Source organism: Mustela lutreola, chromosome 7, assembly GCF_030435805.1.
Source record: "Mustela lutreola isolate mMusLut2 chromosome 7, mMusLut2.pri, whole genome shotgun sequence".
Classification (NCBI taxonomy): domain Eukaryota; kingdom Metazoa; phylum Chordata; class Mammalia; order Carnivora; family Mustelidae; genus Mustela; species Mustela lutreola.
The window spans coordinates 84,382,567-84,526,745 of record NC_081296.1 but is presented as its reverse complement, the minus strand read 5'-3'; the positions used below and the strand labels follow the sequence as shown (position 1 = coordinate 84,526,745).

The 144,179-nt window shown below is 35.2% G+C and overlaps 1 pseudogene; it reads right to left on the bottom strand.

Annotated features, from left to right (window-relative positions):
- Nucleotides 1-108,491: 108,491 nt before the first annotated feature.
- LOC131837210 (large ribosomal subunit protein eL13-like) lies at nt 108,492-109,668 on the bottom strand (annotated as a pseudogene).
- Nucleotides 109,669-144,179: the final 34,511 nt, after the last annotated feature.

The window sequence follows — 144,179 nt, the reverse complement described above, 5'->3', positions numbered from 1 at the left end:
TTATGTGCTTCCTATGTAACTCTTTCTTCCATGGCAATACAATATAAAATGCTTTCTTTTTCCTTAACCTAATAATGACAAAGCAGCAATAACATAAACAAATATATCCTATTGTTGGAAGAAAGTGATTTATTCATCATTTTATTTTATTATTTTATCCATTATTTTAAAGCTAGATATGAAGAAATAAATTATGAATTCTTACTTTTAACTGAATATCACTTTAAGATAAATGTATTTAAATCAAAATAACTATTTGATATTATTTTTAATTTTAAACCAAATATTCAGCAAAAAATTTATTAAATGTAAATTTACTTGCAGCTTCTATATTATAATTTTATTTATTTTGCATACTTATCTGGCAAATATCATATTCCTTAAGATTTACCTATTATGAAGGAAGGAACTTCCTCTTTTGTTCATGGTAGTATATCCAGTGTTTAATAATACACATTATTCCAGATATTCCCTCCAATATTTGTTGAATTAATAAGTAAATTAAGGAGCAAGTCTCTAATAATAGACATTTTTAAGATTTATTTATTTTATTTACTTAACACAGAGAGAGAGAGAGCATGAGCACACAGCAGGGGGAGGAGCAGAGGGAGAAGCAGACTCCCCACTAAGCAAGGAGTCCAACTTCAGACTTGATCCTAGGACTTTGGGATCATGACCTGAGCCAAAGGCATGTGTCTAACCAACTGAGCCACCCAGGCACCTCTAATGGACCACCCCTCTAATGGACTTTGAAGTCTACTGAAGGAAATAAATATTCACAAATGATTATTAATGGCCTGGGATAATAGAATGCTTAATATTATTGTAAACAAAGGGTTAAGTGAGTACAGAATAAGGGGTTATTAATCGCAACTTATTTCTAAAAACTTCTTGGAATAGTTGATATTTTCACTTTACCTTAAAAAATAACCAGGAGTTAGCTATGTTGAAATGTGACATTTTCTATGTAGGAGAGGCGAAGACAAAGGCGTGGAGGTCCAAAACTCCCAGGTTATGAAATAAATAAAGCTGGGAATAATGCAGGTTGCTGAAGGTGAAGTAACATGATGCAGGACCTTTGAAATTGTGGAAAATCTACAAATTTTTATTTCTATTATGCCTGCTATGAAGAAAATGAGAAATGTAGATCAGTAATATGAGTCCTGGTTTCCTTATCTTTGAAAGAGAAATGATAATAATTATCTCATTAAGATAGTAAGAATTAAACAGGATGGGGCACCTGGGTGGCTCAGTGGGTTAAGCCTCTGCCTTTGGCTCAGGCCATGATGTCAGGGTCTTGGGATCCAGCCCCTCATCAGGCTCTCTGCTCAGCAGGGAGCCTGCTTCCCCCTTTCTGCCTGCCTCTCTGCCTACTTGTGATCCCTGTCTGCCAAATAAATAAATAAAATCTTAAAAAAAAAAAGAATTAAACAGGAGAATGAATGTCAATTATATCATATATATTGTGGCAAATATGTTCTCAATAAATGATAACAGTGATTATATATATTTTATAGATGGATATTATATATAAACATATAGAATATATATTAAATATATATATAAAATATATTTACAAATATCTATTATGTGTGTATGTGTATATATATATATACAGTTACAAATGTATAGATATATACAGAATTGTGTATATTGTTAAAGAGAAAAAATGGAGGAAAAAGAGGAGTACTTTCATGGCTCTCCAAATGGGATAATTTGTGTGAGAGAGAGAGAGACAGACAGACAGACAAGTTCCTAGCACAGAGTCTAACAAGGAGAAGAACTACAAAACACAATCCCAAAAACTAAGAGAAGGAAGAATGCCATCTGAGACTTGTGCTTTTTAAAGCAAACTAAGGGATTGAAAGCCAAGAAGTTGTGTAGTATAGGGACTGAATTCATTAACGTATCTAAAGAAAGTGTTTCAATCACAGGGGAGTTAGTCATCTATGGAAACTGAGGAGCAGACAAGCCCCTAAGGTATAAATCTGCATTCTCTTCAAATGTAATTCCTGAAGTCCTGAAATAGGGAGAAAGTGTAAGCAAAGGAAATTGTCAATTCCCTTGGCAAGAGTTAAAAAGTATGTGTCCATTTGTTTTTAGCTTGATGGCATAAAGTATTCTAGTTACCTCATTTTTTTTTTGATACAATATTATACCCAATTCTCATGTGACTATATTTTGTTTTCCCGCCCAGGTGTGCCTTTGTACTGGTCATGCCGGAGTAAGATTTTTATTTCACATAACATAGTTCTTGTTATAAATTAATAAACTAACATTCTGATTGCATTTTTGTTGTTATAGGTTGAATTATATCTCCATAAAGGTATGTTGAAATCCTAACCCCAGTACTTGTGAATGTGACCTTATTTGAAAATAGGGTTTTAACAGATGTAATCAAGTTAAGATGAGGTCATATTGGATTAGGGTGGGCCCTAATTGAATGACCAGTGTCCTTATAAAAAGAGGAAATTTAGACACAGACAGACAGAGACATATAGAGAAAAATGCTTTGTGATGATATGTGATGACGGCAGCAGACGTACCTACAAATAAAACAGTAAGGATTACTGGCATCCACAGGAAACTAGGAAAGAGGCATGGAGTGGACAGTCCCTGAGAGTTCTCCAAAAAGAATCAACTTTGTCAACACTTGGTTTCAAAATTCTCCTCTCCAGAACCGTAAGATGATAAATTTTTACTGTTTTAAGACACCCATATTATGACTGTTCTAGGAAATTAATGTAATAATCAAAGGAAATAATTTATCTTCCTATGTTACAACTTTAAAAAAAGACAATTTTTTTCATTTGTTGGTTTGGGTTTTATACATACTAGATCAAATATCTTTAGTGATACTTTTCTTAGACATTATTCTTATAAACACTTTAAGGAAGACTTATGAAAATCAATCTATTCTGATTGACTTCTTCTCTTTAAAGAATTTGATGTTTTTCACAGTTGATCATTAGTGGCTGCTCATTGTTTTGGATGCTGTGTATATCACTTGCAAAATAATCCCAACTCTTGTTAAAGTAGGAAATAACTGCTCTGTGGTTACCTTCAAACCAAGGCCTGTTTCTTAGTAGGACAGAGCAGGGTGCGTGTGTCTGTTATAGAAGCTATTGTACAGGAAATGTTCAGAAGACTTTTTTTATTTCAATTCTCCAGCTGTTAACTAAATTCGAGTTCTTATTGTTATTTTCCTAAGAAAATAATGAAATATATCATCAATAAAAGTTAAAGGAACAAGGTGAATCAATCTAATGGGAGAATCTAAATCTTCCCAAGGATCCATCCAAGTCCATAAAAAGAGCACCCGTTGATAGGTAACAGCAGGGGATTAAAGACTGAAGCAGTTTACTGCAGGCTATGAATGACCTGATCCCTTAATCCATCTGTCTTTTTATATGAGAATGCTATGCTAATTAGCTGCGTAAATTGTTTCCTGATGACATTAATTTTGTGCCTTTTTGTTATTCTGGGCTTTGACTTTCACTGTGATAAAAATATACTAAGGGACATTTCCAATTTAGATAGTTTTGATCCTGATAAATTCCAACACAGAAGCAACGTTGTGGGGAAATATGCATAAATAGCAAACTTAATCAATCCTGGGGATAGACATAGAGGACTTTGGCTTCCTATATAATCGTTCCCTTTAGCTTCTAAAGCATTACATTAACACACTTGAAATGTTGAAACATAATTCAAAGAGAACTACTAGCAAATGCAATTTTCATTGCCCCATTTTCTTTGGAGAAAATCAAGACTTGAATATTAACATGGGGAAAGTAATGGAACAGATAGTCGTGATGTGAAATCTTATTAGTAAACAAGAGCTGCATCTGAAAAAATATTGTCATTAAAAGCTATGTAGTAGTTAATTGAGTTTGATATGAAATTTAGTGCTGGAAAGTTAATGACTAATGCAGCTATTTCACAGAGCTTAGTTACTGCAGGCTCCATAATGATCTCCTTTTGCTTCCGAGCAACAATGAAATTAACCTCTCTTTTGTCCTGCAGGTGTTGTGTTCTGATAATGCATATCCCTTACAAGTTTGGGTAAATTATTTGCTTTGCATATAAATTAACCCTAAGGCTGAATCAATATTAGAATAATGAAAATGTAGAAAATATTTTTATTCAAAGAAAACAAAGATTTATAGCAAACTATATCAAACACTAGATCCAGATCCAATTTCAGGAGAATGGATTAACAAAGTATTTACAATGCTCAAAAGAAAGACAGAAAGAGAAAGAAGGAAAAGTTATATGATTGGGGAGAGGATAATTTTGGAAAGTAAAATGTAATTTCATTATTTTTTACATTAGGATAAAAATAATTGAGAATCAATACCTTTCTGGTATAAAAATAGTAAAATGTTACTTACTTCACAATTCTTATGACATCTTCTTAGCTCCACTGTCATAGGGATATATGTCCTTTAGGTAAACTCTAATTTCAAAATGTGAATCATTACAGCTGTAAGGTAAAGACCCAAATTCCACTTTTGTGCAATAGATCAGTAGCTATATTTCACTGCCTATAAAAAATTTATTTTTCTTCTGTACCTCCAGAGACATTTTCCCCACATATTTTTCTCTGTATTTTTTCCTTAGGTATTTACTCTTTTAAAAATATGTATGTGTATAAATTATTTACAAATATGACATTTTTCTACTTTGAAATGATAGCTAAATTCAAATTACTTTTATTATCTGACAAAATTCAGAATTCAGCCATGTCCTATTAAGTATTTGATGGTGTGTCATAATTACTTCATCAGGTGCACAAATTCTTGTGAATTGGAGGAGAAAGTTAGCACTTTCTCAGCTCTATATATTTGAAGGATATGTTTACCAATGGAAATATTGATCATAAAACTTATTGGTAGTGTTCAGATGGTGAAATGGGTGAAGATTTTGTCTACTGATAAATTTAGTGCTTTGTTTACATCTGTTTAACTCTTTACAGGAATAATCCTGTTTTAATCACTCCAAACATTATTCTCCTATCTCACAGTTGAGCATTGGGTATAGCTTTGATATTCTTGGTTCTTGCCAATTGGGTTTAATGTTCATTCTTTGTTTCTAAATTCTAAAAGGAATGTGGAATCTAAAGTACAATAATAATCATTAATAATTTATAAAATGTCCATCTCCAAAACAGAATCAAGGACGCTATAGAAAATAATAAGCACACATTAAACCAACTGGGCACAGTGCCCAGAAAATCTGCCAAGTACACACAATAGGAAAGAAAATAGCTTACGTGTGTGAGGAGAAATAAGTAAGGGAAAATAATGCATGAAAGACTTACAAACAGAACATCTAGGGAGTCAACAGATTTCCAAACTTCCATAGGAAACAAAAATATTTTGAAGTCCTTTCTCCTGGGTCTACTAACCATCTTACAGTGAAGAACAGTTATGAACCCCATCAGAAGAGGCTTAAGCAAACTAAGTATATTCTACAAATTTCAAATTTGCTACATGTAATGGATTATTTTAGGTTTTGCAAATTACCAAGTGATGAATTCTGGGGCAACAACACAGCTACAGGTTTGGGAGGCTTTTCATTTCTGGGTATGATGCAAACCATTTTTTTTTTCCATATGATTTAGTTTGTAACTCTCTACTTGGGATGGCATGTGATTATGACAAGGGGAAACAAAGAGTCTCACATATAGTCTCACTCACAAACAGTACCTAGCCTTTCTCAGGTCAGGTCTCTCGGCAAATTAAAGCAAGAAAACACTCCCATGACCTGAAGAAAATTATGGAAATCAGTTTACTGAAAGATTGCCTGTGTGCATTTATGTGGGCTTTCATAGGCTGTACATCTGAAGAGCAAGAGCAAACACAAAATGCTAAAAACATTTTCTTTCTGAGGCCCAACTGCTCCAAAATTCTGTTCTAAGAAGGCCTGAGAGTTAAAAACAAATTTGCTCACCTTGCATTTATTCTAAAGCAATAGTTAGGAAGGTGCAACTCAGCTGTAATTGATCAGAGGGCAACCAGGGATATACATTTACTTTTGCTATTATATTCATAGTAAAAGAAGAATAAATGGGAAGAGTCTTTTAAAAAATTTTAAGAAGTTAACACAATGATTTACTCTAATTCTACTCAGTACAAGTAACATTTGGCAGAGTTTTATGAACTTACTATATATTCTAGTCCTCAGCTTATAATCAAGAAAATTAATAGCATAAATCTTGGGATAAACCAGGTAAATTATTTTTTTGGAATATTTCTTTTTTTCCTGAAGTAATATTCAGTGAACTGATAAATCTGCTTTGTTTAATTGAAACCTAGATTTCAAGGATAATATACTCAAGTGGATGGAATATTTACATCAGGAAAATGATTTCTAGTCCATGACACATTATTGTTTACTAGAAATGACTGTCATTAAAACTTATTTTCAAACCATGTAAAAGAGAATGATCCCTGTGCAAACTTGCTGTCATGCTGTGCTATGAAATCTTATATTTAGAGAAGTATTTAGATATGAAATTCTGGAAACCTTTGAACATAAAGTTCTCAACTAGTTATATGTAATTAAATAAGTTTTATCTAATGTTGTGTGCATGTTAGTGGTGTACAGGCAGAGAGGCTGGAGGTAAATAACTCACTAAGTGGGATGATATGTCCACTGTCGAAAATTTACTTCTCTTGTTGTGTGAGTTAATTGGACTAACATAACTTTACTGCTTACTAGCTTACATGTCTGGGTAATTCTCAATGAGTATAGGAAACAACAGCTTTTGTTTGTTTGTTTGTTTTTAAGATTTTATTTATTTGTTTCACAGAAAGAGAGATCACAAATAAGTACAGAGGCAGGCAGAGAGAGAGAGAGAGGGGGGAGGCTCCCTGCTGAGCAGAGAGCCCAATGCAGGGCTCAATCCAAGATCATGACCCAGATCAACCCTGAGATCATGACCTGAGCTGATGGCAGAGGTTTAACCCACTGAGCCACCCCGGTGTCCCAACAGCTTTTGTTTCTAAGGAAGACTATAGCAAGGGGTATAAACTTTCTTAAGCAGAGGCTGTTAAAAGAGAAATATTTTTTTCTTCTTAATGCATAGCTTAACCAAATTTAGCACTGTTTCTTGGAGAAACCTAATTATCTGAGTAATATAAATAGAGTCAGTCTTGATTAATAAATCAAATGGATTTATTTTTTTAATTATTTTACCAAGTACCTTCTATGATCTATTTGATGTTTTTTTGTAACAATTCCACTAACCCACTGCTTAGTGTTAGGCATTCATAACATAAACAGTTAAGTTCTGAGGATGATTGTTGCAAACTGTGGAAAATAAAAGACGTCAGATGACATTATTCTGAAAGTATTAAGTGATTTCCATGCAAAATATTCTATAACTGAATGTTCTCTTAGGATTATGTATACCACTAAGCTATGTTGATCTATTTCTATGCAACGTTGAATTTTCTTATCCATACATTCAAAAAGCACTGGATACCAGTTCTTTCTGAGGAATCGATGACCAATAAGATTCTTACCTCAACAAATGCATGGTTGGAGACTAAATAAAGAACACAAACTGAGGTAATTGTAATAGAATGCTTTAGTGATACATTAACATTAGGAACAGGAAGGAAAAAATAACAACACTGGAAGAACATCTAAATGCATCTTTGGGTACTTAAGAAAAGTTGTCATTTGAAAATGATCTCAAATCAGAGTTCTAAAGGACAAGTAGGAGTTAATCAGAAAAAGGAGAAAGAACATTCCAAGCATCAAAAGTTCAAGGGCCAGGAAGCAGATTATTAAAATGTTCAATAACATACAGGTTGATTTTGTTTTACATTTTGAAAATAATATCATGTAGTCTATACCACAGTTCATATCAGAATCTTTTACACATATAACCCCTGTTCTGTGAGGTGCTGATAGGTATTTCTTGAATAAAAATGGAGGTGTTCAGGGTCCAGGTTAAGGAAAAACAAGCACTTCTTAAAATTTGTTTATTTTTCCTACACAGTTTCTATTTAATAAATTAATGTACAATGTGACTCTGTAGGAAGTGTTAATAGCAATCAGTACTTTCTAAAATTATGTGACCAAGAAACCCTTTACTCATAGAAGAATTCTTAGCACTAGTCTCCTGAGGAATATGCTTTGAGAAATGCTGCTCTACATATGTGTGGGTATAAGATTTTCCAAATCCAGATTCTTTATAGTAGAAATTTCTGAAAAAGCATGGGGGGATATTATAAAGTTTGATAGAGAATTGTGGTAGTTTGAATGGTGTTCCCCCATAAGGTATATCCACCTGGAAATTTTACACCTTATATGGAATAAGTGTCTTTGAAGATGTGATTAAGGTAAGGATCTAAATTGCAATTATCTTGAAATGTAATGACTTCTAAATCCAATGATGAATGTTCGTACAAGAGATAGAATAGACAGAAGGAAGAAGTCATGTGATGAGAGAGGCAGAAATTAAAGTGATATGCCTATAAAACTCAAGAATTGCTGACAGCATGAAATGGATTCTCTCTCAGAGCCTCCTATAAAGAACCAATACCACAAACACTCAGATTTCAGACCTCAGCCTCCTACAACTGCAAGAGAATGAATGCATTTCTGTTAATTCAAGCCACCAGGTCTCTGGTGATTTGTTATGACAACAGTAGGAACCAAATATAAGGATATACTGCTTTTACATACATGTTCCACTCCAACAAATTTTTTACCTTAACACATATTACCAAATGGTCCCCAGTGCATAATGATGCCTCTTGAATTCATATCCTCGTAGTGACCTCCCAATCTGAACATGGGTTAGCCTAATGAATTACTTGATCCGAGAGAAAACAGCAGAAGTGACACTGTACAAGTTCCTGTTCTAGGTCTAAAGGAGGCTTGTAGTTTTCATTACTCCTTCTTAGTTCTCAGCCACTGTGTAAAGATTTCCACGTTAGCTTCCTTGAGGATGAGAAGCCCCATGGTGGAAAAAGGGGAATGAAGGACCAGGAGAATGAAAGACCAAGAAGCAGAGAGGAAAGCCTGGTCAACATAAGTCAGCCATATGAATGGCTCCATCTTGAATCCACCAGTTCCAGTGAAGCTACTCACTGAATACAAACATATGGGAGTACCTCATCAGTACTATCTGGAGGAAAAACAAGCCCTACATCTGTGTCCAGCTTAGATTATAGAACTGTAAGCAGATAAATGCTTGTTGCTTAGTTGTTTTAAGCTGTTATATGTTCTGAAGTGATTTCTTATGAGGCAATAGAAAGCTGTGGTCATCTTGTAATATCTTCAAGTATTTATTTATTTTTATTTATTTGACAGAGAGAGAGAGAGCACACAAGCAGGGAATGCAGAAGGCAGAGAGAGAGGGCAAAGCAGGCTCCCCTGCCGAGTAGGGAACTCAATGCAGGACTTGATCCCAGGACTCTGGGATCATGACCTAAGTTGAAGGCAGATGCCCAACCAACTGAACCACCCAGCCACCCTTCAACTATTTATTTTTAAAACAAGGACAGACAGAACAGATTCTGGATAGAATATCAGGTGGTATGCAAAGGCATACTGATTTCTGTTCAGCTATTCAGAATTTTGATCAACTCTCCTGTCTTTCATTAACGTTAAATCTTTGGGGGAAAAATGCATACTACTTGTATATAAATAGAGACAACTGTTCTTGAACACCCAAATAAAAATTTATATTGAAATTAGACATAAGTATAGCCAGAGTATAAGGAGCTGAACTTGATTTTTAGTTTATTCTATACTCTCCTTTTATGAGAAACAGACAGATGACAACCTAATCTCTAGGGTTTGTTTTAAAAGGTTGTATCATCAGTACAGCATAGCATAGACTTAGCATAGACTAAGACTATCTTTCATCCTCAACCACTGGAGATAACTCATATTCATAATGATCCTATATGTCTTGATATGGTGTCTGGATATTAACAATTACATTCTGATCAGTTGTTGCTTTAAACATTTAGCTATGTGCCAATTTTTAAAAATAGTTGCAATCCACATAAGATGTATAGTTAACCAGCAGGTGATCAGACATAGAATTACTGGAATCCTGTTTTCATCCATTTTAGATATAATCTGTTTAAAGATACGTTTGAAAACTGACTATTGCAACACATGAACTCTCATGAAAAAATTATTTAAATCTCTCTTTCTGTCTCTCTCACACACACACACTTATGCATGCATGCCTCTGGACAGTGAGAATCCATAAATATGGAATTATATTAGATGTAGCAAATAAGCCAACAAGTGTACTGAGCTAATTTGGTAACTTAGTCTTGGTCTTATGAAGGACATTTTCTTTCACTGTCATAGTCTTTTCTATTAAATGAATGTGGATGTACAGTGATCATTCATTTATTTCTGTGAATATATAGTATCTTGAATAAATTCATCTTCAGTGTTATTTTTTCATTTTTTCTTTCTGATTTTCTTTCCCCTACATATTTGATATCGTTTCTTTTCTTCTTCCCCTTTTTTGGTCTTCCTTCTTCCCTCTTCTTCCTCCTTTGTTTTCATTATGAAATATAATACATAAACAGTAAGTCCATACAGATATTGTTAGTAATCTCAAGGAAGCTGGGTCTGACTTAATGCTACTTCTGCTGCTTCTCCTTCCTGCTCTTTTTCTCTTACTCATTTGTCTTCTATTTCTTTTCTTTTCAATAAATACTAAATAACTGATTTCTACTCTGATTATACATTTGACAATGATAAAATCTATTTTAGTTACTTTTCATCAAAAAGAAATACAGCAAAACATTTTGCAAACAAAATTTATTATATATAAGTGAACACTTCTAGATATAATATGATAATATAATAACCACTTCTAGACAGATAATATTATAACTGGTTTTCTTTCATCCTGTGCTACATTTTTATCTGACAAAGTCTCTGCTGTTTCTAAGTTCAATGTATTGCATCAAGCATTGCCAGTAATACTGAATACTTTCAATTAGTTGTTCTCTCCTTCTCTGGTCACTAAGCTACTGGCCTATGGTGAGGAATATGTAATGATCTGTATAGATACTTTAGAGTGATGGAATATAGGCTTTGCAAGGTTTCATTTGCTCTCTCTTATGCTCATCCTACAATAATTAGTTAAGTGCATGGCGATATTTGATATTAGTTTGCTATAATACACTTAAAAGTTAAAGTAAACTCTGGACAAAGGTAGGGATAAACATAACACATAATACTAAGTTTGCCTTTTATGTATGTTATATTGTTTATGAAAATGACAAGTAATCAGGTTAATATACTTTTAAAAGTATATATGCTAAATACTGGTGAAGGTAGAATTCAGCACACAGCAGAAATGGTGAGACAATCAATGAGAAGAAATCTGGACAGAAATGGAAAAGCTGGAAGTGCAAATAAAATGAAAATTGCAAATGAAAACTATTATGTCTGATGTATACGTGAGTCTTTAGCAGAATGTCTTCCTATGTGAGACCACCAGAATTAGCAGAAAAGACTTGGCACTTGACCCTTGAATACTTTTCATTCCCCTTATTTATCATATTTTTATTGGTTTTTATTCCATTGACTACTACTTGCACTGACCTTTAGTGAATCCACTCAATCAACAGGAGAGATTTTATCTCCTCTTTATCAATATAGTTGCTTAGAAAGATTTTTTCCCCTGTTTTTTGTATGTATTTTGTCCAATTTGTCCATTGCATTTTACAAGCTCCTTTAGAACAGCTTTCTTTTATACAGTATACTGCTTTTGATATATTTTGAAGAAATGAAAAATAAATGATTGCTTGAAACTTATGTATCATAATGTAAATGTAATTATCAATAGTACCAATACTATTGGGATTAATGAAAATGGTAATCACAAAATATATTCAACCTTGGAAAAAAATGACTACAGAAAAGCAACAGACAGCTAAAATTTCATGTTATACAATGAAAAATACTTGAGATCTTAAATAGGACTTCCATTTTTTTTTTTTTGGTTTTTCTTTTATTTATTTATGTATTTATTTATTTATTTATTTTTAATTTTTTATAAACATATATTTTTATCCCCAGGGGTACAGGTCTGTGAATCACCAGGTTTACACACTTCACAGCACTCACCAAAGCGCATACCCTCCCCAGTGTCCATAATCCTACCCCCTTCTCCCAACTCCCCTCCCCCCAGCAACCTTCAGTTTGTTTTGTGAGATTAAGAGTCACTTATGGTTTGTCTCCCTCCCAATTCCATCTTGTTTCATTGATTCTTCTTCAACCCACTTAAGCCCCCATGTTGCATCACCACTTCCTCATATCAGGGAGATCATATGATAGTTGTCTTTCTCTGCTTGACTTATTTCGCTAAGCATGATACGCTCTAGTTCCATCCATGTTGTCGCAAATGGCAAGATTTCACTTCTTTTGATGACTGCATAGTATTCCATTGTGTATATATACCACATCTTCTTGATCTATTCATCTGTTGATGGACATTTAGGTTCTTTCCATAGTTTAGCTATTGTGGACATTGCTGCTATAAACATTCGGGTACACGTGCCCCTTTGGATCACTACGTTTGTATCTTTAGTGATCTTTGGATCACTACCAGTATTTACCTTACTGGTAAATACCCAGTAGTGTGATTGCTGGGTCATAGGGCAGTTCTATTTACAACATTTTGAGGAACCTCCATGCTGTTTTCCAGAGTGGCTGCACCAGCTTGCATTCCCACCAACAGTGGAGGAGGGTTCCCCTTTCTCCGCATCCTCGCCAGCTTCTCTCATTTCCTGACTTGTTGATTTTAGCCATTCTGACTGGTGTGAGGTGATATCTCATTGTGGTTTTGATTTGTATTTCCCTGATGCCGAGTGATATGGAGCAATTTTTCATGTGTCTGTTGGCCATCTGGATGTCTTCTTTGCAGAAATGTCTGTTCATGTCCTCTGCCCATTTCTTGATTGGATTATTTGTTCTTTGGGTGTTGAGTTTGCTAAGTTCTTTATAGATTTTGGACACTAGTCCTTTATCTGATATGTCGTTGGCAAATATCTTCTCCCATTCTGTCAGTTGTCTTTTGATTTTGTTAACTGTTTCCTTTGCTGTGCAAAAGCTTTTGATCTTGATGAAATCCCAATAGTTCATTTTTGCCCTTGCTTCCCTTGCCTTTGGTGATGTTCCTAGGAAGATGTTGCTGCGGCTGAGGACGAAGAGGTTGCTGCCTGTGTTCTCCTCAAGGATTTTGATGGATTCCTTTCGCACATTGAGGTTCTTCATCCATTTTGAGTCTATTTTCGTGTGTGGTGTATGGAAATGGTCCAATTTCATTTTTCTGCATGTGGCTGTCCAATTTTCCCAGCACCATTTATTGAAGAGGCTGTCTTTTTTCCATTGGACATTCTTTCCTGCTTTGTCGAAGATGAGTTGACCATAGAGTTGAGGGTCTATTTCTGGGCTCTCTATTCTGTTCCATTAATCTATGTGTCTGTTTTTGTGCCAGTACCATGCTGTCTTGATGATGACAGCTTTGTAATAGAGCTTGAAGTCCGGAATTGTGATGCCACCAACGTTGGCTTTCTTTTTCAATATCCGTTTGGCTCTTCAAGGTCTTCTCTGGTTCCATATAAATTTTAGAATTATTTGTTCCATTTCTTTGAAAAAGATGGATGGTACTTTGATAGGAATTGCATTAAATGTGTAGATTGCTTTAGGTAGCATAGACATTTTCACAATATTTATTCTTCCAATCCAGGAGCACGGAACATTTTTCCATTTCTTTGTGTCTTCCTCAATTTCTTTCATGAGTACTCTATAGTTTTCTGAGTATAGATACTGTGCCTCTTTGGTTAGGTTTATTCCTAGGTATCTTATGGTTTTGGGTGCAATTGTAAATGGGATTGACTCCTTAATTTCTCTTTCTTCTGTCTTGTTGTTGGTGTAGAGAAATGCAACTGATTTCTGTGCATTGATTTTATATCCTGACACTTTACTGAATTCCTGTACAAGTTTTAGCAGTTTTGGAGTGGAGTCTTTTAGGTTTTCCACATATAGTATCATATCATCTGCGAAGAGAGATAATTTAACTTATTCTTTGCTGATTTGGATGCCTTTAATTTCCTTTTGTTGTCTGATTGCTGAGGCTAGGACCTCTAGTACTATGTTGATTAGCAGTGGTGATAATGGACATCCCTGCCGTGTTCCTGACCTTAGTGGAAAAGCTTTGTTTTTCTCCATTGAGAATGATATTTGCGGTGGGTTTTTCATAGATGGCTTTGATGATATTGAGGTACGTGCCCTCTATCCCTACACTTTGAAGAGTTTTGATCAGGAAGGGATGCTGTACTTTGTCAAATGCTTTTTCAGCATCTATTGAGAGTATCATATGGTTCTTGTTCTTTCTTTTATTGATGTGTTGTATCACATTGACTGATTTGTGGATGTTGAACCAACCTTACAGCCCTGGAATAAATCCCACTTTGTCGTGGTGAATAATCCTTTTAATGTACTATTGAATCCTATTGGCTAGTATTTTGGTGAGAATTTTCGCATCTGTGTTCATCAAGGATATTGATCTATAGCTCTATTTTTTGATGGGATCCTTGTCTGGTTTTGGGATCAAGGTGATGCTGGCTTCATAAAATGAGTTTGCAAGTTTTCCTTCCATTTCTATTTTTTGGAATAGTATCAGGAGAATAGGAATTAGTTCCTCTTTAAATGTTTGCTAGAATTCCCCCGGAAGCTGTCTGGCCCTGAGCTTTTGTTTGTTTGGAGATTTTTAATGACTGTTTCAATCTCCTTACTGGTTATGGGTCTGTTCAGGCTTTCTATTTCTTCCTGGTTCAGTTGTGGTAGTTTATATGTTTCTAGGAATGCATCCATTTCTTCCAGATTGTCAAATTTGTTGGCGTAGAGTTGCTCATAGTATGTTCGTATAAGTTTGTATTTCTTTGTTGTTAGTTGTGATCTCTCCTCTTTCATTCATGATTTTATTTATTTGGGTCCTTTCTCTTTTCTTTTTGATAAGTCTGGCCAGGGGTTTATCAATTTTATTAATTCTTTCAAAGAACCAGCTCCTAGTTTCATTGATTTGCTCTATTGTCTTTTTGGTTTCTATTTCATTGATTTCTGCTCTGATCTTTATGATTTCTCTTCTCCTGCTGGGCTTAGGGTTTCTTTCTTGTTCTTTCGCCAGCTCCTTTAGGTGTAGGGTTAGGTTGTGTACCTGAGACCTTTCTTGTTTCTTGAGGAAGGCTTGTACTGCTATATATTTTCCTCTCAGGACTGTGTTTGTTGTGTCCCACAGATTTTGAACCGTTGTATTTTCATTATCATTTGTTTCCATAATTTTTTTCAATTCTTCTTTAATTTTCCGGTTGACCCATTCATTCTTTTGAAGGATGCTGTTTAGTCTCCATGTATTTGGGTTCTTTCCAAACTTCCTCTTGTGGTTGAGTTCTAGCTTCATTCAGAGCATTGTGGTCTGAAAATATGCAGGGAATGATCCCAATCTTTTGATACCGGTTGAGTCCTGATTTAGGACTGAGGATGTGATCTATTCTAGAGAATGTTCCACGTGCATTAGAGAAGAATGTGTGTTCTGTTGCTTTGGGATGAAATGTTCTGAATATATCTGTGATGTCCATCTGGTCCAGTGTGTCGTTTAAGGCCTTTATTTCCTTACTGATCTTTTGCTTGGATGATCTGTCCATTTCAGTGAGGGGAGTGTTAAAGTCCCCTACTATTATTGTATTATTGTTGATGTGTTTCTTTGATTTTGTTATTAATTGGTTTATATAGTTGGCTGCTCCCACGTTGGGGGCATAGATATTTAAAATTGTTAGATCTTCTTGTTGGACAGACCCTTTGAGTATGATATAGTGTCCTTCCTCATCTCTTATTATAGTCTTTGGCTTAAAATCTAATTGATCTGATATAAGGATTGCCACTCCTGCTTTCTTCTGATGTCCATTAGCACGGTAAATTCTTTTCCACCTCCTCACTTTAAATCTGGAGGTGTCTTCGGGCTTAAAATGAGTTTCTTGGAGGCAACATATAGATGGGTTTTGTTTTTTTATCCATTCTGATACCCTGTGTCTTTTGACAGGGGCATTTAGCCCATTAACATTCAGGGTAACTATTGAATTTAGTTCCATTGTAATGCCTGTAAAGTGACTGTTACTTTATATGGTCTCTGTTCCTTTCTGAGCTACCACTTGTAGGCTCTCTCTTTGCTTAGAGGACCCCTTTCAATATTTCCTGTAGAGCTGGTTTGGTATTTGCAAATTTTTTTAGTTTTTAGTTTGTCCTGGAAGCTTTTAATCTCTCCTTCTATTTTCAATGATAGCCTAGCTGGATATAGTATTCTTGGCTGCATGTTTTTCTCGTTTAGTGCTCTGAAAATATCATGCCAGCTCTTTCAGTCCTGCCAGGTCTCTGTGGATAAGTCAGCTGCCAATCTAATATTTTTACCATTGTATGTTACAGACTTCTTTTCCCGGGCTGCTTTCAGGATTTTCTCTTTGTCACTGAGACTTGTAAATTTTACTATTAGGTGACGGGGTGTGGGCCTATTCTTATTGATTTTGAGGGGCGTTCTCTGAACCTCCTGAATTTTGATGCTCGTTTCCTTTGCCATATTGGGGAAATTCTCCCCAATAATTCTCTCCAGTATACCTTCTGCTCCCCTCTCTCTTTCTTCTTCTTCTGGAATCCCAATTATTCTAATGTTGTTTCGTCTTATGGTGTCATTTATCTCTCGAATTCTCCCCTCGTGGTCCAGTAGCTGTTTGTCCCTCTTTTGCTCAGCTTCTTTATTCTCTGTCATTTGGTCTTCTATATCACTAATTCTTTCTTCTGCCTCATTTATCCTAGCAGTGAGAGCCTCCATTTTTGATTGCACCTCATTAATAGCTTTTTTTATTTCAACTTGGTTAGATTTTAGTTCTTTTATTTCTCCAGAAAGGGCTTTTATATCTCCCGAGAGGGTTTCTCTAATATCTTCCATGCTTTTTTCGAGCCCGGCTAGAACCTTGAGAATTGTCATTCTGAACTCTAGATCTGACATATTACCTATGTCTGTATTGATTAGGTCCCTAGCCTTCGGTACTGCCTCTTGTTCTTTTTTTTGTGGTGAATTTTTCCGTCTTGTCATTTTGTCCAGATAAGAGTATATGAAGGAGCAAGTAAAATACTAAAAGGGTGGCAACAACCCCAGGAAAATATGCTTTAACCAAATCAGAAGAGATCCCAAATCGTGAGGGGGGAGAAAGGGGATAAAAAGAGGTTCAAAAAGGAAGAATGAAAAAAAAAGAAAAAAGAAAAGAATTTTAAAAAAGAGAACGAATAAAGAAAAATATAAAAAGGAAAAATATATATATTAGATAAACTAGTTAAAAAAGTTTAAAAAAGAAAAGGGTAAAAGTTAAAAAAAAATTTTACCAGAAGGCGAGGAAAAAAAAAAAAAGAAAAAGAAAAAAATTAAATTAACTGCAAGACTAAAAAAAAAATGACAGGGAGAAAGCCATGAGTTCTGTACTTTGCTTTCTCCTCCTCTGGAATTCTGCTGCTCTCCTTGGTATTGAAACTGCACTCCTTGGTAGGTGAACTTGGACTTGGCTGGATTTCTGGGGGAGTGGCCTGGTGTAGTGATTCTCAAGTGTCTTTGCCCCAGGTGGAATTGCACCTCCCTTACTAGGGGCCGGGCTGAGTAATCCGCTCAGGTTGGCTTTCAGAAGCTTTTGTTCCCTGAGCGCTTTCCATAGAGTTCTGGAGGACGGGAATACAAATGGCGGCCTCCTGGTCTCCGGCCAGAGGAGCCAAGAGCCCGGGGCCCCACTCCTCAGTGTGCCCTCAGAGAACAGCGCCCAGTTACTCCCGTCTGCCTGACCTCCGGCTGAGCTCCGAGCTCACCGAGCCTGTGGCTTGTTCAAGGTAACAACGAGCTGTGAGCTTACTGTTGGCTCTGTCTCTGTAGCCGGCTTTCCCGTTCCAATACCCGCAAGCTCTGTGACACTCAGACACCCCCGATCCTTCTGTGACCCTGCGGGACCTGAGGCCACGCTGACCCCGCGTGGGCTTCGCCCTGGTTTAGCCTCTGGAGCGATGTCTCTCAGCGGAACAGACTTTTAAAAGTCCTGATTTTGTGCTCCATTGCTCCGCCGCTTGCCGGGAGCCGGCCCCTCCCCCCGGGGTCTGTCTTCCCATCGCTATGGATTCATGTCTCCGCCAGTCCTACCTTTCAGAAAGTGGTTGTTTTTCTGTTTCCAGAATTGCTGTTCTTCTTCTCTTCGATCTGCCGATGGATTTGCAGGTGTTTGCAATCTTTAGATAAGCTATCTAGCTGATCTCCTGCTAGCTGAAGTAGTCTCAGCCTGCTACTTCTCCGCCATCTTGACTCCTCCCAGGACTTCCATTTTTTTATACCATTCTACACATTTTAAATTCTTCTATCATGATAACTAAGACTAAACTTTTTTTTAGGATTTATTTATTTATTTGAGAGAGAGTGAGAGAGAGCAAGCTGGGAGGGGCAAAGGGAAAAGGAGAGAGACAGACTAAGCATGGTGCCAGAAATGGGCTCAATCTCATGACATTGAGATCATGACCTGAGCCAAAATCAAGGGTTGGAGGCTTAACATACCGAGCTACCCAGGTGCTCAAAGACAAAACTTTTCATTTCTTTTTTAAACAATACACTAAGTGCATCTGTGAAAATGACCTATAAATATATACCATAACTTTAATTACATATCTTCAGTGGGGTCTATCTTTTTAGTTTAGCATATATTTATGCAAAACTATTCTACATGTTAATGTGTAATAAAAAACAAAGACACCAAAACCCCACAAACTAGAATACGTCTGCACTGGTGGTACCTGAGAAAGCCCAGTGGGAATACAGGAATTTTCTTCCTACTGAGTGGTAACAATGTGCCCCTCTCTTTTCTCATCAGGGTGGTGCCATAGGAGACCAAGTAAGACACTGGAACTTTCACTACCATCCAGTGGTAATAAGGTCCGAGGCAATACTTGCCCTCCCTTCAGTGAAGACCATATTGGAGTAAATTTAAGAAGCATCACTCTCCAAAGTAAGTTGAGTGAGAAACCAGGACTTTCAACACTAATCTCACAATAACAAGGCAGCCCCCACTTATACCCTGTGTTATGTCAGAAAAGGTCTACTAACTAAAATTTAAATAAAATACAGTCTCATAATATTCAAAATGCCCTGGATACATTGAAAATTATTCAGCATACCAAGAAGTAGAAAAATCACATCTTTTTTTTTTTTTTGAAGATTTATTTATTTATTTGACAGAAAGAGAGATCACAAGTAGGCAGAGAGAGGCAGAGTGAGGACGGGAAGCAGGCTCCCTGCCTAGCAGAGAGCCTGATGTGGGACTCGATCCCAGGACCCTGGGATCATGACCTGAGCAGAAGGCAGAGGCTTTAACCCACTGAGCCACCCAGGTGCCCAAAAAATCACATCTTTAATGAGAAGATAACACACAGCAATGTGTGGGTGACACATACATTAGATGTAACCAAAAAGGATTTTAAAGCCACCCATAAAAAAAAAATTTAATAACCACTTATGAAAATGTTCAAAAAAATGGAAGCTTTACAAAGTAACAGAAGATACAAAAGAAAAAAACTGAGGTAGTGAAAATTTTAATAACTAAAATTTAAAAAATTATGATAGTCTCAATAACACAATAGAGAGAACAGAGAAAGAGTACGTGAACTTGAAAATCAAACAATACAAGGGGCATTTTGGTGGCTCAGTTGGTTAAGCATTCAGCTCAGGTCATGATCTCAAGGTCCTGGGATCAAGCCCTTTACCAGGCTCCCTGCTCACTGGGGAGTCTGCTCCTCCCTCTCCCTTTCCATCTGCCTCTCCCCCTGCTTATGTGCTCGCTCGTGAGCGCTTTCTCTCTCTGAATCCTCTCAAATAAATAAAATCTTTTTTAAAAAGGAACAAATCACATTACCCAATCTAAAGAACAGAGGAAAAATAGACTACAAAGCAAAAACAGTGCTCCAAGGAACTGTGGGACTATAACATTTATGTCCTCAGAGTCTGAGAAAGAAAGGACAAAGAGGGTGAGGCTGAAAAATGTATTTCAAGAAATGACTAGAAAATTTCCAAGTTTGGTTAAAGACATAAGCTTACAGATTCAAGAACTGAGCAAACTCTAAAGGGATAAACCAAGAGATGTCCACACCAAAAGAGAATACAAACATACAACCTCAGAAAATAAAAGAGAGGAAAAAATCTTTTAAATCTTTTAAATCTGAGAATTTAAAAACACTTTATTTGTAGGGGAAAATCTATTTGAATGACAGTGGATTGATTTCTCATCAGAAACCATGAAGGGAAGAAATAAGTGACTGATTTTTCAAGTATTGAAAGGCAAAAAACGTCACCTCAGAATTCTGTTTTGGGCAAAACTGTCCTTTAGGAAAGAAAGAAGATTAAAGACATTCTCAGAAGAGGGAAAAGAAAATTTATCGTCAGCAGACCTGTCGCCAAAAGAATGGCTAAAGGAAGTTCTTGAAACAGAAATACAATGATAAAAGAAGGTGTCTTAAAGCATAAGCAAGAGCAAAAATATGAGTAAATATAATAGATTTTTCCTCTTCTCGTAAGTTTTCTAAATTTTTTGTTTGACTTGAAACAAACAAAAAAAAGTAACAATGCCTGATGTGGTTCTCCATGTATCTAAAGGAAATATTTGTAAGTATAATAAACAGGGATGGGTAAAGAGAAAGAGATTTTGAAAGAGGTGAGGACTTAATCTTTCACTAGAAGTATTCAGTATTTTGATAGGTGATTACAGGAATCTATAATGTGATAAAATGACATTGAGATATATGTATATACTGCCATACATATTAATGTCAATTTCCTGTTTTGACATTATACTATAGTTACTAAAAGTATAACCATTGGGGAAACAGGGTGAAGTATCTGAGGGTCTTCTTTGTACAGTAGTGCAATGTTCTTTCAAATATATAATTATTTCAATATTGACAGTTAATAAAAATCTTAATAGAGAAGTGCCTGGGTGGCTCAGTTAGTTGGGGGTCTGCTTTCAGCTCAGGTCATGGTCCCAAAGCCCTGGGATTGAGCCCCGTGTCAGGTTCCCTGCTCACTGGGGAGCCTGCTTCTCCCTCTGTGTGCTCTTTCATCTCTCTCTCTCTCAGGTAAAAAAATAAAATATTTTTTAAAATCTTAATAGAAATATGATCAATAAAATGTTACATATGGAAGATAGAATGATAGAAAAATAAGATATTGTGCTTATAAAAATAAATGAAGGCATCCATGAAAGAATTACCTTTGTAACTGAGTAAGTACAATGCTGAAAGAACAGGAGGCAATAAAGAGTTTATGTTAGATATTTTAGAAAGCCAGTTGTCTCTGAAAAGTTCTACATTCATGATACCAAGTAACCCAAAAGTTCTCAATCTATAAAATTATCCTATTTCTAGGATATAAGTGAATAGTCTTTCCATCCTAAACCATTCAGACATTAAGACTATCATTGATAATCTTTAACTACCAGGAAAAATGGAGATGAAAAGAAAATGTGGGGAAAGTAGAAACAAGGATATCACACTTTAAAAGCTTCCTCAGAGAGAGTTTCAGCTAAATATATTTTTACTGCAACTCTGGTGTGAACTTCTTACTCCTTGCTATACTTATTGCTCTTTCTTCTGAGTGAATCTACTTTATGAACATAAGTAAAAAAGACTGTACCCATTTTAGGTACAAAATTATTTTTTAAAAATATTTATATAAAAGTTTCAGGTAAAAATGAATCCATTTATGTTGTTCTCACAAGGAGATGACTATTGTTCTCTTTAATGAAAGGGCAAGGGTATTCACCTGTACTAGAAAATACTTATTTTAGCTAATGCTCATTAGCTGATATTTATTAAATGCTATAATACTGTCTGCCACTATAAAAATGTGGAAACATTTAGAAAACTGTCTTTATGGTATCTGTAGGATTATTCAGTACAGTTGTAGAATTTGCTTTGAATATTTTCATTTATATTCCAGTTCCGATGTAGTCCTTTTTAATAAAATATTTTCATGATTTGTCTGTTCCTTCCAAGGAGATGTGGTCCCCTATTTGTAATGTTTATCCCCTACTTAATTCCAAAATGATCGGACTTTGAAATGTTTATAGAAAATCATTCAGATTTACAGTTCAGAGATATAAAAGCTACACAAATTGCTGATCATGTTGTATGTGCAAATAAAAAATAACAACAATCATGACATCACTGCAGGTTGTTACTGATTCTTAAATATTCTCTACCATGGGTTTCATGGCCTAATGATTTTAACTTATACATATCATTTCTTTAAGTAACATTACAAAAGGCAATATCTAAGCTGCACATTCACCATAGAAAACACATTATTAATTAATTTGTGGTGTTTAGTCATGCTCATACATGTGAACGAAAAGTACATCTCTGTATGTCTTTTAAACCCATTAATATCTGCTTAACATTAAACCAAAAGACGGGTACGGGTATCATTGCAAAGGAGGGTCAACTGATTTCAAGTCAAAGGATTCTAAATATGTTACTTGAGTAAGAAACACCACAATGAGCAGAAGGCTTCAAGGAAAACTTTTCTGGTCCAAATAATATAAGCTAAATCATATGTTCTCTATATTGATGATGCCAACTCCTCAATGGATAAATAGGAATTCTCTTACTGATCTTTTGTTGATTTTTGACTACCTTTTCTAAAACACTTTTTATTTATTTATTTATTTATTTATTTATTTTATTTTATTTATTTGACAGACAGAGACCACAAGTAAGCAGAGACAGGCGGAGAGAGAGGGGAGGAAGCAGGCTCCCCACTGAGCAGAGTGCCCGATGTGGGGCTCGATCCCAGGATCCCGGGATCATGACCTGAGCCGAAGGCAGAGGCTTTAACCCACTGAGCCACCCAGGCGCCCCACTAAAACACTTTTTAAAAAGGTGCTTTACACTTCCACAGTAGTTTACTGTCTATTGACTCACCAAATAATCTATACTTATCTATTTAAATAATTGATAATAATATTGTATGCTGAAAAATAACTTTTGGTACTTTAGAAAGCCAGTCATCTCTGAAAAGTTCTACATTCATGATACCAAGTAACCCAAAAGTTCTCAATCTATAAAATTATCCTATTTCTAGGATATAAGTGAATAGTCTTTTCATCCTAAACCATTCAGACATTAAGACTATCATTGATAATCTTTAACTACCAGGGAAAAATGGAGATGAAAAGAAAATGTGGGGAAAGTAGAAAAAAGGATATCACACTTTAAAAGCTTCCTCAGAGAGAATTTCAGCTAAATATATTTTTACTGCATCTCCACTACACAAGGCAGTGAAAGTTGGAAGTCTGGAATGCCTTAGCCTGCTTGTAGCCAGGGATGCCCAAATTGATTTATGTAATAAGAATGGACAAACAGCTGAAGATCTTGCTTGGACCTGTGGATTTCTAGAATGTGCCAAGTTTCTTACAATTAAATGCATGCAGACAATAAAATCAAGTGAAGCTTCAGAAGTGTAGAAAATATGACTGGAAAAAGAAAGCGTTGATTCACGTTGGTTCTGAAAAGGTTTGAAGAAGGCCTTCACTCCGTGCAGATCTACTGCTTAGCTACAAGCTATGGCTTTTGGCTCACCAGGTGTATATCTCAGCTCCTTCTAAGAAGGAGGAAAACTTTCTTCTAAGTGAAGGTAACAGTTCAGAATATGTGTTTTTATATGCTTGTAATACTTCGGTTGTGCCTGCTTTGTCTTTTAAGTTATTAAAGAACGTCTAAAGAATAAAAAAAAAAAAAATAATGTCATCACTACAGGTTGTTACTGATTCTTCAATATTCTTTACCATGGGTTTCATGACCTAATGATTTTATGTTAAATATATCATTTCTTTAAAAAAAAATCATAGAAGGCAACATCTAAGCCTGTATAAAATTTAGATACTTTATGTCTTTTGCTTTCTCGATTTTAGAGGGTCTAAAATAGACTACTCTAAATGGCCTATTTTTAATAATGTCCTGTAAAAATTTTATAAATCTCCATGCATTCAATTTACTGTCACTTTACAGTTCATTGTTCATGGCCTCTCTCACTCTCTCTCTCTCTCTCCAAATATATACATATGCATTTCTTTTTCTTTTTTTAATATTCTGTTTGTCAGAGAGAGAGAGAGAGAGAGTACACACACAAGCAGGGGCAGTGGCAGGCAGAAGGAGAAGCAGGCTCCCTGATGAGCAAGGAGCCAAATGTGGGACTCAATCCCAGGCCCTAGGAACATGACCTGATCTGAAGGCAGATGCTTAATTGATTGAGCATTCTTATATATAATCCAATAAGACATATTATAGTATAATGATGTACTTCTTATATAAAATATATAGTATATATAAAATATAGTGTATATATATATAATTTCTCAGAATATTATTTATCTCTTGATTTTCTGATAACTTACTCTTTTTAAGGGTACTACACTCAAGTGCAGGAGTGGGGGATAAATATGCTAAATGGCAGGAGTATTAGACGCTGGGTAAAATGCCAAAATTGAACCAACATAAGATAAAAAGAGAGAAACTTTTAAAAAGTAGAAAATGAAAATACAACCTTGTGAAAAGTTTGCATAGTAACATCCATATATGTAAATGAAAAGAATAGACTAAACAGTTACTGAAAGACTTCAGTGGACAGTAATGCTTTATGCATATGCCAATAAGGAAATGGGGAATTCTCCAAGTTCAACATGAAGATTTTCCTGTATATAATTTTTACTTGATGGTAAGACTTACTTGCGCGACACTTTGTGTGCTACCTTAAAAATAGGCCATACTACTGAGAAGCAATACATTACCCTTCATTCACGTTTTTCCACCTTATGTGGTGACTTTTAACAGCTTAAAGTTTATAAACAAAGATGTATTTCCAGATATGAAAGCAGAAGACTGGATTTAAAGTTGTGGTGAAAAGTTCAGTTTGGGTAACGAGGCTCTTGAAAATTCAAGAATGGATGAGGACCAAATAAAGGAAAACATGAGAAGGGGAGAAATGCTGGTACATGAGGGAGCTGTCCACCAATGGTCATAACAAGGACTTTAAATAGAAATGAGTCCACGTTCCAAAATAAGGGAAGTGGATTAATTGGGACTCTATGGTTGTTCGGCAAAGCCTGAAGCATACCACGGAAGTAACAAATCAATCTTACTAATACTCATTCATTCAAGAATTGAGTTAGTCATATAATTTTTTTAAAGATTTTATATATTTATTTGAGAGAGAGGGAGAGAGATCACAAGTAGGCAGAGAGGCAGGCAGAGAGAGGGGTAAGCAGGCTCCCCGCTGAGTAGAAAGCCCAATGCAGGACTCAATCCCAGGACCCTGAGACCATGACCTGAGCCAAAGGGAGAGGCTTACCCCACTAAGTCACCCAGGAGCCCCAAGTTAGTCAAATAATTCTTAAAGAACACCCTTATCCTGGTGAGTAACATTTCTTAGTATTCATTTCTTCTAATTGCTTTTCTTGCCCTAATATCTCATCTATATTCTAGTTTCCCTCTGCCTTTCCCTCCCACTCCAATTACACTAATGTGTTTGTAGGTCTTCACGATGTATATATGTATTTTACAAAGTTGGGGGGAATTTCTGTTTGTTTATGGTTTGGGTTTTTTTTTTTACTTTTTTTCATTCAACATTGTATTATTGAGATCTAGCCTAGTTTTTGTATAATCTTTATTTTTTTATGCTACATAATTTTTCATATATATAAAGTTTTCATAGTGAGGTATTCTTTGGTTCTCTTAGACTCTTCACAACACATAAATTTTTAATGCAAGCCACTATGCCCTTTTACAGATTTAGGTGGGGGTTTCTTTGGCAAGTATCAGGACTAGGATTCTTATTTCCTAGCTCTAGGTTTAATTTCACTAAGTATTTCCAGATTGCTCTCCAGTATAGCTGTGTTAGTCTCTACTCTCACCAGCAGTACACATGTGTACTAGTTTCCTGAAATTCTGATATTTGCTGGCTATCTGAATTTCACCTTTTGTCTTGCTAATGTGCCTCTCAAACTGATCCCTTCTATTCACACCATACATTTCAACCTTCATTTTAAGAGACAGGTTTTCATATTTGATACACGTCTTATGACTGTTTCTTTTTCAGTTTTCAAATACAGGCATACCTGAGTTTATTGAGTTTCATCTTATTGTACTTTGTAGATACTACAGATTTTAAAAATTGAAGGTTTGTGGCAACCCTGCAGTGAGCAAGTTTCGCTGGCACTATCTTCCTAACAGCATTTGCTTACTTTGGGTCTCTGCATTGCATTTTTGTAATTCTTGCAATATTTCAAATTTTATTATTATTGTATTTGTTATGGTGATCTGTGATCAGTGATTCTGACTTGCTGAAAATTCAAACAATGGTTAGCATTTTCTAGCAATAAAGTATTTTTAAATTAAGGCATGTCATTGTTTTTTAGACATAATGGTATTACACAGTTAATAGACTGTAGTACAGTGTAAACATAAGTTGTATATGTGCTGGGAATTAAAAAAAAAAAAAGAAAACCTCATTTGACTTGTTATTTGTAATGCTCAGTTTACTGCGGTGGTCTGGACCTGAACCCACAGAATCTCTGAGGTATGCCTGTATACCTTCATGTCTTTGAGAACATTCGATATACATTTGTACATTGCTGACAATTTGGCTATATTTATTTTGCTTGTTTTGTTATATACTGACTTTCTTTTAACATAGTTGAATTCTGAGTTGTGTCTGTCTGTCTGTCTCTTTCTCTCTCTCTGTTTTTGGTGAGCTTTATTATGCTGAAGTAGAAGAGTAAACAAGGCAGAGGGAACTACAAGCCAGACAAAGCTTGGTCCCTTCATAGTGAGTTGAGAATGAGGGACACTTTAGGAAAATAGCTGGGCTGGCTTCTACCTTGCCTTCTTCTTCTATAACCATTCCATTCTAAAATTTGATATATACAAGCCTCTTCAGTACTGTTTTTTTGCCCCGAGTGGTCTCCCTCAGCTATATATAATCAGCCACCCGGCTCTCTGTGTGTGCACTTGCAGGTTTAAAAAAGAATGCTCAGGGTTCAGATAGTTTATCTTCACCTGTCTTTACTCCCTCCTTTTCAAGCAGGGTTGAGCTTCATCCTATTTGTAATATCCTGCCTGGACTCCAAAATGACTTTGAAGGAGTTGGCAGTGGTCTCTTTAAACTCCATTTCCACTAGAATGGCAGCTCCATTTGAGCAGGAGTTTGGTTTTTCCTTGTTTTTGTTGTTGTTTTGGGGTTTTTTTGTTTGTTTGTTTTGTCTTTGTTTGGTTTTTTTGCTCTCTCACATAGTGAGTGCTCTAAATTTTGAATGAGCAGGAAAAAAATGAATACAAGGAAAAGAAATTGGTAAAACTAAAAACCTTAATCTCAACCTACATTGGTATTCTTACAGCTTACTTTTCTGCTCCCTCCTGTTCTCTCTACTCAGGATCTTATTATAGCTCCTAACTCTGAGGGCTTCTCATATCGTCAGCATTAGGTGCATCAGTCTTTCTCTTATTTTTGTGACATATCCAGGGTTGTATTCATGGAAGGGAGTACATTTCATGTCACTTTTCCATCTTATCAGAGAAAACTTAGTTTAGTTTACTTTAAAATTTTCATGGCATCCAAATCACTCATGTCTATTTTCTTGTTTAACTTGCTCCCACTTATGCAAATTTTTTTGAATAATTTTAAAATTTCAAACACCTAATCAATTATTGATTCAGCCAGGATTTGTATTTGTCTTCTGTAGGAAGAACCTATGATGAATGTCTTCTTTAGTGCCTATCTGAATTATCATACAGCCAATGATAAAGCATAAGCAATTGGTAGTTTCCAGATCCTTATATCTGATCCCCAAAAATGGAGTTTGTCAATTACTTTGCGGGTAAGAATACAAATATAAAAGCTGTGGACAATGGAATGAAATGAGTAGCCCCAAAAGTAAGAGTACCCTTAAGCCAAACAAAATGTGTTATGAAAATATGAGGACAACTGTTTTTGACCCTTGATTATTACAAAATTCTGGGCAGCACATTTCTTCTGCGTCTCAGTTTTATAGAGGTAAAATGGGGACAAAAATGACTTCTCTGCTTACTTACAGAATTTCTATGAGAATAAAAGGCAAAGAATATTTATGAAAGTATTTTATAAATATTATAAAGTACTTAATCATAAATACAAGAGGGGTGCTCACATCTTTTTGTATGCACTTTTCACTATAAATGCTTGGCTTTAAAATTTTAATATCATTTTTGTGATACACAGTGTTCAACCACTGACATTTTTATCTAAATGTCTTCTGCAAAAAAATGTTATATGGCTGTAGAATAATTTATGTGTTCAGTTTCTTAATTTAAAAAGATTCTATTCGGATTTCTTTGTAGAGAAAATAATTACATTCTAATTGAGATTTTGTGCAAATTATAACAATTACATATTTGGATTAAATAAAATAACTCATGAAGACTATATGTTGTTGTTGTACTACTAAAACTACTTTTCATTTATTCAAAGCTATTAATTGTTCCAAATCAGAAGTGAACCATTATCTGGGTAAAATAAAAGATTTGGTCTAGAAAACTTTGGTTTTTAAATTCATGCAGTGCTATCATTATCCTCTTTATGTTTTAGATAATTTATTCTAAATTACCTAGAAAAAAAGGGCTGATTTTACAGTTTTATATTGCATTCTCGAAGACTCAGGCAAGAATAAAAGAAAAAGAGTAAGCAAGGAAAAACAAAGAAAAAGAAAATTATACTCAAGTCACATAGACATCTAAAGTCTCTGATTTATGTGAAATCTTCTGTTTGGTAGAGGATATAGAGGAAAGAAAGGGATATTGAATTTCTGACAACATACGTGCTTAGTGCTTTGTCTACAATGTGGTGAGCACATATTTATTTTTTTCCTCTGGGCTTTCTGCATTGAAACCAGTACATTATAAGCTTATTATACAAAAGATGAAAAAAAATACTTGTCATTTATTTTCTATTAGTTCTTTTTCTCCTGAGGTTACTGCCCTACACAGAGCTATTAACCTCCTCATGTCTTCGACAGTGGGAACATCTTGACATGACTCCAAATCCAATTCCAATGTGTTGAAAGAATAAAAAATACATTTACCTTAAAATTCTGAAGCATATTAATGATGCTATAGAAATACATCTTGCTTAAAATGTCTATTAGTTTTACCTTTGTTAACATGTTTCAGTGTAACTATGTGATTAAAGTTTTACTTTGTACAGACCCCAGCTGTAGCAACTGCAGCTGCCAAGAAAAACAGCAAAATATTTTTAAAAGCCAAAGCAAATAACAAGGCCGCCTCACAAACCTTATTCATTCATCCTGTATATCTTGGTTTGTTGGACTTTTCTTTCTTACTTTATGTAATGAAATAGCATTACCATTGTCATCACCCCTAAATCAAAGCTCTGAAAAGGAAGTGAAACTTATACTAGTATTGATTTTCAGGTCATTGCACTCTGGAAGGTCAGCATCGAGGGGATTTTCATTGGCTTCATCATTGGAAGGAGACTGCTGTGCATCTCCAGAGAAGGTGGTGCAGGTCTCTGTTTGCATTCAGGGGTATTAGCAGAAAGGATTGGAAGTATTTACGCAGATCATTAGTGGGGCAAATCCTGTGGGCCTGACTTTCTATCAGCTTTGTGTCCATCCACATTTTATCAAGGCCATACAAGGAATAAGCAATGGGAAAAAGCCCAGAATGGGCACTGCTTGAGCTGCTGACACATCTGACAGCTGCAAGCATATCAATCCTCTGATAACAATGCAGTGATAGTGACAAATAAAAAATTGCCTTTTGACCAAAATTTGAAACTCTGTGTACGTTACTGAAAGGGGACTTCCTTTTATTTATACCCTGTTGATTTGAGCTTGCTCTAGACAGACCTATGGTGTAAACAAGCTAGAAGAGTCCATTAGGATTTGCTTTTTTCTCTTTATTTTCTTGGGACTGGCATTTGCTTACTGCAGTGTGGGATGTAGAGGCCATGACACGTGAACTCATGGTGAAAAGCCACAAAAGAAGGGAAATTCACTAGTGAGAGGGCATGCTGAACTTACTGGCCTGCCTGACCTTTATGGCAAGTACTACTCACAGAATCAGTAACATTCAAAATGCTGACAGAAAGATTGTAAGAGGTCAGAAAAGGGTGAACCTATACAGCATTTGGAACCAAACCCTTGAGAATTATAATAAACTATTAGTTATGCAGTGGCCACAATTGAAATGCAACTGTTCGTTTTGTTTCCTTTTTGCTTTTTGACATGTGCCCAATCAATAGTAATTCCTCATTTGTTGTAGGAAAAAAATTAAGCCTCAGAAGAAATCAAGCCCTGGAGTGCTTTAAGAATCAACTGACTATGAATAAAAATTACTTGAAAAAAGTATTAAAAGTCTTCCAGCTTTGCTCCTCTAACCCCTTGGGTTAATTATCTTTTACTGAGGATCACAGGGTCTCCTACCATTAAGGTCTTTACTTTGTGTCCTAGGAAGATAAGAGGATTTCCTGAGTCAGGGGCATTTTATAGAATTTCCATAAGCAGGGTAATGACAGGGCAGAGAAATGTTGATTCATCAATTTTGTACTTATTTATTGTTCAGCTACTATATGCCAGCTCTGTGCTAAGGACTAGGCACACAGCAGAATCATAACCAGCATGTCTCCATACACTATTACAATCAATCTAGTGGGGAGCATGCCGGCTCAGACACAATATATACATATTAAGCTTTAGGACACAAAATATTTTTTGGGTTTCAACCTCCACTTCCACTGGAGGAAGTTTAATGTGAAGTTCTGAGGACATTTTTCCATGTATTCATTTCATTTAAGAACAGCTCCACTTCTAATTTCCCAATTAAAATGTGTCTAGATCAGTTTTGAAGAGGAGAGATCCAAGCTTAATAGAAACTGAAACTTATAAAATGTGGGGACCTTTCTTGGGAAAAAGAATACAAGGTCCTAGAAGAAGAGAAGATCCATCTGTAAGAAGTGCCTAAAATTTTGGAAGCCAAACTCATTGTGGTATATTCTGACTTCTTTTTTGAGTGGAAAGATACCTTATACTCCATACTACTTCCAAAGAAAGTTAATTTTTTGTCTGGATTTTCCAGAAAAAAAAATGCATATATACCACAACCTCTAAATGTTTCCTTTAACCTTATAGTTTGAGTTCAGGATAATGGATGCATTTTTTAAAATGTTTTCTATTTACATGATAGTTTATATGTAAAAATATAATGTCATGGGACGTTACATTAAAGCGTAAGATATTTAAGTTTATGTTGGATAAATGAAAGGACAGAAGAAAAGAAAAACAGAAGAACAAAGGAAAGTAAAGCCTTTTGTTAGAGTTTGGAATAAAAGTAGAAATTTAAAGGTTTCATTTAAAAAATGTCCAGTAAAGGCACATAGATACATATGAAATAATTCAAATGTTATTTTGCCTACTTTATTTGTAGAAACATTCTGGATATTAATATATGTAAGGCCCTAATTAAAGTAGGGAATGAGAAAAGAATATCATGTCCCAATACTATAACTTTCTTACACACTTTGATTACTTGGAATTTTTTAGAATTAGCAGAATAATTATGTAGATGATTTATTGTACATTTTAATTTAGGTAGGAGGCCACCAAGTCTGGTATTGACTAGAACACTTTAAGCAAAAGTGGCATTTATATTTGGTTATGTTCCTTTAAATCCTATTTGAGATTGTTTTCCTTTAAAAGTTCTTTAAATCCAGGGCAATGGGTGGTTCAGTGTTAAGCATCTGCCTTGGGCTCAGGTCATGATCCCAGAGTCATGGAATCAAGCCCCACATCGGCTCCCTGCTCAGTGGGAAACCTGCTTCTCCTTCTCCCACTCCCCCTACTTGTGGTCCTTCTCTCACTGTGTCTCTGTCAAATTAATAAAATCTTTAAAAATAAATAAATAAACAAATAAATAAAATAAAACTTCTTTAGATTCTATCTGGGATTTTAAAAACATTCTACAATAGGTAATCAAGTGAAAATCTTTTCTCCTTTTTTGGTAGTATTTTTCTTGAACTTTACTAAAGGATAATATACATACAGAAAAATAACCATACATACTGATTATAAATGCACAATGTGATGAAATTTCATCAAGTTAATGATACTTTTTGGTTATCAGAATGTAGATTAAGAAATAGAATATTGAGACTTCTCATGAAGACACCTCCTAACTCTTCCTTCCTGTCACTATTTACTTCCAACTCTATTTTCGTCATCAAAGATACCAATTATCCTGAATTTTAATGTTCAATTTTAACATTGATTCTAGATTCGTTTTGCCTGGTTGTAGATATGCATGTACATGTGTGTGTAATTCTTACTTTGGTAAAATTTTAAGCTAATAAAAAGTTGTAAGAATAGTAGAAGAAACTCCCATATATTCTCCATCCAGGTTCACTTTAAAAAAAATTATTTATTTTGGAGAAAAGAGTTGGGGGAGGGGTCTGAAGAGGGAGAGAATCTCAAGCAGACTCCCTGCTAAGTGCAAAGCCTGCCCCAGGCCCAATTTCAGGACCCTGAGATCATGACCTGAGTGACATCAAGAGTCAGTCACTCAACCAACTGAGACACTAGGCGCTTCTCTCCAGATTCACTTTTTTTTTTTTTTTTAGATTTTTAAAATTTGTTTATTTATTTGTCAGAGAGAGAGAATACGCACAAGCAGGCAGAGTGGCAGGCAAAGGCAGAGAGAGAAGCAGGCTCCCTGCCGAGCACGGAACCTGATGCAGGACTCGATCCCAAGACCCTGGGATCATGACCCGAGCCAAAGACAGTGGCTTAACCAACTGAGCCACCCAGGTGTCCCTCCAGATTCACTTTTGATCACATTTTGACGTACTGACAGCTTTCTCTCATACTGTCCTTTCCGAACCATTTATGAGTGAACTGGAGATGTCAGGTAAAATTATTAGAATCAAGAAATTCTGGAGTACATTGTAGATTTTTTTTTTTAAATTTTAAAATGTACCAGGTATCCATTATTTATTAATGGATTAAACATAGATTTGCAAAGAATGACCATAATCGGGAGCACTCTTTCTTTGTGGAAATTATTGACCTATTCTCAAAGAGAAAATATCAAATTCTAAGAGGCATGCCCTACAAATTCATTATTTTTTTTTTAAAGATTTACTTATTTATTTATTTGACAGAGAGAAATCACAAGTAGACGGAGAGGCAGGCAGAGAGAGAGGAAGGGAAGCAGGCTCCCTGCTGAGCAGAGAGCCCGATGCGGGACTCGATCCCAGGATCCTGAGATCTTGACCTGAGCCGAAGGCAGCGGCTTAACCCACTGAGCCACCCAGGTGCCCCCCTACAAATTCATTATTTAACATAAGCTATAGCTCCCAGAAAAGCTGGGCTTTGCTTGGGTCTTTGGTGAGGTCCCTGGATTTTGACAATTTTAAGACTGATAGCAAATCTTGTCCCTTTTTCTTTCTGTTTTTCTATTTTTTTCTTAATAGACTTGACTCCAGAGACCATTAACATCTCCATGGAAAGTCATCATCTTTCATCCTCTATTCAGGTATCAATTAGTTTGTTGGTGTAGATACCACTGATGCTAGTTCATAATGTATAAATGAAACAACTCACTATTGAATAGTAACAACTTACATAATGAAACAATTTACTATTCCATTTTGAATTATTTTTTATTCTGTAAGTTAAATTTTTAAAAAAATGCAGTATCTAGCATAGTACCCTTCATATAATACTTTGAAAAACAAAGATAGATAAGAAAACATCCTTATTCTTAAGGACCTTCAAAAAATAAGAAGATAGTCGTCTTGTATAAGAAGATATCTTACGTGTAGAAGAGAGCACAAGTACCCTAGGGAATTTGATGAGGGAAAAATCATTTCTACTTGGGTGATCAGAGAAGAGTTTTTGAAAGAGCTATCTTTTGAAATATGTCACAAAAGACATGTACGATTTCTACAGGTGATAATCAATAGTTGGACAGAATACTGAAAAGAGTATTTGTGCAATGTTAAATGGGTAGAAAAATGCTAGGTAAATTTAAGGCATTGGAGAGTCTGATGAACAGTTGGTTTAGCATGGGTGATGAAGAAGAAATACTACTAGAACAATATGAAGAGCTAAAAACAACTGGCTAAAGAAGTATAGGGGAAAATTGAACATTACTTTATATTTTGAATAGGTGATATATTTACATGATACAAAATTAGAAAAAAACCTCTCCATTCTTTCCTGGACTCTCATCTGCTAAGTTGTTGCCTCTTAACCATAAGTGAATATTGTTCTTGATATCTTACGAGTTCTATGCACATATAAGAAATGTGCAATATATGGGGCGCCTGGGTGGCTCAGTGGGTTAAATCCTCTGGCTACAGCTCAGGTCATGATCTCAGGATCCTGGGATGGAGCCCCGCATCGGGCTCTCTGCGCAGCAGGCAGCCTGCTTCCCCCTCTCTTTGCCTGCCTCTCTGCCTACTTGTGATCTCTCTCTCTGTCAAATAAATAAATAAAATCTTAAAAAAAAAAAAAAGAAATGTGCAATATAAATTATCAATCCCCCTCATTTTGGCCGCATATTACATGTCCTTTCTGTACCTTGCATTTTTCATTAACAATACTTCTTGAAGAGTTTTAATATAATACAAATAGAGATTGTCTTTTTACTTTTGTACTTTTTGTACTTTTGTATTGTACTTTTTACAGTTACAGAATGTTTCATCAAAGGGTAGTACGATTTATTCGAGTGACACTGTACTGATCTTATTTCTAGAATTTTGTAATATACCTTTTTCTGCTATGAATATATTTACATATAAGTCATTTCACATGTAAGTTCTTATTTAGGATAGCTTACCTAAAGTCTAGTTAATTGGAAATGCATATATGCATTTCTTACTTTGTTAGATATTATCAAGTTGCCAATAGACAGATGTGTACCAATTTATATTCCAACCATAGGTTCACAGGATAGAAACACCTGTTTCTCTATATGTTTGCAGAAGCTTAGTTTACCAAATGATGTATCATTCTAATAGGCAGAAGAATATTATCAAACTACAGTTGTAATAACAGTTTTCTTACTTTGAGTGAACTTGAATATTCTTTTAAAAATGTTTAAAAGAATTTACTCTGCAGTCTACCCATCAGCGTCATCCTGCATCTGGGTTCCCCTGGTAATAAGAGTTGCCACCAGTTAAGTCAAGAGTACTAAAGGGCTTCACAAACAAAGCCAGGGAATAAAAGGCAAATGGAATTCTTTTATGAATAAGTCTTAGATATAATTGAGATAAATTAAACTACTTACTTATCCCTGGATATCAATTGGACAAATTCACATCTGATTGACTTAAGTCTGATTGCTGAAGTAATCATGAGCAATGAAAAAGAATTGCCAGGATTGCCTTAGAGGAATTAGGTTCAATTCTGAATCAAGGGAATAAGGTCAGCCCTTCCCAAGTCACAGGGACTATACACACATCTGAATGAAGTTAGATCTTGTTAACAAAAAATCTGCCCATGGGTTTAGGCAACCAGCATGTCCATTACACTTTGTTTTCTTAAGAATTCTATTAGAGGCATTCACTGAATGCTTCCACTCCATATTTGTGGCTGATCTACTTTACTATACCTATTAAAATTTATCTGTGTGAGAATTGGTTTTGTAGCTCTAATTTCTGTTTCCAAAATGGCAGTTAACTACTTGATAACCCAAGATTTTGAATACCTGATTAAACATATCTGTTGTAATTGTAGAAATGACTTAGAAAACCAATGACTTTATCATGGTGTAAAAAGTGAAATGGGTTACTGTGTAAATCCACGTTTTGTGTTATGGTCTATATTATGAAACAGGTTCCTCAAGATTTGCTCAATTCAAAGCTGTAAATAAAATGGTGAACACTTTACCACAGAGGAATTACTGTTAGGAATACATTTGTTTTTAGAGGAAGAGATATTTTGGTAGCTCTCAAAAAACGAATTTTGTATTTTTGCTACATATAAATTCAGGTTTGATTATAAATGAATTATTTTATATCACACAGAATTCTCTGGTGCTAAACATTCTTTGTTTTTTTAATATTGCCATTGAGAAGATTTAGCCTATCTGTATGTTTATCACTTCTAGTCGCCCTTTTGAAATTCCTCTATTCTGCAGGATTTTGAACCATTTGGAGTAAGAGATAAGAAGCAGGTCTCCTAGCCATATTCTTCCTTTATCTGGGGGACACCTAGGAAATTAAAAAAAGGTTGTATCCTTAAAAAAAAAAAAAAAAAAAAAAAAGTTGTACCTTTGTTGCTATGGACTGAATAGTGTTTTCCCCCCCTCCAAATTCATATGTTGAAGCCCTAATTACCATGTGACTATTTGAAGATAAGGTCTTTAAGGAGGTAAGTAAGATTAAATGAGGTCATAAGAATAGACTCCCTAATCCAATAGGACTGTCTTACTTATAAAAAGAGGAAGAAATGACCCCTGTTTTACTTATAAAAAGAGGAAGAAATGACCCCTGTTTTACTTATAAAAAGAGGAAGAAATGACCCGGTGGACATGTACAGAGAAAAACCCTATGAGGACACAGTGAGGAGATGGTCACCTACAAGACAAGGAAAGAAGCCTCAGGAGAAACTGAATCTGCTGACACTTTGATCTTGGACTTCCTTATCAAGCACATGACAAAATAAGCTTCCCTTCTTCAAGCCACCTAGTCTGTCATACTTTGCTATGGCAGCTTAGCAGACTAATATGTTCATAAATATATTAATAACAGATTTCTTGGAAAGTAAGCTAACAGTATTAGCTGGTGTAAGAGTTCTTACCTTGGGAGGTGATTTTAGCAGATGCACCTAATTGCCTAGCATTACTTATATTAAACAAACCTATAATCCATGTACACATGGGGCATAGATTCCTGGAAAATAGGCTATGTGCCTATATGCATATAAAACAGAAAATGTTTTGCAACTGATACAGTTTACTTTTTGTATAAAGTAATGTACCAGAGTCTATTCGATGCGGTAAGGAAAGACCCAGTGAGTCATGATCTCTCTCTGCTTCTCCCAAGGCCTCCAGATCCTAGTCTTTTTTGTCATCAGAATGATTAGTAAAATCCCTGGGTCATAGGAGTCTGATTTGACATTTTGATTCTTTAAATTATCACACTGATAGAATGTAGGAGTTATTTCATATAGAAAATGTAGTTTCCTAGGTGAGTGGGTTGGAGTTTCTGTATGGTAAGTTTATTTGGAAAAGAATATGTGCCACACTTAGGTAATGATGAAACACAGAGCAGTGACTTTTCTACATACCCGAGGCATTAAAAGTGTTTACATGTGGTAATTAGACAAAATGATTAGACTTCAACAATACACATCAGCCTATCTGGTAGGAATATCCAATGAAGTAGAAACACTTTGATGGCATGATACAATCTACCAAGGTTAAAACAGGAATCACGTTCAATTTTATTTTTTTAAACTACTTTCAACTTTATCAAATAATTGTGTTGAAAGTGAGCCTGAAAGACCATATTTAAATAGTTCTCTATTTCAAGAGCTTCTTTCTGATCAGGAAGAGAAAATTACTTAAACATAGAGCATATCCAAAGGAAGCTTCTGAACATCCCACAGTCACATATCATAAGGTCTAACAACCTTAACCATCAAAATAATATACTTAACATCTCAATGTTAACTGTTCTTGTTGTAAATGGAAAACATTCCTACTCTCTTGGTTATCAGTAGACAGAACAGCTGCTCACTATTTGAAGTCCCCTCCTGTATTTATTTGTATTCTATGCCAGCGAATTTTATATGCATATGTGTGCGTGTGTGTGTGCATGCATGCGTGTGTGCGTGTGTGTGCACGCGTGTGTGTGTGCATGTGTATGTGTACTTTTAATAATAAAAGAGTAAAAGTTATTCCATTATGGTGCCAGTTCACCTTGGTTCTTGTAAACTACTATTATGAGGTTACAGAAAGCATTACTTGCCTTTACAACTATACTCAGACATTCACAGAGATTTTGGAAACAGTTTAATGAAATACACCAAGTGATTATCTGTATGAAAAAAGAACCATATCAGTTGGAAAGAACTATATAGTGTTTGGATTTGTCATTAAGGATTTTTATCTTGCCCACATTTCTATCCTTACCACCTTAGCCAGCTGTGAGGCTGTACTATTCTTAAAAATTGTCATGGGAAGGCACTTCCCCAACTTCCCCTGGCATTATAGGTGATGTTATTTACATTCAGAATACTCTCTTTATGTCTAAACTATAATATTTAGCTGTAATTCAGGACAGTTTTTTCCAATTCTCTTTTCCCTCCCTCCCTCAATCACCTTTAACAGCCTGCAGAGTTGTTATATTATCTACCTTCCTCCTTTAATTTTACTCTGTATGTAATGAAGATGTCATAGATGCAGTATCTTAAACCAAAGGTTTTGTTTTAATGGTAAAAATGTCAAACACTGGGGCACCTGGGTGGCTCAGTGGGTTAAGCCACTGCCTTCGGCTCGGGTCATGGTCCCAGGGTCCTGGGATCGAGTCCCACATCGGGCTCTCTGCTCAGCGGGGAGCCTTCTTCCTCCTTTCTCTCTCTGCCTGCCTCTCTGCCTACTTGTGATCTCTCTCTATCAAATAAGTAAATTCTTTAAAAAAAAAATGTCAAACACTGTGGAAGGCTATTAAAGGAGATATTTTTCATATTGAGAGTCATTTTAGCATGAATCAAATCACATGGCAGTCAATTTTATTCTCTGATTACACATGCATATGCAATGAACTTGATCCGTTGGAGAACCTCTCTCTCATGCCTTACTCTTTTTTCCCCTCAATTTTTACATTCTTATTTTCACTTTCTTCCCAAAGAGTTTTTTGAGTAATAATTATGTTATCAGGTTGAAAAAAATGAACTTTAGTTTATTAGAAGAAATTTCACATAAAAGATCTCTTGAGCCCTCCCTAAACATCTGCATGAGGGAGAAAATATGTGAACCACCCAAACCTGTTTTATTGGAGCCAAAGTGAGTTGTGGGTTTGTGTATTCATGTGATATAAAGTATTGTCTTTCCAAGTCAGTGTGAAATTATATCTTTATCTAAACTATAAAAATACATGTTATTCTAATAAACTCTAGAAATGTATTTTAATTTTTTTCCTGATGGTGGCATCACTGTAAAATTAAAAAAAAAATACATTGCAGTGAGAGGAAAAAATTTCATTGTGCAACTAACTTAGCATGTGAACTTGACCACATTGATGAAACTCTGGTTGATTTTTTGTCCTAGTCTACTACATGAGAAAAGCAGCAGGTGAAAATATAATTCTTGACCATAAACATTATCATATTGTAGGAGTCAAGGGCAAGCTGCCCCAAGATAAGCAACTCTGGCATGAAAATTATTCTGAGCTAAGGGTGATTAAGACCCTATGGGCTCAAGAGAAACTTCTTGTCCTTCTCCTAAGTAGAAGAATCTATAGTGGTGGGCAAGGGAGTCTTTTACAGAATAAGTGTAATTACCAGAGATAAATGTTATCTGAGTGACCTATGTATATGACCAGGCAAACATCTAATTACCAAACATCTGCTCTTTTAATTGTCCTTTGAATTGCATTTCTTTCCTCTGAAGCCCCAGACCCTGACCACCTTCTCTTTAGTTCAGGATGACACGTGTACCTTTTTTCCCTCAGTGTCTTTAGAATTTCCATGTCTGTGGCGATTCTCCATATATACACTCTTAACTTGATTTTCTCCTGTTAATCTGCCTGATGTCAACTTGCAACTTGATTCTTAATCTAGCTAGAAGGAAGGACCTTGGAAGGGACAGAAATTCTTGCTCCCTGCCAATATCACTCTCTTAAGTGTTTTAATATGGAGGCACTTAATATTCCTTTTTTTGTTCTGGACATAAAATTTGTATTTCAAAATGGATAAAAATAAAACTTTTTTTCCAACAAAAATTTACTGTTGGAATCATGCAGATCAATGTTATTGTTTGGAAAGGGAAAAGAATTTGTTACCCCTAAATATGTCACTTTGGCATGAGCATTATTTTGAGCTAAAGACTATCAAAACCCAGCAGATTCAGGAAAAGAGCTTTGCCTCCCCCTTCAACTACCTAAATTAACATTGCAAAAGGGGCCTTTACCAGGAAGAGAGCTACTACCACATACTCCTTTTTACCTAAGAAAGTTTTTATATTACAAAGCAATCTTTGTTTTCGAAACATCTCCTCTCTCCTTACTACGAATGTCCTCAGGTATCCAAACCTTTAAATATATTTTATAAACTTTCCAAAATCAAATTCTAAATATCTAAATGAAGTCTTTTTTTACCTTCAATCAGCTTTGGAATTTTCCAAAGGGTCCGTGGGATATAACAAAAGGTGTGCTTTCTCTTTATAAGAAGGAAGATGTTACACTAGGTTTACTTAATATGTTTAATTACATGGGAAGCATTGTCAAATAAGAAGTAATGCTAAGCCTTTTTTATGTTGTATATTACAGGTATGTATGTTTTGTAAATTGTGAAATTCTTAAAATTCTGTTATGTCCCAGTATAAAGTTAAAACTTGTATTTCTAGTTTTCTTAAAATATGGTATGTCACAGACATAAGCACATTTTTTGATCACTAGCATTATCACATCAAATGTGTCACCTGGTCTTTAACAATTAACATTTTAAAGTCATCGTTTATAGTTATTGTTTTACTCTGACGCCTATGCAAAAGAACTCCTGTAAAAGTGCTTCATTCAAGGGGATTCATGGAAAGGCCTCTGGCAAGCACAGGTTTCTGATAACTTTAAAATTAGAAAACTAAGCCAGGTAAGGATTTTTCAGAACCAATGGAAAAACTGGATTCAAGAATAAGAATGAGGGGTACTTGGGTGGCTCAGTCAGTTGAGCAGTCAACTCTTGATTTCGGCTCACATCATGTTCTCATGGTCATGGAACTGAGTCCTGCCTCAGGCTCCACACTCAGTGCAGCGTCTGCTTGGGAGTCTCTCCCTCCGCCCTTCCTCCCAGTCTCAAGTGCCTGTGCCCCCTCTCAAATACATACATACATTTAAAAAAAAAAAAAAAAAGAACAATAATGAATTAATGGCACTGAAAGAACTGATAAGATGGTTATAATTTTTATGACCTTTTTTGCTTGAAACATTGTTGATTCTTTAATGTTTCTGTTTTCCAGACTTAAGTAAAGTTTTTCTCTTAAGCCACGTATGTTTTAAAGCAACTTGGTTAAGTGTACCTTTGTAAACAAAATTGAAACAATTTATCTCCCTACCTGATCTCTCCAGAATTTGGAAAATCTTAGTAAATATTCTTATTTCATGGCAATATGTTTATTTGCATAAGTTCAATAAGAATCTGTTCTCCTTGTAACAGGACAAAATTGGAAAAAAAACTGTTGTATTACCAAAGCTTTGATGAAATGTAATATTTGAGAGAGATGAGCACAGAAGCAGATATGCCACAACGTTAGGTAACTAAGGCTGACTTTATGGGGCCAATAAAGTCCCTTGCTTACAGAGTTTCTGACAACCTGACCAGGTGAGTAAGAAAGGTCACTTTCTGGCAGGTACAAGAAACTTGGGATACATTTGGGAACTCGAAGAGAGGAATTCACACAAATCGATAGGTATTGCAGGTAAAATCTGATAGCAAGTCCTGGCTTGTCTTCCTGGTCTCAAGAGGTTTGAAAGTTCAATCCAAGATTCCTTGTGAAAAATTCCAGCAAAGGAAATTTTGAGTCTATCAGGCCACTCACTATTCTTGCTACATGTATTAGATAATCAGGCCTAGTTAATCAAAACCAGATTTTACAAACAAATTAGTGTTAATTTGCCTATTTCTGGTCAAAATGAAGGTATTTTAGTGAGAAAAAATATGTGTCAGCTGCACATCTTGTGGCTTTTAGAATCTACAGCTGTTATTGGCTTTGAGGTTTTGCTATTTATCTATAAACTGGCTAGATCCTGAATTCTTCCAGTTTCTTCCAATAACTGGCTATGACACTTCAAACTAATGTCCCCAGTTTCCAATCCCATCCTTTTGGCTTAGAATCTTTGGGAACTAAAACTGCCTTTTTTTTTCCCCTGCATCATTGCAAACTGAAGCTAAAAGCTTAATATAAACTTTAGAGAAATGTCACAATAACTTATGTTCACACAATCTTCTTTGGGCCAGTCAGAAAGTTTACCAGTGTACCCAAAGAAATCATCAGAGACATTCAAACTGTGGCTAGAAAAATCTGTCAGATTGCCACTGCCTGCCCTCACTCTATTTGAAGATGCTTTGGGAGTGACACCTAGAAATTGTGACTGGCAGCTCTCATGGCTGTCACAGGGCTTTAATTTGTCCCAACCATTACCCTTTGTATCTATTTCCATAGAAATTCCACTTATTACCTGACTGCTTATACAATATAGACTTGATTTTGAGAGACCAGTGGCCATCACTTCCTTCTGAAATGAAACACAACTTAACTGACCTACTCTCAACACAGGCTGGTCTAATGAGATATGGAGCAATCTCTCAGTTTAGATTCGGTACTGTGAAGCTTCTTATTTGAAGTTTCAAAGGCAGGGCTGATGAGGAGAGAACTTGTCAACTCATCATAGGTGACTTTGGCATGAGCATTATTTTGAGCAAAAGGCAATAAAAGCCAGCAGATTCAGGAAAAGCTCTTTACTCCCCCCTTCAACCCCCCACCCCCTTCCAATGCCTAAATTTACATTAGAAAAGGGTCCTGAACCTCGAAGAGTGCAGTTGCCAGGGATTCTCTTTTACATTAGAAACTTAACTGAAGAGAGCAACCTTTGTTTTCCAAACATCTCCTTTTACCCCCTGTAAATGGCCTTCCTCCCCTTTCTATTCCCACACCCCTAACCTCTTTCCTAAACTCAGGATGTTCTGTAAGTCTCAATTACCTGGCAGCCTATTGGGTCTCGTATTTTTTATGAGGCTCACGTACATACAAAATGTTTTTTCTTGTTAGTCTTACTTCTGTTTAATAATTAGAGCCAGCCAAATAAGTTAGAAGGGGAGAAGGGAAAATTTTTCTGCCCCTCTGCTTTTTTGAAAGACACAGGCCATATCACACAGCTTCCTGCCTTAAGAATCTTACCACTTGTTAAGTAAAATAAAACAATTATAGGTAACTGCCATAGGAAGCATTACATGTCCTAAACAACAGACAGCAAGAGAACTAAGAAGAATCCATGCAAATGCTAAAATGCTAACAAGGCTCAGATCTCAGGTGGTGGTGATGGGAGTAAATAAATGAACAAGTTTTTACATGAATTAAAATGAATAGGAATCGGGTGGATTGAACGGATTTAGAAGAGTTCCATGAAATAAGCCTGCATTCATGGGATCTTTCAATTTTTGAGAACATAATGCATTTAAATCTCTTTCCTTACGTGTGTGATTAATCTTCCCTTTAATTACAATAAAGCTTTCATTAAAATCTTAGATTTTGTTCATCATAGAAGACAACAGCAGAATTTTATGTCCTGTGAATAACTGTGTAATTCTGGAAACAAGATTCAAGGAAAGAGATTCTCTGAGCTCTTAGAAACAAAGAATCTCTTTTTCCTTCTTTCTTCCCTTATTTCCATTAATGTTGTCTTTTCTCCTTTAAAGCTATGAGAAATATTCTGAATACTAATGTGACAAAATCAGATGCAATCCCCAAATACCATATTTGCTTAATGATAAATACCTAGTCCTTACCTTTAAGAAAATTTAGACAATTCTGTTTGTCCTGTAGCCTCGGGGTAGTCAGGAAAGTTAGGCACAGTATTTTAATGTTCATTCCTCCTCTTTCGCTGTTAGCTATCATTAATCCCTAATGCCTGGAACGGCATAAATTTCTTCTACAAAGGAAGCCCACAGGTCGTTTTTATTTGGAGCACTTTTTTTTATATGCGCCACAATATATTCCATTATGTATTACCTCGTCTGAATGCAAAACTGTTTTATATGCAGATTTAAGGTAATGAGCACTCAAGTTTAAAAAATGGTTCTGGTATCCTGTAGCTTCTCAATAATAATATACTCTTACATTCCAACAGAGAAGGATGGATTATGGGTTTTTCAATTTGCATCAGGCATATTAATTGCAGAGTAGGGCTTCCACATAAAATATCAATGTACTGGAACAAACTGTTAATGTACCAGAATATGAACACTTACACTCATTTCTGGAACTTTAAAAGGAATCATCCTTTTTTTTTCCCCCCCTTCTCTCTCTCTTTCTCTCTCTCTCACTGTCTGTTTTTGTTTTGTTTTGTTTTGTTTTTTGTTTCTGTACCTCTGGAGATGGTACAGTTTTTTAGTCAGTTAATGAGAACTATGTAACCTCTGTTTCTCTGAAAATCCCTAATTAGATTAAGTGCAACGGGGCTTTTCTAGTCATTCTGCTGGGGAAACAATACAACAAGCCATTAGGGAAAAAGAATAATTTAGAGGATCTGGAGGAAACTTATTTTAGAGTTGCTTTTAAGAAACATGACATGGAAGATCAACTTTATGTTGTAGTTGGAGGCAGAGAAGCACACTCAAGTTTTATTTGCATTATATTTCTCAACTGTGAAGAAAATACCTAAACTAGTAAAACTGTAATTGGAAGTTTTATAAATAATTTTCAGCTGAGGTTTTGCACTGTAAGTTTAATTATAGAGAACTGTGTATTATGGTACTTTATTGCATGGAAGTACTTGAATTATGGATTGTCTCATAGGCATAAAATTATGAATGTCCATTAAAAAAATAATTGTAATAAACAAAATCTTTGTGCTTTATCTTTTTAAAAAGATCTGATAACTAATATAAATTATGGATATAGATTGGTTAGATTACAATACAGATCTGAATATTTAAAGTATATGTTCTATTATTTTATAATGTGGATGTTTTCCTGTGCTGAAAAGATAAAGCAGCAGGAAGAAATATTTTGAGGTTTAAACACACAGGCTATATATTTTTTTCCTGTTGTCTGTACATAATACACAGATTCTAAGTAATTGATGAATATTCATTGAATATAATTCTTATCTATTGTATCCTAAATTGTCAATTATTTTACATTGTTATTTTATTCCATATGCTTTTTGATGCTTAATGAAATTTGTGATTTTATTATGCCCAAACAACAGTAAAATGGACTTTTCAAAATCACTCTGAGAAAGACAATATCTGAGTTTGCATGCCACAGCTATAAGCAAAGAATTATTTCACTAGGGAAGAGAAGAAATACCACCCATATAACCCAACAGGAGACCTGATTCATTTTGTGTCTGGAGCAATCCATGCAATGTTACAAACTGAAATGAATTTCCTTTTCAATCTTCAGGTGAAAAAAATAGTGAGAATGCCCTGCTTTCCCTGTCGATGTAAATTTTTCTTCTTACCTCTAAAGAAATGTGTGTTTGTTTTATTTTGCAATGGTAGCTTTGACCTCATAATGCTATTATAAGGCTAAGTGTGTCATGGGTCAAAAATGAAGGTAAGATAGACTTTTCTCAGCACTAAAACACAATCTAATCTATGGTAAAAGTAATTTTGATACTGTTTAAAGAAATAGCCCTGGGCAACATGAATGGTTTTTGCTGTAGCATGCTGGCTGGAAAACAGGCATAGATAGATAGGCTCAATGAAGAGACCAGGGTAGATCACTAGCATGTAAACTGTGTTGGCATCTGTTGGGTTCTAACATTTTGAGAAATGATGAAAGTGTGTTATTCTCATTTCGTATTACATATTGTGGGTGTATTTTAAACTCAAGGAATTTGATTTCTAGTAAGAAAGCCAAATAAAGTGTTGCAATTTTTTTTATTTATGGGCAGTTCTTTCAACTGAACTCCTTTTATTTCCCAACATGGTTTTTTCTCCTTGTTTGAAATGTCATATAACACAACATGCTGCCTGTTTTGTGTGCCTTTTTATATTGTGAACAAAGAGTGAAAGTAGTTCAAGTACCTCATTCAAAAATCTTTTACTTAATTCCATCAGCTGATGAGATAACATCATGTTTTCAGAATTTGCTTTTCTTGGTAAACATCCTAAAAATGGTTTAATCCTTAGGAAGAATGCTATAAATCTTAATTTGATACATATAGCAGTTTTAGTTTTTTATGAACTTTTAGTATTGAATAAAAATTGCTTTGGGATCATAATACTTTTAGAGGTGGTGATTAAATGCATTTACCCCTCCTCCTGATATATCTACCTTCTATGTCCTCAGATAAAAATCAAATGAAAATTAATCTCACATTCAAAGTGATGTTAACTGAATTCAGGAATCTTATGATGTCCTTACTTCCTCTGAAGCATCATTTGGCAACACAAGTACAATTCCAGCATAGCTGCTGATTTTTAGTTGCCGTTTTTATTTTTTAATTCTTGTGGGGAGAGGGATTTAATCTCTCAAACTTCGTTGGTAAATTACATTGATGAATGCATTCTGACAGGATGCTTTACCGAAATGAAAAGGACTCATGTGTAAGGGTGGGAATAACTATTCTAAGAGCTTTTTCATGGTGCTCGTTGCCAAGGAAACCACTGCTTTGTCTGTACGTGTTTGGAATGGCTGCCTCATTAGAACTCAGGCTCCCAGACAGTCACTTTGTGGTCCTGATGAAATGAAAGGGATGAACATATTTTAGTTGATTAACTCCAAATTAAGAAAAATAGCATACTCAAAAGACAGACTTCCAAAAGCCAAACATATAGAATTATGAGGAAACTATAAAGGTAATATTGATGAGCCCTTTTTAGTCACTTATGTGACTAAAAGAATACTTTCATTTTTTTTTTCTTTTCTTTTGCCTATTTACAAATTTATGGAAGAGTAAGCAATGGAATATTATATATTAACAGCTGCCAAATAAACACTGGATGTAATAGATCCTGGTAGTTGCACAAATATGTACATATTTCTTTCATTAACAATTCATTTTTTCCTTGCAGTGACTGGTCTATGTCACGGCTACAATATTATCACAGCAAACTGAATTCATTGACTCAGGCATAAAGGTATTGAAAACCTGTGTTAGAAACACATATTGGAGTAGTATTCATTTTTCTTTAAACAAAGCAGTGTCATATTCAGAAATTATATGGGTTAATATTAAAGGCAAAGAGGGCAATATAACTTCTATGGTTGTTCTAAACTTAAAATATTTTTTTAAAAGATAGCAAACAGACATGAAAACCTCTCAAGTTCAAGGAAGCTCAAACTCACAATACTACTTCTTGCATCTTATTTTGTATCAAATTTCCTTTGGGAATTCATTGGCACTTAAAAATTCTGTGCCTGACTCATGATAAAGAGATGAAGCAGCAGATTTATAGGCTCTTTTCTTTCAAAAACAAGTTATATAAATTTCTTGTTCCGTCATTCTATATAAGTATACTCAAGGTACTAGAATCTTAAATATTTTTATCTAATGATTTATCCTGGGCAGGGGTTGGGGGAAGATACACAAAATCCAAAGAAAAATGTTGCTACACAGATGAAGTTCTAGAACATAGGTGAGGTCCGGTGGTGTGAGGTCCGGAGCCGATGACCAAGAAAGAATTCTTGAGACATCTTTGATGCAAAATGGTGGTTTATTAAAGCACGGGAACAGGACTCATGGGCAGGAATAGCTGCTGCTATGTGATGTGAGGAGTGGTTTATTATATACTTGCAAATTGGGGAGGGGATTAGGGATGATGTAAGTCTCTAAGGAATTTTGGAAGCAAGGTTTCTAGGACCTTGAGGGGCTAGCTATTGTCTGGGGAAAAGGTTATTCATTACCAGTAATAAAACCTTCTTGTGAGACCCTTTAGATGTCTATCAGTGGGCCATATGCTTGGGTATGATGTCAACACTATCTTGGAGGTTTAGAGATAAAGTTTCCAAAGGAATTGTTAAAGTAGACTTACAGGATCCTGGTTGGGGGTAGAGGGTCGGTCAGGCTAGGATTGTCCTTTGCCCTTAGCAAAGTCTCAAGGTGAGGGTAGTTGAGTCCCTAGAGGAGTCACTCTGCCTGTTTTAAGGGCTTGTCAGTAGGTAAGGAAATTTAATAATTTTTCTTCTGCCTCTGTTTCCCACATCAACACCTGATTTATTTAAATCCTTATTATTCAAATAACTTAGCTTTAATCAAATTAACAGTATGGATTTTTTTTTTCCTATATTACCATTTCAGGAAGAGTAATATCAAAATGATCTTCCAAACTTTGCAAGCTTACTTTTAACTGGCAATCATCAAAAATTCGGTTTTATACATGTTAAACATGAAATAGCTATTAGACATTTGAAAGATGTTTTTAAGGAACCTTTTACAAGGGTAGAATGCACAAGGCTTGGTTTTTAATTGAATGTAGAATGAGAGGAAGATAGAGATAAATTCAGAGTTTATCATGACTCTCAGGCCTGAATGAGTACAAGTTACTAACTTTATAGTCATTCATTGAGATTGAAACTACTACAGCAATGGTTCTCAATCTTGGGTACCCATGAACATCATCTGGGGAGCTTCTAAAAATACTAATGCCTTGAAATGACATTGAAATAATATATTGTGTCAACTATATTTCAGTTAAAAAAAAATTCTAATGCCTGAGATACAACATTGGGGATTTTTATTTAAGTGCTAAGGGGCTGGGTCTAGAATGGTATTTAAAAATTGCTTCCCTGCCAATTCTAATATGAAGCTAGACTTCAGGACCTTGATATTAGAATCATTATAGTACTTCTTAACCTCACCTGAATATTAGAAACACCTGAAACTTTTAAAATTACTCTTACAATACAGGTAGCACTCCAGATTGATTAAGTCAACACCTGCAAAAGTGGGTTCCAGAATTTTAAATTTCCCCAGGTGACTCTCATGGAATTCGAGGTTGAGAGTGTTGAAACTAGGAGAAGAGTAGTTTAGGTGAAGGAACTGATGTTAGAAAGAAACAGTGGATTTGAATAGGCTCTGGGATGGCCAGCTGGAAGTACTTAGTATACACTTGACTATGAATCTGAAGCTGTAGAGCACAAGTCTGGATATAAAATGTCAATTTCAGAATCATATTTATAATAATGGAATACTGCAGACAGAAGGGAATCATTGGGACCCTTACATAGAAAGAAGAAAAGGGCCAAGAACAAAAGCTTAGGAAACACATTTGACAGGAGGAAAGAGGACAAAGGATCATAACTAAAAACTGAGAAAAACAAAGGAAGGGATTTGGAAAGCTAAGACATTATGTACTCAGGTTATTCATATTCTCTTATCTTCCTCCCTTTGCATTTCTTCTCCCCCTCTCTGCCTCTCTGCTCCTTTCCTTCCTTCTTCATTCATCCCCCTTTCTCTCATTCCTTCCCTCTCCCTGTCTCTCTCATTGTGTAATTACTCTCTCTTTCCAATCTAAATATTGCTTTTATCATGGATAATCTTGAGGTTGATATACCTGGATAATATTTAGGTTGATTATAAATACCTTGACTTATATTTTTCCCATACTTCAGAACAGAGAACCAATCTCTTTTTTTATAGTATCCATGGCCATTCTTGGATATTACTTCATACAAAACCAATTCAGGGGTCCCTGAGTGGCTCAGTCAGTTAAGTATCTGCCGGTGGCTTAGGTCATAATCCCGGAGTTTATGTCATGATCCTGGAGTCCTGGGATTGAGCTCTGAGCAGAAAGCCTCCTTCTCCCTCTTTCTCTATCCCCCGCCCACCCTGCCTATGCTCACGTTCTCTCTCTGTCTCTGTCTCTCGCAAATAAATAAAATCTTTATTTTAAAAAATTCAAATTTGAAACTTCAGCATTCCATCTACTGAAAGAATCGTCTATTTCAAATAACTTCATACCAGTATTCTCAATGCTTAAATCTCTTGTCCTTGTGTTATGTTTCCCCTGACATGAACAAGTATTGGATCTCTCCAACCAATCTCTTTCTCCTCTAACATCCTGATATTAGAGTGATATTAGAGAAAATATCATATATTTATGTAGATTATGATGCTCTAAATCTTACCTGGTCAGTATGTGCTACTTGAAAATTAATTGGTTACCTTTCTCCATGTAAATTATTCCAAAGTTTTACCAATCTGTTCAAATCCCTCACCTTATTGCCACTACTGCAAAAGGTGAATATATTCTTAGGGGAAATTGTGGCTATCAGTAAAATTCCCTCAATTTCTTATCCTGATTTCTTTATATAACACATAAAGAAAAACAACAGGATTATAACTATAGTCACTTTCATACCTTTGTTACCAGTCACAGAGGATGAGCTGGTCATCATTTTCTTTTTAAGAATGATTTCCCCACCAGTGACCTTGATCTCTGTACTTCCAGTTATTCCATAACCTATTACTAACCTCCTATATTTTCAACTTCTTTTCAGACCAGTTGCCTCTCTCATATTTTGTATTGTCAAGTCTCTTAGCTTCCTCTTTCAGTGTCCTCTCTTTTCATCTACTGTGAAGCTCCTGAAAAGAATACTCTATGCAATGGTTTTCAAACCTGATTATATATTAGAATCACATGGGGCACTTTAGGACCATATTGTTGCCCAATTCCCTACCCCAGAATTTCTGATTGAGTTTGCCTAGAGTAGAGCACAGGCATTGGTATGCCAGCTCCCATGTGATTCTAATAGATTGGCCAGATTTGAAATCACTGATCTACTAACACAGACTATACAGCTGCTTATGCCCCACTCTTTCATTCCAATTTGTTTCTAATTCAAAGTAGAAACTATTATTTTAAAGAACACCAGTATCTTTTATTTCAAGTCCAGTTACCTATTTTCAGTTTTTGTATTAACTTTTCATATGGAGCCCTTATCAAAATTCATCACCCTGCTTTTCTTTAAAAGACTTTGATTTCTTTTCTTTGCATTGTTGAAGTGAAGTCTTATTACTTAGCTTTTTTGCTGATCTCATCTGAGCAATGTAAAAACAAAACCAAAATGGCTAGACAGGTTTTTTTATGTTTTGTAAATATTTAAAAAATGACTGTCTGTGTATGTGTTTTACACATATTTACACATATTTACACATATTTCCTTAAAGTGAAAGCTTCCTTAAGCAGACAGAGTGATTCTTTATTTAGCAAGTTTAGGTTAATGATAAATGGTAAGAAATAATATAAATGTTGAAGAAATTATTATAATAGAACTCTAGGAAACTAAATTTAATAAACTGTCTTTAAAAGGTGTGTCTAGAATATAACACATTTTATTGTTCAAAATCATTGTCCTAAGTTTTTTGCCTAAAAAATAAAAATTTGAATGCAATCAAAAGCATATTGACAGAAATACTGACAATTTTATAAGACATAGGTTTGAAGGGCAGAATTTGGACCTAGGAAGACTAATTAAAAGATCATTTTATTAATAAAAATGTGGGGATGGGACGCCTGGGTGGCTCAGTTGGTTGAGCAGCTGCCTTCGGCTCAGGTCATGATCCCAGCGTCCTGGGATCGAGTCCCACATCGGGCTCCTTGCTCCGCGGGGAGCCTGCTTCTCCCTCTGATTCTTCCTTCCACTCTGTCTGCCTGTGCTCGCTCTCACTCACTCTCTCTCTGACAAATAAATAAATAAAATCTTAAAAAAAAAAATGTGGGGAGCCTGCTTCCCCCTCTCTCTCTGCCTGCCTCTCTGCCTACTTGTGATCTCTCTCTGTCAAATAAATAAAATCTTTAAAAAAAAAATGTTGGAGACAAAGGCCTTGGATAAAAATCTTGAAAGTAAAAGTGGCTAAGATGAGACAAATGTGAAAGAGATTAAAGTGATAAGTGGAAGAACTCATAGATTAAATTTTAGAGTGAAGAATAAAGAATAAAGAGAATTGGGGCACCTGTGTGGTTAAGCTTCTGCCTTTGGCTCGGTCATGATCCCAGGGTCCTGGGACCAAGCCCTTGCATCAGGCCCACTGTTTAGCAGGAAGCCTGCTTCTTCCTCTCCCTCTCCCCTGACTTGTGCACCCCCCCACCTTGCTCTCTGTCAAATAAATAAAATCTTAAAAAAGAAGAGAGAGAATTGAAGAGAATGAAATCTTAAATTTCAAGTTATACTGCTAAGCTGCAAGGATCAAAACAGTGGGGGCGCCTGAGTGGCTCAGTGGGTTAAAGTGTCTGCCTAGAGCTTGGGTCATGATTCCAGGGTTCTGATATTGAACCCGCATTGGGCTCTCGGCTCAGCAGGGAGCCTGCTAACTCCTCTCTCTCTGCCTGCCTCTCTGCCTACTTGTGATCTCTGTCTGTCAAATAAATAAATAAAATCTCTAAAAAAAAAAAAAAAAAACAGTGGCATTGGCACAAAACTAGCCACATGGATCCATGGAACAGAGTAGAGAGCTCAGAAATAAACCCAAAATTATATACTCAATTAATCTATGACCACAGAGGCAAAAATATACAATAGGGAAAAGACAGCTTCTTCAACAAGTGGTGAGCTACATGCATAAGAATGAAACTGAACCATTTTCTTATACTGTACACAAAAATAAACTCAGAATGGATTAAAGAACTAAATATGAAATCTGAAACCACAAAGCCCCTATAAGAAAATAGGCAATAATTTATTTGACATTGGCTGTTGAAACATTTTTCTAGCTATGTCTCCATAGGCAAGAGAAACAAAAGCAAAATTAAACTATTGGGACTACACCAGAATTCAAAGCATTTGCACAGTGATAGAAACCATCAAAAGTGTAACAAGACAAACTACTGAATGGGAAAAGATATTTGCAAATGATATATCCAAGGGGTTAATATCTAAAACGTATAAATAACCTATACGTACCATCAGCCCACCCCCAAATCCAATTAAAAATTGTCAGAGGACCTGAATAAGACGTTTTCCCAAAGACATACAAAATGGCCAACAGGCACATGAAAAGATGTTCAATATCACTAATCAGGGAAATTTAAATCAAAACCACAATACAGTATCACTTCATACTTGCCAGAATGGCTAAAATAAAAAACAGAAGAAATAACAAGTGTTGATAAGGATGTGGAGAGAAAGGAACATTGTACACTGTTGGTGGGAATGCAAACCAGTGCAGCCATTGTGGAAAACAGTATGGAAGTATGGAAGTGCAAAAAATTAAAACTAGAATTACCATATAATCTGGGCACTTACCCCCAAAATATAAAAACATTAATTTGAAAAGATACATGCACTCCTATGTTTACTGCCCCACTATTTACAAGAGCCAAGATATGGAACCAACCCTTTATATATAATGGGAGTTACTCAGCCACAAAACCAACCCAATATATATAGAATGGAACCAGTTACATATACACACACACACACATATATGTATATATATATATATATATATATATATATATTTGCATATATATATTTGTGTATATATGTATATATATGGAGAGAGATAGAATAGAATAATACTCAAACACAAAAAGAATGAGATCTTGCTATTCGCAAAAACATGGAAAAGGACCTAGAGGGTATAATGATAGGTGAAATAAGTCAAACAGAGGAAGACAAATACCAGATTTCACTAATGTGAAATTTAAGAGGTAAAATATTAGAATAAACAAAGAAAAAAAGGGAAACAAACAAACAGAAACAGACTCTTGCATACAGAGAAAAAGCTGGTAGTTGCCAGAGGGGAGGTAGGTGAAATACATAAAGGGGATCAAGAATACAAATACCTTGATGAGCACCAAGTGAGGTACAGAATTGTTGAATCACTGTATTTTACACCTGAAACTAACATAACACTATATGTTAGTTTTTTAAAAGTAACAATTTTAAAAGAACTGAATAATAAATTTTGCAGTGAAGAATGATGAGGGAAAAAAAAGTTTCAAAATATTCACCCTGACTGATGGGAAGATTTGTGTAACAAGTGCTTCAGGATTGTTGGGGGGAAATGATTTGGGATGATTTCCAGTTAAGACAAAATAATTTTGAACTTAATGGCTGGCCATTTCTATGACTCTTGAGAGTCCGTGCACTTGTCACTGTGAGGCTGCAATATATGGGAAATGCCATGACTGAAGATACGGCTTTCAGTGTCATTCATAGAAAAGTGGACATTCAAATCTCAAGAGTGGATGAGATTCCTAAAAGGGCAATTACAAATGATGACAGTAAGAATGTTGAAAAATGCCATCCCATTAAAGGAGGATGTAGGGTGGTGTTATGAGAGAACATAGTCCCTGAAATCAGACCGAATTGTGTTTGTGTTTGGCTTCACTACATGCTATGTGATCTCAGACTGTCCTCCCAGGCGGCTTCATTTTACTCATCAACAAATTGGGGATAATATTTTCTTCTTTAAAGGATTATGGGTGTCTGTGTGGGTGTGCATGTTTGTGTATATTTGGGCAGAGAGAGACGGAGAATGCAAATGATTACTCAATAAGTATTTCTATTTTGTTGTAGATTACAAATATAAATAAAATAAAAAGTCAAAGTAGTATAAAGGATTAGAAGGTCTAAGAAAGATACAGTGTTTTAGAAACCAAAGGAAGATAGTTTAGTAACAATGGATAAACCACGGATTGAAAAATCACTAAGAAATCTTATTTTTAGAAGAGAAGTGAATAAATCTATTATAATGATAATAACAAGCCTTTTAATTTATTAACATCTCAAAATTGAAACAGGAAGTATTTGTATGCATATTACTTTAATAGTTAGTTTAATAACAATGATATATATAACAATTAACAATAGATAGTTTAATAACAATGGATAAACCGCGGATTGAAAAATCACTAAGAAATCTTATTTTTAGAAGAGAAGTGAATAAATCTATTATAATGATAATAACAAGTCTTTTAATTTATTAACATCTCAAAATTGAAACAGGAAGTATTTGTATGCATATTACTTTATTTACTTTAATATGTAAAAAAAGGAAGCAATTGATGTTCAGATTTCCAGAGACATGTTGTTTTTATTAAAAATCCAATTTTTGATTGGACAAGTGATGCATGAATGAGATAAAAAATACAATAGTGCCAAATGAGTGGCCAGAAAAGGAAGGCTTTCTCTGAATATGAGTTAAAGATTTCTCCTCAGCAGCAACTGCCTTTGCTTTCTTGTTTTAACTTCTCACATTTTTGTGTGCACGTACACACACATCTGAATGTAGTCATTATCTCTTTTTTAAAAAAAAGGGTGTGTGTTTGTGTGAGCATGTACACACACCTCTCCCTTTCTCTCCCTGTATTTCTCCATGTTTGGGGCTCATTCCCAAGATATATGTAGATTTTATTTCTTCTCTGCTGCTTCCTCTTCTTTCTTCAAATTGCCTAATATTTCATTCTATAATATGCCAAAATTTATTTAGCTAGTTCTTTGTTGATAGGCACTGAGGGTAATATAATTTCTGTTAAACCTCTGTAAAATGTACTGAGTCTTATAATTAACATAAAGCTTTCATATTCTAATTGGACTTGTGTAAAAAAATTGCATTTTTTTCCAGCTATGCCCACAAGCTTAAAGCTGAAGACATTCTAGAACTATCAGGGTATTTCTGGATTTTCATACATCGAATTCCAACTCAAAAAGTGAAGGATTTTTGTACTTAGTATATGCTAAAACTTTCAAATTCAGTATAGCAACATAGAATTTGTATTGGGAGATTTAGAATTTTTCTGGAGTGGTTTGGCAGTAAAAACAAACAAACAAAAAACCCCCGTGGTACCTGGAAACCTCTATGGCTAACCAAAGTACAATTGTATCTTTTGGACAGTAAGGCATTTCAAAGCCTTGCCAAAATACTGATAATCAGTTGATTGTAGTTTCATCTTTTTACCTTCAGGAAAACAGATTATTACTATTTTTTTTTAATGGGAAGTATTAATTACAGATTTGAGTTAAGTTGAATGAAGTTAAAGAGAAACTGCAGTGTCAAATTCCCTGCCAGGGAAGAATTACATTTACACAAGTAGAAAATTCTCTGCAATTCCCACTAAGCTATAATATTAATTCTAGTTGTGTTTGTGGATTTGCACCATTCTGAAAACAACCACTTCCTAGGTCCTTATTTTCCATGTTTTCTGGGAGTAAATTTCTTCCCTAAGATTCAATTTCTGAATATTCACAAGGTGAAAATCCTGTTCATCTCTTTTCAAATGGAAAGTCTCTGAACTGCAATTGCGTGGCTATTTTACAGATTTAACCTCAAACAAAACATACCACTTTTATTTATTTTTTTTTGAAGATTTTATTTATTTATTTGACAGAGATCACAAGTAGGCTGAGAGGTAGGCAGAAAGAGAGTGGGGAAGCAGGCTCCCTGCTGAGCAGAGAGCCTGATGCAAGGGTCAATGCCAGGACCCTTAGATTATGACCTGAGCCAAAGGCAGAGGCTTAACCCACTGAGCCACCCAGGGGCCCCCAAACATACCACTTTTAAATGATATATTATAAAAGTTTGTGTAAATATGTGTATATGGTGTGTGTCAGTGTTCCCTAGAAGCTATGTGAATGGATAAATATAAAACTTAAAACCATATGCATCTATAATATGACTTTTAAATAATTAAAAATGAGATTGTATCTTCACTGGGAAATAATACAAAGCAAATTTTTAAATGTTTTTAAAATTTTTATATCTGATAATTTCTACCATTTTTTCAGTTATTTCAGGAGAGCTTCTAAAAACTACAAGTAGTTACAAATATGTTAGAAGTTTTACTTGCATATTGATATTTGAATGTTGCCTAATTTATATATTTCCCAGTAGGATTTATATTAAATCAAGAATCTTGTTTTTTTTTAATAAAATTTTTTAAAAAGATTTTATTTATTTATTTGAGAGAGAGAGAGAATGGGAAAGAGAGAGAAAGAACACAGAAAGGGGAGGGTCAGAGGGAGAAGCAGACTCCCTGCTGAGAAGAGAGCCCGATTCAGGACTCAGTCTCAGGACTGCAGGATCATGACATGAGCCAAAGGCAGTCACTTAGCCGACTGAGCCACCCACGTGCCCAAGAATCTTGTGTTTTAACAAGGAATACATCCTTAAGGATAACAAGGTGTTAAATCATCACCATTATTTATAACATAAACACATTTTAAACAACCTAAATGTGCACTACACCAAAGGAAATAGGTAAATAATGATACATCCATGCTTTGAAATACCCTACAAACCATTGAAAATAATGATATAGATTTATATATGCTGAAGCAGAAGGGGTATCTGATAAATTGATAAATTTTTTCTTTGATTGAATTTCATTCTATTTGTATAAATAAATTAATATACTTGCAGAACTGTAGCATTATGCAACAGGAGCAGGTATATTATTCAGTAATGCTATTATGTATGCATTACAGATATTTCTGCATACAATTACATAGTGAAGAGGAATTGTTACCATTTAAAAATGTATGTATATGTATACATTTTTCTATATTTATGTAGAAATTGTATATCTATGTAGGAAAAGTTACGGTAGTTAAAACTGCAAATTTTAAACAGTAGAAATCCTCCTAGGTAGGATGATAGAAAAAAGATGAGCTTAATTTGGCTTTTCATTTTGCTTTAAACCTTTATATTGCTTGTATTTTTCAACTTAATTTGCATTACCTCCATAGTATTTTTCATAAAAATATAACTATAATTGGAATTCTACTTTGGCATTGTATGTCTCTTTTAACTCATGTGCTTTCTCCTTAATGATCAGTTTCTGCACTGATTTTGCAAAAACATCAGAATCCCACCAATTAAAGAAACCAAAAAATTTTAAGAAAGGAAAATTAATTAGTAAGCAAACTAAAACCAAACCTTCTCTTAAGGACATCACCTTTTTTTTTTTTTTTAAAGATTTATTTATATATTTGACAGAGAGAGATTACAAGTAGGCAGAGAGGTAGGCAGAGAGAGAGGAGGAAGCAGGCTCCCTGCTGAGCAGAGAGCCCGATGCGGGACTCGATCCCAAGACCCTGAGATCATGACCTGAGCCGAAGGCAGCAGCTAAACCCACTGAGCCACCCAGGCGCCCCAGGACATCACCTTTTATACCAAGCCTTGAAATAAGATAGCATGAACTATGTTTGGATCTTTCCTGCTCCTAAAGATGTGGGATTTTTTTGTTTTTTGTTTTTTGGGTTTTTTTTTTACTAATTTTTAAATATTTTTTATAAAAATATAATGTATTTTTATCCCCAGGGGTACAGGTCTCTGAATCACCAGGTTTGCACATTTCACAGCACCCACCATAGTACATACCCTCCCAATGTCCATAACCCCACCACCCTCTCCCTACCCCCCTTCCCCCAGCAACCCTCAGTTTGTTTTGTGAGATTAAGAGTCTCTCATGGTTTGTCTTCCTCCCGATCCCATCTTGTTTCATTTATTCTTTTTCTATCCCCCAAACCCCCCACATTGCATCTCCACTTCCTCATATCAGGGAGATCATATGATAGTTGTCTTTCTCTGATTGATTTATTTCACTAAGCATAATACCCTCTAGTTCCATCCATGTCATCACAAATGGCAAGATTTCATTTCTTTTGATGGCTGCATAGTATACCATTATATATATACACGACACCATCTTTATCCATTCATCTGTTGATGGACATCTAAGTTCGTTCCATAGTTTGGCTATTGTGGACATTGATGCTATAAACATTCCGGTGCGTGTGCCCCTTCAGATCACTATGTTTATATCTTTAGGGTAAATACCCAGCAGTGCAATTTCTGGGTCATAGGGTAGATCTATTTTCAGCTTTTTGAGGAATCTCCATGCTGATTTCCAGAGTGGTTGCACCAGTTTGCATGCCCACCAAGAGTGAAGGAGGGTTCCCCTTTCTCCACATCCTCACCAGCATCTGTCATTTCCTGACTTGTTACTTTTAGCCATTCTGACTGGTGTGAGGTGGTATCTCATTGTGGTTGTGATTTGAATTTCCCTAATGCTGGATATTGGTCTGTAGTTCTCTTTTTTGATGAGATCCTTGTCTGGTTTTGAGTCAAGGTGATGCTGGCCTCATGAGTTTGGAAGTTTTCCTTCCATTTCTATTTTTTGGAACAGTTTCAGGAGAACAGGTATTAATTCTTTTTTAAATGTTTGGTAGAGGGGCGCCTGGGTGGCTCAGTGGGTTAAGCTGCTGCCTTCGGCTCAGGTCGTGATCTCGGGGTCCTGGGATTGAGTCTCACATCGGGCTCTCTGCTCAGCAGGGAGCCTGCTTTCTCCTCTCTCTCTGCCTGCCTCTCTGCCTATTTGTGATCTCTGTCTGTCAAATAAATAAATAAAATCTTAAAAAAAAAAATTTTGGTAGAATTCCCCTGGGAAGCTGTCTGGCCCTGGGCTCTTGTTTGTTGGGAGATTTTTGATGACTGCTTCAATCTCCTTACTGGTTATGGGTCTGTTCAGGTTTTCTACTTCTTCCTGATTCAGTTGTGGTAGTTTATATGTCTCTAGGAATGCATCCATGTCTTCCAGATTGTCGAATTTGTTGGCATAGAGCTGCTCATAGTATGTTCTTATAATTGTTTGTATTTCTTTGGTGTTGGTTGTGATCTCTTCTCTTTCATTCATGATTTTATTTATTTGGGTCCTTTCTCTTTACTTTTTGATAAGTCTGGCCAGGGGTTTATCAATCTTATTAATTCTTTCAAAGAACTAGCTCCTAGTTTCATTGATTTGTTCTATTGTTTTGGTATTTTTTAGTTTCTTTTTCATAGATTTCTGCTCTGATCTTTATGATTTCTCTTCTCCTGCTAGGTTTAGCCTTTCTTTGTTGTTCTTTCTCCAGCTCCTTTAGGTGTAGGGTTAGATTGTGTACTTGAGACCTTTCTTGTTTCTTGAGAAAGGCTTGTATTGCTATATACTTTCCTCTCAGGACCGCCTTTGCTGTGTCCCACAGGTTTTGAACCAATATGTTTTCATTATCATTTGTATCCATGAATTTTTTCAATTTTTCTTTAATTTCCTGGTTGACCCATTCATTTTTTAGAAGGATGCTGTTTAGTCTCCATGTATTTGGGTTCTTTCCAACTTTCCTCTTGTGATTGAGTTCTAGCTTCAGAGCATTGTGGTCTGAAAATATGCAGGGAATTATCCCAGTCTTTTGATACTGGTTGAGACCTGACTTGTGACCCAGGATGTGATCTATTCTGGAGAATGTTCCATGTGCACAAGAGAAGAATGTGTATTCTGTTGCTTTGGGATGGAATGTTCTGAATATATCTGTGATGTCCATCTGGTTCACTGTGTCCTTTAAGGCCTTTATTTCCTTGTTGATCTTTTGCATGGATGATCTGTCCATTTCAGTGAGGGGGTGTTAAAGTCCCCTACTATTATTGTATTATTGTCGATGTGTTTCTTTGATTCTGTTATTAATTGTTTTATATAGTTGGCTGCTCCCATGTTAGGGGCATAGATACTTAAAAAATTGTTATATCTTCTTGTTGGACAGACCCTTTGAGTATGATATAGTGTCCTTCCTCATCTCTTATTATAGTCTTTGGCTTAAAATCTAATTGATCTGATATAAGGATTGCCACCCCAGCTTTCTTTTGAAGTCCATTAGCATGGTAAATTATTTTCCACCCCCTCACTTTAAATTTGGAGTTGTCTTTAGGTCTAAAATGAGTTTCTTGTAGGCAGCATATTGATGGGTTTTGATTTTTTATCCATTCTGATACCCTGTATCTTTAGATTGGGGCATTTAGCCCATTTACATTCATGGTAATTATTGAGAGGTATGAAATTAATGCCATTGTATTGCCTGTAAGGTGACTGTTACTATGTATTGTCTCTGTTCCTTTCTGATCTACTCCTATTAGGGTCTCTCTTTGCTTAGAGGATCCCTTTCAATATTTCCTGTAGAGCTGGTTTGGTGTTTGCAAATTCTTTGTTTTTGTTTGTCCTGGAAGCTTTTTATTTCTCCTTCTATTTGCAATGATAGCCTAGCTGGATATAGTATTCTTGGCTGCATATTTTTCTCGTTTAGTGCTCTGAATATGTCATGCCACTTCTTTCTGGCCTGCCAGGTCTTTGTGGATAAGTCCGCTGCCAATCTAATATTTTTACCATTGTTGTTACAGACTTCTTGTCCCGGGCTTTTAGGATTTTCTCTTTGTCACTAAGACTTGTAAATTTTACTCTTAGGTAACGGAGTGTGGACCTATTCTTATTGATTTTGAGGGGGATTCTCTGCATCTCCTGGATTTTGATGCTTGTTCCCTTTGTCATATTAGGGAAATTCTCTACAATAATTCTTCTCAATATACCTTCTGCTCCCCTCTCTCATTCTTCTTCTCTTAGAATCCCAATTATTCTTATGTTGTTTCATCTTATGGTGTCACTTCTCTCTCGAATTCTCCCTTCATGGTCCAGTAGGTGTTTGTCTCTCTTTTGCTCAGCTTCTTTATTCTCTGTCATTTGGTCTTCTATATCACTAATTCTTTCTTCTGCCTCACTTATCCTAGCAGTAAGAGCCTCCATTTTTTATTGCACTTCATTAATAGCTTTTTTTATTTCAACTTGGTTAGATTTTAGTTCTTTTATTTCTCCAGAAAGGGTTTTTATCTCTCCGGAGAGGCTTTCTCTATCTTCCATGCCTTTTTTGAGCCTGGCTAGAACCTTGAGAATCAACATTCTGAACTCCAGATCTCACATATTACCTATGTCCATATTCATTAGGTCCCTAGCCATTGGTTCTGCCTCTTGTTCTTATTTTTGTGGTGAGTTTTTCTGCCTTGTCATTATGTCCAGATAAGAGTATATGAAGGTGCAAATAAAATACTAAAGGGGTGGAAAAGACCCCAGTAACATGTGCCTTAACCAAATCAGAAGAGACCCCAAATCGTGGGAGGGAGAAAGGGGATAAAAAGAAGCTCAAGGGAAAAAAAAAAGTTTAAAAAAAATTAAGGAAAAAATATTAAAAAATGAAAAAAATATATATATATTTTAGACTGGTGACTAGAATAGGGTCACCCACTTAATTTTGGGAATATTTTGTTCTCTTAGAACAAACTACCTCCCAAAATTTTAAAGAATGAAAAACATACATAAGGGTAGATGCAGTGAAGGAATGGAATATGCCTATAAAGATGAGAATTTTTTTTCTTTTTTTAATTTCTAAAAAAGGAGTTGATAAGTTGGTTGTGAGAATAAAGGAAAAGAAAATGGAGAGAATTTTCTCAGGCTAAAGACTAGAACAAGCCTGGAGCTAGATTTAGGGTATATTTTGATCTATTAGGCGAAGTTGTACCCCAAATTTTTTAGAAGAAACAATCCTATGTGTATACAAAATATAAAGTTAGATATAATGAAGGATAAAATATGATTATAATAATGAAGGTTCAAAAAAGATTATTTTTTTTGAAAAGTATTCTTGAGATAAACTAGTTAAAAAAACATTAAAAGAGGAAAGGGTAAAAGTTAAAAAAAATTTAGCAGAAGGAAAAAAATTAATTAACTGCAAGACTAAAGAATCATGGGGAGAAACATGAATTCCATCCTTTGCTTTCTCCTCCTCTGGAATTCCGCTGTTCTCCTTGGTAAGTGAACTTGGTCTTAGCTGGATTTCTTGTTGATCTTCTGGGGGAGGGGCTTGTTGTAGTGATTCTCAAGTGTCTTTGCCCAAGATGGAATTGCGCCACCCTATCAGGGGCCGGGCTAAGTAATCTGCTCGGGTTCACTTTTGAGAGCTTTTGTTCCCTGAACGCTTTCTGTAGAATTCTGGAGGACGGGAATGATAATGGCGGCCTCCCAATCTCCAGCATGGAGGAGCCAAGAGCTCGGGGCCCCACCCCTCAGTTCACCTTCAGAGAAAAGCGCTCAATCACTCCCATCTCCCTGGCCTCTGGCCATGCTCCAAGCTCATGCAGCCTGTGACCCGTTCAATGTAACCCTGAGCTGAGAGCTCACTCCTCAGCTTTGTCTCTGTAGCCGTCTTCCCCGCTCTAATACCTGCGAGCTCTGCGACACTCAGACACCCCTGATCCTTCTGTGACCCTGCGGGACCTGGGGCCACACTGATCCCGCGTGGGCTTCACCCCAGTTCAGCCTCTGGAGCAATGTCCCTCAGAGGAGCAGACTTTTAAAAATCCTGATTTTGTGCTCTGTTGCTCCGCCGCTTCCTGGGAGCTGGCCCCTTCCCCCATGGTCTATCTTCCCGTCACTTTGGATTCACTTCTCTGCCCACCCTACCCTTCAGAGAGTGGTCGATTTTCTGTTTCTAGAATTGTTGCTCTTCTTGTCTTCGATTTCCTGTTGGATTTATAGGTGTTCGCAATGGTTTGATAAGCTGTCTAGCTGATATTCTGCTACCCGATGTCGTCTCAGCCTGCTACTCCTCTGCCATCTTGACTCCTCTCCCGCTGCTCCTAAAGATGTTTAACTTAAATAATCAACTCCAAACTCTGTGCTGTCCCACAAAGATACTGTTAACCTTACTTTTAAATCACTAGCCTGATTCAGACTACTGGTATCTTGCTTGGATTATACTTAGTAGCTCCTACACTGGTTTTCCTGCCTCTAATTTCTTACCCTAGCAGTTACTCTGTCATGGGGTTTGCTTCCTGAGGCATAGATGAAATCATGTTGCTTTACCCATCAAAATATCTGTGGGCTCCACAGAATAGTTTTTAAATTTCTAGGCATAACATCAAGGACCTTTCTTATCCTGGTACCAGATTGCCTATTAGCATCACTTTAAACTGCAACTTTCCAATCACTCTGAAACTTCCATGAATGTAATATGCTATTTCATACCTCTGGTCTTTTTTAACTATGTCATTTACTTGTTTATTCTCCTCATCCTTCAAATCTCACCACAAATACCACTGTTTCAAGAAAAAGGTTTATTTTATCTGACCATGGAATATTCTTGTTCTCCCAGAGCACTATGCTTAATCTATAATAGAGATCTTTCTTCATCTGTATTTACCTTAGTTGGTTTTTGATTTGTTTTGCTCTTCGTGAATAATTTGTTTCTGGAAATCAGGACCTACCTTCAGTTGATCAATGAACTCTCGATTCCTAATAAATTGTGTTTGATGAATTTGCTTGCCTTGCTTTTGCCAATATACTTAGAATTCCTTTAGCCATACACTTACTAGGCAACACTGTTGATGAGGTTGCTACATACGGGCATGGCTAAGCAAATGTAAGTGTCCTCTTCATTCTATGTGAAAATAAGTGTATGTCCTATCTATTTGTTTAAATACATTTGGTATACATATTTATAACTACTTGTGGTTCTGCATCTTTGTCTTATTGATGTTTTAAAGATGTGCTTTTCGGCAAGATAACCACTAGACACACGCACCTATTTACATTTATATTTAATCAAGATTAAATGAAATAAATAATGTCCTTCTATACTAGTTATATTTAAAAGGCTATGTCTATATTATAAAAATTTCCATCATCAAAGACTTTTCAATTAACTTGCTGCTCCCAAGTTTAAACTCAAAATAGAAATTATCTACATGCTCAACTGGTGACAACCTGATATAGAAATGTACTTTACAACTGAATCTTAGCATTGCTTTGATTTAAGTTGTATATATCTACACTACTAGCTTACTAAGCAACTGATATAATTTCTTCAAAACTTCAAAATTTACCCTCAATAACACAGTTGACTGCATATATCCCTTTACACTTCTGGGTCACCTTTACACCTCTGGGTCACATGGATCACACACATCAGCTACTTTGTGAAAAGGAGGGCTGGACTATGCATACTTGTGGAATGCATAATAATCCAACTCCCTCTAACAGAAGATCTGAACACTTTGTTGGCCAATCTAGTGAAATAATGTCAATGAAGGGACCTAGAGAGGATGGAAATTTAGGATCCAGGATATAAAAGTCCACTTGTTCTCTTCTTTAGTGTAGAAATGTCCCACTCTTACACAATTTTGCGTGACAATGGTCACACAAAATATCATGTTTTTAAGCCTTTAGGTAATGGCATTGACTTCACTCACTGTCCTCATCTTTCAAGGCTTAATTTAACTATTTTCCCTCTATTTTTCTCCTCTCAGGTTGAGAAGTCTCTAAGTACAGAAAGAAAAGCAAAAAGAAAATTCCACTACTTGGGATAAGGACTTGCTTCTTTTTGATATAGTGTGTTGGATCCTTTAATAATAGCTTTTTTAATGCAGAGTAGATACATATTTGATCATCTAACATAGTTGTTGGAACTTTGGCATCTGACTCCATTTCACGCCTATAAAAGAACTTGCTGCCCTTTTGTTAACTAGATGAGCTATATTTTTCACTTTGAAAAGACACGCCCCTGAAGCTTTGATGGTGAGAGACTGCCTCACCACATTCTTTCTCTCTTATTAAGGTACTGTAGTTTTGATTTCATAATTTCAACAGAGATTCATTTAACAAAGGAGTGAATGAAAGTCTAACAAAGGATCAAATTGTTATCACTGGGGACATAATAACCTCTGCCAACTGATCTTTAGTAATGGAGGGACTCCTCAGTAGGAAGAAGACTTTCATGTTGACACTTACTGGATAGAGAACTCTTTGCACATACAACCAGTGCAGTATTTGATATAAAAAGGAAAAAGAAAAAGTCTTAGCAAGCTAAAGAATTAAGTAGTACTGTTAGCTTTTTTCAAAAGTGGCAGTAAAAATGATGTGGGGGAAAATAATCTCAAAATTTTAGTCTAATCAATTTCCACAAGAATAACTGAAAAATATTCATCCCACAAAATTAATTTTCACTAAGTACATTTATGAATTTCTTCTCTGTAATTCTCTTTTTACATGAACAATGTTTCTGGGAGTGAATTATATAAAATACCAGGTATATGGAAAGTATTGTTGAATTGATTTGAGAAAAAGCTATTCATTCAATATAATTCAATATATACGTATTAATGCCAACCACCACCACAAAACAAAAACCCACACTGCCTTTTCTCTACTTAGATTACCCATAACTTCTGTCATAAACTTGCTTTTATATAACTACTCAAATATATCTATATTTTGCATAACTGCAAAACTTAATTTTAATCAAGGAACCAAATAAACATATTCCCTATAATTTTAAACCTCTTATTTTCCTATCTTTTTTTCCCTACATTCATGATTTTGTAAGTTACCATAACATGAAATCTCAAAAGATTTCTCTGGGTAAAGTCTAAAGATCCTACGTTAGAATTGCTAAACAAATATATTCACATTCATTCTCATGGCTGAATTTTTATTAAGCAAGTTCAGTGTTTACTTTTTCCTTGCTTATGTGAAAACTGTTATAGGATTTTTCTGAAAATAGCATCATCCAGATAAAAATGTTGAAAATGTCCCCAAACACATAGGGCTCATAAAGAGTGAAGGAAGCAAGAGTGCCAACTAATCTAGTTCACCATCCTCATAAAGGGCAACAGTGGCACTTTAGAGCCAGTACATCTATTCATTTCCATGGTAATAAAACCATTCCTGAAAGTGACTTTGTCCAGAGTAAATGGCTCTGTGTTATAACATGATGTACTTCAGAGGTGACTTGTCGTAGATCACCAAATAATGTGACCATCTTATACCTTAATAAAAAGTTCTCTGTTCATTCAAGTATCTTTTTGCTGAGACTGTATTACCACATTTCTAAAATTTAGCCCACTGTTTCAAAAGAAAGAGGCATAATATAAATGCTAGCATGGCCAACGAATGGAAAGGGATGCAGAGGAAGCAAGTGGGTACTTCCCTGTTCTCTCTCTGTCTCTGTCTCTGTCTCTCTCTCACAAACATGCACACTTTAAATTTTTGCATTTAAACAGCAAAAAAAAAAAAAAGTTGACATGCTATAAAAGAGATTCTGATGTGAAGATTACTGGTTAAAAATGAAAATTATGAAAGTGATAGTTATGTATTCAGTGGGTATTATTGGGTCATTTTAGAAGAGACAGTTTTTTTTAAGTATATTGAATTTACAACAACTTTAAAAATGCATTTATTTTGTTAATTACATCACCCTCATTAAGCTGAGTCACTGAAGTACAAAAGGAATTGATTTTGTTTTTAACATATGCTTGTAAATGAATTCCTATATGGACCACAAATGTCATGTAGACTGATGTTTAACATAAACATATTAAAGAATTGCATTTGCTGATTATAATTATATAGAAGGGTTATACATTTGTATTCTCTAGTATATTTTATTACAAATCATAATCACCCATTCCACCAAAAATGAATGAGAAAGAGCAAATAACTACAAAGGGAAAGACCAGGAAAGAGAGACAGTAAAAGAAAAGCAGTAATATGCCTAATTTCTGCATCAAAATTTTAATTCTGCTCTTACTGCTGACTTAAAACAATGGGAGTCTGTACACTTGCAGTCTGAGTCTATTGTGACCTTGTCTTAGCTTGGATTTAAAAGAGGCAAGGACAGAAAAATCACTCAATGGGATGAGAATGCTTCTGATCAGGTCAAAGTTTTGCCACATTGTTTCCAATATATAATTCTCATTGTTAACTGAAACACAGTGCTAATTGAGCTCAGTATTGCTAGGTGGTTCAGAGACTAAGCTGGTATAGTTCTGCAGAGTGGGTTAAGAACAGCCACTCCTCTTCCTCTTCCACCAGCATGTATAGGAGAGACCAGCAAAAGGCTATTCCTCAATCACATTTCTCTCATATAAATTATCTAGAGTATAGACTATTGGCCTGTATAGAACAACACTGATAGCTTTTCTCATTAAAAAGTTGCTTATGTTAAAGAGTTAGAAAATGATCTTTGTGTTGATTTGGTTCAAATGCTCATACATTTCAAAATGTATTAATACAAATAATTCTTCACAAACAGACACAATAATATTCTCCAATTACACTGAATACTGTACAGGTGCCTAATATTTTATCACTGGACAGTCCCAATGATTGTATGATTTTGATATATTTATCATTAAAAATTTTCAAATTGTTTTAGGTTTCTATCTGAAACAATACTGTTAAGGTGCAGCTTCTATTTTTTTTTTTTTAAGATTTTATTTATTTATCTGACAAAGAGATCACAAGTAGGCAGAGAGAGGGGGGGAAGCAGGCTCTCTGCTGAGCAGAGAGCCTGATGTGGGGCTCGATACCAGGACCCTGAGACCATGACCTGACCCAGAGGCAAAGGCTTAACCCACTGAACCACGCAGATGTCCCACACTGCTTCTATTTTTTAACAAGTCTAACAATCTTTTAGATATTTGGAGATAATTAAATTCTGTGGTGGATCATGGTAGCTATGGTCATACGACCCCACTAGCTTCTTCAAATTGCCTTTCTTTTAAGATTTCCTTTGGAGATAAATACCAATGCCAGGTGGTATAGACCAGGTTTTCTCAACCTCAGCACTACTGGTATTTCAGGCCAGAAATTATTTGTTGTTGGAAGATGTCCTGCATTTGATAAAATGTTTAGCAGCATCCTTGGTCTCTATCCACTAGATTCCAGTAGCACCCCCTGCACATTAGTGACACAAGATATTTCTCCGGATATTACCAAATGTCCCCTGACAGGGTAATCAAAGAATGTTCTTCCCCATATCCATGCAAAAATAATTCCCTGTCAACAAGGAAATTTATGAAGAAGCATATTTGAGTCAACAATGACTATGATAGACATCACCAGATGTCCCCCTAATCAATTCTTTTTTTTCTATTAAGAGAAGCTTGATTATGTTTGTTGTAGTGTGAAAGTGTAAAAAAAAAAAAAAAAATCACTTCCCAATCATATAGGCAGTTAGGAGGAGCTACCTGATGTTGTTGTGACAAATGAAAAGCAAATAAAAGGTAACTTTATTTGGCAATATCTCTAGGAAAGTTCCTCAAAAGGAAATAAAATTATCCATCATAGTTTGCCCTGTGTCCCTCTGTCTTCTTATTGCCTCATCTACAGATGCAATGTAAACTGATGTAAACTGAAGACTAAGCATGACTCCGAGAACATTGGAGTGAGATTTCAAGAGTCTTGATCCTTGAGCATGTCCCTACTCATCCCTGAACCAGTTCTGGACTGGGGTAACCAGTTCTTTTTCAGGGGTAAGAAGAATGAAGAAGGGAAGCTATTTTTTCTAATCCAGTAGTTTTATTCTGGTTTTTTTTTTTTTTTTTTTTTTTTAATGAGGTAGTTTAAATTAACACAATCTCTAACTAGTAGAAATAGCTTTGCTTTAGGAAAAAATAAAACAGATGTCAATATAATATATATATATCTCAAATCTATTCTCATGTTCAAGCTGTTTTAAAATTTGCTCCTTTTTTTTTTAAACAGGCATTCCAAATTTATTATATTTCAACAACAATGAATAAGGCATACTACTTGGCCCTAAATGTAAACATTAGAAAAAAAAACGGTATTTCCCATAGAGGGTTTCTCAGAATAGAGAGAACAAAATACAGGACTATTAGTGTTCTCTTATAATCATGTGTAAATTATCAGAAGAATAGAAAACTATTAGCCAACATAGGAGATGAACTTCAATAAGAAAGAAGAAAGATAGTAATAATACAATGTCAATGTTGTATCATTCAAAATGTATGATAAAGGTAAGAGTGGCTATTTCCGAAAAATTTATAACTTTTTATTCATCACTTCACCGTTACATATAAGAGGACAAAAAATGAAATCTGAGTTTTAAATATCCAAACCCTGTCTGCTGGCTATCCATTTGATTTGTCTTTATCTGTATTTCAAGACCTGTGTATTTTCAAATGCTATTAGACTCAATTTTTTTGTGTGTTTCATGATATATAATATCTTTCACTCCAAAGACCTCTCCTGAGAAACAAAACAAATTGTTTTCCATGAATACACCATTACGAACAAGCTTTCTGTTAAAGAATTCCCTGCCACACATGTGGATGTGCTTCTGTCTTCCCTGTGCACACCTCCTGGCTTACTGATTGCATTCCTCTCCCTCCCATCAGCAGATTTGCTTCATGAGCACTAGACTGTGTCATTAGTTATGACTCATCAGTTGTGGCATAATCATGTCAATTTCTGCCCAATGTCTTCTTTCCTCATTTTAATACAAAGTTTTCTTTTATTGCCAAGCTATCAAATATGTTTTATTCACTGAGTCTTGTAATAAAAGGTGAAACAGCACAGTCTGCACTCACTGCAAGATTTGAAAAAAAAAAAAAAAGGTTGTAACATTCAAATTACTGCATACATTTTTCTAATGTATCTCTATTTTTGAAAAATCTAACTATGCAATCACATATACACACACATATGTATGTATATATATATATACACATATATGCATATATACATGATGACTACAGTTAGTAATTGAAGTGAATACTTATGGAAGAAATTAGGGAATTATCAATCTATCCATTTTTTTTTTTAATCAGTTGGCCAGCCCCCTTGGAATTTATATAGAATGTAAAGATCCTGATAATTCTCTCAATCAATAAGGCTGAATATCAACTAACTGAAAAAAAAAAAAAGAGAGAAAAAAAAGAAACTCCAACTTTCTGAACCTGAAAGTCCAATACACTCAATACTGTTCATGGAATTTCCTTACTTGTAATGAAATATAATGATGGATAAACATACGTTCTTGGCTTTGTTTATAATTCTCTTTCACTCTTATCCATTTAACAACCACCATTTCTGTTTATTGTGTTTTCTGTTGATTTTTAAAAAGATTTTATTGGTACCATTACCCCTATTGTTATTTTACTGTTGAACTACAATTGCTCAGGGGTCTGTGCTGTATACATAAATAATACATCTCAGTTACCACAAAAACCCACAGTAGTGGCAGAAAATAAAAAACAACTGAATACTAAAATCACCCAAAGAAGGTAAAAAATCTACATATAACTTTTGACTTTCCCAAAACTTAATAATACCCTGTTGTTGACCAGAAGCCTTACTAATAATATGAGCAGTCAGTTAACACATATTTTTGTTGTATGCATTACATACTATATTGTTATTTACAGTAAGCTAGAGAAAGTAAGCTAGAGAAAAGAAAATGTTGTTAAGAAAGCCATATGGAAGAGAAAATACTTTTACCATACTGTATTGTATTTGTCAAAAACAATCTGCATGTAAGTGGACCTGTGCAGTTGAAACCCGTGTTGTTGAAGGGTTAGCTGTATATCAGTTTGAAAAGACAGAAGTACAGGGGTCCTTGGGTGGCTCAGTGGGTTAAGCCTCTGCCTCAGGCTCAGGTCCTGATCTCAGGGTCCTGGGATCAAGCTCCCCATCCAGGTCTATGCTCAGCAGGGAGCCTGCTTTCCCCCCTCTCTCTCTGCTTGCCTCTCTGCCTACTTGTGCTCTCTGTCAAATAAATAAATAAATAAAATCTTTATTTAAAAAAAGAGACAGAAGTACAATTGAGTTGTAACAGTTTTGTTATAATTGCACATTAAAGTTATATGTTGATATTTCTCAATACCATTACTAATAATTCTCTGATATCTTGGCTACATCTCAGAACTTATATTTCTACATAACAAAAATAGAAAGAATTCAGGAAAATAAAATTGGTGAAACTTAACAGACCAATGATACAATTTTTTCAAAGAAACAAACCAGTGTTTGTGCTGTCACTCAATGCAACTTCATTTTTGTCTTTCATGATTCTATAAAATCTTTTCAAAAAAGACTCCCTAGGGGTGCCTGGGTGGCTCAGTTGGTTAAGCCTCCAACTGTGCTCAGGTCATGATCTCAGGGTCCTGGCAATGAGCCTTGTAGCAGCTGGGGCTCTCAGCAGGGAGTCTGCTTCTCTCTCTCCCTCTACCCCCGCCACTCATGCACGTGCATGTGCTCTCTCTCTCAGATAAATAAAATCTTTAAAAAAAAGAAAGTTTCCCTAATCTACTAGATGAAAATCCTAGCATTCCTATAATTTCAATTTTTTTTCTTGAATTTTACCCTCTTTATTTTGTTGGTCTTGAATTACCTTTTTCTTTGAATAATCATAAACTAACTCAGATTTAACTCTCCACTTGAGAAAAACTGTATTTAATATATGTATGGGGCTGTCAAAAATATACCAAGCCATTAAAAATTACAGGGCTAAAATACTGAACGAAAGGTCACTTCAGAGAGGAGAAAGCACTGTTGATCATCCTTTGTACCTTGAAGGATTTTTCCCATCTATAAATGTCTATTGACAGGCTGAGAAGCTAAGCAGAAATGTTGACAGTCTTACAGTGCTGAAAGGGATAAAAAAATATGGTTCAGAACTCACAAGGAGGAAGGCCCCCCCCTTTAAAAAAAATATTTTATTTATTTATTTCACAGACAGAGATCACAAGTAGGCAGAGAGGCAGGCAGAGAGAGAGGGGGGAAGCAGGCTCCCTGCTGAGTGGAAAGCCCTATATTGGGCTCCATCCAAGGACCCTGAGATCATGACCCCAGCCGAAGGCAGTGGCTTAACCCACTGAGCCACCCAGGTGCCCCAGGAAGGCCCCTTTTAAATACCTAAGAGTTTCATCAGAAACACCAAAGATCTAAGAGCAAGGATAGAAATGAAACAAATTATTCTTCACAAGAACTGCAACCCAACTACAAATCAGCTTAATTGCTACTTGCTACTTGCTTGAAAGTGTTCATTCCCCCAAAACAAAATTAGTTCAGAGAAAAATAAACTAGATAATACTACCTTATGAAACAATTTCTCATAAGCAATTGACATCATTTAAATATGTGTGTGTATATATGGGAATGTAATATGTATATATACAATAAAATAATAAAAGGTGAGTTTGACTAAAACCTAAGAAAAAATATTGACAACAGTAACAAGTGCAGATTCAAATACTGGGGTTAGCCGACTTAGACTTTAAGTAACTGTGATTCAAAAAGAAATACATAGAAATCCTAGCTTAAAATAATATTAAGAAATGAAAAAGTAGGCCTAATGGCATTTATATACAGAAATATATGTTTAGAGTAAACCAGTATTAACTAGTAAGTAGAATTCCAGAAGGAGATAAGAGATATAATGAGCAAAAGCAGCAGTTAAATAGGTAAAGACTTAGAATTTTCTGAAGTGATGAAAAACTTAGTCACAAATTCAAGAAATACCACAATGAAGTAGGATAAAAACAGAGATAATTACATAGTTACTATTACAAAACTGAGGAAAACTAATGACAAAGAGACTATCTTAAAAGTAGTTCTAAAAACAAAAGTAGTTCTAGAAAAAGATGTTATTTTCAAAGAAGTAACAATATGACTTCGAAATGACTTCTCAGTAGTTGGCCAAATGCCAACTAGAATTCTATACACAATGAAAATGTCCTTTATAAAGGAAAAAAAAAGCCATTTCAGGAAAAAAAATCGTGGGATTTGTCTACATTAGATACACACTACATTAAAGGCAATAGGTTAAAAAAAAAATTCTAAGTATAGACATAGAAATTCAGAAACAAATGCCATGCATAGGAAGGATAAAATGGGTGGATAAAGTCAAATGAATATTGATCATATAAACAATTTTTACAATATAAAATTTTAAATAAAAATGGACAAAACAACCTAATAAAACACATCAAAAGTATTGTGGATCTTTATAGTTTAAAACAAGTGATTAAAATCTTACTTTGTGTTAGACATTAATAAGTGAAGGAGTCATATTCAATATCTGGGGCAAAATAAAAAGCTATTAAACTGGTAGGTTAATAAAAGGGCAAATGGAAGAATAATAATGTTTGATAAAAAAGAAGGTAAGGGGTACCTGGCTGGCTCAGTCAGTAGAGCATGCAACTCTTGACCTTGGAGTGGTGAGCTTCAGCCCCATGTTGGGTGTGGAGACTGTTTACATAAATAAAACTAAAAAAAAAAAAAAAAAAAAAGGCAAGCAAGAAAAAAGAGTAAGAAGAACATATAACGGGTAAAATAATAAGGCAATAAATTAAAATCTAAGTAACTTTAGCTAAATATAAATGATTTTAATACTTCAGTTAAGGGGAATTTCCAAAATCAGTTTTAAAAATATTTCACATAGTATTTTTACATATACAAAATGTGAATATACAGAAAGTCTGGGGAAAAACGATAAAAAAAATTCTTTACCGTGCTAACACAACTAAAGAAAATGGAGAGTAGCTATACTAATAAAAGATCAAAATAAATTTTATGGCAAGAATGAGTACTAAGGATAAAGAAATATTTTTCATATTGATAAAGGAGCAGTGTATCAGGAAGACATGGCACTTTAAAATTTGTATGCATGTAACAGAGAGGGAAATATATGAATCCATAATCATATTAGAAATTTTTATCTATTTCTCTTACTAACCACTGAAGGAAATAAAAAAAATTATCAGTAAGAATTTAGATTTATATAATTCTATTAAAACTCTGACATAATTAACGTATATAGAACATTGTATTCGATCATTGCAAAATGCATTCTTTGATGTGCACATTTAATATTTATTCAAATGCACCATATGCTGTCCCATAAAGCAAGTCTTGACAAATTTTAAAGGATTGAAATAATATATTTTCTGGCACCAATTGAATTAAGCTAGAAATCAATTATAAATGACAACATAAAAATCCCCCCAATGTGTTAAAGTCAGGCAGTCTATTTCTAAATGATCTGTAAGTCACAAAATAAATCTCAGCGAAAATTAACAAAAAAAAAAAAAAAAAAGAAAACATTTTTGAACGAATGAGAATGAAAATATGACATTGAAAGAAGAAAATTTATAACCTTTATGGTATATATTAAAAAGGAAAAAGGTGAAATTCAATAATCTAAATACTTAAATCAACAGTGGAAAACAGAGTAAGTTCAAAAATCTTAAAGAAGTTAGGAGCCAAATAGTAAATCAAATCCAATGAAAGTAGAAGCCATTTAAAAGACTAAGATAGGGGCGCCTGGGTGGCTCAGTGGGTTAAATCCTCTGCTTTCTGCTCAGGTCCTGATCCCAGGGTCCTGGGATCAAGCCCCGAATGGGGCTCTCTGCTCAGCAGGGATCCTGCTTCCCTCTCTCTCTCTCTCTATCTGCCTCTCTGCCTACTTGTGGTCTCTCTCTGTCAAATGAATAAATAAAATCCTAAAAAAATAAAATAAAATAAAGACTAAGTAACAGAAATGGGTACATTCTGAATCACACAATCAAGGATTTTTTTTAAAAGTTGTTCACTTGTAAAGAAAATAAAATTATTAATCTTCTGCAAAACTTGGGATAGGGTGGTGAGGGAGCAGCAGGATAGGAGAATGTGCAGTAATTTTAAAAACACAGTATAAATACAGATCCTACAGAATTAAGGAATTCATAAGATATGAGATGCTTTATGTTAACATGTGCAACATTTTAAATTAAATGGAAAAATTTCTTGAAAATTACCATTTATCAAAACTGACTTTGGAAGATGTGAAAATTAAAGTATTCCTATCCCTATTAAAATAATTAATGCACAATAAATAATTTTGTCATACATATGCAAAAATTCTAGGTCCAGATGCTTCAATAGGAAATTCTTCAAAACATTTAAGAAAGCCATAAAGCCAATCTTATACACGTATTTCCAGAGATAAGAAGGAAACACTTCACAGCTAGTTTTATGAATGTAACATAACTTTAATACGGAAACCTGAGAAGAACATTACAAGGAAGATAATTATGACCAGTTCCTCTTAGGAATATAGATAGAAATATCCTAAATCAAATATTATACATCTAATCCAGCAACATATAAACCATCAACATTGTTACACTCTATAGGAATGGATGTGTTCATCACCTTAACTGTATAAAGACAAAAATTCTATGAAATTCTCCATAAGCAAATAACACTTAATAAATTCCAAAGTTTTTCATGACAAAAACTATTACCAAACTGTAAGTGGGAAAAAAAATCCCCAATTCATTAAAGGCTATCTATAAAATGGCTGTAACAAACATCTTTTGTAATGGTGACCTGTTGAAACTTCCTCCTGAGAACAAAAAAATTATACCCTCTATCATCAATTTTTGACAATATAAGTTGCGAAAAAGGCAAGAAGAAAAAAAGATATAAGAACTTGAAAGGAGGAAATGGTTGTTTTTCATAGAAAATCTTAAGTAATTTACAGATAAACTTTAAATATATGAATAAATTTATAAGGTAGTTATATATGGAAAATCAATTGCATTTCCATTTATCAGGAAAAAAGAGCTTACAAAAATAGTTTGAAAATATTATGGTACTAAAAATAAAAAATAAAATAAGAAACCTCAACTATCCAAGAATTTATGTATTAACAGAGTACATGTTCTCAAAATAGAAACCTACAAAGCATTATATAAATATTTTTGAGATTCAGAATGTTATTTACCCAGAAAAGGTAGGAGCAAATTATCCTGGGAAAAAGTTAGAGGTAGTCTTGGTTGCTAGTCATGTTTAATTTCCCAGCTTAGTTACTTAGGTTTGTTGCAAAATTCTAGTCTAATTTTATTTTTATTTTGCGATATCCATGGAAATATTTATTATACAGTATCCATTAAGGTATATATTTATAGCTTGTGTGTATTTTTCTATGCATGTGAAACATCAATAAAACATTTATTAAAAAGAAATTAAGTAACAATGAATTTTATCAAGACATTTTATGATTTGTACATGTCTCTTGCCATGCCATCTATATTTGATTTCCTTATTTGAATACTTTAAAATATTTTTGGTATATGTTTTGTATACTAAACCAATTGAGGCTGAATGTGTCTGAGAATATTTTTTAATACTGTCAGTGTTCACTAGCATTTTAGTTGTATTTAAAATTCTATATCAGAGTTATTTTCCTTCAATACTTCAAAAATACCCCATTATCTACTTGCATCCAGGTTGCAAGTATTAAAACCTGATATAAAGCTCATTTTCAGCCCTCTGTAGGTGATCAGCTCTTGTTTTTTTGTAGTTAGAATTTCGTTCTGACTTAAAAATTGACATAAATAAAGAAGGTACATTCTGTTCAAGAACATACAGGATGCTTATAAAATAAAATGACCATATGCTGGCCACATAGCAAATGTAAATTAATTTTAAGGTATTTAAATTATTCAGATATGCTCTCTGACCAAAATATCTAGAGAAAAGCATTTTATTTTACTTCTCTGTTGCAAATTCTGCAGAGTATAGACTATCCTGTTCTTTCTGATTAATGTCAGATAGTATTAAATTGGTCCAACTCTTTTCTGTCCTCTCTATGATAGCCCTTACTATTTTGTTTTTGTTTGTTGTTTTTTATTGTTCTGTTTGTTTTTTGGTGCAAGTCTACTATTTCCCTCAGGGTTTGAAGTTTACTTGTTTCTTATTGATACTAATCAAGCCAATACACTTAGTGATTATATACACCTCTGATCATTTCCCCAAACTTAGGTTAAAAATTTCCAAAGTTGACATTGGTAGTAGTTAATTTCTTCCAGTGGTTATATTTTCTCTGTCTTAAAGTGCAGTCTAGAATTTGGCAATTCAGGAATAAAATAATAAGGTTTGAAAGAGACAGGGACCACAGAAATGTAGGTAAGCATGATAATTGTCAATATAGTGCTTCTTTACAATTTGGTTGATTAGATAAGACATATGAAAGGAGCAATGGAAAGAGGAGAAATTAAAAGAAAATGGGTTTAATCATCAGTGGGACATGGGATTTCAAAACCAAAGATAGTATCATTTAGTATAATGGAAGAGTGGAGAAGAAATTAACTTGGGTGGGTGAAATGAATTAACAGTGAAGATGGAAAGACAGAGTCTGTCCTCAGACTCAGATTACAAACATAAAATGAGCCAGTGAAGAGAACACAATAAAAACTTCAAAAAAATAGAAACAAAACTGGAAAGTTGCAATGTCACAGAAGACAAAAAAGATTCCAATGAGTGTTGACTATAGGACATAAATCAATATATAAATACATATAAAAAATTAATTTTGTGTAACACTAATTATTTCCTAGCTTATTGACTGTATTTGACCAAAGAATCGATTGTTATATATTTGGTAAATCCTTTCTTTTCTAATTCTACTTTATGTTTAGGTATTTTGTGTTTGTATTTTTTAGTATTTTAATTTCAGTGAGACAGTTATAACAATTTTTAAATAACCTATTATTTCCTGGCTACTTAGATTATTTTTAAAGTCAAACCTCTTTTCATTGAGTTCTATGTATGTATATCATCTCATTATTTCTAGGAGCATCCATGTAACTATTGATAACCCTATTATAAATTACCTCTATAGAGTCTGCTAGAATACATTCATGGATATTATTTCTTCCTGTTAATACATCACACTTCTGAAATTATATAGCAATAGAAGAGTTCAGCATACATAAATAAAAAAGCAATGTATTAGCATTAGAAGGATATTTAAGAAATATCTGTATCTAAAATTATTCTTTATTGGAACAAGAGAATTAAAAGTTATACTAAATTTAATAAAATCCCAATTATATATTAGGATAAGATTGAGAAGGAAAAGGATTTGAAAAATGGACTTATAATTTTAAGCTAAGCTATATTACTAGATTGGGAAAAGGTCAATTATCAATAAAAAAAATTAGTGATTTTTTTAAAAAAGATTTTATTTATTTATTTATTTGACAGAGAGAAATCACAAGTAGATGGAGAGGCAGGCAGAGAGAGAGAGAGGGAAGCAGGGTCCCTGCTGAGCAGAGAGCCCGATGCGGGACTCGATCCCAGGACCCTGAGATCATGACCTGAGCCGAAGGCAGCGGCTTAACCCACTGAGCCACCCAGGCACCCAGCAACACAATTTTTTATGTAAGAAAATAAAAAATAAAGGAACTAAAATAGTAAAATTTGAAATGCAAAAACAGAATTGCATGTGAACAAGTATAAAGAGGAAATAAATAAATCAATCCAGCAAGTGGGGAGGGAGGCAATTTGATAAAGATATTTTTAAAAAACTGATAATAAATACATGGATCAGGAGAGAGGAAATTCAGGTTAGAAAGAAATCTAAAGCAAAACAACAACAACAATAACAAAAACCCCAGATTTATAAGAAAATAAATAAATAAGAAAAATATGGAAGAAATAATACTACAACTGAAACCATAACTCAAATATAAAATACACAATAATTTTTCAAAATGTAAGTGTATTTGTTATCACCAACTCTGTATTATAGCATATTTGAAATTATTAGCATAGGGAATAGTAAGAAACAAACTCATGACAAAATATACAATTACATATTTGGTTTAAAATATGTGTAAAAATTAACAATGATTACACAGATCCCATTCCCCATGTTTTCTATTGCCTCATAACAAATTACCACAAACTTAGTATCTTAAAATAATATCCAATTATTATATCACAGTTTTATAGATGAGAAGTCCAGGCGGGTCCTACTGGATTCTTAGGAACTCGCAAGGCCCAAATTCAAGCTATCAGTAAGGCTGATACTTATCTGGAAGCTCTGGGGAGAAAGTAACCTTTAAGTTCATTCAGGTTCCTGGAAGTATTCAGTTTCTAATGGTTGTAACCCTAAGGATCTCATTTCCTTTCCGATTGTCACCTGGGGATCAGTCTCAGCTGCTAGAGGACACTCCCTGATCCTTGCATGAAGTCCTTTCTATCTTTAAAACAGCACCTATGCACTAAATCCTTAGGTTTCAGATCTCTGTGACTATTCCTACTGCAAGCCCGAGAAAACTCTGCTTTTAAAGAATTCATGTGGCTACTGGGCCAGATGTCAAGCCTCACGGATGCAGCTGGAGGTACATGTGTACAAGGAGCCCCTGAACAGCTGTTCTTCCGTCTACTCTGTACCTGCCTGCACCCCTGTAACTTCTCAATGTTTCTTTGGTGCTCTGCCCAGTGATCTACAAATGGAAGGTATTCAACAACAAATGGCATTCTGACTTTGACTGAGATTTACACCACTGGCCTTCTAATTCTCAGGCCTTCAGAATCAAATTAGTAAACCACTGGCTTTCCTGGTTGTCCAGTTTGCAGATGGCAGATCATGGGACTTCTCAGCCTCCATCATCATGCCTAGGAGCAGCAATATCTTCTCAATACTGCTGTTACTGGGTGCCTTAAGGTCTCATGTTGGTTTCCATAAGCCTGAATACACTCTTCATAAAAGGTCTTTTCTGACACCCGGTCACAAGCCAGGTGAGCATGGAATGTGGCCAAAGACGAGGGAGACAGGAGGGATTGACTCCTTTTCTCTCAAAGTGCACTGAGGAGTGGGGCCCCGAGCTTTGGGCTCCTATGGGACAGAGATTTGGAGGCCGCCATCCTCATTCCCATCCTCCAAAGCTGAACTGAAAGCATTAAGGGAACAAAAGCTCCCAAGAGCGAACTCTAGCAGATTACTTAGCCTGGCCCCGGTAAGGGTGGTGCAATTCCACCTCAGACAAAGACCTTTGAGAATCACTGAAAGAAGACCCTCCCTCAGAAGATCAGCAAAAACATCCATCCAAGACCAAGTTCATCGATCAATGTGAACAACAGAACTCCAGAGCTAGGGAAAAGCAACACATAGTTGCTCATGGTTTTTTCCCATGATCCTTTAGTCTTTCAAAGTTTTCTTTCTTTCCCCAACCAACTTCTTATCTTATCAATTCCTCTTATAGAATCTTTTTAATTTTAATTTTCTTTTTAAATTTTTAAAAATTTAAAAAATTTTTAAAATATTTAAAAATTTTCTTTTTTCTTTTCTTTTTATTTATTTTCTATTTTCTTTTGTTTTTCTTTTCTCCTTTTCAATTTTCTTTTTAAATATTTTTAAAATTTTCATCTTTACGGTCATTTACCATCCCTTCATCATGTTTACACTTATTTTGTGTGTGTGTGTGTGTGTGTGTGTATATACATATATATATGTATATATGTATGCTTTTTTTTCTTTAAAATTTTGAGAGGTAGTTTTTCCTAAGAAACCAAAATACACTCAAAATTAAGTGGGTGGCTCTGTTCTATTCATGAGTCTAATATATATATGTTTATTATTTTTCATTTGTTAATTCTTTTTCTCCTTTCTTCTCCCCCTGCCTTCAGGTCTCTTCTGATTTGGTTAGCATATATTTTTCTGGGATCTTTGCCATCCTTTCAGCATTTTGTTCACTCACTCATCTATTCTTATCTGGACAAAATGACAAGGCAGAAAAATTCAACACAGACACGCACACACACACACACAGAGAACAAGAGACAGTACCAATGGCTAGGGACCTAATCAATATGGACATTAGTAATATGTCAGAACTAGAGTTCAGAATAATGATTATCAAGGTGCTAGCTGGGATCCGAAAAAAAGCATAAAAGATGTTAGAGAATCCCTTTCTGGAAAAATAAAATCCCTCTCTGGAGAAATAAAAGAACTAAAGTCTAACCAAGTTGAAATAAAAAAAGCTATTAATGAGGTACAATAAAAAATGGAGGCTCTTACTGCTAGGATAAATGAGACAGAAGAGAGAATTAGTGACCAAATGATTTAGAAGACCAAATGATGGAGAATAAAGAAGCTGAGCAAAAGAGAGACAAACAACAACTGGACCACAAGGGGAGAATTCAAGAGATAAATAATACCATAAGATGAAACAATATTAGAATAATTAGGATGCCAGAAGAAGAAAAAAGAGAAAGAGGGGGAGACGGTATATTGGAGCAAATTATAGTAAGAATTTCTCTAATATGGTAAATCAAAATCCAGGAGGCACAGAGAATCCCTCTCAAAATCAATAAGAATAGGTCCACACCCTGTCGTCTAATAGTAAAACATACAAGTCTCAGTGACAACGAGAAAATTCTGAAAGCAGCTCAGGATGAGAGGTCAGTAACTTACAATGGTAGAAATATTAGACTGGCAGCAGACCTATCTGCAAAGACCTGGCAGGCCAGAAAGGACAGCCATGATATATTCAGAGCTCTAAATGAGAAAAATATGCAGCCAAGAATACTATATCCTGCTAGGCTGTCATTGAAAATACAAGGAGCTTTTTATATAAAAGATAAAAGATAAAAGTTTTTTATCTAAAAAGCTTTCAGGACAAACAAAAATAAAAAGAATTTGCAAACACCAAACCAGTCCAACAGGAAATATTGAAAGGGGTCCTCTAAGCAAGAGAGAGCCTAAAAGGAAGGAAGGAAGACAGACAATATACAGTAACAGTCACCTTACAGGCAATAAAATGACACTAAATTCATATCTTTCAATAGTTAACCTGAATGTAAATGGGCTAAGTGCCCCAATCAAAAGACACAGGGTATCAGAATGGATAAAAAAAATAAGACCCATCGTTATGCTGCCTACAAGAAACTCATTTTAGACCCAAAGACACCTCCAGATTTAAAGTGAGGGGGTAGAAAACAATTTACCATACTAATGGACATCAGAAGAAAGCTGGGGTGGCAATCCTTAGATCAATTAGATTTTAAGATAAAGACTATAATAAGAGATGAGGAAGGACACTATATCATACTTAAAGGGTCTATCCAACAAGAAGATCTAACAATTTTAAATATCTATGCCCCTAACATGGGAGCAGTCAACTATATAAACTAATTAATAATGAAATCAAAGAAACACATAGACAATAATACAATAAGATTAGGGGACTTTAACACTCCCCTCACTTAGATGGACAGATCATCTAAGCAAAAGGTCAACAAGGAAAAAATGGCTTTAAATGACACACTGGACCCGATGGACATCACAGATATATTCAGAATATTCCATCTCAAAGCAATAGAATAACATCTTCTCTAGTGTGCATGGAACATTCTCCAGAATAGATCACATCCTGGGTCACAGATCAGGTCTCAACCAGTACCAAAACAATGGGATCATTCCCTGCATATTTTCAGACCAAAATGCTTTGAAACTAGAACTCAACCACAAGAGGAAAGTTGGAAAGAACTCAAATATATAGAGGCTAAAGAGCATCCTACTAAAGAATGAATGGGTCAACCAGGAAATTAAAGAATTGAAAAAATTCATGGAAACAAATGATAATGAAAACACGACTGTTCAAAATCTGTGACAGCAAAGGCAGTCCTGAGAAGAAAGTATATAGCAATACAAGCCTTTCTCAAGAAACAAGGTCTCTGGTACACAACCTAACCCTACACCTGAAGGAGCCAGAGAAAGAAAAGCAAAGAAGGCCTAGCAGGAGAAGAGAAATCATAAAGATCAGAGCAGAAATCAATGAAATAGAAACAAAAAGAACAGTAGAACAAATCAACAAAACCAAGAGCTGGTTCTTTGAAAGAATTAGTAACATTGACACATCCCTGGCCAGACTTATCAAAGAGGAAAGAGAAAGGAACCAAATAAATAAAATCATGAATGAAAGAGGGGAGATCACAACCAACACAGAAGAAATACAAAAAATTAGAAGAACATATTATGAACAACTATACGCCAGCAAATTTGACAACCTGGAAGAAATGGATGTATCCCTAGAGGCATATAAACTACCAAAACTGAACCAGGAAGAAGTAGAAAACCTGAAAAGACCCATAACCAGTAAGGAGATTGAAGCAATCATCAAAAATCTCCCAACAAACAAGACAGGGCCAGACAGTTTCCCAGGGGAATTCTACCAAACACTTAAAGAAGAATTAATACCTGTTCTCCTGAAATGGTTCCAAAAAATAGAAATGGAAGGAAAACTTCCAAACTCATGAGGCCAGCATTACCTAGATCCCAAAACCAAAGACTCCAGCAAAAAATAGAACAACAGATAAATATCCTTGATGAACACAGATGCAAAAATTCTCACTAAAATACTAGCCAATAGGATCCAACAGCACATTCAAAGGATTATTCACCAGGACCAAGAGGGATTCAATCCTAGGCTGCAAGTTTAGTTCAACATCGGCAAATCAATCAAAGCAATACACTACTTTAATAAAAAAAAAAGAACAAGAACTATACGATACTCTTAATAGATGCTAAAAAAGCATTTGACAAAGTACACCATCCTTTCTTGATCAAAACTCTTCAAAGTGTAGGGATTAAGGGTACCTACCTCAGTATCATCAAAGCCACCTATGAAAAACCCAGAGCGAATATTTTTGTCAATGGGGAAAAACTGAGAGCTTTCCCTGTAAGGTCAGGAACACAGCAGGGCTGTCCACTATCACCACTGCTATTCATTATAGTACTAGAATCTTAGCCTCAGTGATCAGACAATAAAAAGAAATAAAAGGCATCTGAATCAGAAAAGAAGTCAAACTCCCACTCTCTGCAGATGATATGATGATTTATGTGGAATACCCAAAAGACCCCATTCCAAAACCACTAGAACTCATACAGGAATTCAGTTAAAGTGTCAGGATATAAAATTAATGCAAGGAAATCAGTTGCATTTCTATACACCAACAGCAAGACAGAAAAAAGAAAAATTAAGGAGTTGATCCCATTTATAATTGCACTCAAAACCATAAAATATCTAGGAATAAACCTAACCAAGGGGCAAAGAATCTGTACTCAGAAAACTATAAACTACTCATGAAAGAAATTGAGGAAGACACAGAGAAAAGGAAAAACATTCCATGCTCATGGATTGGAAGAACAAATATTGTGAAATGTCTATGCTACCTAAAGCAATCTACACATTTAACGTAATCCCTATCAAAATACCATCATTTTTTTTCAAAGAAATGGAACAAATAATTCTAAAATTTATATAGAACTAGAAAAGACCCCAAATAGCCAGAGGAATGTTGAAAAAGAAAACCAAAGTTGGTGGCTTCACAACTCTGGACTTTAAGCTCTATTACAAAGCTGTAATCATCAAGACAATATGGTTCTTGCACAAAACAGACACATAGATCAATGGAACAGAATAAAGAGCCCAGAAACGGAACCTCAACTCTGTGTCAACTAATCTTCGACAAAATAGGAAAGAATGTCTAATGGAAAAAAGACAATCTCTTCAACAAATGGTGTTGAGAAAATTGGATAGCCACATGAAGAAACATGAAACTGGACCATTTCCTTACACCACACACAAACATAGACTCAAAATGGTTGAAAGACCTCAATGTGAGAGAAGAATCCACCAAAATCCTTGAGGAGAACACAGGCAGCAACCTCTTCGACCTCAGTCGCAGCACCTTCTTCCTAAATACCGCCAAAGACAAGGGAAGCAAAGGCAAAAACAAACTATTGGGATTTCATCAAGATCAAAAGCTTTTGCACACTAATGGAAATTGTCAACAAAACCAAAGACAACTGACAGAATGGGAGAAGATATTTTCAAATGACATATTAGATAAAGGGATAGTATCTATAAAGAACTATAAAACCTATAAAGAACTTACCAACTCAACACCCAAAGAACAAATAATCCAATCACGAAATGGGCAAAGGACATGAACAGACATTTCTGCAAAGAAGACTCCAGATGGCCAACAGACAGATGAAAAAGTGCTCCACATCACTTGACATCAGGGAAATACAAATCAAAACTATAGTGAGATACCATCTCACACCTGTCAGAATGGCTAAAATTAAGCAGGAAATGACAGATGTTGGCAAGGATGTGGAGAAAGGGGAACCCTCTTACAGTGTTGGTGGGAATGCAAGCTGGTGCAGCCACTGTGGAAAACAGATTGGAGGTTCCTCAAAAAGTTGAAAATAGAGATATCCTATATCTCAGCAATTGCACTACTGGGTATTTACTCTAAAGATACAAATCTTGTGATCCGAAGGGGCACGTGCACCCAAAAGTTTATAGCAGCAATGTCCACAATGGCCAAACTATGGAAAGAACCTAGTCAACCATCAACAGATGAATGGATAAAAAAGGTGTATATATATACAACAGAATACTATGCAGCCATCAAAAGATATGAAATCTTGCCATTTGCTACAACCTGAATGGAAGTAGAGGGTATTATGCTGAGGGAAATAAGTTAATCAGAGAAAGACAATTATCACATGATCTCTCTGATATGAGGAATTTGAAAGGCATGGCAGGGGTGTTGTGGAAGGTAGGGAAGGAAAAAATGAAACAGGATGGGACTAGGAGGGAGATAAACCACAAGAAACTCTTAATCTCATGAAACAAACTGAGGGTTGCTGAACGGTTGGGGGTAGGAATAGGGTGGTTGGGTTATGGACATTTGGGAGGTTATGTGCTATGTTGATTGCTATGAAATATGTAAGCCTGATGATTAACAGACCTGTACTCCTGGAGCAAATAGCAAATAATACATTATATGTTTAAAAAAAAAATCATGTGATTAGGTTAGGCCTTCCTATATAGAAAGTAAGATCCCTGCCTATTTTCCAAGACATAATTTAAGATGGCATACCTAACCAATGAATTGTGATTATGAAGATGCTTTTATCTCTGTACTTAAACTATTTCAGTTTCCTCAGCCCTCAATGGTTCTTTCACTCTGAGAGATTCTGTCCTGCTAGGAACAAGGAACAACTGTTGAAAGGACATAATAAATTAAGTGAATTACTGGTGGTGCCTCTAGGAAATAGGAAAATAACAAATAAAGTTCTCTTCTTGAACAATACCTGGTGCCAGAAACTGATGCTCATCCTTGACTCTCTGGTAAGTCTGAATGTTTAAACTCATATATGCTGACATTTTGTTTTATTTGGCTCTTTGATCTTACAGAATTGTTTCAAAAGCTCAGAAAAACACATCCATTTTAAAAGATTGAAGATAACTATTCTTCAGTAGAATATAGTTCCCCATTTCTATTTGGAAAATCATAGTTTCAAGTAGGAAAGATCAGAGATTAAGCTAGAGTTTCAAGTCTGTTAAATATGAATAAGGAGACTGAAAAGATAAAAAATAACCATCATATATAAATTTTAGAGAAATTTGTTTTCCTTTTCCTTCTAATTACAGCCCCTCCACTAGCTAGCTGTTTGGTTTCTCTTTCTCTGCCTGTTCATGAAATATGGAACTTCTTCAAATATGTTTTCTTCATCCATCCTGCCACTGGATAATCTTATTACCATTCTCTTAGAAGTGATTCTTCACATTCTGAGTATTCTTCTGAGGCCTGTACCTAAATGACCATCTATCCCTTTCTAGCTTCTAAAACAGTTGAAAATCCCACCATTTGCAAATGGACCTAGAAGACATGCTAAATGAAATAAACCAGTCACACAAGTACAAATACTTAATGATTCCATTTATATGAGGTCTAAAACAGTCAAACTTATAGAAGCAGAGAATAGAAAGGTGGTTGCCAGGTGATGGGGAGAGGGAGAAATGAGAAGTTATGCAACAGGTATCAAGTTACTGTTATACAAGATGAGTAAGATCTGTGCTGTACAACATAATGCCTGTAGTTAATACTGCATTGTATACTTCAAATTTTGTTAAAGAGTTAGGTCCCATGTAAAGTATTCTTAGCGCAAAAAAACCCAAAGAGACATAAGGAATTTTTGGAAGTGATGGATAGGTTTATTATTTTGATCATGGTATCATGAGTATATGCATATACCCAAACTCATCAAACTGTATTCATTAAATATGTGCAGTGTTTTGTGAATCACTTTATACCTCAGTATAAACACTTTGAAAAAGTTAAAATAAAAGACATTTTCAGAAAAAAAGAAAAGACTCTTTTGGTGGCAATTAACATAAATGAGAAAAATAATTGACGTATATAACAAAGCCCAGGGATGATCTGGATTCAGGTAAAGGTTTTGTCAGGGTCCAAAAGAAGTAATCAGAATTCAGCTTATTTTGCTATCTATCCTCCATGTGGTTGGACCCATTTTCATAGAAACGTTTCCCTCATGTACAAGACCATAAAATATTTCACTTGGATTTTACTGCTAAAAAAAGCTTTCCATCCTTACAATTAAAATCAAACTTTTGTACCAGATTCTCTTTAGCCTGGTTTTGATTCTCATGTTGGATGCTCTATTCCAAAGAGCATAATCAAATAGATAAACAGTAATTTGTGTCCCGTCGGGGGGAGCCTGAGGTACAATTTAGGTGCTTTGATTGTGAAGGAAGAATTTGAGTTATACAGACCAGGATTTGAGATCACCTGCTGTAGAAACATTCTGCACTCTAATAGCCGATTACTTCTTGGATAGACAATGATTGAATCAATGTACTTAATAAAGCATTATCAGTAGTATTTTAATTGTTCTACTCCTTGTATTACGGCTTGGAAGTACAATGGTCTGAGATAAGAGATCTGGTATAAATTGGCCTGCATTCATATTAATTTGTTTTCTGTGCTCATTTTATCTTGTGGGGTTTCTGGACTATTCCAATGAGGCCTAGAATAAATTGAACTGGCCCTAACTTGCCTTCAGATTATAGCACATTCATTCAGGAAGGAATTTAAGACTCTCTACCCACTTGTTTCATCCTATCCTTTTCTAGTCCTTACTATTATTTTCCCTTTCATGCTCCAGTCATAAGAGAATTCTTTTTTCCCCCTTCTAGATGAATGAGTGAATGAATGACTATTTCCTGAAGTAGTTACTCATTTTATGTTCCTTCTATACTTCAGATTATTTTATGCCTTTCAAGTTAAAAGGATTTCTTTCACCCTAAGTCCAAATTAAGTGCAACTTCATCAAAAATTTATCACTTCCCCAAAGAAATATTTTTCAGTTTTTGCATGTATATTCTTCATGCTTTATTTGATTCTACCTTTTTTTTTTTTTGCTTTTTGTTTTTTCATTATCCTTTCCCAAAGAGTAAAATCCACATTTGTTTCATTTCCTTATTCCTGCAGCACCTAACACAGTTGTTGCTCAAAAAAACGTTACTTCATGAAAAAAAAAGTTGTATAATTTATATTGTTCATATATTATTTCCTACATAGAAGCAATAATTTTGTTCCCTAACTATTCTTAGTTGGAAACCATTAAAAGAAATAGAACTGTATTTATTGGATAGATTCAAGCATGCAATGGACACAAATAAGTAATTTTTCACTTAACACTTATTAGAATCCTGACCTACAAATTATCCAGATTTATATAGGTCTTAATGTTACTGGAGAATCTGTGTGTGTGTGTGTGTGTGTTTTAAGTTAATATACAGTGGGATGCCTGGGTGGCTCAGTTGATTAAGCATCTGCCTTCAGCTCAGGTCTTAATCAGGGGTCCTGGGATCGAGTTTCCTGCTGGTGTCCTTGCTTGGCAGGGAACCTGCTTCTCTTTCTGATTGCTACTCCCCCTATTTGTGCTCTCTTTCTCTCTCTTTCTAATAAGTAAACAAATAGGATCTTTAAAACAATAAATATGTAAATTAACATACAGTATTATATTAATTTCAGGTGTACAATATAGTGATTCAACAATATCTTTTCCCTATAACTTAGAATATATGTTTATATACCTGAAGTATCTTAAACCCTGCTGAACAACAATACAATATATATTCAAGTATAATTTTTCCAGATACCATTTAAAAGTAAGTGTTTGTATTTTTACACAAAGTAAATCAATTCCTACTTACAAGAAAGGAAGGAATAGATACTCGAGAAGGAGAGAAATAATATAATGCCTTCAAAGCATTCCTCCCAACAAATTCAATTTATCTTTTGCATTGGAGATGTTCAATTTTTATTATATAATGAGACAAAAATATATTTTAAGTCAAATTGCTAATATTTTGGTATCATACCTTTATCAGAAGTGTAGTTTAAAATCTTTGTTTATTTTTATTTCTTTGAATCAAAATACTCACTGAATTACACTTATTTGTTATTCAAAATGTATAAAACTCCCAAGATACATAATGTCTTCACTTGTGGGAAATAACTTGCTTTTCTTGTACTGCTAATTAAAGGTTGTTGCAACCGTTGAGAAAAATGACAGATTTTCTGGGCAATAATTACTTATCTTTTATAGCAATGGAAACTTTAATTTGCTACTCTAAAGCATTATAACAGCAAAGGGCAAGATCAAATCAAGCTGGCCTTTTTTAGAATACAACATTTAAATTCACTAAGTGCTTTATGTTTTATCCTGAATCCTATCTCAATCTCAAGAATCTATGAAGACAGTAGACAAATCAAAATATGGCTTTCGTTCTGTCTTTGTCAAGTGGTCAAATATACTTAGCAAAATGTAAAATAATGCAGATTTCACAAGCAAAATTTATTTTCATATGTAGAAAAAATTTCATATAAATGATGTTTCTTCTGTATAAAATCACTGCAAAAATGAGAAAACTAGTTTTAATATTCTCCATTGAATGATAGCCTCATCCTAGGATTCCAATTTGATTGAAATTCAGATTATTATATGACCAAGAAATTCAATAGAAAGAATGGTCTTTCTGTTTCTGGCATGAACTTCCGACTCTTCATTCTCAGTTAACTATGTGGGTCAATGTAGGATTTCAGTGTAATTAGTTCATATGTGGTTACTACGGGTGATGTGTTTGGCTTTTATTTCTAAGTAAATTAAAGAAAAAATCCATAATACTATTTAAGGCTTGTCAAATGTTCTTTCCAATTACCTATTTTTTCCAGATGTCATGGTTATTGTATCAATTTTTACATAAGTTTGCCAAAATTGAGGAAGAAATGAACTTTTAGCTACTTCTTTAAACTTTTGGTTTATTTTCTACCCGGGTATTAATCTGCATTCTGTGAGAGACCAATGACAACTATAAGCTGTAGATCATTCCATGGATCTGCAATAAAAGCATCCTTCTCTCCCAGAAAGTTCTAATTGCTCGAAAGGAGGTCAGTAAAGAAACTTGCATAGAGATGACATGTACTGAAGCACGCTTTTCCTAAAAAAATGGTTTCTAGTACTGAAATCAGCTGATGTTCTTCATAAAAACACCAACAAAGTCAAACATCAACTAGGAGACTTGGGCATTCCAGCTGACTTCAGGGCCAAGTTCTATACTTGTCACCTATGTGTTTCCTCTTATGGCCTATGACTAAGGGTCTCTTTTCTTATTTCCATCACATAATATTCCATTGGTTCAATAATCATCATATCTAGGAGACAATGATGTGAATGCTTTGTAAAAGTGTGAATCAGACACACACTGGTGTGCCTGTAGATTTAGGGTGCTATTAGCTTTTTTTTTTTTTTAACTATAAAGAAGAGATCTATCTATTCCTTATCATTACTACTTAGAAACACAAAACATTTCTATTATTTCTACACCATCATTTCTGGCACAGAAGACTACTTCATCCTCATAAAATTCACCCATGATTGAGCATAGAATAATAAGTAGGTTTCAAAATTACTAGTTGCACATTAACTAATTCCATATTTTCCAACTTATCTCTCTTCAATAAACTATCCCTCATATTCCTTCTGTCACATTACTTTTGGTCATTCTTCATATGTTAACAGTATTTACTTAATAATAAAAATTTAAAAAGCAGAAAGGGGCCAGTTGACCAGTTTTCTATATGTGCACTGAGGTCACTCAAACTTTGTTGAATAAATGCTTTGTTAAATAAATAAATTACCTCACTTGATACAGAAACCATGGGTCACTGCTAAACATGAGGGAAAAAATATAAAAATAATGTGCAGTTCCTGTAAAAGGAAGTATAAACAAAAATATAGAATTTCATATTTTAAAGGCTCAGAGTTTCTTAAAGTTTATGTGATTTTTCTAATAGTTATTCTCTTTAGAATTTGTTATAGAATAGTAAGTAAAAATTAGATATGTAGAAATTTTTAGGGATAAATTTTATTTTTACCTTAATATGAATATGTTTACATTTTTTTTCAATCCATGAATGTTATGAAATTTTAGTAGGGAAGAGACTATTTAAAGTAAGCTCCCATCAGATAGTCACAAGATAGACTACTGTGTCACATATATTTTGTGCTTTTAAATGTGAAAGATCAGTTGTATATATACCACTGAACTATATAAGACAAAGTACATTCATCAACATGAGATTTTATTTTAAATTTTGGAATTAGACTTGAAATGATGTTTAGGTTTATTAAATAAATAAAGGGAAACCTGTCAACTAGATGTTGGGTCTTATATTTTTATTTGTTCTGAAAATATCTTTCAGTTGGTATATTTTGACCATGTATATTTAAAGTGACTATTGATGAATTCAGATTGAGATCTACCATGTTTGTAGCTGTTCTCTATTAATATCATTATTTCTGTCCCTTCCCCTGTTTTTTCTGCCTCGTCTGGTTTCAACTGACATTTTACATGATTTCACTGTATCTCCTTCCCTTAGAATGCTAATATACTTAAAAAAAAATTAGTGGCACCCTAGGGTTTATAATATACAGTTTTAACTAATAATCTCAGAAAACCTTCAAATAACACTTCAAATAAATCAAATGACACAAGTATCACACCATACATAATATTAATACTTTATAACAGAGTATTCCCAATTCCTCTTTCCCATTCTTCATGACATTGTTGCTATTTATTTCATCTATTTACATGCTGTAATGACCGAATACATTATTATTGTTACTTTAAGCAAAATGTTATATGCTCAATCAATTAAGAATAAGAAAAGATTTTATTCCACCTTCATTTATTGCTTCTATGATAGTCTTCCTTTCTTTATGCATGTCCAGTTTCAGACCTATATAATTTTTCTTCTCCCTGAAGAACTTTTAACATTTCTTAAGCAGGTTTACTGGCCATTAAACGTCTCAGTTTTTGTTTGAGGTCTTTATTTATTCCTCAATACTGAAGGATAATTTCACTGAATATAGCTATGGTTTGCTTTTTTTGTTTACTTTAAACACTTTATTTTTAAACTTATTTTTAAAGATTTTATTTATTGTGAATGAGAGTCGGGGGGGGGGCAAAAGGAGAGAAGAATCTCAAGCAGATTCTGTGCTGAGTGCAGAACCCCATGTGGGGCTCCATTTCATGACCCTGAGATCATGACCTGACCCAAAATCAAGAGTCAGTTGCTCAACGAACTGAGCCACTGAGGTGCCCCTACTTTAAACACTTTAAATATTTCACCCCACTCTCTTACTGCTTCCATGGCTTATGATGAGAAGTCCATTGAAATTCTTATACTTATTTCTCTATATTTCTCTATATATCTCTATATTATAAAGTAATAAGAAATTATTAATCCTTAAGAGTGTATTAACATTTATATACTGTAATATTCAGAGAATTTTTGTTTGCAAGCAAAACACAATTGACACAATAAAAGTAAAATTACCCAGTGATGAATGTCACAATAAGAAATATGGATCTTTTTCATAGTTAAACACATCACCCTGTCAATCACAGTGATACTCAGTCCAAAGAAATAAAAATAAAACATTCTTAGGACAAGTTGATTTATTTTCTATGTTTTCAACTTGTTAAGAAGTTTAGATGTTAGTGAAAGTTCTCAGGTCACTTCTCCACATACAAAAGTTTGGTGAGGACATTGTGGTTTTAACAACCAAAAAAATATTTATAAAGAACATGAAGAACAGTGGCTTATTGTAAATATTATATGATAGCAATGAGGTCTTTAGAAATTACAAATTATCATATAGTTACATATCAAATGTAGAATGTGCTTTATTTGAATATTTATTTTAATAGTTACTATTACATTATTGTATTTAGGAATATCAGCCCTAATAGTGTGTTCCCCCCAAAATATATTGAGGTATTAACCTCTAGTACTGCATAATATAAATTTTTTAGAAATAGGGTCAATATAGATGTGATCAACATGAGGTCATATAGAAGTAGAGCAGTATCCTTATAAGAAGAGGGTACAGAAGCACAGGGAGAATGCCACCTGACAAAAAAGCAGAAATTGGAATAATGCAAATGTAAGCCAGGAACTGGTGCCAAGACTGATGACTGCCACCAGAAACTAGTAACAGGCAAGAAGGAATTTCCCCTATAGCTTTCAGAGGGTGCACTATGCTGCCAATACCTTGATCTTGGACTAATAGCTTCTAGAACTGTGAGAGTATGAATTTTTGTTGTTTCAGCAACTAAGTGTATGGTACTTTGTACAGTATCCCTAGGAAACTAATACAAATAGTAACCTATGCAAACTACCTCTACTCTTATTTTTCATCATCATACTTATTACTCAAAAATCGATAGCATATTCTCTATTTTTTAATTATCTTTCTCACTTAGTAGAATATAAACTCCCTAAGGGCAGGAACTTTGGTTTGTTTTTGTTTTATTCACAACACTTAGAACATCGCCTTGTCAGTGGAACATTTATTAATCATGATAGACTTGGCTATTATACAATCATAAGAAACACCCCAAATATCAGTGGTTTATAAAAGATTGCTTTTATTGAATATTACATGTCCTAACAGGACAAGGAGGGCCTCCTCCTTCCAGTTAGTCAGGGATCCAAGCTGCTGGAGAATCCATTTGACACTTGTCTCTATGGTCACAAAGATAGGAGAACAGGAACATAAGAAAGCATGACCTGACTCTCAGAGTTTTTACATTTTGTCTGAGCCAGAGTCTCTATAGGGAACAGACGGTAAACAACCAAGAACAACTCGAGGAATGTTATAATAAAAAGGAAGGAGCACAAGGAAATTACAAGCAATATATCTGGAACTGGGGCTAGAAGAGAAGAGATTAGTAAACCTGGCAAGAAAAGGGAGCTGTAGAGTGGGCTGCCTCAAGAACAATGCCTTTCTGTATAGAGACATACCCAGCTAAGGTGAGGAGACCTCCTAGGGGAGGAATCAGCAAAATAAATATTATGACATTTCACTCCTCTATTCTTTCTATCTCCTGCCAAGGATTCTTACAGCCTGAACCTAACCTGAAGCTAGAGGGCAAGGGGAGCCTTTTGATATAATCCATACAGGTCAGTATCCCAAGTCCAAGCAGGGTCAGGAAGGATGGAGAACAAATTGGAGGTGCAATAGAAGATATCTGGCCTATTATTTTCACTTTTTGCCATAGTGATATTTCAAGGAACAGTCTTACATATCAATTTTTGTCTACATCTTAAACTGTTTATTTAGGATATATTCCTAGAATTAGTTTACTTGATTATATGTTAGCTAGTGGACATCTCATAAATCCTAGTGGGCCATTCAAATAAAATGTGAATTAGCTTTGTGATTCATAATTCTCCATAATGCATGACTTGTTTTCAATTTTTTTCTCATGAAAAGTAAAAGATCGCATTGTACAAGAATAACTATTACACGGTGCCAAGATTCAGTTCATTTTGTAGACAATTACTAAGGATGATTCCAAAAAATAGGGGTCCTAAATTATGCTTTCAGTTAAAGAGGACCAGGAAATGTTTTTTAACCTACTTAATCTATTTTTAATCTACTTTCATCTATTTATTTAGAACTTGTTTTGTTTTAACAATCTAAATTTAGATTGGTTTACATTGTTTTCAAATGTAGAGACTAGCACTATTTCCAATTATATCCATGAAACTGAATTTTTTTTTTAAAGATTTTAGGGGAAGGAGAAGTAAAAGCCTGCTTAGGCAAGCTGGAAAGATAGAAAATTCCTACAACCATCTTTATAAGTGCTAGACAAAGTAGACTGAATAGAGGAATAAATGCAAGAATCTATGGCAGAAAGTAAGTTTGACACAAATGTTCACAATGGCTTAACCTCTTGAAAGGGTTTACTCTTGGCATTGTGTGAGAAAGGGTAAACTTGCAAAGAAGCAGTTGAGCAGGTGTGAGTGCTGGAAGGGAGGCATCTCTTTTCTACCAACAATAGATCTACCAAGGCAAAAGACTTGATAAATGAAAGGTAAGAGATGTAGAAACTATAGATGATGATTGTTCATTACTCCAGTTTTTTCCCCAGTACACTTAAACCCTAAATGACATTGCAAAAGGCCATTTTATAGTTCAAAATATTAGGTAAGAACCCCTAAAGTTAAGTAAACCAAACTGTTGGGATGAGGAAAAATACTTTTATATAGCTCTTATTAAAATGGGAAGACCAAATGCAGGGCTCACTCGCTGTATGAGTTATGAAGCACCATATACTTCATAATCTACATGAATGTGCCTCATGGAGATATCAGTCATGTTCAGGCAAAATAGTGTTAAGTCAAAGACGACCTGAGAGAAAAGCTACAACATGGAATCTCTTTAAAATGGAAGAGGAACATGCTATGCTAAAAATCAAAAGCAAAAAACAGAAAAGCCAACACCAATAGCAAAAGAAGAGACCATTTTGAAAGATGATTTAGTTTAGAAAACAGAAGAAACATTCTAATGCTTTGATGTGTAAAAGAATTTTTAAAGTTCATGGTATAATTGAAATAAGAAACAAAAAATGGCATGATAATAAAAAGGAATGAGAGAAAAGGGAAGTTAGTAGAATTGAGAAGAGGAGAAAATGTAACTACACCAATACTATCCCACTGTGGTTTATGAGGAACGTGGATATGTGTTGCCTATATCACCTGTCTGTCCAGGAAAGATGTGATGGTCAGTGTGGCTTCCTTCTCCTTTCTTTTCCTTGAGCTTTGTCTGATTTATACTGTGTCTCAAATTTACAAGCTGAAACACGTGATTTAATATCTCTGTACTTTATGTCCCTCACATATGTATTTAGGATAATACTAGTACTTACCTTACAGTGTGGTGATGTTAATTATATAAGCTATCTGCAAAGTAATGAAAACTCCATGTTATTTCATTCTTTCTCTTTTTGGTGTCAGTTTTTACCCTTTTTTCATTTTACCTGTATTTTCCAGATTCGATTCTATGGAATATCATTTCCAAAGCTTTATCACTGTAATTATGTGTCTGTATTTCAAAACTGAATGAAATCAAACATATTTTGTCTATGACTTTGTCTGGATATCTGAGCTCTACTGGAAAAATAACATTAATACCAAAGTGCTATTCTATGCTATTTTCTATTTCTATATTCTGCTAATTCTCACTTTACTACTTCAATAGACTTCTAAATAGTCATCTCCTCTGCTCCTCCATCAGATTCATTCTTAATACTGCACTTGAGTGATACATTCTTAAAGTTTGATTATACCCCTGGTTATAATTATTTCTCGTTGGTTTTAGGTTGAAATTTAAGTAAACGAACAATGCCCCAAACACTTTATTTATTTTTTTCCCCCAGCTGCTTGTGAGAATTCCATTCTATCTCTGTAGCCTAGCAGCACTAGCTTCATGGTAGGATTTTCTAATGTGAAATGATCCTTTCCACTTCAGGATCTTCAAATCAATTCTCTCACTGTGTGGAGCTCTCTTTTCTTCTTACTACCTTTGCTAGTAAGTTCCTATTAATCTTCCTCATATTTCACCTGAAATTTATTTGACAGAGAGAGACATAGTGAGAGAGAGGGAACATAGCAGGGAAAGCGAGAGAGGAAGAAGTGGGCTTTCTGCCAAGCAAGGAGCACAATGTGGGGCTCAATCTCAGGACCCTGGGATCATGACCTGAGCCGAAGGCAGATGCTTAACAACTGAGCCACCCAGGTGCCCTGCAGTAAAAATGTTCCTTAAATGGTTAACAGACACAAGAAAAAATGTTCATCATCATTAGCCATCAGAGATTCAAGTCAAAACCATATGGAGATACACCAGTTAGAATGGCTAAAATCAAGACAGTAAACAACAAGTGTTGGAGAGAATGTGGAGAAAGGGGAACCCTCTTATACTGTTGGTGGGAATGTAAGTTGGTACAGCCACTTTGGAAAACAGTGTGGAGATTCTGTAAGAAATTAAAAATAAAGCTACCCTATAACCCTACAATTACACTACTGGGTATTTATTTACCACAAAGATACAGGTGCAGTGAATAGAAAGGCCACCTGTACCGCAATGTTCATAGAAGCAATGGCTACAGTCACCAAACATGGAAAGAGCCAAGATGCACCTTAACAGGTGAATGGATAAAGAAGTTATGGTCCATATGTACAATGGAGTATTATGCCTCCACCGGAAAGGATGAATACCCAGCGTTTGTATCAACATGGATGGGACTGGGAGAAATTATGTGATTGAAATAAGTCAAGCAGAGTGAGTCAATTACCATATGGTTTCACTTGTGGAGCATAAGGAATAACACGGAGGACATTGGGAGATGGAGAGGACAAGTGAGTTGGGGGAAATCAGAGGGGGAGAAGAACCATGAGAGACTGTGGATTCTGAGAAATAAACTGAGGGTTTTGGAGGGAAGTGGATGGGGGAGGTTGGGTGAGGCTGGTGGTGGGTATTAAGCAGAGCACATATTGCATGGAGCAGTGGGTGTGGTGCATAAGCAATGAATCTTGGAACACTGAAAGAATAAAATAAAATTAAAAATATATATATATTCTTTAAAGTAGTGAATGAAAAACTTGAGAAAAATCAGAAAATCAGAGTAGATTTCCAGTAGAAATAAAGGGATTTATTAAGAGGATGATCATCATGAAGGAGAGAAAACTAAGATTCAGTATAGACATAATAAGTATTTCTGAAGAAAACAGGAAAAAAATGGGTACAGGGTGTCTGGGTGGCTCAGTGGCATCTGTCTTCAGCTCAGGTCATGATCCCAGGGTTCTGGGATTGAGTCCCACTTTGGGCTCCCTGCTCAGCGGAGAATCTGCTTGTCTCTCTCCCTCTGCCCATCCCCCTAACTCCTGCTCATAAGCACAAGCACGCACTCTCTCTCAAATAAATAAATAAATAAATAAATAAATAAAATCTTAAAGAAAGAAAAAAGAAAAAATGGGTACAGGAAATAACTTTCAAAATTTAATGAAGTTTTCCTGAAAATAGAATGCCTGAAAATTTAGATTAAAAGTATCCAATATACACATACATACACACATAAAAAGAGCATAATGGTTAAGACATATCCTAACAAGCAAGTATATGGATCCATATGGATTAAAAAAAAGATTATTTTTTAATTTTTCCATGGAATTTGCCTCTGAAGAAGGAAAAACAAAGATTATGTCCATATTTTTGATGCGATACAACATTCTTCATACTACATTAACTAACATATAAGACATATATTCTTAAATACTGGAAGTTATGAAAAGATAGCATGCACATATCCTTTCTGAAAAGAACAAATGTTTCCAACAACCTAGTCAACTGACTGTTTAATTAAAATTAAGAAATTATAATAGGGTAGTGGTGTCATAAAAAACTTGATACATTTTTAAAACTTCTATGACAATGAATAATTCTCTTCATAATATTAGTTTTGTGTTTCTTTTATCATATGTGATCAAGCCATAGTGTCTGTAGAATTTTCCCTAAGGATGTATTTGACATTAAGCTGACCCATATGAAATTACTATTTTTGTGGGTCAAAAATGATTGAATATTAGCAATTTCATGTGATCCAACATCATAGTTAGAACAGATTTTTAGTTTCAATGATGCTAAAATAATTTTAGGTATCTTCATCTTTCTTTAATCATTTAAGTCAGATATTTAAAGAATACCTTTGCAAGTCTATTCTTATGCTACTATCTTTCTCTGAAATCCATGAATTTTTCTTAATTAGATTTCCTACCTCCTTCTTTTCAGATAAAAAAAAAAAACACACAAAAAAACTTGCCAGAACAGAATAATTAGGTTAACCTTTCTTTGCTCAAAAGTTCACTTGTAAAAGTCACTGTGATTTATAATAACATTAGTGTACTCACTCAATGTTTAACAAGTAAATTTATTTTTGGTCTTACCTTCACTTTGAAATAAAGTTTAATCATTTTCACTATTCCAGCAAAAGGCTTATTTTATAGAATAAATTATTTTCATGGCTAATAATGCAATCACTTGAAAGTAAATACTCTCAATATAAACACTTTATTATTTATTGTTTTGTTTGCAAATCTCTATGAGGAGAGAAAAACCATATCTCGTTTAATCTAAACATCCTGCTGTTAACAAGACCTCCTTTCTTGCTGAGTGATTCCAGGAATATGGAAACCTAAGTATACCTTCCTTATCCTCTAATCCCAACTACAATTTACTTTTATCTACTTAGCCAAGATTCTACTAAAACTAGAAAACTCGTAGTGGCATTACCCCTATTAAATTTTCAAAGGGTTCCCTCCTCAGTAGTCTTGGAAGGAAAAAAAGAATCAGTAGAAAGCAGGGGCAGAGCTGGAGACGATAGTCCCCTGGGAGAGGTTAGTCTGAGTACCTACATCTAAAGAGAACTTCAACAAGAGTGAACAGGTTGCTATCCCTGTGTTGAAAATAGTTGGAAGAGAGTGATTAGCTTTTCTGCCTTTTGGCAAGTGGGAGACTCTATCTTATTGATATTTAAAACATACGTCTCAAATTCAAGGTGGCAAAAAAGGAAACAAAACAAACAAAAAAACCTAAGAAACTAGCACTGAATTTCTCATTTGCAAAAATAAAATGTAGGAAACAATGAATTGAGAGAAAATGAAATGAGAAAATGAGAGAGAAAAGGGGCTATTTAAAAAACAGAGAAACCTTATTACTCAAGTACTTGAGGAAAGAGTTCACCCAAATAAAGAAACCAAAACAGAGCTCTCAATATGGGGAAAGATGAGCAGCAGAGGAAATAGTGGTAAGATGTGAACCTTGATATACTATAGTTATTTAATGAATTAAGATGGTCTTAAAAAAATACATAATATCAATATTAATAAAAGTTTGCTGAATCAGAAATTAAGAAAATTGCTATTAGACATGAATGATCTGGAAAGAAAAAAAAAGCTAGGAAGTGAAGTTCAAGAGGGAGGAACTAAATGTATTCTAAAGGTATCATGGAAAAGGAAAAAAGAAAAACTAGTGGATGGGAGGAGAGAAAGTAAAACTATTATAAAAGAATATTCTCTTGAGAGGGGAAGGAAGTTAAAGTTCCATGGTTGGGGAAAAATACATCTCAGTGATGAAAACAGTTACCTTTAAAAAATATATATATTAGTCACTTATATCTGATTAGAAGAATAGGTAAAAGGATGGTGAATTTTTTTTTTTAATGATTTTATTTATTTGGGAAAGAGTGAGAGAGAGCACAAGAGGGGGGAGGGTCAGAGGGAGAAGCAGACTCCCTGCTCAGTGGGGAGTCTGATGTGGGACTCAATCTTGAGACTCTGGGATCATGACCTGAGCGAAGGCAGAGGTTTAACTGAATGAGTCACACAGGATGGTCATTACTTAAAGGAAAAGGAAATCGCAGTAGATAACTACCAATGAACAAAGACCCTGCTCTCACGGAGTTTACTTTCTAATGAGAGGAAATAAAAACAAATACATACTTAATATGAATTAGGAGGTGCCATTATTTTTCTTTTTTTTTTTTTAAGATTTTATTTATTTATTTGAGAGAGAGAGAGAGAGAGCACGTGCTGCGTCGGGGGGGTGACAGGGGAGAGGGAGAAGCAGACTCCCCGCTGAACATGGAGCCTGATGCAGGACTCAATACCTGGACCAGAGCCAAAAGCAGCCACTTACCTTACTGAGCCACCCACATGCCCCAAGAGGTAACATTTCTATAAAGAAAAATGAATCAGTCTGATGGATAAAGAATGATTCAGTGGTCAGGGAAAGTATCTCTCAAAGCAAGAAAATATCCTAATTTGGAAGCCTGCTTGGCTTATTTGGGAAATAACAAGGAGTCAAGGTAGCTAAAAAAAGGATGAGCTGGGATTCATAGGCAGAGAGTCAGGGAAATAGAGTTAATATCATGGAGGGCTTTTAAGGGCCATGGTGAGGAACAGATTTTAATCGGAGTGAGATGGGAGTCACTGGAAGTTTAAGAGAAGATGAATAGCATGACTTACCTTTACTTTACTATAATTACTTCCTTATGTTGAAAACGAAATGTAGTAGTACAAGGGGAAAAATCAGGGTGTACCCTGTACAGATCTTTTTTTAATCTGGAAAGCATCCCATCTATAGCAATTAGGTGTGCTAAATTCCATGTGTGCCCAACAATGGTATCTGTCAGAAAATATTTGCTCCCCAAAATCATTGGCTCAAATTCTTTAGAAATACAGCCTTACAGTTAGGGTAGGATAAATTTCATTTAGCCTTAAGATTGCATTTCCCCCAGTACTTTGCAACTAGGTATAGAAAGGTGACTACGCCTAGGCCATTGGGTGGTAAACCTGTGTTGTGCTTCTTGCTCATGAAATTTGTATGTGATGTTGATGTGGGAAACAAAGGCAAAAGGAAGATTAAATTTCCTTACACTGATAGTCCATTGACAAGTCTTTGAAATAGGCAGAGTGACACTCTTCTAGAAACTCAGCTGCCTTGTTAATACTTTGCTAAGGGCAAAAGCCAATCTTAGCCGAACCCCCAGGATCCGATAAGTCTACGTTAACCTTTGGAAACTTCCTTTATCTACACACCCCCTACACACACAAATACATGTTGACAATCATCCCCCAAGCATATGACACACAGATATACATCTGAAGGGTCTCATGATTAAGGTTTTATTAAACTGTAATAAACGACATTTCCTAACAAGAGGTAGCCCCCTCAAGGTTTTAGAAACCTTGCTTCCAAAATTCCTTAGAGATTTATGCTATCCCTAACCCCTTCCTAATTTGAAAGTATGTAATGGGACACTCCTCATGACCCTAGGACACCTCCTTCTGCCCTTCGGGTCCAGTGCTTTAATAAAACCACCTTTTGCAACAAAGACGTCTCAAGAATTCTTTCTTGGCCATCAGCTTCAAACCCTAATGTCTTTCCTATGTCAATGTCAGAGTTGGAACTACCATGTTGGACCACAAAATGACCCTAGAAATTAACTACATGCACAGCAGAGCACAGAAGAAAGAAGTCTGGATTAATGTCACCACACAAAACAGCACTAGCTCTGGACAACATACCTCTGACTCTTCATCTGAGAAAGAAATAAACTTCTCTACCTTCTTTTAATACAATTACTTTGAGCTTTTCTCACCATAATTGAATATAAAACTAACATATAATTTAGCAAAGAAATGAAAGCATCTGCCTACAACCTTAGACAAAATTTCTCCTAGTACATGTGAGCTAAGTACATGGAGCTACTATTACAAATATTTTATGGAAACATTTTATGAGTAATCATAACAGCAAGTGTATTCATAACTACAAATAAATAAGTTGAAAAGGAGAATTTCCATTTCTTAGTAATTTTTGAGTAATTCTTGACTACCAAGATTCCAATTAAGATGTCATGGAAGGATTTATAATCTCCCACTACCAATCAGTTCTAGTTACTACCTAACTAAATTTTCTTCTCAGGAACAATGGAACAAAGGGAAATGTATATTACTTTACTATAACTAACATATAATTGGTATCCAATAAATGTTTTAAACACCAGATCAGTGACTCAAGTTTATTTTTAAACATTCAAATAAATGGAGCCGCTTATCTTCATGGAACATAACTAAAAAGGAGTTATAAAACACTAGTTTATTCCATTTCATTTCAACTAACTGCCTAATTTTTATGACAGACATAGGTTTTAGTGAGCCAAAGATGAATTTTATGGTTGTCACAAAACTTCTGGTTTCCAAAAATTGGCATTGTATTATCCAAAATTATAAACATCCAAATATTCTCAAAGACAATCTTATAATATTCCTGAGCATAGCATTTATGTTTTCTATTATTTACAAACGTTTGGGATATATAAGCTATTATAACATCATTACCAAAAAATCATTTCAACAGATACATGTACATAATCACTCTACTGTCTTAGCTAAATGACTATTTTCATTTTTCCATTTTATATAATTTACTTTCATCCATTCTGAGTAATTTAGTCAGAATAATTTGAACACTATTTTTGAAAGGTTATAAAATATTTAGTTTTTATACCTGTATGAATTTACTTTTTTAAAATTAGAAAAATGTATAATTAGAACTATCATTTTGTTCCTAGTATAAATGTTCAGGATGCATACAAAACCCTGGAATAGTTTGTTTAAAAGCTGTCATTGCTTAGTCCAGTCAAAATGAACTCTTCTCTGGCATAACAAAAGAAACTTTAGAAAAGAAGTTGCCTTTAACCTGCCAAAGAAAACAGATCAGGACCTCTACAACTTTAATATATAAGAACACAGCAAGACTTACCCTAGATTTCAAAAACAAAAAGAAAGAAATAAAGAATATATTAACTACCAAGAAAACAAATAACTGGAATTACTTTATAGTTCTCAACATCAAATTAACAACATCAATAGCCAGAAGTGAACAGGTCAAATTCGACAAGTCAGTGTGGGGAAAAAAGAGAGTGATGACTCTTATTAAGTTTATTTTTATGTGCAAAGGAAATAGAAAATAATTTTAAACTATTCAGTGATTCAACAACATAATCATATACACTCATAGAAGAATTTATTTGAAGACACAATTTTTCCAAATGAAAGATGAGTTAATTAACTCACAAATGGGAAAGCCATTTCAAGAAAACTGTGAGATTTAATTCTCTAAAAACAGAGAGCTGATGTAAAAGACGACCGAAAAATTGTTAAATTTAGGCATTTAATTCATTTTGATACAATTATAAATGAGATTATTAATTTCTCTTTATGATAGTTCATTTATAGCATGGGTTTTGTATCTTGCAATTTTATTGAATTTGTTTATTAGTTCTAATAACTTTTGGTGGATTCTTTAATTTTTTTATTTATAATATCATGTCATCCACAAATAGTGACAGTTTACTCCTTCCTTTCCAGTTTGGATGTCTTTTACTTCTTTTTCTCACCTTAATGATTTAGCTAGGACTTCCAATACCATGTTGAATAAAAATAGAGCATCCTTGTTCTCTTCCAAATCTTAGAGAAAAAGCTTTCTGCCTTTCATTGTTGAATATGATGCTAACTGTGGGCTTACTGTACATGTCCTGTTATGTTTATGCACATTCCCTCCATATCTGCTGCATTGAGAGTTTTTCATAAATGGATATTGAATTTTGTCAAATGTTTTTTCTGCATCTATTGCAATGACCATATAATTTTTATCCTTCATTTTGTTAACACAGTGTATCACATTGACTGATTTGTAGATGTTGAATCTTCCTTGCATCTCTGGGATAAATCCCACTTAATTGTGGTGTATGATTTTGTTAATGTATTATTGAATTAAGTTTGCTAATATTTTGTTGAGGATTATTGCATCTATATTCATCAGAAATATTGGCCCGTGATTTTCTCTTCTTATGGAGCCCTTGTCTGGTTTTGGTGTCAAGGTATTACTGGTCTCATAAAATGAGCTTGGAAGAGTTCTCTCTTCTATTTTTGGAAAGAGTTTGAGAAATATTGGTCTTATTTTTTTGAATGTTTGGTAAAATTGACGAGTGAAGCCATGGAGTACTGGATTTTTGTTTGTTGGAAGGTTTTAAATAACTGATTTAACATACTTACTAGTAATTAGTATGTCCAGATTTTCCATTTCATCCTTATTTAATCTTGGTAGGTTGTATTATGTATTCAAAGATTGCTTCTCATTTTTATACACAATTGTCAACATTATGTTTTCATATAGTTTAAAAATAATTAATGTGAAAATATACTGATTCTCAACTCATTTAAATGTGTGGTCAGGTATCAGAAATTAGATAAAATACGCTAATTTCTTCATCTTTGGTCCCAAGATTCAAAATCTTGGTTAGACCATCTGATTGCTCATTCAGGTCCCATGGTCTCTGTGCTTCTTTTTCTTTTTTTCAGTCTTAGTGAAATAGTTGACATATCACATTGTATAAATATTTTTTAAGATTTTATTTATTTATTTGACAGACAGAGATCACAAGTAGGCAGAGAGGCAGGAAGAGAGAGAGGAGGAAGCAGGCTCTCCATGGAGCAGAGAGCCTGATGCAGGGCTTGATCCCAGGACCCTGGATCATGACCTGAGCCGAAGGCAGAGGCTTTAACCCACTGAGCTACACAGGCACCCTTACATTGTATAAAATTTAAGGTATGTAAAACATGATGATTTGATACACATATATATTGCAAAATGATTACCACAATAAGGTTAGTTAGTACATCCATCAACTCACATAATCACGTAATTAACATTTGTGTGTGTTGTGAGAACATTTAAGATTTACTCTCAGTAACTTTAAAGTATATAATACAGTATTGTTAACAACATTGTATAGTTTCTAATCTCGTATAACCAGTTGCAACCACTCCTATCCCTAATTCAGTAGTTCAACATGCAGCAGTTAGATTAAAATTTGGAAAATCTAAATGAAATAATATAAAACTTTAGATTAAAATCATCTAAGAACATCTAGTTTCGCAGAGAGTAAAATCCAAACTCATTACTAGAAGCTATGAATCTCTATCATCTTGCACCCACTAATCTCACCAACCTCAACTCACATTGCTCTTCTGTTTAATGAACTCCAGCTGCATTTTTTAGACTGCATTTTCTACCTCAGGACTCTTCATTTAAAAGATCTGTTGGCTTACAAACCAATAAATTGGACAACTTAGAAGAAATGTATAAATTCCTAGAAACATAACCTACCAAAACTAAAGCAGGGAGAAATAGAAAATTTGAACAGACCAATTATCAGTAATGAAATTGAACAGGTAATCAAAAAACTCCCAGCAAACGAAAGTTCAGGACCAGATGGCTTCACAGATGAATTCTACTAAACATTTAAAGAACAATTAATACCTATTCTTTCCAAATTATTCCAAAAAATAAAAGAGGAAGAAAAACTTTCAAATTTACCCCATGAGGCCAGTATCACCCTGATACCAAAACTAGAAAAAGGCACCACAAAAAAAAAAAAAAAAAAAAAAAAAAAAAAAAAAAAAAGAACTACAGGCCAATATCTCTCAAAAATATAGATGCAAAAATCCTCAACAAGATATTAACCAATCAAATCCAACAATACATTAAAAGAATCATACACTATGATTAAACGGGATTTATCTTGGGATGCAAGAATGGTTCAACATCTGCAAATCAATCAACATGATACATCACATCAATAAGAGAAAGGTTAAAAAAATGATCTTTCAATAAACACAGAAAAAGCATTTGACAAAGTACAACATCTATTCATGATAGGGGGGAAAAAAACCCCAAACCCTCTCCGAAGTAGGTCTAGAGAGAATATATCTCAATATAATAAAAGTTTTATATGAAAAATCCATAGCCAACATGATATGGAGTGGTGAAAAATTGAGAGATTTTTCATTAGAGTCAGGAATAAGATGAGGATGTCTACTTTTACTACTTTTATTCAACATAGTACTGGAAGTTCTAGCCACAGCAATCAGACAACAGAAAGAAATAAAAGGCATCCAGATTAGAAGGGAAGAAGTAAAACTCTCACTGTTTGCAGATGACATGACACTATATATAGAAACCCTGAAGCCTCCACTAAAAAACTACTAGAAATGATAATGATTTAAGTAAAGTTGCACCATACAAAATCAATGTACAGAAATCTACTGCATATCTATACACTAATAATGAAGCAGCAGAAAGAGAAATTAACAATCCCATTTACAATTGCACCAAAAACAATAAAGTATCTAGGAATAAATCTAACCAAAGAGGTGAAAGACCTGTACTCTGAAAACTGTTAAATACTGAGGAAAGAAATTCAAGATGACACAAAGAAATGGAAAGAAATCTCATTCTCATGTGTTGGAAGAACAAATATTGTTAAAATGTCTACACTACCCAAAGCAATGTACAGATTTAATGCAATCCCTATCAAAACCCTAACATCATTTTTTTCAAAGAACTGGAAAAACAATCCTAAAATCCTAAAATCCTTTTGTATGGAACCACAAAAGATCTTGAATAGCCAAAGCAATCTTGAAAAGGAAACTAAACTGGAGGTATCACAATCCCAGACTTTAAGTTATATTACAAAGCAGTAGCAATTAAAACAGTATGGTACTAGAATTAAAAATAGACACACAGATCAATGGAGTAGAACAGAAAACTCAGAAACAAACCTACAATTATATGGTCAATTCATCTTACAAAGGAAGAATGAATACACAACAGGAAAAAGATAGTCTCTTCAATAAACAGCATTTGGAAAACTGGACACCAATGTGCAAAAGAATGAAACTGGAACTCTGCCTTTCACGATACACAAAAACAAACTCAAAATGGGTTAAGGATCTAAATTTGAGACCTGAAACCATAAAAATCCCAAAAAGAGCACAGGCAGTAATTTCTGACATCAGCCACAGCAACATTTTTTTTTTAGATGTGCCTTTAGATGTGCAAGGGAAATAAAAGCAAACATAAACTATTGGGTCTATATCAAAAGGAAAAGTTTCTGTACAGCAAAGGAAACAATCAGCGAAACTTAAAGGCAACCTATAGAATAGGAGAAAATATTTGCAAATGACATATCCAGTAAAGGGTTAGTATCCAAAATATATAAACTGATACAACTCAACACCCCCCCCCCCAAATTGTATAATTTAAAATGGGCAGATGACATGAACAGACATTTCTCTAAAAGAAGACATAAAATGGCAAACTGGCACATGAACAGATGTTCAACATCACTCATCATTAGGGAAATGCAAACTAAAACTATAACCAGGTATCACTTTACACCTTTCAGAATGGCTAAAATCAACAACACAAGAAACAAGAAGTGGTGAGGATGTGAAGAAAAAGGAATGCTCTTGCACTGTTGGTGGGAATGCAAACTGGTGTGGCCATTGTGGAAAATAGTATGGAGATTCCTCAAAAAATTACAAAGAGAACTATCCTACAATCCAGCAATTGCTCTACTGGGTATTTATCCTCTAAAAACACGAAAAGTATTTATTCCCTAAAAATACAAAAATCCCCTAAAAATAACAAAAAAAAATTTTTTTTTTTCACGAGTTGACAATGACATTTTATTTCTTCTGTCAACATCGTGTTCCGCAGCTTCCGTGGCCCTTTTTACCCGGATGCCGAAGAGCTGGGCGTTGGCACGGGCCATGCGAAGACTGGCGAACGCCTTGAAGTTCTTCTCCTCCTCCGTGGTGACTCTGGCTTTCTCCTTCTTGTAGACATTCCGGATGGGCATGACGGGGCCTGTCAGCTGCGTGGCCAGTTTGAGTTCTTCAGCCGAGCTGTCGCCCTGCCGCGGCGCGGCCGGCCTGCGCGGGAACAGCAGCAGCTTGGAGCTCTACTCCTTGGCCTGCAGCGACTCCGTGGACTTGTTCCGCCGCCACGGGTCCCTGAGATGCCGATGGTGCGCGCCACCCTCCTGTGGATGCCGGCCGCCCGCAGCTCCTCCAGGCTCAAGCCTCTGCCGGCGCGCACTCTGCTATGGTACCGCACTGTGGGGCAGCGCACGATGGGCCGGATGGGCCCGGACGCGGGGCGTGGAGCGATGCGGCGGGCCTTGGCTTGGCGAGCCTTGCAGCTGCGGATCTTCCGCGCCGGCTGGGTTAAACCACGTGGCCACGCGCCGCTGCCAGTCCTTGCGCAAGTGCGGCTTCAGCCTGACGCCGTTCTGGCTGGGAGCCATGGCTGCTGTCTACGGGCCTCCTCCGAGGGAGAACAGCCGGCGAATTCTCTCTGATGTTTATTACATTATTCCCAGTAGCTAAACTATGACTGGTATCCATTGATAGATGACGGGATAAAGAAGAAGTAGTGTGTATATTGTACATACTGAATAATATTAGGATATTATTCAGCCATAATAAAGAATGAAATCTTGACATTTGAAACAATATAGGTAGATGGGTAGTGTTAGAGAGTATAATGCTAAGCTAAGTAAGTCAGAGAAAGACATATACCATATGTTCTCACTCATAGGTGGAATTTATTTTATTTTATTTTATTTAAGATTTTTATTCATTTATTTGACAGAGAACACAAGTAGGCAGAGAGAGAAAGACAAGCAGGCTCTGCACTGAGCAGAGAGCCCAATGCGGGGCTCGATCCCAGGACCCTGGGATCACGACCTGGGCTAAAGGTAGAGGCTTTCACCCGCTGAGCCACCCAGGAGCCCCCATAGGTGGAATTTAAGAGACAAAACAAATGAGAAAAATTTTAAAAAGTGAGAGAGAGACCAATCAAGAAACATACTCTTAACTATAAAGAGCAAACTGATGGTTACCAGAGGGGAGGTTGGAAAGGGTGTGTGTGGCATAAGGGATGGAGATTAAAGGGTACACTTAACATGAAGAAAAAAAAAATGTGTTGGCTTAGATGTCTCTTCCATAGGCTTTGTTTAGTTGACCTCTTCTCATCCTTCAGTTCTCAGCAAGAATCTCACCTGTTCAGAGAGGCTTTACCCAACCACAAAATCTAAAATATTTTCTCACTGTTTCATTCTATGAAAGTGCCTTGTCTACCTTAATCACAGCATTAATGTTTGTAATATTTCAGGGTTTTTTTTTTCATACAATTACATTTCTTATGTTTTATTACTATTTAGTTTAGGCTTCTAGTTTAAATTATAAATGCTCATATATATATGGAAGTCACATATTTGGTTTTAAGATATCAGATATATCACTTCCTTCAAAATGGAGAATGATTTACAGAGAAATAATATACAAGACATATAGATGTATCAATAATAAATGCTGCTCAAGGTGATGGATGCTATATTAAAGGTGAATGAATACGGAAATACTGAAAAGCTTTCATTTGAGTACCTTACCGGTTTGGACATTTAGAGTGCTTTAGCAGTAGTATCATTTTTACCTTCATGTCCCCTGACTCATCTCACTGAAAGCTTTACTTTGGAATCATATTTTGGATAATAAGCCATCAGACAATATTTTTAAACATTGTTTTTATCTTCAATGCAAAAATCTAACTGATCATCATATCTCTAAATGTATATACTACATTCAAAATTGAAGACATATAATCATAAATTATATCTTAGTTGTAAAAAACAGAAGTCTTGTTGACATCTGAGTAACTAAAATATATATTAATATTTCTTCCAAATAAAAATGTCTCAGAAATAATCTTGATAATCTTATTTTTCATGTTTGTTTTTGAAAATGAATAGATTCAGAACTAATCTTTAGTAATACAATATATGAATGAATAAAACTGTAATAATAAATATTAGTAATATTTACCATTGGTGAGATTAAGGTTATGTTAATGTTTTTATCATGCCTTGTATATTTTCTAAAGTTTTTAGAATAGGCTTTAGTTATCTGTGTCATAAGTTTTTAATGATATAATCAATCATTCAAAAAATATTTGTTAAACAACTGTATATGCTTGAGTCTCTTCTAGGCTCCTGGATATATCAATGAGTAAAGCAGAGAAGATCTTTTGGCCTTGTGGAGTTTTTATTTTGGAAAGATAAGAGAGAGACAATGAGCAACATACATAATAAGTAACTAAATTATATAATATTTTCGAAAGTTAAAAGTGCTATGAAATAAGAGGAAAAATCAAAGTAACATATGGTGGATCAGAAGTACCTGGAGAAGGAGGTTGTTGCAATTTAATAAAATTGTCAAGAGAGGCCCAGATAAAAAGTTTCATTTGAGTAAAACCTTGTAAGGGACAGAGAACCACTTTTCCTTCCAGAGGAAAACAGAGCAACATATACATCTTAGGCAGAGGTAACAAATACAATAGTGGCCCCAAGATCTTGCCACATTTGGGGAAGAACAAGGAGGCTAAAATGACCTACAAGGGAAGAATGGCAAAAAGAAGTGAGAGAGTCCCAGGTACTCCAAATAATTTTTTGTTTCTCCCCATTGCAATATATACAGGCATATAGGTATCTGAGACTTATCTCTATCTATCTATAAACCTATTAATCCCCTTAAAGGATTTTCTCTTATCCTGGCTGTGTCCTCATGCTGCCATGCCTTAAGTTGTTCCTCTGATGCTAAGTAAAAAGGCTTTTACATCAAAGAGATGCATTCAAGCTCTGGCTTTACCACTAAGGGAGTATGTCCTTGCACAAGTATTTGCTCTCCCTAAGTTTCTACTTGTTTATACAAAAGATTCAGAAAATCATACTATCCGCTTCCTGACTTTGTTCTGAGAATTAAACTTGATGCTACTTAGCACAAAGAAAACACACAACGTTTAGCTCATAGTGAGCATCTACATTTTAGCTATTTTATATTACTATTACTGTTACTATAATTATTGTTACATAACTGTTTCATTATTTCCTCCATGTTATCTCCCATTGTTCTCAAATAGAGGCTATCTGCTACAGATAAACTGGAAGGGATGCCGTTTTACACTGTTTATACCTCTTCTGACTTTATCTAAATTCTCATTATCCTTATGCCTTCCCAAGTCCACAGAGTCCATTTATGTGAATTTCCTATATACTTTTTATCACCTTGAAAATCCTATAGAACTTGATATCTAACCACTAATTTGGGGCTGGCCAATTGCTAACACCTATTGTTGGGTTTATTTAATAGCTTATAGCCTGCTTTCCCAACTGCCTTTAAGCTCCTTAAAGACAGGGAAACTACTTCTAAATAGTTATTATAAAAATGTCTTATACATGGCAGGCATTCCATCAATTTCGTTGATTTAGTATTTAGAGGAAAAGGTAATACATCCCGTTTATTACAAAACTGGATAGTGTTTGCAGTTATGTCTGGGGTCACTTTGTTAATAAAACAACTACTGGCAGGATGTTAAAATTATGGTTATGCTTCTAACATACACTGCAAAATGAAGTACCACAATTTTGTGTATTACTTCTTCATCTGGCCTGGAGAGAGAGGTGGTAGTAAAGCTGTTGGGGGTGATATAAAACTTTTAAAGACCTGCTGGAAAACCACAGAAAACAAAGTAGGAACCAGGACTAGAATGGCAGGAACATAGGTCTAGTTGCCAGAACTATTGTAAAGTAATAAAAGTCATTCCACCAACCTCATTTAGATCACTAACACCTGCCCCAGCTGCCTAGGAAGCTCTAAGTTCACTGTTGGCATACCCGAAACCCAGCTGCTGCTATGATTACATTATTTACCTCTGTTTGCTTCACTACAGTGTTGCCAATCCACGTCAACTCCCAAAGTAATCCCTATAATTATAGTCTAAATTAAAAGATTGACTAAAAAAGGTCATGCATTTCCCTTATACACACACTTACAATTCATGTGGACATGAAAAGTGAGAACAAAAATCCTGTTTCCAGGACTGGTTTAGCCTGATCTTAGATTTAGAATGGAAAGTAAAGGAATTCAATCTTGATAAAAGTAAAATAGTTTTGGGACTATAACATAGTATTAGAATATTCTCAGGAGTTCTTAATTATGAAGTGGCTTATTAAACATCTTCAGTATGAAATATTCCTTTTAAAGTTTCTTTTTAAATTTAATTGTGTGTGTGTGTGTGTGTTCCAAAATTTATTGTTTATGCACCACCCCCAGTGTTCCATGCAATACATGCCTTGCTTAATACCCACCACCAGGCTCACCTGACCTCTCCACCCCCCTTCCCTTCAAAACCCTCAGTTTGTTTCTTCAAGAGTCCACAGTCTTTCATGATTTGTCTTCCCCTCCAATTTCCCCCAACTCACTTGTCCTCTACATCTTCTAGTGTCGTCTGTGTTATTCCTTATGCTCCACAAGTACGTGAAACCATATGAAAACTGACTCTCTCTGCTTGACTTATTTCATTCAGCATAATCTCTTCCAGTCCCGTCCATGTTGATACAAAAGTTGGGTATTCATCCTTTCCAGTGGAGGTATAATATACTCCATTGTATATATGGACCATGTCTTCTTTATCCATTCATCCGTTGATGGGCATCTTGGCTCTTTCCACAGTTTGGTGACAGTGGCAATTGCTGCTGTGAACACTAAGGTACAGATGGCCCCTCTATTCACTACATCTGTATCTTTGGGGTAAATACCCAGTAGTGCAATTGTAGGGTCATAGGGTAGCTTTATTTTTTATTTCTTAAGGAATCTCCACACTGTTTTCCAAAGTGGCTGCACCAACTTGCATTCCCACCAAAAGTGTAAGAGAGTTCCCCTTTCTCCACATCCTCTCCAACACTTGTTTACTGTCATGTTGATTTTAGCCATTCTAACTGGTATAAAGTGGTATCTCGATGTGGTTTTGACTTGAATCTCCCTGATGGCTGATGATAATGAACATTTTCTTCATGTGTCTGTTAGCTATTTTTGTGTCTTCTTTGGAGAGGTGTCTGTTCATGTCTTCTGCCCATTTTTTAACGTGATTATCTGCCTTGTGTGTGTTGAGTTTGAGGAGTTCTTTATAGATCTTAGATATCAGCCCTTTATATGTAGTGTTATTTGTGAATATCTTCTCCCATTCTGTGGGTTGCCTCTTTGTTTTGTTGACTGTTTCCTTTGCTGTGCAGAAACTTTTGATCCTGATGAAGTCCTAAAAGTTCATTTTCGCTTTTATTTCCTTTGCCTTTGGGGACAGGTCTTGAAAGAAGTTGCTGTGGCCGATGTCGAGAGGTTACTGACCATGTTTTCCTCTACGATTTTGATAGATTCCTGCCTCACATTGAGGTCTTTTATCCATTTCAAGTTTATCTTTGTGTATGGTGTAAGAGAATGGTCGAGTTTCATTCTTCTACATGTAGCTGTCCAATTTTCCTAGCACCATTTATTGAAGAAACCATCTTTTCTCCACTGTACATTTTTTCCTGCTTTGTCAAAGATTATTTAACCATAGAGTTGAGGATTCATGTCTGGGCTCTCTACTCTGTTCCACTGGTCTATGTGTCTGTTTTAAAATCAGGCAACGTGATGCCCCCAGTTTTTTTCTTTTTCAGTATTTCCTTAGCAATGTGGGGTCTTTTCTGGTTCCATACAAATTTTAGGATTGTTTGTTCCTGCACTTTGAAAAATGCCTGTGGAATTTTGATCAGGATGGCATTGAAAGCATAGATGGCTCTAGGCAGTATAGATATTTTAACAATGTATTCATCTGATCCATGAGCATGCAATGCTCTTCCATCTTTTTGTGTCTTCTTCAATTTCTTTCATGAGTGTTCTGTAGTTCTTCAATTACAGATCATTTACCTCTTTGGTTAGGTTTATTCCCAGGTATCTTATGGTTCTTAGTGCTATAGTAAATGGAATCGATTCTCTAATTTTCCTTTTTATTTTTTCATTGTTAGTGTATAAGAAAGCACCTAATTTCTGTACATTGATTTTGTATCCTGCCACATTACTGAATTGCTGTATGAGTTCCAGTAGTTTGGGGGGTGGAGTCTTTTGGGTTTTCCATATAAAGTGTGATGTCATCTGCAAAGAGAGAGAGTTTGACTTCTTCTTTGCCAATTTGAATACCTTTTATTCCATTTTGTTGTCTGATTGCTGTTGTTAGAAGTTCTAGTACTATGTTGAAGAAGAGTGGCAGATTTGGCATCCTTGTCATGTTCCTGATCTCAAAGGGAAGGCTGGCAGCTTTTCCCCATTGAGGATGATATTCACTGTGGGTTTTTCATAGATAGATTTTATGAAGTTGAGGAATGTTCCTTCTATCCCTATACTTTGAAGGGTTTTAATCAGGAATGGATGCTGTACCTTGTCAAATGCTTTTTCTGTATCAGCTGAGAGAACCATGTGTTTCTTTCCTCTTCTCTTACTGATTTGTTCTATCAAACTGATTGATTTGCAAATGTCGAACCAACCTTGCATCTCATGGATAAATCCCACCTGGTCATGGTGGATAAACTTTTTAATGTACTGTTGGATCCTATTAGCTAGGATCTTATTAAGAATCTTGGCATCCATATTCATCAAGGATACTGGTCTGAAATTCTTTTTGGTGGGATCTTTGCCTGGTTTGGGGATCAGGGTAATGCTGGCTTCACAGAAAGAGTCTGGAAATTTTCCTTCTGTTTCTATTTTCTGAAGCACCTTCAGGAGAATAGGTATTATTTCTTCTTTGAATGTTTGACAGAATTCTCCAGGGAATCCATCAGGTCCTGGGCTCTTGTTTTTTGGGAGGTTTTTGGTCACTGCTTCAATCTTGTTACTAGATAGTAGTTTATTCAGGTTGTCAATCTCGTTACTAGATAGTAGTTTATTCAGGTTGTCAATTTCTACCTGATTCAGTTTTGGAAGTTTATAGATTTCTAGGAATGCATCCATTTCATCTAGGTTGCTTAACTGTTGATAATAATTTCTGATGATTGTTTCTATTTCCTTGGTGTTATTTGTGATCTCTCCCTTTTCATTCATAATTTTATTAATTTGGATCATCTCTCCTTTTTTTTTTTTAATTTGGCCAGTGGTTTATCAATCTTATTGATTCTTCCAAAAAAACCAGCTTCTAATTTCATTGATGTGTTTTATTGTATCTCTAGTTTCTATCTCATTGATCTCTGCTCTAATCTTGATTATTTCCCTTCTTGTGTGTGGAGTTTGATTAATTTGTTGTTGATTCTCCAGTTCTTTAACGTGTAGAGATAGCTGGTGTGTTGTGGATTTTTCAATTTTTTTGAGGGAGGCTTAGATGGCTATTTCCCCATTAGGACGGCCTTTGTTGTATCCCACAGGTTTTGCACCATTCTCATTGGTTTCCATGGATTGTTTTAAGTTCTCCTTTGATTTCCTGGTTAATCCAAATATTCTTAAGCAGAGTGGTCTTTAGCTTCTAAGTGTTTGTATTCCTCCCATACTTTTTCTTGTGGTTGAGTTCCAGTTTCAAAGCATTGTGGTCTGAGAATATGCAGAGAATAATCTCAATCTTTTGGTATTGGTTGAGCCCTCATTTGTGACCAAGTATGTGGTCTATTCTGGAGAAAGTTCCATGTGTGCTTAAGGAGAATGAGTATTCTGTTGTTTTAGGGTGGAATGTTTTGTATGTATCTCTGAGGTCCATCTGGCCCAATATGTCATTCAATGCTCTTGTTTCTTTACTCATTTTCTGCTTGGATGATCTGTCTATTACTGAGAGTGGCGTGTTGAGATTCCCTACTATTAATGTATTCATGCCAATATGACTCTTTATCTTGATTAATAGTTGTCTTATGTAGTTGGTTGCTTCCATATTGGGGGCACAAATATTTACAATTGTTAGATTTTTCTTGGTGGATAGACCCTTTAAGAATGATGTAGTGTCCTTCTGTATCTCTGACTACAGTCTTTAGTTTAAAATCTAATTTTTCTGATATGAGAATCACTACCCCAGCCTTCTTTTTGAGGCCCATTGGCATGAAAATGCTTCTCCATCCCTTCACTCTCAGTCTGGATGTATCTTTAGGTTCTAAATGGCTCTGTTGTAGACAGCATATGGATGGCATATGGATGACACAGCAACCCTGTGTCATTTTATGGGAGCATTTAGGCCATTCACGTAGAGAATGATTATTGAAAGATACAGTTTTTATTGATAGACAGACATGTTGCCTGTGAAGTCCTTGTTTCTATAGTTTGTCTCTTTAAATTTCTGTTCTATGTGACTCTTGGGTTCTTTCTTCTTTTACAGAGCACCCCTTAATACTTCTTGTACTGCCAGCTTGGTGGTCACATACTCTTTTATATCTTCCTGGTCTCGGAAGATCTTTATCTCTCCATCCATTTTGAATGTCAACCTTGCTGGATAAAGTGTTCTTGGTTGCATGTTTTTCTGATTTAGTTCTCTGAATATGTCTTGCCAGCCCTTTCTGGCTTACCAGGTTTCTGTGGACACATCTGATGTTATTCTGATAGACCTTCCTCTGTATGTAAGGAATCTCTTCCCCCTAGCTTCCCTCAAGAGCTCTTGTCTAAAATTATGATTCATCAGTCTCACAATCAAGTGTCTTGAGGTCTTTCTAGATTCCTTGATCTTGGGGTGTAATCTTTCTGCCTCTAAGACACAAATGCTTGTTCCATTCACCAGACTGGGAAAATTTTCATGGAGAATTTGCTCAACTATATCTTCTAGTCTTCTTTCTTTCTCCTCCCCCTCAGTGATCCCAATAATTCTGACATTGGAATGTTTCATGGTGTCATTTATTTCCCTAATTCTGCTTTCATGGTTTCTAAGCTGTTTTTTCCATGCCTCCTCCTGACCCTTTTTCTCTATCAATTTGTCCTCTCAATCACTAATTCTATCTTCTGCCTTGGTTACCCTAGCTGTTAGAGTATTTAGATTAGATTGGATCTCATTGATAGCATTTTTAACTTCTACCTGGGCAGCTCTCACTTCTGCCCTTAGAGATTCCATGTTGTCACTAATGGTTTTCTCTAACCTAGCCATGGCCTGGATTATTGTTACCCTGAATTCCCTTTCCAACATACTGTTTACGTCCATATCCAGTTCGGAGAAAGCACAGTCTCTGAATTTTTCCTCTGTTGGGTGTTCTTCTCCTAGTCATTTTTGTGAGAGTTGGTTGAGGGTATGTGTAGCTGAATATATGAACTGCAATCCAGGCAAGGTGCACCCTGGAATGCTTCTGAGAAATTGGAAGTCACCACTCTCCACTGGCATCTTCTGCCCCCATCGAGATCCAGAAGTGTATAATCTTACATCTCAGGCTGATTTCATGGGTGTTCAGAGTGTTCTGGTAGATAATTAGTTCACTATACAGGATGGGTTTAAACAGGGTCTCCAGCTTCTCTGCCATCCTGCCCCTCCTCCAGGACAAAAGTTTCTGATAAATAAAATTATAGGGGCGCCTGGGTGGCTCAGTGGGTTAAGGTGTCTGCCTTCAGCTCAGGTCATGATCCCAGGGTTCTGGGATCAAGCCCCGCATCAGGCTCTCCACTCAGTGGGGAGCCTGCTTCCCCCTCTCTCTGCCTACTTGTGATCTCTGTCTGTCATATAAATAAATAAAATCTTTAAAAACAAAAAAATTATAGCATATCTTGTGTATTTTATTACCTTAAAAGCTATTATCCTACAATATTTTGAAAAATGATATATAGTTTAGAAATATAATGTTGGTTCATCTTTTTTTTTAAATGGAGGTCAAAACTTTCCAGTGTTTCATGATTGTCGGACTAATTAAAAAGGAATATAAACAATAAATGTGGCTGTATTTTGTAGATTAATGACACAATAAATTATTTAGAAAACTAACAAATAATTGCAGCAGAAAAACACTGATGAAGACTTTATTTTCTCCCCAAAGAGAATTAACAAACAACATATTGAATGGCTAATCATGGATCCGATAGGTATGCCTTCTGATATCAATTGCATTTTAATTTCCCATTGTGTCCTGCTGGGTGGTTTAGTTAGAAGTACATGGGCTCTGGTGTTTCATTTCAGCTTCTGGTGAAGCTGAAATCCCAACTTCACCACTTGTCACCTTTATATACAGTCCAGGAACAGGACCACTTCATGTCTCAGTAAAACAGGGATGATGATAGTAGTAACTTACTCTGGCTTGTTATGGGTACGCATGAGATAATCTATTTAAACACTATGCATAGAAGCGTCTGGGTGGCTCACTGGGTTAAAGCCTCTGCTTTCGGCTTAGGTCATGATCCCAGGGTCCTGGGATCGAGCCCCACATCGGGCTCTCTGCTCAGCAGGGAGCCTGCTTCCTCCTCTCTCTCTGCCTGCCTCTATGCCTACTTGTGATCTCTCTCTGTCAAATAAATAAATAATAATTAAAAAAAAAACCACTATGCATAAGCGCCTCATGTCAGCAATTATTGTGAAGATTAAATGAACAAGTGTGTTGTGGCATACAATTTCACCTGTATTTAAGTTTTAAGAATTTCATATAACTGGGGTGCCTGGGTGGCTCAGTGGGTTAAAGCCTCTGCCTTCAGCTCAGGTCATGGTCCCAGGGTCCTGGAATCGAGCCCTGCATGGAACTCTTCCTTCAGTGGGGAGCCTGCTTCCTCCTCTTCTCTCTCTCTCTGCCTCTCTGCCTACTTGTGATCTCTGTCTGTCAAATATGTAAATAAAATAAAATAAAATAAAAAGAATTTAATATACCTTACAAATTCTTAGAAATCAAGCTAAGACAAAATGCTCTAAACAACAGTCACATAAAGAAAGGATCAATTTGTGATCTAAAGTCCCAGTAAGAACATTCAGCAGAATTGCAGAGAGACTCAGAGGAATCTCTAGTTTACATAAATTCCAAAGAGTTGAATTGTTTGAAATAAATAAAAAAAAATGTGAGAAATAAACAATAAAATGTTTAATCTATTCCTTCTTAAGGAAAATAGAATCTTAGCTTAAGGAATCAGAATCTCAGTACATTTTTGTCCACAGCAAGGAAGGAACCATACCTCATTATTTTAACACTTCTGTTTTCACAAGGTGATAACTTTTTTTTTTTTTGGCTGCAAGCAAAAAAACCCATTGCAAGCAAATGGGTTTTAAACTAGTTTCAGAATTAGGTAGTTATAGACAAATTTAACAATATATGGCTCATTTTTAAATGATGCATTGCATTATGTAGATGCATTTGTAAAATGCATGGCTGGTCTCCTTAGCTTTTAAAAAATATTGATAGAGAAAAAATCATTTTCTGCATATTGGTTTAATGTATGTATATTTTATTATAGCAAATGAAAATGACTGAAAACTGGAAAGTGAGGCATAGTAAAAAAAAAAATCTGCAGAATCGCATGAAGGAAATCATATAGGATGGAAATGAAATGTAATTATATTTCCCATTGCGCTTGTATGGAAAAAAATAGAGAGGAGAATATAAGGAAGATTGGAATCAATGTGCTGAGGACTGTAAGTATTAATGGGAGGCAAATGTGTTTCACTGTGGAAGTGGAGAAAATCTAAATATAACCAAGAAATTTGTAGAAAGGGTGAAATACAACTAAGAAATTTGTAGGAAATAGTTTTGTGGAAAGTAGCAATGATGATTTCAGGAGTGAAAAGCATTTTGATGATTTTTATTCAAGGAATATGTGCCCTTGTTTTAAATTTTATTTCATGTTAAAGTGAGTCACACATAAAATCTGAAAGACATATGAAGCAGAATACTTCCAAATAAAGAAATGTTAGTCTGCTTTAATTCTGATAACAGTGCCTCTGCTGATATAAAATTATATGTGTATCTTAAATTCTCAGACACATATAATTTGGGAAAAACAACAAACAAACAAGCAAATACCAAGTTAGGTAAGGTGAGCAGGATGACCCCACTTCAAACAAGAAATATAAAAAATGTTTTGCAACCAGAAAGGTTCAGAATTAAACAAAGACAGATGTGGTATAATTGAGGTAAATTCTTAATCATTCTATGGGAGAAGATGGATTTGGTGTTATTAAAGCAAAAACAGTGGCAACAACAGTGTAAGAGCCACATTTCAAAGGTGCATTAGTAATTCGAACTCCCTGGACGGAAACGGAAGAACAATGCTTAGGACGTGAGAAGTAATTCTCCTGGCATAATCAAGTGCTGTGTGTAAGGCTGGACTCACTAAGTTAAAAAGACCTTGGAAAACTTGAAGAAGGTTTAAGGACAAGCAATAAACATGATTAATAGCTTGGAAAATAGAATCTCAGAGGAAAGGTTAAGGGAACTAATATTATTTAAGTTGGAAAATAGGCTGGGGAAACAAGTTGGTTTTCAATTACATGAAGGATTATTACATAGAAGGTGCTGATCGGTACTCTGATGCCACTGAGGGCAGAACAAGAATAAGTGAGCTTGAAATGTTGTATAAAGTGTTTAGGTTGGCTAAAAGAAAGAACTTCCATCAGGACTGCAAGCCATTAAAACGGAAAGTACTAAATTTCTTTTGTACAGACCTTTCAAAATGCACTTGAAACTCATTTATCTAGGAAAGTTTACATGAGGCCCAGCCTAACAAGTGGAAAGAGAAACACTTGAAGTTTTTACAAGGACTATCTTTCCTAAGTTTCCCTCCACTTTCTAAAGTCTGAATGTTTGTCTGATGAATTTGTGATAGTGCACAACAAAGAGAAAAGTGCTCACAGATCAAAATCTTTGAAATACAGCTTAAATGTGCACATGCCCTTGTTTAATATAGCAACCTTAAGAAGCACTGTAGCTCTAACACTCTTTGCTGTAGTTGTTCAAGCAATTTTAGCTTGTTATACTATTTCAAGTGCGTAAGATTACTAGCAGCTAATTGCATTTTTGTTTCTTGGTTTCTCATCTCCTTCTTTACAATATATTTTTTGTTTGTTCTTTTAGAAATGAATCAAACCAATTGAATATTCTTTCATAAGGTAATAAAAATAATATATTTTCTTCCAAAAGATTTTATTTACTTAGAAAAATAGGCTATTCTCTGGACACCTGCACACTTAATTCTCTTAGAGCTAAATTATACAAGAATTCCATACCACTGATTTCTGGGGCTTGTGCTAACAAAGATAAATGAAACCAGGGATTTCAATAAAATTTTGCAAACAATTCTGTTAGAGCTTGTCAAATACACACAAGATATGAGTTCTAACTCCTTTTATTTATGTGTCAATGTTATGAAAATCACTAAATGAAAGTATGGACTGTTGCATATAGTCTATACACAAAGGGATTAAAATGAATACTCTAGCTGGAAGCTTTTAACTATTTCTTTGGTGATGATATTTATTTTTCCCCTGTAAAAATATTTTATTTTCTTTAAAATGAATCATAAATAAATGAACATTTCTACCAAATATAAATAAGCAGTATATGTTATATTATGAAATAGACTTATTTTAAAGAACATCTATTGCTTTCTGTTTGGGAAGTGCTTTGTAGTCATTAATAATTAATTCTTTACAATGTCAGTAAGAATGGAAGTGAGTGACAGTTATTATTTTCTCTTCTAGGATGAAGAAGGGAATCACAAAGAGATGAATTACCAAATTTACATAACAAGTTATTGAAAAGATAGAAATGTAACTTTGAGAAATTGACTCAAGGTTTTTGTGTTTTGATTTACAAAAAGCTGACAAAGCAGCGGAAACAGTTTAAAACCTGTACCAGAAAGCAAACCAAAAATGCATCTTCTACCACATCTGATACCTCATTCATGCTAAAAGTTTTCTCATTTAGGGGAGAATACATATTTCCATAATATTATATTGTATACTGTGCAAAGCAAGGCCAAGCAACAGTTTCCTTCCCTTGGTAACTAAAGTGACATATATTATGGATAGAAAGATAACCTTGAATGAGTAGATATGTGTGCCAAACCCATGAGAAAAGATGGTCGTGCTTATTATAATATGGTATTTATCATATTTGTACAACCCATCTGAAAGTAAATGACTTTTCTATTATGTCAGCTCCAATTTACTTTCTTGGACTTTGGCATTTCCCCTAAAATTTAATCAGATTCCCACTCTGAAGTTTAGAATTTTCTATAATCGTAATTCCTATGCCCAGCACAGAAGATAACCAGTTTCTGTTCATCGTCTACTCAAATTTAGAATATATAATGCTTATTGAAAATCAGATTGGGTTGGTCAGTAACTATTGTTTGGTACCCATATCCCTCCTGCAATGTCTCTATTAAGTCTACCTTCAACTCCCACACCCTTTTATTATTCTGTTAGTGTGCTTAGTACTCCAGCATTCTCCTCATATTAGGGACATACCAAAGACTTGGATTTCCACAACCTAGAGAATAACCATCACAATATTTTCCATATCTGTAATCTGCAACTTAAATTACCACCACCCACTTAAAAGTACTCCTCCATATCTGAAATGACTTTTCACCTAGATCTGTGATGATGGTATTCTTTCAACCTCAAACAAAGTATTATCCACATTCACATAACCTAAAAAGAAGGATTCACAAATAATACAGTTATATTCGCCATTTAGAACAAGAAACAGAAGTCTACCATTTTGTCATGTATAATATAGTTTCAATAACTGTAATTTTTTTTTACAATGAAAACCTATTTTTTGCTTCCTTGTCATAGAGTACAGATGTTATAATTCTATGTGAAGAATTTGAATAGTCAAAACAGCAGTTCTTTTAATGTCAATGGGAATTAAACCTTCTAAGTTACTCAAGACAGGTATTTCTTTGCTTTTTGTTACCATGACACCATGAAGAGTCTATGATTACTGAGAGGAGATAAATAACACTTTACTGGAAAGCTCCTGAACAAGCTTTACTAGGAATACTTTTCAGACACTATACATTGGGCTTCCTGGCAATATACTTTGAGGTTATACCTATAGCTAATTACTAAATATCCCCCAAACCTAGGGAATCAATGTCTTCTTGTATTTCACATTTCTCATTTGTGAGAGGCTATAGATTGCTAACTTCCCAAGAATGGATTGCAGAACCTAAGAAGTATGTATAACATGTTATCACCATGAGATCATTACTTAACAAAAATTGGGACTTCCTGGTTTTTACTTCAAAGCATTACATGATAGAATCCTCAAATTCCTTAAATTCAAAGGAATTTATTCTCATCACCAAATGACAGGGCTGAGAAGAAAACAATCACCTCTCTTTTTTTGTTTATTTGTTTGTTTTTTGTTTTTTTAAAGATTTTATTTATTTATTTGACAGAAAAAGATCACAAGCAGGCAGAGAGGCAGGCGGGGGATTGGGGGGAAGCAGGCTCCCCACCGAGCAGAGAGCCCGATGCAGGGCTCAATTCCAGGACTCTGGGATCATGACCTGAGCCGAAGGCAGACCTTTAACCCATTGAGCCACCCAGATGCCCCAATCATCATCTCTCTTAATGTTACAATTCTAGGTTCCTAAAAGTTTTTTTCATTGTGAAATAATACAAAAGATATAGTGAATGGACAGACCTACTCTAAATAGCAAATCCTTTTAACTATTATTGAACATAATCATTAGAAGCATATATCTAAATCTTGAATTATACGTAAAAAGCCAGTAAATAAAGTACTTTCTACCATTTCTTATCCATTGCATGATAAGTATCCTTTTTTTTTTTTTAAAGATTTTATTTATTTACTTGACAGACAGAGATCATAAATTAGGCAGAGAGGCAGGTGGGGGAGCGGGAGGGGAAGCAGGTTCCCCACCAAGCAGAGAGCCCTATGCAGTGCTTGATCTCAGAACCCTGGCATCACCACCTGAGCCAAGGGCAAAGGCTTTAACCCACTGAGTCACCCAGCACCCTGATAAGTATCCTTACATGAGGGACAACTGGGAAAGGCCAGATGCCATTGGGAAACACTGTACAACTGTCCTTTAGTCACAAGTCTTCAGAAGAGAAGAAATCTGTGCTCAAAGGCATGAAATTCATAGGAATTTGAAATGCAAGAAAGTTGTCATGCTTTGTGTATGTGTGTGTGTGTGAGTGTTTACCTATAAAATGGTTGTATCTGCACACAAATTTCCTAACCCTACTAGGAAAGGGCTCAGGAAATACTGAGAAGGACAGGCTGTGATTTTTATAAAAAGCCTACCAAACTCGTTGCAGACTGTCAGAAAAAGATTTTGGGAAATACAAATCCTCTTCTTACAGAACCACCTAATTTCATTGCTTTTATCTGGTTTGTGTCACTGACAAGGCTTTCCTCTTCATTACTGAGCTGGGCTTGGGCATAATGTCATGTTCTCATTTTTTCCCATCTTTCCCCATCTGGCTTAGCAAGCTAGTCAATACAACAAAGTGCATATTCTTATGATTCTCTCATTCCTCGTCAAGTTCTGCCTTTGAGGAATTTGCCAGAAATTCAATCCTCAATACACTGACATCAACCTATTTCTCTATTAAGTACCATATCTTTATAGAACATGATAAAGGATATTAAAAGCTAACATACCTAGGATGTAAATAGCACAAAAACTTTCATGTGAATATTTCTTACATTTAAGTCAGTGGTGCTGATAGCCTTCAAACTTTTGACTTTTGAATACTTTATGAATTTACATGCTTTGCTAATAAAATGCTTGTATTAAATGAAGGGTATTTAGGAGGAAGACTATTAAACAACTAGCACATGAAAAGAGGTTTAAATATTGTCATCTCTTATCAATTATATGATTTATTTATTTATCCTAAGATACACCTCTAACTTCTTTCTTTTCAGTTTATGTAAGTAGATCTAGATTTAAGTCATGGAAGATAGAAATTGTATGCTTTTATCTTTATGTCCCCTCTGCCTGTCATATTATCCTAACAGTGTCTGAAGGTTTGCTTTACCTGCATTATCTCATGAAATGTTTATAACAACACTAGGAAGATATTGTTTTCTGCATTTTAAAGATTAAGAAAATGGCTTACAGACCTAGGAATTGCTCAAGGTTACAAATTTCATAAGCAGCAGAACAGAGAGAAATATAAGGAGTCTGATTTAAAAAAAAAAAAAAACCCACTCATACCAACTATGTGTTACTAAAGTAGTAGGTACTGAATTACCTTACATATAGTAAAATTATATGTAAGTATATAAACACATACATAGACTCATACACATAGATGTAAATATATCCTGAAAGTGACAAATAAATAGTTCTATTTGCTACCCACTGAATGGTATATCACCTTTTGGAAAATCTTATAAAATACAATCCCACCTCAATAACCCAGAAAAATATTTGAGCTCTCTTGAGGTTGAGATTGCACAGAATTGACTTACGGTTATACATGCAGAATAGAGCAGAATCCAATGCACAATAGCTTTTTAACAGAGGACACCTTTTGACTAGGACTACCACAGTGTTTGGGGAAACAATAGAAACTTACCTTGTTTTTGGGTATAATCAATCACCAGGACATGGCAAGAATTTTTCCAAGTTATGAACTATAATCCATAATTTTCTAAGCTGCACTTTCCAAATGTTGATCAGAGTTTTTATAAAAGCAATATCATCAGAGATGAAAAATGCAAATATATATATTGTTTCGACTTACTCCAGTCTTCTTTAAGAAGTACCTTTCAGGGTGCAATCATGCAGAATGCAGAATCATCAAGTACCTGGACTGACCTGGATTCACATAAATTTGGGAATCATCTCCCTATGATGGAAAAAGGGGTGACAAAGAGATAAAGCAAAGGAATCACTTTGCAAAGTTCTCCTAGAAAACAATGAAAATGCATGAGCTAGTCAGGTCTACACTGTACTGCATTTTTTCTTCATATTATATCACCATGTAATTATGGTGAGAAAGATTAATAGATTTAAAATAGAAAGAATAATAAAATGGATTGAAATCTTCTTTACAGGGATAAATAATAAAAGAAAATAAATTATGATATTTATGCAATGTCACATTTAGAAAAGAGTAGGTTACAAGAGGATTAAAATCCATAGAGAAACATAATGAATGGTTATGCAGTTGTGAAAATAAAGCATTAAGGAAACGGCTTGTTGAGAACTATTAATTAAATATTTGAGATGGTGAGATACCTACATGACTCACTACCTCATTTTCCATAGGTTAAAAAAATCTGGTGTTGAGAGAATAAAAAGATGATAATAAAACTTCTGATGTGGAGTACACAGTAGCTAAAAGAAAAGGAAAAAACTGGATCAAATATTACTTTGCTGATGATGGAAGAGAGGGTACACTTCATTTATAAAAATCAGAAGCTTTCTTAACAACACATGATTATTGTGGGACACCTGGGTGGCTCAGTTGGTTGAGCAGCTGCCTTCGCCTCAGGTCATGATACCAGGGTTCTGGGATCGAGTCCCGCATCGGGCTCCTTGCTCGGCAGGGAGCCTGCTTCTCCCTCTGCCTCTGCCTGCCACTCTGTCTGCCTGTGCTCACTCTTGCTCCTCTCTCTCTCTGACAAATAAATAAATAAAATATTTAAAACAACAACAACAACAACACATGATTATTCTGTCTGTAACAGAGAAAAAAGAGAAAGCAACTATAATTTGAGAAATATATAATTTACTAAAGTTTGGCGTGGACTACTGTACTAAAATTAGGCGATTTTTTGTGTACTTTTTAAGGTAAATATTATATTTGATAAAATAGTGCAATAATGTTTAAGTGAATGATAGATTTGAATAAGTTTATAATAATATTTAATTTATAAATGTGTTTTATGAGTAATTTATGTCAACAAATAACTAGAATAATATAGGGAAGTAATTTATATGCAATCTCTTCCTTTTAGTACACAGTTAAAATAATAGAAACAAGTGCAAATTCAGTATTACACAGAAGTACTGATGATGGAAGGGGATACAATATGAAGTAGAAAAAGAAGTTAAAAATCTTTACTGAGTAGCTTAATATTTGAGACTTTAATAAAGAGTAGGAGTTTCACGGACCTGCAAAAAAGGGAGGCTTTTTAAGACAGAGGAAATAGATGAAAGAGTTCAGGAAGATATGAAATACACATAATTTAAAAAAAATAAAAGTAAGTTGCATTATGTGTTCAAGTTAATTTTCACCACGTGGAAATTCATGATCAGTCAACATATGTGGGACGTATAAAAAACACAACTTTAGTTGAAAAACCAAAGGCAGTATTACCTAAGCACAGACTTTTTAGACTGAAGTTATCTAAGAAACTCTAGATTGGTCAAATTACCAGTCAAATGGATACCAGTAAAGTCACAAGTATTGAACAGAGTTAATTGATCAAAAAGGTAAGCTCTTGCCAAAGGTATGTGTCAGTACTACAGCTCGTTCTTTTGCATGGCACCTGGGAGGCAGTAGGCTCCTTTACGATGAAGCTGAGCATTTCTTTTTCAGCTAATGGCTGTGAGAAACTCTTTGAAATGGATAGTGAATGCAAACTTTGTACCTTTTATGAGAAACGGATGGCCACAAAAGTTGCTACTGGTGCTCTGGGTGAAGAATGGAAGGGTTACATGGTCCAAATCAATGGTGGCAATAACAAGTCTTCCCCATTCTGAAGCTGGTTGTCTTGACCCATGACTGTGTCTACCTGCTGCTGAGTAAGGGGCATTCCTTACCAAGGAGGACTGGAGAAAAAAGTGCAAATGTGTTTGAGGTTGTATTGTGGATGCCAATCTCAGTGTTCTCAACTTGGTCATTGTGAAAAAGGAGAGAAGGATATTCCTGAACTCACTGATACTACTGTGCCTCAATACCTGGGCCCCCAAAGAGCTAGCAGAATCTGCAAACTTTTCAATTCCTCTAAAGCAGATGATGTCTCCCAAGTACTTTGTGAGAAAGCCCCTAAACAAAGAAGATAAGAAACTGAGAACCAAAGCACAGAAAATTCACATCCCATTACTTCCCCCTGTCCTCCAACACAAACACTGATGTGTTACTCTGAGGAAACAATGTACCAAGAAAATTAAGGAAGACGTTGCAGAACATGTTAAACTTTTGGCCAAGAGAATGAAGACCAAAGAAAACTCCAGGAACAGATTGCCAAGAGATGGAGGCTGTCCTCTCTGGGAGCTTCTGTCTCTAATCTGAGTTCAATTATTAGACTTTCTAAGTGTAACAAATAAGATTAGAAACCAAAAAAAGAAAACAAAGGCTGCAGCTTCATGAAGATAGATAGGTAGATAGACAGATGATGGATAGATAGATAGTAACATTTGCATCTATAATGTATGTAGAGTAAGTATTTGAAGCAATACTGAATGGTGGAAGGATGAGCTTATTTTCTCTAAAACCTGCTACCTAGATTTGTCTCTGGATCTCTCTCTCTCTCTCTCTCTCTCTTTTTTTTTTAAAGATTTTATTTATTTGTCAGAGACAGAGGGAGGGAGAGCGAGCAAGCGAGCACAGGCAGACAGAGTGGCAGGCAGAGGCAGAGGGAGAAGCAGGCTCCCTGCTGAGCAAGGAGCCCGATGTGGGACTCGATCCCAGGACCCTGGGATCATGACCTGAGCCAAAGGCAGCTGCTTAACCAACTGAGCCACCCAGGCGTCCCTGACTCTGGATCTCTTAATGTGAAAAAGTGGCAAGAAAATGGAAGGGTATTAGGGATAGGGACAGGGAACAGGATTGCATTTAAAAGCTAATATTAGCAGCTTTGAACATATTTCTGCAGATCTAAAGTTACAAAGTCATTCAAAAAGAAGAAATATTTTTACCCCATCTGCCAGCATCTGGCTGCTATTATTATATGTAATAATTTATTTGCAGAAAATTATAGAAACAAAGAATATAGGCTTTGGAATCAGAGTCCTGATCAGAGTCCATGATCTCTCACTTAATATTTGAGAAGTTAACTGACTTCTTTGGTCCTCTGATCTCTCTTCTATTCTTGCAGATAATAATGCCTGACTCACAACATACCTGGAAGATAATGTGAGGCCATCCATGTAAACAGCTTAGCATATTAGCAAACATGCTGTATACTTCCTATGAAAAGGTAAGTATGGTGTTTGGAGTGGGAGACCTTCCATCCTCCAGGTATCCCTGCCAAGGGAATTCAGAAAAAGAAATCTCCTGAATTTTTTTTCCTCATCCCTCATCCTATTTGGTGAGGGTGAATAAAGAAACTCAGCTTCTTTGTTTCTGCCTTTTCTAGATTCTCTCTCTTTTGAATCGGTCTGCTTATAGAAAAAATGCATTTTGGCCTGATCACCCCATGTGGGAAGATTAGTAGTGACTCCTGTATTTTATTTCTCATTTGCTTCCTGAACTTCATGGAGAAGACAATAATGTCAAGCCTCCTTAAAACCCAACATGTGATAGCTATTATTTTATTAACAAGCAAGCATTATGCATTACATTGTATGAGGTAGAATTTAGAAATGCTTTCTATAATTGTCTTTTAGGCAGTCAGCTTAAATTACAAATTTTAATTTAAAGTGGTATTTAATAATTACGAGTTTAAAAAGTTTAAAGTGGTTCCAGGAGATTGCTAAGTCTGTACTACATGGGAAGAAAAGTGTATCATCAGAAATGTCATCATGGAAACAATATTATTTGAATAGTGAAACTTAGAGATTTATAACATTAACAGATATCATGGGGTGATAATGACAAGAATATTAGTTATTTATACGACATTGTGTGACAGAGATGGTTAACTCAATTAGATCCTGGTGGTATTAAAGTCAAGGTCACATATTTAATTTCCATATGGGCCAGTATACTTCTGACTGGGAAAACTTTTCTCTCTACTCACGGATGGCACCTTTAACCCCAATCTGTTATTTCTCAATTATGTGCCATTAATTGATGCAATATCCTACTGATAGTGGGTCATCTGTGCCATCTGCATAAATGAAGGACAGCATGTCTATGAGGCAGCCGACAGAGAACAACTTGAAGCCAGTAGTATCAGAAATTTCACTAATAACCTGTAGTTTTCTCCAGGAAACAAAAAATAGCTCCAAATTTTTCAGGGGAGAACTAACTGCAAACATTATTCAATAGTAGGTTGGAATCAACTCACAGTCACTTTCTGTTTTAAAAGTGAGGCAAATACCATAAGAGACTCCTAACTATAAGAAACAAGCTGAGGGTTCCTGAAGTGAGGAGAGTTGGGGAGGGGACAGAATAATTCGAAGATGGACATTAAGGAGGCAGTTGATGTAATGAGCACTGATGCTATATGCAACTGACTAATATGCACTAAATTCTACCTCTGAAAACTAATAATACACTATACATCAACTAAATTGAATTTGAACAAAAACATTTTTAAAAAGTAAGGCAAGTAGAAGCTCAGTAGCCTTGTATGCTTTTTTAAAAAACTGATACTTAGCATGTATTTATCTGATATGATATTCTCCCATGTAGTGTGTTTCCTAATAAAAAGGAGACCTTTTTTTTTTAATGATCTAATATAATTTTTTATTTTTTATAAACATATATTTTTATCCCCAGGGGTACAGGTCTGTGAATCACCAGGTTTACACACTTCACAGCATTCACCAAAGCACATACCCTCCCCAATGTCCATAATACCACCCCCTTCTCCCAAACCCCCTCCCCCCAGCAACCCTCAGTTTGTTTTGTGAGATTAAGAGTCACTTATGGTTTGTCTCCCTCCCAATTCCATCTTCTTTCATTTATTCTTCTTGTACCCACTTAAGCCCCCATGTTGCATCACCACTTCCTCATATCAGGGAGATCATATGATAGTTGTCTTTCTCCACTTGACTTATTTCGCTAAGCATGATACGCTCTAGTTCCATCCATGTTGTCGCAAATGGCAAGATTTCACTTCTTTTGATGGCTGCATAGTATTCCATTGTGTATATATACCACATCTTCTTGATCCATTCATCTGTTGATGGACATCTAGGTTCTTTCCATAGTTTGGCTATTGTGGACATTGCTGCTATAAACATTCGAGTACACATGCCCCTTTGGATCACTACGTTTGTATCTTTAGGGTAAATACCCAATAGTGCAATTGCTGGGTCATAGGGCAGTTCTATTTTCAACATTTTGAGGAACCTCCATGCTGATTTCCAGAGTGGCTGCACCAGCTTGCATTCCCACCAACAGTGTAGGAGGGTTCCCCTTTCTCCGCATCCTCACCAGCATCTGTCATTTCCTGACTTGTTGATTTTAGCCATTCTGACTGGTGTGAGGTGATATCGCATTGTGGTTTTGATTTGTATTTCCCTGATGCCGAGTGATATGGAGCACTTTTTCATGTGTCTGTTGGCCATCTGGATGTCTTCTTTGCAGAAATGTCTGTTCATGTTCTCTGCCCATTTCTTGATTGGATTATTTGTTCTTTGGGTGTTGAGTTTGCTAAGTTCTTTATAGATTCTGGACACTAGTCCTTTATCTGATATGTCGTTTGCAAATATCTTCTCCCATTCTGTCAGTTGTCTTTTGATTTTGTTAACTGTTTCCTTTGCTGTGCAAAAGCTTTTGATCTTGATGAAATCCCAATAGTTCATTTTTGCCCTTGCTTCCCTTGCCTTTGGCATTGTTCCTAGGAAGATGTTGCTGTGGCTGAGGTCGAAGAGGTTGCTGCCTGTGTTCTCCTCAAGGATTTTGATGGATTCCTTTCGCACATTGAGGTCCTTCATCCATTTTGAGTCTATTTTCGTGTGTGGTGTAAGGAAATGGTCCAATTTCATTTTTCTGCATGTGGCTGTCCAATTTTCCCAGCACCATTTATTGAAGAGGCTGTCTTTTTTCCATTGGACATTCTTTCCTGCTTTGTCGAAGATTAGTTGGCCATAGAGTTGAGGGTCTATTTCTGGGCTCTCTATTCTGTTCCATTGATCTATGGGTCTGTTTTTGTGCCAGTACCATGCTGTCTTGATGATGACAGCTTTGTAATAGAGCTTGAAGTCCGGGATTGTGATGCCACCAACGTTGGCTTTCTTTTTCAATATCCCTTTAGCTATTCGAGGTCTTTTCTGGTTCCATATAAATTTTAGAATTATTTGTTCCATTTCTTTGAAAAAGATGGATGGTACTTTGATAGGAATTGCATTAAATATGTAGATTGCTTTAGGTAGCATAGACATTTTCACAATATTTATTCTTCCAATAAAAGGAGATCTTTTTATTTTGCCACTGCTGCTTATTTACTAACCCAGTGCTCCCTTGTAGTAGTTCTAAATCCTATTGGAAATTTGTAGTATATTCTGGTGTCATTCATTTATCATTAATTATGATATATGACTGACAGATACACTGTGACATACCAGGGAGTAGTCAGATTATTTCTCATTCTCAGTTGCCAGTGAGAGAGCTAAGATCTATATTCTGCCAAAGAATTGATCCAACATAATATCACAATGCAAAGCCTACAAACTAAGACGTACTCAACGTTAAAATAGAGGTAGACAAAAACGTCTAAGCCCTACCTTTAATTATTTATTTATCCATTATTTAATTCTTTTATGTCTTCCTCCTTACTCAGAAATTTGCCCAATAAGCTACTTATAAAAAAACCTTTAAAGAAGAGATTGATGGAAATCACTTAAACTCATTAATTTATACTAAAAATGTTTCATCTATGAGAATAAGGATTCAAGGTGCCATCAATCTAGGAGAAAGAAACATCTGTCTCCTATTATATTTCAAGTAGCAGTCACCAGATGGAACAGAGTTTAATGTATATGTGTTAGGGTATAGTGAGACATCAGGGCACTCTAGATAAATATTTCTTCAAAACATCTATGTTAGAGACATTGTACTAATAACAGAAGATTTAACAGAAAAAAATTTTTAAAGTCCTTATGTTCAAGGATTTGGCATCCTAATGGAATAGGGAATAAAAAAAAGAGGGAGAGGGATTATTATTGAGATGAGAATTAATCTCCCTGAGAATCACATGGAGTTGGACTTAAATGTTATGAAACTGCCCTGAGCAGGTCCCTTGAAGCAGGTTACTTCATTATGAGGCTCAACGTCTGCATCATTTGTGGAGCCTTTCTCAAGTACAAAATAGAGAAATCTCTCACTGATTTTATATGATTTCTGGAGTTTGTCTCCACTGCTAGACTCATAGAATCTATGCTTGTATTTTTGTTTTATCCCTCTGCTTGCCTGAAATGGCAATGTCCAAGCTGACTGTAGACCCACATGCTGAAAACAGCACAGCTTCTGCCAGACTGGCTCTCTAAATGAATATGTGGAATCAACCCAATTCACATCTTTTTTTTTTTTTAAGATTTTATTTATTTATTTGACAGAGAGAGATCACAAGTAGGCAGAGAGGTAGGCAGAGAGAGAGGAGGAAGCAGACTTCTGGCCGAGCAGAAAGCCCGATGCGGGGCTCGATCCCAGGACCTGGGACCATGACCTGAGCCGAAGGCAGAGGTTTTAAACCACTGAGCCACCCAGGTGGCCCCCGATTCACATCTTTAAATCAACTTGAACTCTTATGAGAGCTAAACTAGTATATGTTGAAATAGTTATAAAATTTTTGGATCTTTATGTTACTGTAGCCTAGGCTTTCACAATTAATATACTCCATATCCATCCTGAACATGCCCTTTAAATAACTTTTACTTTACCACTGCTACTCTTAGAGTATATTAATCTGTGTTCCCAGCTAAACAAACCCAATAAGTTATAGAGATTAGCTAGATAGATACAGAGATAGATAGAGTTTATTATAAGGAATTGGCTCATGAAGTTTTGAAACATCCCAAGATCTGCAAGTTAGAGACCCAGTAAAGCCAATATAGTCTTAGTCCAAATCCAGAGGGAGGAGGAGACATAATGCCTCAGCTCAAAGAAAGGCAAAGAAAGTAAATTTTCCGTTCTTCTGCCTTTTTGTTCTATTCAGGTCTTCAGTGATTAGATGAAGCCCCCTCCCCTCCATAAAGCCCCCAACAACACACACACACACACACACACACACACACACACACACACACACACACACATACACACACGGGAAAGGGCAATCTGCTTTACTCATTTTACAGAAGCAAATGTGAATCTCACTTAGAAACACTATCCAAGACACATCCAGAACACTGTTTAATCAAATATCTAGGCATCCCATGGCTCCTTCAAACTGACACATAAAATTAAACATCACAGAGAATATTCTTTAAAACTGAACATGATACTACAATGGAACCTGATCAGTGAACACTAGAGCAACATTATTACCTCCTTTATGCTAAATATTATATTTCTACTAATATAACCTAAATTCAAATTATAATTTTTAGAAGCCAATTTACCACTACATTATGTTTTTTCAGGGTCACACACTTCAGATCAGCATGTTACTCACAATCTTATTCTCATATTTTTAGAAAGATAGAATTATATCAGAACATTCTAGAAAGTGAGAAGATGTTTTTTTTCTTGATTTTAATTCAGATAATATTTTAATAAAAATGTGATTTTTGACATCATTTTGTACAAGACAGGCTATATCCCTTTTCCTGCTGCAAAATAGTCATTCAGTTTTGGCTAAAATAGAAAATATGGATGCTTACAATAAAAAAACAATAACAATATCAAAACAAAGCATTGTCTGAGTTTACAGTGTGCAGCTACAAAATACTGTGACCAATGGGTCATAACCTCTGCTCTAAAGGGTTTCAGGCCTTGCCACTAATTACCTGCCCTCTAAAAAACAAACCAACAAAACAGGTCATATTTTCCTTATAGAACAAATGGAGTATTTAGCTTAATTCAATTAGCCTTTGGTTAAAGCAACAGGCATTAGTTAAAGAAAGAATAGCATCATAAATAGAACAGACCTGAGGTAAGTTCCTTCACTGCTCTTTGAAGTGGAAAATTCTTTTGCGACCTCTTCAGTATGGTATCTGGTCTTCAAGATAACACTATTATTTTTCTACTCCTTTGAAAAAGAATGAACTTAGAATTGTCTACAGTTTCATAGCCCTTAGAAAATCATAGAAACCAACATGCTAGACTACATTCCATTTCCTTTAATGACAAGATGACTGAGTGGTAAAAATAGTTAGTTCAGAATACTGGTAAACATAAAAGTAGAATTGACAATTCAGGAAACATAACTCATATAGGAGGAAACTGCTCATTGCTTTAGAATGAGGTGACAGTCTAATCAAACAACTCAATCCATGTTGTAGGCTTATAATCCTCTTTGGTTCTTTAGGTGACATGTGAAGACTGTTCAATGTGTTATAATTAAAACAAAACAAAACTTAATTCTCTTTTCTTTCTTTCTCTTTTCAAGATTTATTTATTTGATAGCAGGGTGGGGTGAGGAGGCAGAGGGAGAGAGAAAGAATCTCAAGCAGACACCTGGGGTGCAGAGCCTGAGGTGGGGCTCAATCTCATGACCCCGAGATCATGAATTAAGATGGAATCAAGAGTTGGACGCTTAACTGACTCAGGCACCCAGATGCCCCAAAACTTAATTTACTTTTGAGTATCAGAAATGACTCTAGAAATTACTTAGTATAAAATACCTAGTTACTTTGCTATTGAATATCATAATTTACTCTTCCATCTTTAAAATTATAAAGCTCCCAGAAGTAGAGATTTTTCCTCATTGTGTTCACTGATGTATCCCAAAAGCCTACAGCAATCAGTGGTATGCAGTAGATGCTTTATAAATATCTACTGAATATATGAAAGACTAGATGATTATTGCTTGGTCAACAAACTCATCATATTTCTCTTTTTAATATGCTAAGTACCTTCTGTTTCAGGGGCTCTGTACAAGTTTTTCCATCTTCTTGCACGTCTCTGTCTCTTCCCTTTTTTTTCCAAGTCCAGCTCTTCCTTACTCATTGCATAGGTCTCACATCCTTTTTTTTTTTTTTTTAAAGATTTTATTTACTTATTTGTCAAAAAGAGAGAGCGAAAGCACACAAGCACGCAGAGACAGAGAGAGAGGCAGGCTCCCTGCTGATCAAGGAGCCTGATGCGGGGCTCGATCCCATGACCCTGGGATCATGACCTGAGCCGAAGGCAGTGGCTTAACCCACTGAGCCATCCAGGTGTCCCAGGTCTCATATCTAATAGCACTTTCTCATTGGGGGCTTTTCTGAACACTGGAGTGAAAGCAGACGGTTTCTCCTCTGGTCTCACTTTAATATACTACTCTAATTTTATGTTCTTCACAGCATATACCAGTTTTATTACACTGGAATATGTGCATTGAGGATAAAGATTCCACATGTCTTCCTCACCATACTCCATTTCCTGGAAGAGAGGTACAGAGGAAATTAGGTGTTTGAAATATAAAATATACTTGCTGTTTGCTAAAAAATACCACTATGTGCCTGACCCTGTGCTCACCACTGAAAATGGACTAGTGAACAATTTGTTCTCATGGAACAGACAGAAAGAAATGAACAAAAAGGCATTTTTCATCAAATTATTATAACAGTTATGAAAAATAAAAATGGCAATATGATAGAGAATAAAAGAGAATCTATAGATTTTTGAATGGCAAAGACCTCTCAAGTGGTGACACAAAAACCTCAAAGATGAGGTTTCTCAAACGCACCTTGCTTATTATTATTATTATTTTTTTTGAGGCCAGAGATGTCAGTAAAGATTAAGTCAGATAGGGACTTAGAATAAGGAGTTTAGATTTCATTCTAAGAACCACAAAAACAACTAAAAATAGGCATTTGTTTTGCCTTAAGAAGAGTTTTGGGTCTATAGAAGAGAAAAGATTGAAAGGGGGAAAAGGGGAAAGTGTGGATGGAAACTGTCCCAGAACTCTGGTAGCTGACCCAGAGACATGGAAGTAGAGATGAAGAGAAAGGTTGGATTCCAGATACATTTTTTTTTTTTAAGATTTTATTTATTTGTCAGAGAGAGAGAGAGCGAGAGTGAGCACAGGCAGACAGAGTGGAAGGCAGAATCAGAGGGAGAAGCAGGCTCCCTGCGGAGCAAAGATCCCGATGTGGGACTCGATCCCAGGACGCTGGGATCATGACCTGAGCCGAAGGCAGCTGCTTAACCAACTGAGCCACCCAGGCGTCCCCAGATACATTTTAAAAATAAAATTCACGGGACACAATGATTACCTCGGGGGTAAATACAGATGATTATGTTGCCATATAATTTGGCATCTAAATGGGACACTTTTTTAAAAAAAGATTTTTGTTTATTTACTGGAGAGAGAGCATGAGCAGGGGGAAGGAGCAGCGACAGGGAGAGGCAGACCCCCCGCTGAGCAGGGATGGGGCTCCATCCCAGGACGCTGAGATCATGACCTGAGCCAAAGGCAGAAGCTTAACCATCTGAGCCACTCAGGTACCCCTAATGGGACATTTTTGAAGTAAAGATGAGGCAATATGAACAATCGGACCTGGACAAAAGGGACTGTCCAAAGAAAATCAGGAGATATGTTTACCGTCATTTTTTTTTTTTTTTTAATATTTGGTGAATGACATTTTTCATTAGTCAATTCAAGAAAGAAAATGTAATGAGAAATTGGGCTAAAAGGTATTGTTTGGGCAATTAAGACAGAAAAATTAAGACAGCAAAAACACAGAGCTAGAAACAGCATGACAGGTTTTGGACCATAAAATAATTCCGATATAATTTAAATTTGACCAGCATGTAAAAGACATGGGTTACTGTTCATCATATGCTATTATTAATCATTAATTTGTACGGGCCCAAATTTATTACATTTGCCTAATATATTCTTTGTCAGTTTTCTGGTTGCTGAAATTAACATTTTAATTTCCAATTGCTTGAACTCAATAGTTTTAAAATGAATCATGATTCCTTAATTATAAATACCTAGAAATACTTTAAAGAAAATTGGAGATTCAAAGAATTTAATCCACTGAGTTGCTCTTGAAAGAATGAAGGAAGAGATGGCAAATCGTATTCATACACTAATAACTATTAGAATAGAAAATATTGATGAGTTTTTGATGTAACTTGAATTTAAATGCCTAAGGAGACTCAGAAAATCCCAACATCTATTTACTCCAGATTGGAAGTGAAAGTCTATTTTCATTCAATTTCTTAGCATTATTAGTAGCGAAATATAAAGGCAGGATTACTGATCTCAGTGCGCCATCAGATTCAGAAAAGCCTATATGCCACATAACAGAGTACAGATTACCAGGCAAGTGACTATTATTTTGAGTTTAGTCAAGTTTGATAGGGCTTTTATGACTGGTCCAAGAAATGAATTACTGAGTTCATCTTTACAAAGAATCTGTTCAGTGCAGCCTTAATATGAAAGTCAGTTTGAAAATTCAGACCCATAGCAGGTACAGTAAATGGAATTTTCCCCATAGATTAGGATATGAAATTATTATGAAGAACTGTTTCTGTTCAAAAAATTGTTTTGATGTAGGAGCCCTGATATATCAAGACTTATCTACTTACTTATGCTTTACCTTCCTACATTTTGATCATTGTTTTAAACGCATAACACTATGCATTTCTGCTGTCCTGATGGATGGGCTCGCTGCAGATATGGTACAGCTAATGAAAAGATGGAACAAACACTTACAAGATACATAAAGATTTATGAATCAATAAGAAAGCCTGAAATGTTAAGTTCCAATTTTTTTTTTCAAAATATAATGGGCTAATTTGAGACAAAAATCTCCACTTAATTTCACTATATGAAATGAAAATTTGTGTTATGTTCAAGGGATTGTGGTTCCAAATGTTTCTACTTTCCTTTTTCAGTTTGGAATCTATATATGACCACATAGGCTAATGCAGAGAATAAATTCCAAAATTATTCTGGGCTAGACTTCTTAATACTTTCTGAACTTTTTATTGAGGAATAAGGTATATAAAAGAGAGTGTACAAATCATAAGGGTATTGCTGGGTGGCCTTTCATACACCCAACACGACCAATGTGACAAGCAGCCAGATCAAAGAACAACTTTACTGGAACTCCCATAAGGGCAATCACATAATAAATGTAAACTGCTTTTTGACTTTTAATATAATGGAGATTCTTTTGTTTTTGAATAATAAGCAAAAGGATTCTGACAGCAGGAACTCTTTTGGTTATGACGTCCTTCATGCAATACTGTATTTGTGAGGCTCAGCCATACCAGTGAAGGCATTCCCAGTGTGCTCAGTCTCATATATTATTATTCCACATGTGAATATACAATATGTTTTTATCCATTCACCCGCTGGTAGGTACTTTCAGATTTTAGCTATTATATGCAGTGCCGCTGTAAACATTCTATTATTTAGTGAACGTGTGTACATATTTCTGATGAGTTCACACTTAGAAGTGGAATTGCTGAAGAATAGTGCATGCAAATGATCACTGCTAATAAATAGTGCCAAACTGGCTTTCAAAGTAATTTTATCAATTTGTGTTTCCACAACTTTACCAACATTTGGGACTGGCTTCTGTTTCATTTTAATAGTAGCATATTGTAGTTACATTTTGTAATTTTTGAAGATGAATGAATTCAAACACATATGTTTGTTGGCCATTTGAATATCCTTTTTAAAAAGTGCTTGTCTAAATCAATTTTTCTATTGAATTCTTTTTCTTACTGCTTTCCAAGGTTCTTTAAATATATCCTGAGAAGTCATTAGCAAATACAAATATTAGAAATATCTCACTCTGTGGGCTGCCTATTCACACTCTTACTGGAGGGAGTTGATCTTAATGTAGTCTAATAACTTTTATTTTGGTTATAATTAAAGCTGTGTTCATCCTATTTAAAAAAAAATACTGCATACCATATGGCTATGAAGATATTCTCTCATGTTTTCTTCTGAAATATTTAGTTTTTTTTTTTTTCACATTTAAATCTGTACTTCCTCTGGAGCTGATTTTTATGTGTGATCTAAGATAGTAACTTACCTTTTTTTTTTTTTTTTAAATAGGGCAAGACAATTGACCTAACACTATTTCTTGAAAGACCCTTACTTCCTCACTACCTTGCAGTGTCACCTTTGTCTTAGAGTGACTGCATGTGTACAGTGATCTGATTCTGTCCTGCTGACTCTTTATGATTGATATTTCTTTCATTGTGCATGCCAGAGAAGCAGGAGCTACAAAATGTTTAAATTTATTTTCAACCGGAATTTAAAGACCAAAGATAGGAAATGACTATCTCAAATATTACTGTAGTTACAAAATGAAAATTTCCAAAATTCAAAGCCAAAATAAACATCTCTAAACAGATTTTATATTATATTTTAACAAAATTTGTTTTGGTTTTTACTATAGGTAAAGTACTATGATATTGCAATGAATTGATTTCAACTTAGTGAAAAAGATAAATATGTCTTAGATATTTTTTGTTTTATATATAAATCTTTTATTATGAATAGATATATATAGTCTACATGGAAGCTTCTTTTTATAGACTTTGTCCCTTTTACAAATTCAAGTGTGGCATATGTATATTTTTGGCTTATGTAAATTGAAGTCTCATGAGAAAGTTTTCTTTAGTTATTATACATGGGTTTCTAGAAGTAAATTGATTTTTTTTTTAAAAAGCATGATTTGAATGAGGTTTATTTCATGGTCTATTCTTCTTCAATATTTTCTTTTCCTTTCTTTTTTTTTTTTTTATTTTAGAAAGGAAGGGTGAGTTGGTGCAGGGGAGAGGCAGAGAAAGAGGGAGAGAGAATCTTAAGCAGGTTCCATACCCAGTGCCAAGCCTGATGCACGGCTCAATTTCACAAACCTGAGATCATGACCTAATATGAAATCTAGAATCAAAGAATTAACTGACCGAGCAACCCAGGCGCCCATTTTTTCCTCAACATTTTCTGATTGGTCTCTAAGTTTGCTGCCTTGCTTAGGGAAATATCATTCACATTAAAGAACTCTATGTACAATGTGGGATAGAGGTCGATCATTCTCTTGCAGAAGAATAGTAAGATATGCTTGTTGTGATTTTATTGCATTATGCTATGCTTCATTTCTGAAATGAAATGAAAGCATTACCTTCATCATATATAAAGTCTCAGTTATGCTTATAATTATTTCCAGTTTCTTTACTGTCCTACCAATATACTTAATTTCTCTCTCATAATACAATTTTGCTTATTATACTATTGAACCAAGTTTTATAACTGGTTACTTTTCTTTCTTCCCTCCTTTTACATTTTTTTCATTATTCTCAAATTTCTATTGAATATTAAAACCATTGTTTAGTAAAAGCATTTCTCAGCTCCAAAAACTATTCCAATAAAATTCTCAGTGAAACTGCTTCAAATCATATTTAAATTCTCAAATATGACATTTATATGGTATTAAGCCTTCTTCTTCTGAAATATGATATGTTGATATAGTTTAAAAATCTAGTTTATATATCTTATCATAGTTTTATTATTTTTGATGTAGATCCTTTAACTTCTGTTAAATATATTCTTACTTATTTTAATACATTTTATAGTTATTATTACTTACATAGGCTCTTAATTAATTTACAGAGTTAATGCCAGTAGAGAGAAAACCTGGTTTTGAATCTATATATATGGCAGTATGGTACTGCCATAAACAGACATGAGGATCAACAGAGTAGAAATTAGTGTCCACAAATAAACACTTGCATTTACAGTCAATTGATTTTTCATAAGTTTGTCAAGACAGTTCAGTGGAAAAAGAAAAGTTTCTTCAGCAAATGGTGCTGGGACAACTGAATATCCATATGCAAATAAATAAAATTGAATTCCTACATCACATATAAAAATTAACTCAAGAACAGTTCATAGACCTAAATGTAAGAACTAAAACTACAAAAGTCTAGAAGAAAACACAGGAGGTGGGGGGCACTTGGGTGGCTCAATGGGTTAAAGCCTCTGCCTTTGGCTCAGGTCATGAAACCAGGGTCCTGATACCGAGCCCCGCATCGGGCTTTCTGCTTCCTCCTCTCTCTCTGCCTGCCTCTCTGCCTACTTGTGATCTCTGTCTGTCAAATAAATAAATAAAATCTTAAACACACACACACACAAACACACATAGGAGGAAGTCTTCCTGACCTGGTTAGGCAATGGTGTCTTAGATATGATACAAGCAACAGAAGAAACTTGATGAATAGGACTCATCAAAGCTAAATTTTGTGCTTCAAAGAGCGCCAACAAAAAAACAAAAAAATAATCCACTAAATGGGAGAAAATATTTCCAAATCACACATCTGAGAAGAGATTTGTATCCAGATTACATAAACAATGGTCAAAACTCAATATAAAAAAAACAAGCAACTCAAATTAAAAATGGCCTGAAGATCTGAATAGACATTGCTCCAAAGAAGATATGCAAATGTCCTCTAACCACATGAAGTGATGCTTAATAACATCCTTATTTAGGGAAGCACAAATCAAAACTGCAAGGAGATACTACCGAACATGCACTAGATAGCCAAAAAATAAATAAATAAATAAAAGAAAGGAAGAGACGATTATAAGTTTTCATGAGAATGCGAGAAACTAAGCACTCATTCACACTTTGGAAAACAGTCTGGTGGTTTGTCAAAAAGTGGAATATAGATGTAATCCAGCAAATCCACTCCAAGGTATATACCCAAGAAAAATGAAGACGTATTTCCACACAAAATCTTGTGCACAAATGTTCATATGAGCATTATTCATAATAGTTAAAAAGTAGAGGAAAACATCTAATGCCCAGTAATGATGAACAAAACCCCAAAATGTAGTATATCTGTACAATGGGGTACTACTGGCAATACAGAGAAATGTAGCAGTGATCCTGTTACAATATGGATGAACCCTGAAAACTGTTAATGCCAGTCACAAAGATCACAGATTGCACTATTTCATTCACATGAAATGCTTAGCATAGGCAAATTCAAACAGACTTAGAAAAACATCAACTTGGAAAAAGAACAGTGAGAAAAATAGGTGAAATTTCAAACTAAAAATAGGCAACATGCACAAAAACAATAAACAGTAAATAATCAAGGAATGTGTATAACTTTTAAAATTATGCAATGTATTATTGGTTATGAAGTTCAGAGTGAAGTCTCACATGTATAGAAATAAGTTTGTTCCAATTATGGTGGGTCTTTTCAGAAATAATTGCAAATACCATAAGGAGTACACACCCTTTCACCTAAAAATTGTATTCTGTGTATTTAGCTTAAGGAGAGTA